The sequence below is a fragment of the Taurulus bubalis genome (assembly GCF_910589615.1).
Source record: "Taurulus bubalis genome assembly, chromosome: 11".
In the NCBI taxonomy this organism is placed as follows: Eukaryota; Metazoa; Chordata; class Actinopteri; order Perciformes; family Cottidae; genus Taurulus; species Taurulus bubalis.
In genome coordinates, this window is record NC_136599.1 from 6,761,160 (window position 1) to 6,883,055 (window position 121,896).

Here is a 121,896-nt window from a genome sequence, read left to right on the forward strand (position 1 = left end):
ATTATCGTGAATGTGATATCTTCGGAACGCATTCAGTGAATTTCTTCAAATTTGGCACAAAAGGATGAACTGATTACATTTTGGTGTTTAAAGGTAAAGGTCGCTGCAACCTCACAAAGTTGTCCATAAATCAAGAATTGATATCCTAGATGTGACAATTTCACAAAAATTTATAATAGGATAAAAAAATGATGACATTTTGGACAAACATGGATGTAAACTGCAACTTGAGTGGTTGTTGGAAGTATAAAACCTTATTTATGCTGGTTTCATGTGTAACATATGTATATTTATTATATATATATATATATATATATATATATATATATGTATATATATATATATATATATATATATATATATATATATATATATATATATATATATATACATATATATATATATATATATATATATATATTGCCTGTTTTGGTCATGTCATGGGAATAATTTGACATTTTGAGAAATATGCTTATTTTCATTTCTGGCTGAGATTTAGAAGAGACGTTTGCTACCATTCTATGTCTCTTTGGTAAATATGAACCTCTGGCATGCAACCGTTTAGCTTAGCGTAGCACAAAGACTGTAAACAGGAGTAAACAGCTAGTCTGCCTAGGTCCAAACGCAATAATATCACATGGCTGACTATTTTTTGGAAATGACTGGCCCTAGACAAGATATAATCAGACACATAACTCCCCGTAAAACAACAGATTGTAATTTTTCAACTACATAACTGAGATATAATGTGTTATTTGTGAATTTTAGAGATGCTGTTCGGGTGGATTTTAGTATCTTTGGTTTCCAACCTTTATGGTAAGCTAAGCTCACTGACAGCTTTCTGTCACCTTATATTTAACAGATATGAGAGCGGTGGTCCTACTCTCCAAGAGGCGTATTTACCAAAATGTCAAACTATTCCGTAGGTGTTGATTGAACACAGGTGACACCGAGACATATTAAGTATTATGTGAAGCGTCATTAAAAAGCTTTTGGACATTCTTTAATCGACATGGGAAAAAATCAAACTCTAGAAACAATAAATACAAAATTATTTCTCTGTTTCTCCTTAGTTATTTATAAGACATATATCGAAGGTGATTAGGCCTGTTGTCTACAAAAAGGAGACTTGTGGCTTGCTTTCCCCCAGGCAGTAGAGAATAACACTGGCAGCAGTAAAGAACAACACTTGCTGTATCCACAGGAAGCCCCGATGACATAACTTTGTGACTGAAACACGCTATTAGTAGATTCTCACCAGTTCAGTGGGGATAGCGGATGGTGTTGGCTCATCAGAAGTGTTAATGCTGTAAACGCAGACCTTTTACTTGTAGTAGCTCGGCGGAAGAGAGTTACATCTTCTACATTTTATGAGATAAATCTTGTGAAACCCATATGTTTTTGTATCAGAATAAGCAATATCATAAGCCCCAGGATTCAGCTTCTGTATGCAAGCAGTAATTGTAGTTGACTTCACTGTAAATGTCCTGTACATTCGGGCTGAAAAAGAGTCGATGGAATGGAAGCAATGGGGGCAAAAAAGGTGATTATTGAAGGAGACTACGAAAGCCAATACCCAGCAGCTGTATATTCGCCCTCAGAACAAGGAGCGAGGCCAGATCAATACCTCTCTTTCTTCTGCGTCCCTCCCCTCCCGATGCTCATCACCCGAGGCTGGAGGGGAACTGCACAGCTACAGAGACATTTATTACAGGCCTGCTCGGTGGCTGTGTGGGACGCAGCCCAGCAACTCTTGGTTCTGCTTGTTAGCGGGCCTCGTGTAGATCTAACCGGGGCTGTACGTCAGCGTCGGACTACGGGACATCACCTCCCAATGGACCAATAATGGGGGGTTTTGACAAAGTAGCAGCAATTTCACCGCGCCTGTGAGGATGATTGTTTTGTCAAAGTGCATTTATGTTCAGAGTTCTGTCCTCATTTGTTAGATTTTAAACCTCTGTGTAAAAAGGATCTAAAAATATTTTTGGGGTTGTTTGTTTTTTTAAAGAGATTTTTTTCTCCCAATTTGCCCTCCTTTCTTCAATTTGACTTAATGATCTTGGTGCTTGAATGGAGACACAAAGAGCGCTGCGGGGATGACATGTTTTTGTAGGGCAAACTTCAGAAAATAAGCCATGTGGCAAACAAATATTTAATACTTACATGTTTTTGTTCAGAGTTGAAGAGGAAAGGCAATCTGCAAAAAGTGCAAAGCTTACGTTAAGCTATAAACAAACTACCACGCTCTCACAAGCACGAGCAAGGCTGTGTAGTTGGTGTGATAATGTTTTTTAATCTCATTTATCTGTTAGCAGCCTCTCCTTTTAAGACATGTGAAAGCCTCAAAGTGAACGGGTGGAGCGTTGACTGACGTGTTTTATATTGTAGAACAAAATGTTAAAATCTCTTTATCTTGTGTTTTGTAAATGACTGTTTTCAAGTCTAAGTAAAAGATAATTTCATGGCTGTTAATCACAATGATGTTGAAAACTGATGTAAGCTACTGAATTCTGCAATGGATTAATGCTCTGTGGCTTGTGTTTAATTGATTTAAGGTTTTTTTTGGTTTTCAACAGAATGTAGCTTTTTAATGCCATTATATGACAAAAGTGTTAATTGCACTGAAATGTGCAGTGTAGTAGGAAGAAAGTAAAAATACAATGTCTAATTTTATTTCAAGCTTCTCTACCTAGACAGCTACACATGTGATGCATTGCCTAAAAGATGCGATACATGTTATTTCCCCCTGTCCGAGCGAGCTCTAGAAACAGCATTACATAACTGCAGGATAGTTGGAAAGTCTCAAACATTCCATCAATGAGCATTATTCAAAGCTGCAGCCTCGATAGCATTCATGCTTGTTTATTGTTTTTCGTCTGGCTTTGATTTTTCTGCACAAGACCATGTGACAGCCACGTTGTAAAGGAGACAATCCAGACGGTCACAGGAGTACATGTACCCAGTATACAGTAATAGCAAGTATATTATAGGACTACTCAACTGTAATACATCATTTGGTGGTTTGATCATCAGAAGACCCCAATATTGTTAAAATTTCCAATTCAAGTCGTTCATTGTTTTTGTGATTGAGGTCTGAGTCAGAAAATACTGTATCTTCAGGGTTATCAACTGGACATTGTTCATCTGATTACACTTCTACAGAATGAGTCACACTTTTGTGTTTTACATTTAACACCAAACTCATGTATCTCCAGATACCACTTTTCATGGAGTGTTTGGGAGAGGGTGTTATGAAAGAGTTGATAATGACCAAATTGACAAAATAACAACTCTGTGTTTGACTATAATACATCTTGGGCGATCAGCATTCTTTTTGCTTCTTTGATCTGCTCTATCTTATAATTAGGGACGCACTGATCTAACTTTTTCAGTCCCAATAGCTTTATCGGCCGATAGCGAGTACCGGTCCGATACCAGTGTGATAAGCAGTTTAGCTCATGTGTGGAAGTGATTAGGATCATTCTTTTATGTGTAAGGCAACACCAGACTTAAACGTTGCTATTTTTTTAACTATGTAAAACAATATGCAACCAATCAATATTAAATATGAAATATTAAAATAATAACTCATGATCCAACAACTTAGTAAAAAGTGTAAACCTTTTGTATTAAGCAGGAAAATTGGTTCAAACAAAGTAATTCCAGTATTTAATGTTTTAGTAAGTAAATACATATAATTTAATTGAATAGATTGGCTTAATTGGCACGATACCTGATCCAGTTATTTAGTATTGATATCAGTTATTGGTATCGGTACATCCCACTTATAATAAGACTTAATCCGTCATTGGATTTGTCACTGGGATAATTTGGCAGTAGATGGAAAACATTTCAAAAAGTAAGATATGTCACTGTAAATACAACTGGAGTATATAGTTATTATACTTCGGCAATTTACTTTATTCCTTTTAAACAAATATTCAAACTAACTGCTTATTGTATGATTCTGAATATATATTTTGAATTATCTGTTTCCAATCAAAATCATTAATTTATCAAAGTACTTTTTTTATTTGTTAGAACAAGAGATTCATAATAGGTGTCCTTTTTCTCTTTAAAGGCTTATAAATTGTCTTAATTTCAGTCTTGTTGCTTTCTTCATGATATGATCTACATCTTAACATGCAAAGTAAGGTGTAATTTACTACATAAATACTCACTGTGACACTGTAAAGGCCAAATATGTCCATAATGTTTTGATGGCGATTGTGGTTTTCCATACAGATCACCTTCATACACTAATCAACCGATTGCATGCGTGACCTTTTACCCTCCACATGACCCTTCCAGCACCTGAATACACAAACAGCTGTGAGATCACCCTGCACGTTACATAAGCGCACTACAACTGCAACCAATATGCAGCACTTGCGTATAATGAGATCATTTGAGGTTGCACTTCTGAGGATGCACGTGTGCTGCACATGCAGCTGCAGCTGGGCGAGAGAGACGAAACGCTCACGTCACTCACAGTGAATGTGCAAGATTCCCCGAGATAATTCCCGCAGCCAGTCATTGCCTCCCTGCGGTGTGTGTGCGTGTGAAGCAGAGACATATTTGCTCACGTCACACGCAGTCCAAGGATTCATTCACCTTGTAATTATGCAAAAGCCTGCTGGCCACCATCACACAGACAGACGCACTGAACCTGTGACAGATTTACCCGAACTGTGAGCAGTATTTCTTCCCCATCTTGCCCCTGCGACGCTCAGCACTTGACAGGTTTTTTTTTTTTTTTTGTGTCAGTGGTGGGTGGGCGGTTTAGCACGTTCATGCGTGTGTCAGCGTGTGTTGGTGTGTCAGTGTGTAGGTGTGTGTCAGTTTGTCAGCAGTGGCGCCTACGGGACGCGAACACGTGGGGCTACAGTCGGGCTCGGGACTGGATGAATTACGCCGTTGTACAACGCTGGTGTGTTTGTCAGCACGCCGCTGCGCCCGTCCAGGAGCTCTGACTCAGATAAGTGGCTGCTCTCGCACTGTAGAGGGTGTATGGGAGGTCAGAGACACGTAAGACGTGGCGAACCAACACAGTGGAATGAAAATGTGTGCAGTTAACATTCCACATTCAGCTCCCAGGCAAGACTTTCCGTGCTTGCTGTGGGAGATGGCTCTTACCATTGACTGATCAGTGAGTCACTCCACTGTGATACAGACAGCATCTGTTGGAGTGAATTTAATGCAGCATGGATTTCAGCTGTGTGAATTATGAGTTTTCATAACCGCGATGCAATACGACTGTCTGTTCATAGTGAGCTCGCAGAGCGAGTATCGGCCAGTGATAGAAGAAGCCTTAAAATATAACGTTTTGTACTTATTTGTTACTGTCGGAGCCACTTAGCCTGGGCTACAATGTTTCTTTTTATGGCAGAGATATGTCATATACAGGGGATGGCACAAACAAATGCATTGCTATGTTGAGATAAATTGTAATGGTTGCATTGGAAACTGTACGGCGAGATTTAGCTTCATTCCAGGCCAGTGGTGAGAAATGACCATATCAGCTATTTTCTAAACCTTACCCAGATCAAGGAGCTGAATAATGAAATGAAAATATTCATAGTTAGTAAATAATACCAGGACAGTGAAGCAAGGTTTCTTTCAGATTGAATTCAGCATTTATCTCTGCTCATATCTCCCATGCCACTGAAATACGTCTCTGAAATATTTGCTTTTGCCCCAGAATGCTTCCATTTTCAGTGGGCATTAGGGGAGATTTATTGTTCCCCGTGGTGAGAAAGGAAAGGGATCACAGTTTATCCCACCGTTAGTGGATTCGAGAGGAATGGCGAAGAACCGAAAAAAGGATTTGTTGAAATGAGTGTTCATTTCCTGCTTTGAAACAAATAGCTGCCCTTAAATATGAAGCTCATTTCCATATGTGAGTCACAAAAGCGTTCTTCTATGCATTGTCAGCGGAGTATAGCTGCAGGCCCTACATCACTGTGGCGCTTTATATCGGGCCTCTGGTTGTCTGGTCGCCTGCTGCGGTGGAACAGCTCATGCATTAAAGCGAATCGGTCGTCCTTTTCAGTGACAATAATCTGTGATTGTGTCTGTTTATCTTTTGATTTGCATCATCTCTCCATTGTTCTTACGTGTTCAGTTAGTGGCAGCGTGATAGTCAGAAAATCAAAGAAAAACTGTGTCAGCAAATGTATTGTTCAGTGTTTGCTTTTAAGATCAAATCATATTTCTATCATGCAGTGGAATTGTTTTAATGCACATATATATGATTTATTAAAACTAGACATGTTCATTTGGAAATGTCTATGTGTGTGTTTTCCCCATAAACCCCAAAAAGTGTCCTTTGTGCACTGGTGCTCCACCTGGTGGTTTTCTGTGTTAAAGCCACTTATAAGGGAACTCACTGGAGGGGACAATTGCTCTGTTCTCCACATTAAATGGCTGTTATGCTGCCTTTGTGAAATGCGCCACACAGCAGAGATCGTCTATAAAGTTGTTTTAGCTCAATTACTGTACTGATATTTTCAAGGACACACTGAGAAAATCACTTTTAAATGGGCTCTGACTCTAATGTTTTCATTAGCTTTAAGTATTGATGTGGAGAACTCCCCCTCTGAGCCTTTATAATGTACGCAAATGGCTGTTTAACTGTTATGCGCTGTTAACTGTAATCTCTATAAAGAGCCAAACTGGCTAGGCTTTTTTTAAACATTCCTGAGAGAATCTACCACTAAACTATAGAATAAAACAGTTTAATTAGAGAAAATAACATTAAAGTGTTGTAAGTTTAAAAGTTATATTTTAATATATGAATGCATTACTAAATAGAAAGAGCTCTTTCTTGACAATATTTCCCCATGTTTAATAGATTGTTTCTGTGTCTTTGACGTTGCAGGATGAGCCCGTCAGGTCCATAGACCCGTACTGATGTTCTAAGGACGACATCTCAGCCACCATGAAGGGGTTAGGAACCAACCGCAGTCGTCACATGTCTGACTCGTGTGAACCAGCGGGATGCCAACAGAAGCCGCTCTGTCCTATGAACTCTGACCCTCACAGCTCCTTTCTGTTGAGCCCCACCATAAACCACTATGGCACCCTGGACTCCCATCTCCACCTGTGCCCTGCCACCAGCCCCACCAGCCTGACCCCTGACTGCATGCTGCCTTTCAGCCAGATGTCCAACAGCAGCACCTTCCCTCGTCTTCACTTCACCGCCCATGCTGAGCAGCTCGACTGCTCCCAGGCCTGCATGGCCGGTGGCGGCGGAGTTGGGCAGGGCGGCAGAGCAGGCCCGCTGTCCTCCTCCTTGTCTATGGGCATGGGCTTAGGTCTGGGCCTAACCGGGGCTCCAATGATCACCAGTGGATCAGCCACTATCTCCTCTGCGGCAGCGGCCAAGATGAACCGGTTACCCTCCAACCTTTTGGATCAGCTCGAGAGGCACCTGCCCCTGCAGCGCGACGGCTTCAGCACGCTGCAGTTTCATAGGGGGCGCATGTCGAAGCAACGCAGTGAGAGCCCGGGACGCATACGCCACCTGATGCACTCTGTGCAGAAGCTGTTTGCCAAGTCCCAGTCCCTGGAAAACTCCGCAATCAAAGGCAGCGTGAACGGTCGCTCTGCCGGAGGAACGACCGGCACCACGGGTGCTGGGGAGGATGGCGGTAGACCAACACGCAGGAGCAAGAGTAAAGACAGGGCTAAAACTGAGGGGCCAAAGCAGAGACCTAGGCCCAATGCACTCGGCCTCTGGAGCTCAGACGATGCCCTGGACACTGACACAACCAAAGCTGACACTTTTGCTGTAGGTTACCGCAACCCTCTGACCATGATGTCTCTTGGCAGAGCGGTGTCAGACAGCCAGGCCGCTCCCAGGTATATCCCACAGGGCTACAACACCATTTCCGCACACACTCTCAAGACCTCGAAAAGCAGCAGTGACCTCAAGTTTCTGGCATGCCAGGCGACACAGGTAGTATCCAAGGACGAGCACGGAAGAATCAGGGGAAGCAAGGATGATATACTGGTGAAGAGGGGCTCCTGGTCCAGTCTCACCCTCAGCCAGGCCAGGCAAGTGTTGCAGAAGGGCTCTGCTACCGTTAACAGGACCCTGCTAAAGTCCAAGTCATGCCACCAAGACATGGCGCAACAGTTCCTTCAGGTAGGAGGGCCAGTGAGTATTCATCTTCATCATCATTCTTTTGTAAGTTTGCATGGATATTTATATAATTTCTCTCAGGTTTGTTGATTTTATTGAACGGCCACATTTATAGATTTTGTATGACTTTCATCACAGACACCAAGTGCGATTGCTGCACAACCCCAGAATCAAACTGTGAATATGTATTTAAAGAAGAAGACACAGAGCATGAAATACATACAGTGTCTAAGGGTCACATCTAAGATGACAGCAACACATGGTTTAGTCTCACAACAGTATGCATGTCTTTCTATGATCCAGGTCCCACTGGGGGACTGGACGGGAACTCTGGGTCGCGGCCGGGCCAAAGGAACCGAGATCCCCTGTCGAAGGATGCGCAGCGGCAGCTACGTAAAAGCCATGGGAGACTTGGAGGACAGCGAGGACTCAGAGGGAAGCCCCCAACCGTCCCCCAAAGCCACCGCCCGCCGCCAGAGCTACCTGAGGGCCACCCAGCACTCCCTGAGTGAGCAGCAGCCACCTCCACCTCAACGCAAGTGAGTCCCACGGTCGGATAGTATCATAGTTCATCAGATTGAAATTATAACCTTGATTATCGTGCTCATTTTGCCATATAGTTGTGTTTGTGATTTGTTTACCTTACATTCATAAAAATAGAAATAAGCACTGATGGGGTGTTTTTTTTGTTTGCGAAAATTGTGGGAAGAAACGTTTGTCTCAAGTCCCCAAAGGTAGTCAGCAGGTGGCAGCATCCTGTCACAAATAATGGTCCGGATGTGCAGCGGCATTTAGTCCAAACGAGCTGATAGAATATATTCATGGAGGTAGAGATGTGTATCAATGAAGGGGGAAGAGAAATGACAAACAGGATCAACTTGTACAAATGCAGTGGGAGATGAACATTTTGCCATGTGTTTTACCCCTACATCCACTCGGACAGGCCTCGTTGCTACGCTCTCATGCGGGAGGATTATCTGTGGTCTCCACTACAGAGTGCATGCTCTATGCAGCATCTGAGGTCAGTGTCATCCATAGGCAGGCAGTGTGGCCCCTCCACCCACCCGCACTTGCCCTCCCACCACTATACCCACCACCTCTTTTTGGCTAACCTTCCCCAGTGCTTTTCCTCTCTGCCCCTTGTTCCATCACTTACCTTGCAGGTACCCCGAGTGGTGTGTTAGTACGTTACTCTTGCCTGCTTCCTCAAGCCCTGATGTCATAACATGCAAATGGCCCATGGAAATCACTCAACCACACCCTGCTGCTTATGCACACACATTTCCACTAACACCAGGTGCCAAAAGGGCCAGAACAGAGGAAACTTTGCACTTCCTAGATCAATCATAAAGCCAATTCCATATCCATCAGTTTTACTCACGAGTCATTGTTTCCTCTGCGCTGCTATTTTAAACCCGAGCACATATCACTTTCCGCACGTCCCAATAGTATTTCATTCTAAAATACCCAGGGGAACTTTTCCGGAGTGTGATTTAAAGTTTCTCCTGGATATCATCAATTAAACACAGCCCTCACTTATCCCGGTCTCTGACTTCTGAGAGGCTGATAATTACATTCACTTCCACAGCTCCCTGCCATCCTTGAAAGAGCTGTCGACCAATCGGAGCCTCGATAACTTAGATTGCCTGGTGAGCCCGCTGGAGGCCCCGCCACGCTACAGGAACAATGATTTCAGCCAATGCTCTAGCACACTGGGCAGAGCCTCGGCCACTCAGGTATGTCTCTGATCTCATCAAATGTCTTGCTTTTACTCGAGTCCGTCGCATGATTATCACTTGACTGGCAAAGACAGTTTCCTCCTGTGTGTCTGTTTAACTCCTGTGTTAGTTAAGCAACATTTTATGTATTTTTCCAGGGTATAAAAGGACAAATTCATACCTTATCAAATGTCAGATATCTTACATCAGCTAATTAGATCATTGTAGTCCAGTGACCCATTAAAAGAAGAAGACAATTATCAGTAAATGAGCAAAGAAATACATTAATTAACACACCTCTACAATTTGGAATATGCCGCAAGAGAATATTCCAGTGGATGTAATGTCTGTTGAGACATTCTATGAAAGAGCCAGTCGGGAATAATCTAGTGGAGTAGAAGAGATGCTTAGGGGTGTTTGGAGAATGTCAAAGTGGGACATATGCTTCAGCATAGACCTGAGGGAACCTGTTATTTATCTTCATCAGCAGGATTGGAGTGGGATGCAGAAATCACACACCAGACTAATGCAAACATTGTTTTTTTTTATAAAGAAGCAAAGGCACCCGTCTTTACCTTTACATGGGAACTTCTACAAGAATCAAGTAGTCATCAGGATCATTTAACTGAGATTATTAATGTCATAGGATATATAAAGGATTTGTGGATACTAAACTACAACATTTCTAGTGAGTTGATGTTGAGGAATTATTATTCATGTTTAATCACCACCCACAACACGTTCACATTTGCTACCGAAGATGCCAAACATAAAAATATGTTACAGGCTGTTTCCACTTCTTTTTATGTTCCCTGATCAAACATTTCCGACTGCCGGCTGTCATCGCTTATTCCCGTGAAGCAATGACGAATCCATGCAGCAAAGAAATATGAAACAAAGCTATTTTGAGTAACTCGTACACTGCAGAAGAAAAAAAAAACATTTATAATGTCCCTGCACCAAGAATGAAATAAAGTCACACTTGTATTAGCTTTTAACTGAAAAGCAAAAAAAAGCCCTCACACCCCTTGGCCATTTGATATTTTCAAAACATAACTCATATAGAAACTCCAAGGGGATCTGCACAGTGGTGAAAAGAAGTACATTGTCCTCTCTTGTTAATAATCTCTATAAAAAAGACTGCATTTATATGCAGAATCCGTAGGCAGCGGGACAACGTGTTGCTATCTGAAGGGTACTGGTTTGCATTTATAGTGAGTATAGTGAGTACGTTTTGTTGATAATAATTGTAATTGAGTATGTTTGCACTGTTGTATTGTCACTTTTACTCTGGTTTTGGATGTGAACACTTCTTCCACTCCTGGTGAAGGCATGTTGCTCAGTCCGCCCTCTGCCCTCAGCGTGTGAGTCTGCACACGTTCTTTCAGGTATACGGGCAGGGATGCGGGCACTCAATGCCGTACTGTGAGGGGGAATCGCAGGCAGTGGAGGCTTTGGATCTGCCGGCGCCCACATGCTTCCGGTCGCGCAGTCACAGCTACCTGCGTGCCATCCAGGCGGGCTGCTCCCAGGATGAAGACACGGCCTCCGCGGACTCAGACTCATCGCCACCCACTAAAGGCTACAGTTACAGCTCCAACACCAGTGAGTACCAGTGAGGACGAGGTGGGACCAAGCAGCTGAGGATAGTCTTTGATTTAGAAAAAAAGTAGAAAAAAAAGTAGGGAAGATTTATTTGCAATTAAATATAATCCACCTATCTATTTACTCTGCTTCATATTAGCAAAATGTACATTTAGGAGGAAATTAATAAACAATTGTCCCCTGAATAGGAAAATTCATAGACAAATATACAAGCCATAATTTAAAACATCTTTTCTTTTACTTTGTATGTGTATATGAAACATAAAGAGCTCACATCTTTACCGTTTAGTACTTCTATCTGCACTATAGATACAGGTGTTTCCCCACCAGGATCAAATTGCTATATCAGATTAGTATTATTTGTTGTGTATCATTGCTGGGTTTAAAGAAAGCTCAGGAAAACACAATGACATAAGAGATGTAGAGGGAGAGCAGAAAGTGTTTTTGTGCAATGTTGGTATTAAAACAATTACATTTCAGTCTGAATAAGGATGTTTGGTTACAGGGTGCTTTGGCTCTATCAGTAAAAGTCTGTGAAAATATTCATATGGCAACAGGGATGCAGAGCGGAGCAACAACACTACTATTCTGAACCGATGATTACATGTAAAAACAGAAAAGCAAGCCATTTTCCATGTGATCATATTTATTGTGAACAGTAGGCCTTAAAAGTTTGACTGCACAAAATGTGTACATCGTTTTTCAGTGTATGTTTAATTCATGACAAAATGTCCAACCATTCATCCTTTTCAAATGATAATCGTTCGGTTTATAACACACAGTCTGAAATAATGTCTCCAATGAGCGTCTCTATTTTGTAGATTGCACAAAATGCTGTTTTAGTGTTTGTTGAAAATAATGATGTGAGCAATCACACCAATGCTACAACATGAAATGTTTCATATTTTTATTGTTTTGGGTTAAAAAAAAATGTTTAGGAGACTTCCCTCAATTTTTGGTCTTAAGTCAATATACAATATTCACTCAAAGCAGAGCCGAGCTCAAGTTATATTTATTGTGTTTGTGTTGTGAAGTGCCAATCATTTGCACTTAGAAGTACCCACTGGAATGATTGTAAATTAGGGAATTTTAGATGAAATACAAAAATATGTTTAATATATTTCTTCAGCTCTTTTTTTTCTTGACTGATGTAATTGTGCTTCATATGACTGAATGATATGGCCTGAAACTGGGGGATTTATTGAAAGATAAAACTAAAATATGTAGTATTATCATAAGCATCATACAAAAAAAATCATCATACAAACTAATAATATGGACACTATAGTCTTTCTGGGGTACCTATATGATAAATACCAACTAGTCATACCAGTGTAATTTATTATTGCTTCACATGTCTATATGCATTACACATTCATATATTAAAAAGCGTGTCGTTACATTGGACTTTTGACTCACACAATACACATTTACTGTTACCATAATCTATTGATATGAACCATTATTGTCATTGTTTTAACTTTCATATAGGCTGTCTGTGCTGTTTCCTTACAACAACAAAAGGTTAAAATGATTGATAATATGAACTCATGGGCTGATCCGATTTACAAACATGTGAATATCTGATTTTGTGTAACACGGAAGGTATTTGTTATTGGTCTTCATTGTCAAAAAGACCGTTTATTTACACAAAGAGGGGAGAAAAAGAAAACGCCTCAATTTACATAGACCCCCATTGTTTAGGGTAGACGGACGGTCACGTTGGATCGAATATGTATGAGCTTTATGTCAAGACTATGGAGTACTTTCCCGCGCCACCGGGGACCAAAATGAAACGCACCTATCGCGAAGCCAGTCAAAAGAGACCTGAACCAATCACGTTCGTTTCCGATAACACCGAGGACTAAAACTGACCAATACGCTCGCAGAGATCGGTTACGGGGGAACATGGGCTCCAATCCTCGTCGTCGAGGGCGTGTCCTCCAATTCTTTTCTTCACAGCGCCGTTGTGTGTCTTACAGCAGGACGCCCGTCCGCATCTTGTCTGCGTTTCATGAATGAACCAGAAAATAAGGATCGTACGAGTCCATCCGCCACACAGTAAGATTTTATCTCTTTTCCCGCCTTGACTGGTCGTTAATATCCCAACTGTTAATTGTTGTCGGTACGCTAGCACGGCAGGCTAACGTGAGCTCCCTTTGGTAGTCTGGTCGGTTAGCTAGCTAACGTGGATGAAGAAAGAGGATGAAACCCTAATGCGAGGCGTTAGCAGGCAGACAGACGAGGCAGGTTTACAGTTAATGTGGCTGCTGTCGTTAGATTGATGATAACGAGGCAAGCAGCTCCTCTTCGTTGGCTCTCTTCCATCGCCCCCATGTAATTTACGCCTCCGGCTAAGGTTACACCACGTTAAACGCCCCGGTGTGATGAGCGGTAACCGGCTAGTAGCTGAAGCTAGCAGCCGGAGTTTGGGCAGCTCGGTACCCCGGCCGGCTAGTTAAGCTACACCGGCCACGTCTGTTATAACAGATGGCTAACGTTGGCTTATACAGTGTGTAATAAAATCAAATGACGTTAGTGTGACGTTCAAGTTGTGACCCGATGACGCGGATCATTCATTTGAAGCGGAATAAGACAATCCTATAGAATCCCGATGCTTTAACTCGGGGGCAGATGGAGCATTTAGTTTTATTTTACAGTTGATCTTTTGGATAAACGATTGCTGTCAAGTGGAGAGAGAGAAGTCGCGTAAAACGATACTTCTTTCTTCCTCCCCAGACTCAACATGTGACCGTGATCTAAGCTCGGAGGCATGGAGGATCAATGAATCACGTCCAGCATAATTTATCGCTCCATCTACAAGTCAAAACTGACTGCTCTCTCTCTCTCTCTCTGCTGCAGGTTGTGTTTTATCTCATTGCATGGCTTTATCCTAATGAGATTAAATACGTGTTTTTTCTTTTCTTAACAGATACTGTTAAGTTAACTCTAACTGTGTTTTAACATTTCAGTTTTAAAGACGTGGCAATAGATCCATTTAGTGTCTAGAAACCTACCTTCTAAAAATGGTTTCATCTCAACTGCCAGGACTGCAGAGGGTATTTTTATTCAGTAGCTAGCTACCATGTGTTAAGACCCGAGGACACAATCAATAATGTATGAGCTTCCTGCCTTGTGTAGTGCTTTGCAGTAAGGACTCTTTACTGGGCTTTTACAAAGACTACCTGACAATAGGAGGATGTGCACATAAATGGAGAGTAACAGCACCTGCCATTGTCTCTTTCCCATGCTTACTTACTGACTCTATTATTTCTATTTGGTTTTTACAAATCCTGCTCATCTTGTTGAGTAATGGATATTTGTTTATATTACCTCATGCTTAGTTCAGTCATTACTCTCACCAGAAACGCTGGCTTTGAGGTTTCATTGTAGCAACAAGGCGTGTTCATTGTACCCGAGCCATGGTGTGTCTGTGTGTTACCATGGACAGACAGTGAGTCATCCTCCAGGGTTACACACTCTTTCTCTCACACTCATTGATGAGGTAATCGCTTGACTGAATGGGCGAAGCAACAGTAGTTTCACAGTAAGGTCAACAGCAGGCAGGCTTCCTGATGATGTGTGTGGACCTCCTTAGTTAACATGGTTAGACAGTGTAGTCCAGGCCTGTCCATTTCCTGCACTAATGACATGCACTGATTAGAGAGCAGATTTATCAAACATTTATTTTGCACCTGTAATGGTTGTGGCAGCCACCGAAAAGAATACACTTTAAGTAATATCATATTGTAAGTTTATTACTGATTGATAAATGCTCACAATGAATTAGAGTATGACACATTGTAATAATATGCTTTGTAAATAAACACAATTATCATATAGCTTGAACAAATAGTTGATTAATTGATTAGCCAATGTACAAAAATTATGTACCACTCTTTTGACAATCATTCAATTGTTTTTTTTTTATTATCAAAAAAGCTTCTCAGTTGTGAGGATTTCCTGCTTTTCTTTGACTGTAAACTTGATATCTTAAGTCTTTTAAGGATTGGCAGGACACAAGCAATTTGTTTTCATTAATATCTCCAGAGTTAGGAAATTGCGGTGGTCATTCTTCCACCAAAAGTAAATGGACGTGCTTATTATGAGCTAATTGCTGATAAGATTCTGGTTTCAAGCATTATATTCAGCCTCTTGAAGTGGTTTGCAGAAGCCCGATGTAGGCTTGTGCAGGCCGTTCAGTGGTTTTCAAGAGGAGACCCTGTACTCATTCAGAGCAATGTGCTATTAACCGGTCGCGTTGTCACTCGGTGAAAGATAAACTATTTCCAATAAACATTTCTCATCTTTTTTTAGCAGTGTAGTCTCAAGCTGAAGTAAAGGTTGCTCCGGTACGGTACTCTACCCTGAGAAAGCTAACGGTGTCACATTCTAAGTAGTTTAACCTCAGAGGCACTTGCCACGTGTCTTTTCATCAGCTGATTAGGCTGCAACCCAGACGGTTGTTTTCTCAGTCCATCAGATCAGACTGAGGGCCAAAGGAGGATGAGGATATCAGACGATACAGCAGATAAGAATCCACAAACCAAGCCTCCAGGAGTGTAACATGTGGACAAAATGTTTCTAATTTTGTCTCGATTGGAATGATTGTTCTCAAGGCAAGGTGCTCTTTTCTATTTATAGACGTTTTTATACTATATTTGCTTTTACGAGCCACAGCGGCTCGTACTTTAAATGAAAGCGTATGCGTTTTTGTTTTCATATCTTATTTCTGGGTATTGTCGCTCTCTTGTTTTGTGTTGTGTTGGTGGTTTATTTTTCCCATCGGTATGTCTGCATTGTCTGCTAAATGGCAGCCTGCCTGTCATTCTGTCTCAGCAGATAGCATTCTCTGTCATGAAGTCTGTCTTTGCCGCCTCTCTATTCATACCTTGTTTCTCGTATTCATGGAGCTTTTGTGGAAAACGGCACAGATTCAATATATGATTCTTGGAACAAAAGAAAATTCATTAAAAAAGATAAATATATGAAAAGCTGCAGTTGGCATGTCATTTAGATTTTCATAATGACTCAAATTTGCATGAAAACCCAGATGCAATCCAGGTGCCCCTGTACTGTCATTAACTGGCTTTACCATAGGGGTTGGCCTTCGTTAGCCTTCCAGTCATTTGTTATGATAAAAAAAATCCCCTATGTCCTCTGACTATATTTGTAATCTCAGCAGTTTTCCCATGCATAAAGCACAGATACGGTTTTCCCAGCTGACATGTGGCTCGTGGGCTACGGCAAAGATGGATCTATTCAGCACAGGCCATCGTTCTGTTTTAGATTTACAGTATTTAGCTGAATAGTGTGCCTTGTGCGTTTAATCTGTTTGTCAGAAGTCATGCTCAGCCATGTCTTCAGGTTTAATCTTTGAGTCTACAACTCCCACAGCTTGTCAGCCTGCCATACTATCTTTAAAATAAAACTGCTAATCTTGGACAGAGCTTCTGCTAGGACACTTGGCTCATATCCACAGTTTCACAAAGGTTCATCAACAATAAGCCACAATATTTTTGACGAGGCTGCGTTTTGAATTTTTCTTTTGAGTGTATCGTGCTCCATTACAAACTAATGTTGAACTGAACTCTCTCAGTGAAGCTAGTCCTGCTGCTTTTTTTTCAACTTCACTAACGGCGACATCATTGAACATAGTAAATCATGTTCACTCAAATGTGAGCCTGCCATGGAGAGCCCATTAGGGGTCATCTGATAGCTCGCTAGACAGACCTGCTGATGGAGCCAGAATGTCTCCTGGGTGAGAGACTGCACGGCTTTCTTAAGTGATGCAGTCAACATTTGAGGATCATAGCAATGTTGACAGGGTTGTAGTTGTTAATTGTTTTGAAAGCGAGAGGAAGCATTACATAATAGTGATTTCACACATCTGCTGTCCATGTAACATGTCGACTTGAAGACTTAGGCAATGGGATTTTTCTTTCCTGCTCTTGAGAACTGAGACCCGATATGGAGCCAGCAATCATATTACATATTGCACTAGGACAGCAAAATGGATTTAGCTTTTTGCTGAGGATGTGAATAATCTGCAATTGGCCCACATCACTACAACTGAATGTTTGCAAACAGCATTTAGTCTGTTTGATGTCATTTCATATCCATAATGCTATTGTGGAGATAAGTGAAAACTGAAAGAGTGGATATTTGATATCAAATAGATCTATTATTACTGTGAAAATAATCAACTTTATAGCTCTGTGTGAGTAAGAGGTGCATTGCAACCTTATGGACAGCCAATGGGACAGAGGCCTGCGTTGATTCAGACTCAGATTGTAGCCGGACACGATACTTAACTTTGGGAATGTCATGCATCTGTGCTGTGAGTACTACAAGAAGTGTCTCATTCTTTGTGAATAAATACTCCGTTGTCGGTTGGGTATGTTCTCTGAGACGAGAGGTCAGGGCTGCTAGCGACGCGTGAACTGCTCTGAGTGGATTCCACAGCAATGTTTGTGTATGTTGGTGGGATTTAATGAGGGCCTTACTGGCGCTGAGAGTCACTGGCTGATGACGGAAGTGCAGCACCCTCACAATTACAGGGTGTTGGGTTGCTACATACATTGAAACCACTACCGGAGAGAATAAACACTACGTTATTGTCGTTGATCCAAAGCGTTGAGCCATAAATTGCTTTCCAGGTCCGCTTATTTCAAAGGAATATTTCATCCATCATGTGTGTCAGTGAAAGATGGAATTGGGTAGAAGTATTTGTCAGCCAGCTGTTTAAATAGCATCTACACAACCGCCTCAACATCATCCACTCAATCCGTGGAAGAAAACCTGTGGGTTTTTCATGGTTTCTCATGTTGTACTGTACTTAACTCTGCATCATCCACCACAACCCTGCAGTCAGACTGATGACAGCGAAGGAGGACCCAGTCCCATTCCTGGTCCCTGAGTCAGATTGTCTTTGGCCTCATTTCAGTTTCTGTTGAAAGAATTTGTGAATCCAAGGTTTCACGTGTCCGTCAGCGTCAAAATGTCACGCTTATGTTAAGTAGTTTACCATGTGATGGCTCTGCTCGGATTCATAATAATAATACGGTATGATTGCTAGTGAGAATAGCTGCTCCATCTTAAAGGTCAGCTAGCTGCTCCATCTTAAAGGTCAGCCCACCTTAAGTGAGTCCGAGCGACAGTGTTCGCCAACTTTCACTTAATTCAACAGGTGACAAACAATACCTGACATTAAGACGTGGGTCTTAAGGAGTTGAAGCATTTATTGGATCCTGGATTTAGCCTTCTGCTTGAATGCCAGATAACGTGACAACCGAATTGTCTTCGCTTCCCCAGAGTCAACAAGCACAAGCAGACAGGAACAGCGGCACTCTGCCATATAGCACTAATAAAGTTACCGCCAGCAAAATACCTCCACTAGTTAAATCCATGCTTAACGTTATAACCACAGTGGTTGCGTCAAAGCAAGCAACTAAGGCGCATTTTTGGTATTTACCTCCAAGTGTATTTCACCAACGTTTTTGACCGCGAGGAACCCTGTGGGCGTGTTTTTCAGGGCTGGATTTAGGGATTAGAGGGCCACAGACAAAAGCAGTCTTGTTTCTCTCAACTTTCCTCTATTTATTTTTTTTAACCATAAATTCTAAAACTATTATTAATACCTCCCAATAAAAGTCCTGCATTGAAATGTTTTCATTATCAGCACAATGCCCTTAGATTTACTTCTGTCTGTTCAAGGTGGAGCTTTCAATTCTAATATGATGTTGAATTGTTGAAGGGGAGCTGCAGATTCAGGTGTAATTCTCTAGCAATAAATCACTACGAGTAAACCTTTTCACAATAATTCGAATCATGATTTTAAAATATACGGATAATGGCCACATAAATATATGCTGTAACTCCCAGATCAAATCCAGTCTGTGTAAATGTACAAATGGGGGTATATCACTGGCGAGATGTACACTCATCATTTATGTAACGCTGTGCAGGAAATTGGAGTTTGCAGGGCTGAATGTCACTGATTGGTCAAACGCAAGTGAACAAGTTGAGAGCACAAGCAAGAGAGAGAGACGGTGAATGAACAAGCGAGAGCACTGATGAGAAAACAAAGCGAGTGAGGAAAAGAAATAAGTCTTTGCTGATAGTCATCAGTGTTACGTTCTAAAGCAGAAATAGATAGCAATCAAGCACTCGGCAGATATATTTTTTGGAGACAGGCATTGTGGAGTTTTCAATCTCCTTTTCCAGCTCTTCAAGTCTCTTTTTTTTTATCGATTCATAACATCCACTTAGAGCTGCTCCTGAAACGTCGATGATTGTAATTATCAGTCGAGAAGCCCAGTGGTGAATCTCATTTTGTCTGTCAAATCATTGCACTTTCTTTCTTAAGCTTCGTCATTGTATGTTGTCTGAAAGTTGTCTAACAACAAAACTTACTCTCATGGAAAAAGAGAATGTTGCTGTGCTGAATATTGACGAAGTTACCTAAACTACTTTTGAATCAGAAGCTGGAATCAGACACTTTATGACTGAACTATGACCAGGAAGCACAATTTGTTTTTTACTCTGTGGAAATGTGATGTTTTCAAAAAGATTCCAACACATCTGCAGCTCTACATCCACTGAAACGTGCCATGCAACAGTAAATAAAAACACTACAGCATAACTCTGTTGTCGTTGGCCTGATCTTCCTTAATCTTCAGATGTGTTGGAAAACAGGAAAGTTCCAAAGTTCCTGAAGTGTTTTGGTCTGAAAGGGCAACGAATGGGAAAAGGTCGTGTTGTCTGACAGTCCCCAGAGCAAACGGGCCGTTAAGGTGTGGCATGCAAAGGAAGGTCTCCAGAGACAGACTGACGTCAATGGAACACAACCACCAGCACGTTGATAGGAAACACCAAGGTAGATTCAAGTAGAGTCTGATAGAGGCAGCAATAAGGGCAAAGTGCAGGTTTGTTTTTCAGATACGCTGTGTTTATGGTTTCGGGTACTTTATGGCTTTATTTGACTTTTGCGTTCTCTCTGATGTCTTAAGTGACGAAGAGCAGGTTTTCTCACCCTCAGCTCTTTTTGTTTCTTTCTCCATCTTTGCAGTCAGCAATAGGAAGGCTCCTCCCCCGGTCCCACCCCGCACCACCTCCAAGCCCCTCATCTCAGTGACGGTGCAGAGCAGCACAGAGTCGGCCCAAGACGTATACATCGACCAGCAGGATCGTGGCAGTGAGGCCAACAGCCAGTCGGGACGCAGCAACTCCTCTGACAGTCTCTGTAGCATCCGCACGAGCAGTCTGGCTAAGGGACCTCGACCTCGACCTCTACCGGTCCCTATCCCAGTCCCTGTCCTTGTCCTTGTCCCTGCCGCTACCCCTGGACCCGCTGCAGGCTCTGTACATCCTGTTCCTGCCCCCCGTGACCTCCCTCCCACCACCCCTGTTGTCGCCATTACCACCGCTTCCACTTCCACATCTACCCAGTGCCAAAATGACACCCTAAGAAGTGGTTTCACCCTAGAACAGGCCCCGACCGCAACCAAAAGGAAACTGTCCTCGATCGGAATTCAGGTAAGAATTAATTTGTATTGAGATGCAATCGTACTGAGAGGAAACTAAAGCCAAAGTTTGACTGGGTTTCTGTTGTCTGTGATTTTTTTTTTTTCAGGTGGATTGTGTTCTGCCAGTCCTTAGAGAGGAGCCACTACCCCTAACTGCACCCCTCAAGTTTCAGTCAATTGGAGTTCAAGTGGAGAACGGCAGGCCGTAAGTGTACACTCACATTTGATGGAACAGGGAATGTTAGACACAAGAGATCTGATGGTTTACATATTTAACAGAGATGCTGTGAAGACGGGAAATACTCGATATTAGAAGACTGGATATTAACCTATACATGTGGTAATATTGCCCTTAATGGAATCATTGTATGAAAGAGTATTGCGACATAATCGTTTTAATTCTCTATTCCTCACATTTTTCGACACATCTTTCCATGCTGAGCTAAATGGCTTCTTAGTATGAACAAATGGAGGGAAGAGAATGAACTCGTAGGAATCAGATGAAACCTATTGGTATTCAATTGTTGATGGATCCGACCTGGAGGCAGGGCTATGTGTCAAGGTGCGGCGAAAAAGAGGTTTCATAGACGCACGGCACTCTTATACTTAAAAAAAAAAAGGGTCTCGTTTTTGTTTCTGTTCTGTTGCCTGTTTCACGTTATTCTGATATGCGGTAATGCGCCAGTAAACAGCAAAGCGCTAACAAAGGCGTTGAAGAAGACTATAAGCGAGCAAACGTGAATGTGAACGATGCATGGTTTTAAATGTATAAATCGTCAAAAAAATTGTTTGTTAGACCTCAATGACACACGATACGTTTTGATCAGTAACACTGAACTTCAATGTGACTTATTTGTTTATAAGACCGCTCCACACTGTGCTTTCTATTACTGTCACATTGATTTCAGCCCTATTGCTCAGCCCGAGACCTCCTGTCTGTCTGAAAGCACTGCAGCTCCTTACCTGCTTGTCACACGCTCGCATTGCCTCTTCTTCTTGGTGAATCTGCTGTCATTCAGCTGGCAGCCGGGCCGCAGGACTCCGATTGATGTCCTTTTACTCTGCTTTTGACTGCAGTGAGCTGAAAACGCGGCATTTAAGCTTTTCCGGTCCACTGTAATTCCCCCTAATGACATTGGTTTGACGGCCTGCTTCCTTTTCTGCTGTTCATTATCTTTGAAGCAGCAATCCACTCCGGTTTTATGTTGTATACCTGATTTGTTGTCAATTTTATCGTGGTTACCATCCACGACACCGTGTCTTTTCTATTTCTTTGTGCTCCTTTTTGCGAAATATGATCCTGCACCATCAGCTGCCATTATCTGTCAGCTCGCTGACCCCAAGCTGCTACCGTGGAACGTGTTTGACACATCACTTCATTGTCCTATTCATTTTACTGTCTGTCAGAAGCTGATTTTGAATGCATGTCTCTGCAGTCTCAGCCGGGAAAGCAGCATGGCCTCCAGACAAAACACAGAGACTGAGCCTCAGGAGCCCCAGGATGCCGCACCCACAGAAAACAACACAGCCAACGGCGCCAACAGTCAAACAGTGAATGCCAGCGCGCCCAACGGACAGGACAAAGCCATGGAACAGCAGCCTCTTAAACACACCTCAGCCCTCTCCAGGATATCCAGCCCGCCCCAGGTCACTCTGGACCCGGCTTTAGACCCCTCCTCGCTGCCACCGCCAGATCCCAGCCTGGAGTCCGGAAACTTCAGCACCCTAGGAGACGCTGCTCAGCCCAGCACGCCAGCTTGCCTCCGAGACGGGAACTGGTTTATGAAGCTGCTGCAGGCGGAAACGGGGCGCATGGAGGGCTGGTGTCAACAGATGGAGCAGGAGACCAAAGAAAACAAGCTGTCAGAGGAGGGTAAGGGATCTAATTGCATGAAACGACAATCAAAACATTAAGGCCCCATTCACACTTGTCATGTGAAGAGCCTGAGAGATGAGATTCATGGCTCTTGTATTGACTCTTGTGCACGTACAGTATAATCAGCTCTGTTGGCCAAGTCACACATCTCATTGTCTTGGTTTTCCCGGGTCTCGTGCTTGGCTACTTGGGGCTTAGTATTCCCGCAACCTGATTATTTTATAAAGCACCGTTCTAGATCAAGAAGTCACAAAGTGCTTCACAATAATAGACGAGGGAAAGAAGTACAGTTAATGGGCTTGTCAAGTCAGAAACATAAAGAATTTAATTGATGTCCCAGTTCCAAAGGCGGGGATTAGGTTGGGCCTCGTCCTTGTTGACCACGGACAATGAAACAAAGCACGGCACAATCATTACTCCCATTCACTCGCAGTAACGCTGCTCGTTGGAGGGAGAGCACTCTTTTGTTTTATTGGTAGCGGAGCAACTGCAGAGTCATTTTCACCTTTTCATCTCCCAGAATACCACTCAGGCTGATGCGTCTCTGCAGTGTCTTAAATATGAATGAGCTGTAGAGGCTCCATCAGATCATCATTCCCGCCGCTCTCTGTGGATCTGAATTATGAAATACCATGCAAATATTAGAGGCGTAAAATAGCTGAATAAAGAGTCACTTGTTATCCTCCCGAAGATTGCGTCAATATGTTACTCTTAAGAAAGGATGTATATCATAACTAGACGACATCAACAAGCTCCCTCCTATGTCTTGATGCAGCTCTCTAACCTTTTATGTAGCGTCTCTCACGTTACTCTGGATCTCAAAGTAGCTGCTTTTTCATGTCCTTTTTTGTCGCGTCACATACACATTTATTGCAACGGTTTCAGTTCTCTCTCCACAACTTGTCGATGACTTATCATAATCTCCTCTTTTGTAGTGTTGGGCACGATCCGCAGTGCAGTAGGCAGCGCTCAGCTCCTCATGACGAAGAAGTTTGAGCAGTTCAGAGGCCTCTGTAAGGAGAACTTGGTGAGTGGCTTCCTTACGTCCTATTGAATCTCTTGATGCACTATCCTTGTTACTGCATGTTTTTATTGGCAGCGCAAACTTTTGTTGCAGTTTTCTTTCCAACATCATTTATCTTCCTATTACATTCCAGTTGGAGAGAAAAAGATCTTTTCAGGCCGAAACATGAAATCCTTGAGAATGTATCGCATCAGATTCACTGTGATAGATTTTGGTTCGCTTGTCTTTCTTGTATCGTTGTCCCACGCTGCCAGATTGTCTCTGTTACAAGTCCAATAGTGTTGAAATGTAATCATCTCCCAAAGTTGATTGGTGTCCAATGTGTTTCTCTTCATCAATTTGCCTGAAGGGCGGCTGCCCAGGAGATCTCTCTCTGTCTCTGTGTGTGCGATTAATTCTCTCTGATTTGACTGAAGCCATTCATCTCTAACTTCTCCATACTGTCCCGTTCTCCTCTCATCAGGACCTCAATGCCAACCCTCGTCCAACAGCACAGGACCTCGCAGGATTCTGGGATCTGCTACAACTCTCAATAGAAGACATCAGCATGAAATTTGACGAGCTCTACCAGCTGAAGGCCAACAACTGGCAAATGCCGGAGAAAACCGAGAAGAAGGTGATGTTTGGTGTATTTTAAGTATTTTTTTATTTGTATCATTAGTTGTTTAACTGAAAGTGCAACTACTGTTTTAGTTTTTTTTTTTTTCAAGCTAAACAATTATCTCTTTAATTGGAAATTAAGTGTAATTTAAAGATATTAAATTTGACTGTGGAGATTGTTTTATAATCCCAAAAATATTGACAAAGCGACTAATCAATTAAATGAGAAAAATAATTAACTGATTTATACGTAATGAAACATTTTAGTTTTGGTTCTGAACTCAAACCTCTATTCATTTAGATATATTAACATTAAATATAAATACAAAAATGAGGTTTGTCTAGCAAAAAACTAACAAAAACAAAGGGAGAAATAATAATACAAATATAGACACAAAAAGAAACATTTTTTTTTACGTGAACTTGAGAAATACTTAATGGCTCACAAATAAGAGTTATTTAACAAGAGTGGCGGTTGTGTTTTCAACTGTGCCTTATTCCTTTTCCTCTTTAATTTCCTCAGGATGAAAACAAGCCGCTTCCATCATCTGTGCCAAAGAAGCAGACTAAGCCCAAGCTGTCAGCGGGGAAGGACAGGAGCGTGGACTCAGCTGTGGACAAACAGCGGCAAGAAGCCAGGAAGCGTCTGATGGCGGCGAAGCGCGCGGCGTCAGTGCGGCAGAACTCCGCCACGGAAAGCGCCGACAGCATCGAAATCTACGTCCCCGAGGCCCAGACCCGCCTCTGATGAGAGCGTGAACCAGCACCGATCATCGAGGGGGAAAAAAAAAAATCCGGACTCTATTCAGACATTCATTGACGCAAACTCACACACACACACACACACACACACACACACACACACCGATATGAGACGAACACGCAAATGTACAACGGATGCACGGAGGCCGGTCCCTTATAGCGGCACTGCTGATGCGTGGAGGAACGTGAGGGTGCCGAAACTACCCAGAATAATGCAGAGCATCACGGAAATATCCTTGACATTTGTTTAATACTATTGTTATTATTGACATTATAATAATTATTATCTCCTAAAGTATATCAGGACTGTCTTAAAATGTGCAAGTATCTTGGATAAGGACATCCTGTACCTTGTGAGCTGAAGAATCTTGGTATCCCAGAAGTTTACTCTCTTAAAAACTCCCCTCACTGCTGATTCTACCGGCAAGTTGTGGCTGCCTGGTTTACAAGCTGAGCTACCATCCACACACACACTCAGGACACACATGCAGGTGTACTCGCTGTCCACAGAGTCTTCCTGTTCTCTATTTGTATTAGGCTGCCACTTCGTCGAGTGTGGTGTGTGCGCGCTATAACCGCGTACAAACTCTTAAGATGGTGTTCATGTACTCGGAGGGTTAAAATGCAGAGAACCAGAGGAAGGCAGTAGCATATATATTATAAATATCACACTATTGCGACGTTCATTTTGTAAATGTTGTATACCAGATTATTTGTTAGAAAGAGGTCAGTGTTCAGTACCAAGGTAGTTTTTTATAGATCGAGTACATGTACTGTCATGATATATTAGCACTTGATGCAATCATTCACTCCACCTCTTTTCTCTTCCTCTCCTTTTCACGAGCGCACACTACACGGTCTGTGTCTGTGGATACCCATTGTTTAAAGTCTTACAGTTGTTTCTTTGTGACGGGACGTGAGGATTGACTGCCCTGCCAGTGAGCTACAGAGGAATGTATGAAGTTGTATCGCATTTACAGCTCATGTCGACTTGATCACTGCACTTTCCATTCACCTCAGATCAAGTTCGCTCACCTTCGTTTGCCTGATCATTCTGACTTTCACTGCATCCTCGAAGCGATGTAGGGGGTGGGACCAAGACATTCACCACTTGAAATGGCATTCCCAATCAACCAGACTGCGTGTGATAGGGTGGGGGTTTACGTGCCACTTGAAAGGAAATGGATTAGCATAGCAATAATAAAATCGCATTAGAGCGAGCAGAGCAGTAGGTACCCAGTCTTAAATTATTTAATTCAACATTTCCAATAGGACTTTCTTAGTATATGATGATGATGATGATGATGAAGAATGAATGTTTATTTCTTTTATTGACTGACCGCCCTTGAAATGATTTTAAATCTCAGGTTGAACACAGACTCAACAGTAAAAACCACTATGGAGGGATTATTTATTAAAATAACCACAAATTAACTGGCCGACTGCTTCAGAGCCTTCGACAAATCTTATAAATCCAGACCTACTCGGTGCTCTTCAGTAAGGAAAATCATGTTTAGTGCAGTGAAGTGCAGGCGTAATAAGGCTGCTAAAGTCTCGCTGACCTTTCCAGCAGCTTGAACTCCCACCCCTGTTTGTTGAGAATGAACTGTGGTACATTTTAATTTAAATTTGAATGTCATTTGACACGTTTTGTGACCTTCATTCGAAACGAGGTCGACCTAAACATGTCTTGATTGCTGTAATTATAATAAGTAACGGTGCTGCGTGGGGCTTCGTATTGTGCCATGTCGGCAATGATCATCAACATTTCAGCGTCATTTGATAAAGCTTATATTTAAAGTAATTATTATTATTATTTTTTTAATTGAATCTGCTTGTGAATTTTTACTCGTCTGTATGTGCATTCTCCAGCCAAGTTTGTTTTGCGTTCGCATCGGCTTCACTCCACATACGCTTTGCCTTGTCTTCTGTCTCAACTCATAACTTTTTGAGTATAGGACTGGAATATATTCCATGTTTCGGGTTTTCTCAAATGGAAACAAGTGCCAAAGGGTTCATGAGAGGAACTGGGCATCGCATGCTCATGCACAAGTGTAAGTTGTGACTCACTAGTTGTTGTTTTTTTATTTAAGAGCTGGCTCTCCCCCTACTGGTCAGTCCCTGTGTGACACTCCAGACATCTTGTTCCCGCTCCATTTTGAATCTTTTAGTTAACACACAAGAAATGACGTTGAACTGGGAATGCTGACACAACACCAAGTTGTTGATTTTCTTATTCTCTTGTTTGTATTACATCAACAATGGACATGTGCATTTCATTGTCCAAAGAAACCATTAAACATCCCTTTGCTACATGTCCTGGTCATCATTCTTGCTGTTTTCTTTCTCTTTTTTTTTTTAAGCACCCATCCATAATACAATGTTAATATTAGCTGCTGGGTTAATATTACACATCAATGCATCATAAGCATTAGGTTAGACATTTTATTGTTGCTGTATAATCTCTAAAAGCATGGCCTTCTTGCATATAGAAATATACAAAGATCCTTGCTAATGAATTTTTCAGCACTCCTTTAAATTGGTCTTGCTATTCAATCTGTGTAAGACATTCAGGGTATGTACTGTACGTAGGAAATGATTTCTGTGGCTGACAAACGGGGGAAAGTCCTCTCCGTTTTCATATCATTCGAGAGCCGGATCCCTTTATTTGCCCACACACTGAACTTTTAAGAGAGAATGACCTGATCAGGGATCTTCAGACAGTTTGTTTACCAGTACTTCCTGAGTTTCAAAGGGCTACAAAAATGGACAAAGGATGACCAGAAGTTGCAACTCTTGACGCAGATTATGTGGATGTGCTATTCAATGTGGACGAGGCAATATTCTCTGGTTACTGGATTCTTCTAGAATTTATCTAGAAATATATTTGAGGTAAATTGTGTTTGCTTGATGGACAGAAACACGCTGAGAATTATAAACCCATTCTGACTTTCAGTGCTCTCTCTCTCTCTCTCTCTCTCTCTCTCTCTCTCTCTCTCTCTCTCTCTCTCTCTCTCTCTCTCTCTCTCTCTCTCTCTCTCTCTCTCTCTCTCTCTCGGCATCTGTCCTCGCAGAGATCCAGCTAGGAAAATGAGCAAAAACTAGATCCAGATTATCTTGTACTGACGAACATTATTTTACAAAACAAGCACATATCTTACAGGCGAAGGGTTGTTTAATGTTAAGGTGTATTAGTTAGACACTGTGAGGCTAGTTTCTTTTAAGAGAATAAAGAATTGTGATTGCAATGAGTTATGTGGCATATTTTCTGTATGAAATAATCTGTACAATTAAAGAAGAATGCCACTTAATTTTACGTTTTTTCCTCTTATATATGTTTAAACAAATTACCTCAATTCTATTAATTGTTGTTCTTGGATCTGAAGCACAATAGTGTCCAGAAAGCCGTGCTCAGCTGTTGTCATTGTTTTATAACTTAAAATAAAACAAGGGTCAACAAAACACTTTCATTTGCACCACTTTAGTAAGTGGCCATACACATTATTTTGATTGCCTCTCAACAGCTCTCAACATGTCGACCGCTAGCGGCTCAAAGCTAACGGTGCTGACAGCCCGACCAGTGTAAACTAGTCTCAGTTTCTTGTTTGAACACCTCTTGCATCTAGTTGCTGGTAACTTTCATTGGAAAAGAGTTAGAAACACTGGCTCCCGTGCACAGACAAGGTCCATAAACAAAAAGTCTTTCTTACTCTGACGTGAATAAATAAGCACATAAGAACTGCTGTCATACAGACAGTGCTTAAGCCTCACCTCCACCTGGATTGCATCCTGGCTCACGCCCTCTGCCCGTCCACTCATCTCACCTTGAGGATTACCTCCTGGTGATGATTCAGAGGCTCTGCTGCTGACCACAGCGCCTCCTGCAGGCTGTAATGATGAATGAGCCGTAAAGACTCTGGAGCAGGTGCATCAAGTCAGCTGAAGATGACCAAAAAAGGACTGCATTTAAAAATAAAATGTGTATAAAATGTGGTGAAATCTGATTAATCATCTTCAAGGACTCACATAATAAAACATTATAGACTTAAATGTAGTTGTTTCCAACAACGTTATCACAGTTTTTGGGAGTTTCCAAAGGGTCTAAATCTGTGATGGGACCTTTTGTGTCACAACATTATAACTGAACAATGCAATTTTTTCTGTAGCTTTTTAGATAAATATCCAATAAAATGGGTTGTGAGGTTTCCCCCACAAATACTACTGTAAACATCTAAACATATCGAGAAGAATACAATTAGAGCAATGTTAAGTTATTCATTACTAATTATTTTGCAGTTAGGTATGTAAACACTTAGAATACAGTTTATGAGTTGTTTTGTATTTGTCAACACATGTAAGTCGTCCTAAAGCATCCTCAGTTTATGACTTGTTAACACAGTTTGACAGAGCTGTAATAATGCTTAATGATCAATGACTAAAGACATGAACAGTGTGTTATAAAGCATTTCACATTTACAAGTCATGTACATTGTGTATTATAAATAGTGGCAAACTATAAGTACATTTAGTCAAGTACTATTCGTACGCTTCAGTATTCTGAGGTGCATGTTATGCTACTTTGAACTGCCACTTCACTCCGTTATTTAATATTATTTACTCCACCACCTGACAGCTGTAGTCACTTTATAGATTATGATTCTACATGTAAAACATTTGATCAGCAACAGTGTACATTATGTATAATGATAATGGTTAATTGATGCTTTCGCGTTAATGCATCAGAAATAATAATCCAAACATATTATATTATTATTAATAATAACACTCTGAATGGTGCTACTTTGTGTAGACTATGTTAACTTGTGATGCTTTTGCTGCAATGCTAACCACTTAACATTAACTTTTAATGGAGTCATTCTATACGGTGCTATTACTAAGTACTTGAGTTATAGCTCAGCGGATAAAGTGGGTCGGTGGTTCGATCCCAAGCTCCTCCTGTCTTCCAAGTGTCCTTGATCGAGGCACTGAAGCCACAACCCACTGCTCCTACAATGGGATGGGTTAAAAGTCAATTAATGGATGTACCTGTATACCTGTATGTGTATGCCGGTTGAAATTACGTTTTTAAAAAGTGATCAATGCTTCTTCAGCCACAGATTATAATGTGTTTAAACATTTCTCAATTCACTATATAATAAATTTCAGATGCTAGATGTATTTGTGTTATTCCAAATTTCCAAAATATTCAAGGGGATCTGTCTTTTGGTTTATTTTATTTTGGAAAGCCCAACCGGAAGCGGCTCGGATGACAGCGTGGATGACATCGGGGAACTTCCGGTAGACGCCGGGGAGGAGGAGCCTAAAACATCCGAGATGAAGAAGAAGGACTCGTCCGGTGAAGGTGGAACTGATGGCAGCATTGCAACGAGGACGATAAGCAAATATTACGCCGCAGCTCGTGTGTGGTAAGTTTAAACATTCACAGGCTTCGTCCCCGTTTCGCTGCAACGTTTCTGTTTGAGTCTGTTTCAACAACACGTAGGTGAAAGCAGAAGTGATGAACTTGACGTGGAGTGAACGTCAGGTACAGTGAGGCAGCTCTACTGTATGAGGCAGGATGTCACGCACAACTTTAGCTACCAAACTACACACAATACTGTGGACACACACTTCTGATAGTATCAGGGTAAGGAGTGTAGGAGTTACAACTATCAGAGTAAACTCATTAAATAAATGCAATGCCAAACGACTCCTTTTCTTTCTAGATTATCAATAATGTCAATAACTCACTTCTCCATTGTGGATATTTGCTGGATTTCTGAGTCTTCTATGATGTTAAACTGAATATTTGGCTGGTTGTTTCTGACAAAACAAAACATTTGAACATACTTTTTACTCTTTCTGTATATATAATACTGCTATTGTGGATTATTTTACAGTTGGTATTGCTGTTTTACTGTTTACTTATATTTAAATTACTATATTATTATGGGTCTCTTGTTGCTGTAATCCTGCAAAAAAAAATGTGGGATCCGATAGTTTTACAAAAATAACTCATTAATGAAAATTATATCAATTGGTTTGCGGCCCTTAATACAGAGAGAAAGCAGTTTCTCATCTTTGCAAAGCAGTCAACAGCAATTTATTTGACATAAGACAATGCTAGAGTGTCACACTTGTGTATAGATCAACTCATTTAATAATAGATTGAAGCGCTGGTGAGTTTCTCTTCAGCATCCTTTCACATGTGCCGGTTTTATCACCTTACACTGGATCCGAACGTCAGTTGGCATTGATTGTGTCGTCAGGCAGACGACTCAATTTTTGACGTGATACTGATATGATACTCTGTCCTCAACAGAGAGATGCTGACCTCATCTTAACATCGACCAGAGCTCGCCGAGACCGGACAGCAGGAAACGGATCGGACCGATCATGGCCGGCAGGCAGCAGAGACCTGCAGCCGCTCCCGACGGCTCAGCAGAGGCCAAAAGGACGGACCTCAGAGCCAACGAGAAGAAGTGCTGTGAGTGGTCTGCTTTTCTACCTGAGGCCTGTTCTGTATTAATTACCCAACTGTGCACCTCACGTAACTGCAGAGGTGTCAAGTAACGAAGTACAAATACTTCGTTACTTTACTTAAGTAGAAATTTTGGGTATCTATACTTTACTGGAGTATTTATTTTTCAGACGACTTTTTACTTCTACTCCTTACATTTTCACGCAAATATCTGTACTTTCTACTCCCTACATTTTAAAAATAGCCTCGTTACTATTTCATTTTGGTTTGTTTTCACTCCGGCTTGTCATCGTTCAAAAACACACGCACAAAAAACCTCTCCGCCCCGTTGCCAACAGGTACGTGCGCGCGCACACAGGTGAGCGCTGAGCACACACACCAGCGGACAGAGAGCGTCGAAAAATATGTCGTGTGAAAAGTAGACCGCTATATCTGCGTTTTAAACGCTCCCAGGGTGAAGATGCAACAGCAGCTCTCCTGTGAGGAGCACCGGAGTTCTCCTCGCACCGGAGCGGCTCTCTGAACCCGGAGCAGCTCTCCTGCTCCAGGTGAAACGAGCCACGGTGCTCGTGTCTTCTACCAACAATGAGCTGCTGGCTTCACATATTACTAAAGTACAAAGTACACGGATATAAAACTAAGTCATTAATAAATACATGGACAAATGCCTGTACTTTCGGGTAAATGGTTACGGTACGACGTTAACGGGTTACGCTTGCGCATGCGCGATTTGACGCGACGCCGTGAGCTCCGTGAGCTCGTCTTTTCTTGCTGTTGCGTTTCTCAAAATAAAAAAAAACAGATCTAAGCTCAATATTGAGCATGAATTGAGAGAGGCCATATCAAATCTACAACCCCGTTTATAACATATGTGTCGAGGAAAGCAGGTCACTGCAGCCACTAATACTGACACAACGTGATGGATCACATATCTGCACTCTTTCTGTTTTGTTTGGCAAAACAAATTAAAAGCTTATTGTTTTCCACAATGAGCTATTTAGTAGTAACTAAATATGAGTAATTTTTTGCACAGATAGAACTTACACAAACCATTGTCTGATGGGGCAATCTGATTTACTTGAAAGTGATTGCAATTGTCTTTATTCTGTTATTTATAAAAGCACAGAAGAGTCACACAATTATGTTATTTACAGAAAAAGTTTGAGAACCACAGCTTTAAGTGTTTGTGTCGGAGTCGCCGCCTATTTTGCACTATTACAATACTTAAAGGCAACTAGTTATCGTGTCTTCCGCTCCATGAAACGCATGTTAATGCTCAGTACACATATGGTACTTTAATGTATTTGCATTGTAATAAAATGTGATCATTTTAAATGGGCATATATACAGCTGAAACGGGTAGCCTAGTGCATCCCACATTTTTCAACTTAACATTTTAAAACATTATGGCATTTATAAAAATTATTGTTTTGGGGGAGGTGGGGTAGTGCACTATAGGCCCCTGAGAGGCTTAAGAGTTTGTCCTTAATGGTAAAAAAAAATATTCCCCTTAAATTACTTTTACTTTTATACTTATAAGTAGTTTTTAAACCAGTACTTTTACACTTTTACTTAAGTAAAAAGCTTGAGTTGATACTTCAACTTTTACAGAAGTATTTTTAAACCCTAGTATCTATACTTCTACTTGAGTAATGAATGTGAATACTTTTGACACCTGTGCGTAACTGTTACATTATTCAATATAATGTCCTTTCAGCGTGCTGTAAATTGTAAACTTTTAATCACATTTCCCTGCTCTGTTGGCCACGAGTAAAGAGAGGTGATAAGGTCTCAGCCGGCACTGATTGTTTAATGTCAACTGTGACGCACCTTTTGTCGTTATTAGTACGTATACAGTGTGTGGGTGTATTTGTAAAGGCAGATACTGCATCACATGCTGGTCCTTTTTGAAGCACAGTAATACGCAACGAGCCGACTCAGCTGGTAAAAATGTCGCTAAGCTTGGCTTCTTTTTAACTTCGGACTTTGAGGAATCTTTAACCAGGGAAGTGAAACGTTCCCATATATATATATAAATATGTTGAAGACAGAAACTTAGTCCTCACTTGTAGACATCTGGCCGTACAAGTCTTGTCTCGCCACATATTTCTTTTTAAGGTTGGTTCTCCCTGAGCTGAGGATGGTCTGTTGTGGACGCCGAAAGAAAACAGAGAAAAAAAATCTGTTAGAAGTATTTTCCATTTCATGGCCCAGTCAACAAAGTTACACTGGATTACTAAACTGGGTTGTTAAGCAACCGGACTTTGAGACACATTAACCAGCTGTCAAGAGATGACAATTGTATGCCGGAAATGTTAAACTAAGAAGGTAGTTGAACACGGCAGGGGTGACATTGGGTTATTGCACAACCTTCCCTCTGCTTACTGTCAGTGTACATTCCACATGTGTGTGTATACAATATGCATACCGGCCCTATTATTGTTATAAACGAGACATTTCAGGGGCAAGTTTAAAGTGATACATGAACAGTTAACAGCTTGAGAAGTGGATGTCGATCATAAAATACCCCTTTATGCTTAATAACGAATATCTGTGTGTGTGTGTGTGTGTGTGTGTGTGTATGTGTGCAGCTTGGGCCTCCTACATGACCAATTCTCCGACTGTGATAGTGATGATCGGGTTGCCCGCTAGAGGGAAAACCTACATGTCCAAGAAGCTGACGCGCTACCTCAACTGGATTGGAGTGCCAACGAAGGGTCAGTACAGAAGCGATTCATGTTTTAGTTTTATGCATGTTGTAATGTTTTATCAGTACACAGGGAGCGCAACCAATAAGAACAAGAAAAAGAAAACACTTAAGATTGGATTTTGATCCCTGTGAAATACCAGAGTCACTGTGAAAAGTTGTTTTTTTGAAGGGAAAGTGCAGGTGTGGCACCATGATGCATTGTTCCTTTATAAGGACTAGAATGCCATTCAAAGATATTGAATTACATTCTCTGGTTATCCAGCCTGGACAATACCTTTTTTTAAAAAGATCTTTAACCACTCTGAAGGAAATATGTTGCTGTTTTACTTAGTCCTTGAGGTGGATATCGCAGGAATGGCATTTGAGCCTCTCCTCTTTTGCCGTTTCTCTTGTGCTGCTTTCTTGCATTGTCTGTGTCCTAACCTGCACCTTGTTTTTACGTGAAGCTCCTGCTGTCTCGGCCAGAAAGAAGATACCTTTCCTGTCTAAATATAGGAATATGTTATGCTTAAGGCAATGCTTTGTTCATTTATAATGTGTCACCGCCCCCTTTCAGCTGGCTCTGTTTGTAGTTCTATGATGACGTTTTCACCTAAGAGGAATGCAGGAGAACTGGTTCGGCAGACTTGTTCCAGATAAAAGCCGCCGCCTCGACATAGCACAGACATTAATCCTTTTCACTGCCACATGCAGACTTGCAGTGTCTGTCTTTACCTGACTCTCTCCCTCTCTTGGTTCCCTCTGCAGTTTTTAACCTTGGAGTGTATAGGAGAGAAGCGGTGCAGGCGTACAAGTCCTACGACTTCTTCAGACATGACAATAAAGAAGCAATGGAAATCAGAAAGTGAGTAAGACGGTTTCTCTTCGCTTTGGCTCCATCTGGTGTCGCAGAGCGACTCCTTTCCCACAGTCGTCCCTCCGCACGTGTTGCAGGGTCGTGATTGCGACGCCCAATAAAAACACCTGGTTGCTTTGTCATGCAAATGAGTCTTTTGGCTGCAGAGTGTTTTGTTTAACTAATGGGGCAGCACATTATTACAGCACATTATGTGTTTGAGATGCATTTAAAAGCTTATTCTAAGTTCCTGATCAATATACTGATTGTGTTTCAACAGACAGTGTGCTCTGGTGGCGCTGGAGGATGTCAAGGCCTATCTGAACGAGGAGGGAGGCCAGATCGCTGTAAGGACTCAAAACACTGAGCGGTGAAATTTTAATTGATTTGCTCTGAATATCTTGTGTCGTCCGTCAGGTTTTTGACGCCACCAACACCACCAGAGAGAGGAGGGAGCTCATCCTTAATTTTGCTCAGGATAATTCATACAAGGTCCGAGTTGCATTCATGATTTAATCATTAACGGTGATTGTATTTTCCTCATGAATTCTGAATTTCTAACGATTAGCGCCTTCTGTTAGGTGTTCTTCGTTGAATCAATATGTGACGATCCCGACGTCATCGCGACAAATATCCTGGTAAATGATGCTTTAATGCTCTTTTATTTTGTATTTTAAAGTTACAAGCACAGTTTTGTCCTTGTTGGATGTCTTTGTAAATAATCTCTACTCATGTCTCTCTCACAAAGGATGTGAAGGTGTCCAGCCCGGATTACCCAGAGAGGGACAGGGAAAGTGTCATGGAGGATTTTCTGAAGCGAATAGAATGTTATAAAGTCACCTACAAACCTTTGGATCCGGATGAACACGACAAGTAAGAAGTTATTTTGTTCTTTGTCTTTTTTCTTTTCGTTTTTGCCTTGACTTAGTTCAATACTTCTCAACACTAGAAGTATTTTAGGGTTAACTGTCCTCAATCATTTCCTTGTGTTGGCCTTGTAGATTATTTTACAGAAACAGCAGCCAATCTATAATCTCGTTGGTTATTGTTTATTATTTAATGGGTTTTGATTTGAGGAGCTTTTATACGATAAATCCTAAAGAACTAATAATTTGTCATACATTTAGCTCATGAAGTTCAGGAAAACTACTAAATTAACTGATAATATTTTGATTCTATGTGTATTAAAACTTAAAATAGGCCCACATACTTGATCTTTGTTTGTAGAGAAGAAGAAAACTTGTTGATAGTCTTGAACCTCGTCATTGTTATACTATGTTGTTCATAGATTAAAAATCAGGATATTTAGACTACACCAAAAGTGCAAGATATCCCTTCGCTTGACTCGTTTCTCTCCGACACACAGGAACCTCTCCTTCATCCAGGTCATCAATGTCGGCCGTCGTTTCTTGGTCAACAAGGTGCAGGACTACATCCAAAGTAAAATAGTGTACTACCTCATGAACATCCACGTGCACTCCCACTCCATCTACCTCTGTCGGCACGGAGAGAGCCATCACAATGTGGAGCGACGCATCGGGGGAGACTCCGAGCTGTCAGAGAGAGGGAGGCAGGTGAGGGAGACGGGCTCTGACAGCGCAGCTCACTCTTTCGTTTGCAAGCTGGATAAAGAAAGCAGCATCTCCAAAAATCTTAAACGAAGTGTTTGACCTTTTTGGAACTGCACTTAATCAGGATCCCATTCTCATATGTGCTTTTGTAAATATGAAGCAGCATCTTTTTATGTATCTTTTTTTTAACGTACTAAACAAAAGAAACATAGTGTGTTAACTAATTAGCTGGCTGTTAACTGGCAAGCTAACTGGCTGCAGCTTCATATTTAAAGGACAGATATGAGAGTGGCGTCGATCTTCTCAAATAACAAACAAGATAATCAGCATTTGTGCCAAAATGTCAGGCTAGTTCTTCAATATAATGTCCAGAATAACTTAAGAAGCTTTTGAAAGTTATAAAATCAGCAAAGTTCAAGCAACACATTGGAAACTATTTGTGCAGCATGAAACCAGTAAGATGAAGAGTAATGAAATCCTGCTCCACCGTGTAACTTCTGGTTTGTGTTTGAGTTTCCCTTCCGCACAATAAACGTCTCTTTCAAATGTCCTCTTGTCAGTTTTCAGCAGAACTGAAGGGTTTTGTTCAGGAGCACCATCTGTCCGACCTGAAGGTCTGGACGAGCCAGCTGAGACGCACCATCCAGACGGCGGAGGAGCTGGGAGTTCCCTACGAGCAGTGGAAGATCCTGAATGAAATAGATGCCGTATGTCCTCTGATGTGTTCCTGAAGAGACTGACGTTCACTGGGAGGCCGTGTGCTTCATCCGCCTACTTTGTGTTTTCAATTCAGGGAGTGTGCGAAGAAATGTCCTATGAAACTATTGAGGAAACATACCCAGAGGAGTACGCCATGAGGAGCCAGGACAAGTACCACTACCGCTATCCGGGAGGAGAGGTAAACGCCGGCTCTTTATTTATCTTGAATGTGACAGATAAGCTCTGTTATGCTCTTGCCCATTATGTTTTTTATGCGTTCTCTAGTGCAGTGGTTCTCAACCTTTTTCCTGTGAAATATTTTTTCAGCCGAGTGCCCACTAACCAGTGCAACACATTGTTGGTAAAAAATTTAAAAAAAAAAAAGTGGAATACACAGTGCTGTGCCATCAGTGTCTGATTTGTTATAGCATGAAAACAATTCAGTTTATGAACTTATATTTTATTGAATATTTATGAAATAACAATTAAAAAATATTTTTTTAATGGATACTCATTTTAAATATATATTTAAATCTCAAATACCCCCATTTGAGAACCACTAAGGAACTTCTGCAAATGTAGCTCTAACTTCCACCTGCACATTCAATTTTACGGGTCAAAGGTCACGTGACCTCACAAAACACGTTTTTGGCCACAGCTCAAGAATTAATATACTAACTGTGGCAAATTCCACACACATTTCTGAATAGGATAAAATAATGAAATGACGACATCTTGGACAGACATGGACGTAAACTGCAACTTGCCTGGAGGAGGGGGAACCTTTAGTGGTTCTCAACCTTTTTCGTGTCAAGGACGCCTCCGTGTATACAGGTCTCAGGGGTATTGATGAGGTTCTGCTTCAGGGACCTCCATCTGAAAAGATTTTGGTTTTTAGAAAAATATAGTTGTCAGCTACAGTTGAGGAGAGAATGTAATGTAGGAAGTGACTGTTATGATGTAACACTGACTGGTCGGCGTAACGCAAAGCGATACATCTTGTTTAATAATGAACGGAAAAATGATCTTCAATAAAAACAGAACAAACACAAATTAGATTTGATGTCCCTTTTGGCTCTAGTCCTACCAGGACCTGGTCCAGCGGCTGGAGCCAGTCATCATGGAGCTGGAGCGGCAGGGCAACGTGCTGGTCATCTGTCACCAGGCCGTCATGCGCTGTTTGCTCGCCTATTTCCTGGACAAGAGTGCAGGTAACATGGACCCTCTAGGATTAGATCTCTAACAGTGACTTACCTGTGTGTTGTTACAAGGAATAGATCGTGGCTGTAAATGTTTTAGCCAAATTAGACAGAGGAGAGTAAGAAAATAATGAGTTATTATACTGTCTGTCACAGTGTATGTTTTGATGTCACCACAAGAGGGCGCCAAAGTCAGGACCGTTCAAATGCAGTTCATGCAAATATGACTCAAACAAACAATTGTTACCACCAGATAATTACAGACCACAAATAATCATGTTTGTAGGTTAATAAAACTTTGGACTTACGGTTGTGTCCTGAGCAATATCATCAGCTACACATGACTATTTTATGGACGGCGTATTATATTCACTCTTGCTTAAAGTTGTGTGGAGATGATTCATTTTAAAGACAATGATATTCATCAGGCACTGAATCATAACCTGAAACAAAACTGTGTCAAAAGACTGTGTGACGCTCTCTCAGAAATTATGACTACCCATTTTGCAGATGTTTTTGTGTTTATTCCCCCCCCCCCCCAATTAAACAGTACTAAAAGTAAAAACACAAAAAATGTCAAAGAAAAGAAACACACAAAAAAAACGCGTGTGAAAACTACCCAATGAACACTCAGGAAATCCCTGAGGGCCTACCCACCCACATACGCTGCAAAGGTACACTGGTTTTTATTCAGACAGACAACACACTACCACCTGAGAGAAAAAAAAACTTGCAGTGTACTAAAAAAATCAACACTGGCCACAGAGAGATGGCAGCTCTGCGCCGCTCAGCTATTCAGTTTTACTCTGCGCTAGACACACGACCATGCGCTGGTAAAGAGTACACAGTACACACACACATATATAAAGAGTACATAGTACACACATAGATACAGAGTACATATGTTGTTCTTGTTCTGAAAACTGTTCTTGAAAAAAACGAAACTGAAACATGCACATTGTGTAAACATTGTAAATAGTTTGTTTTTCTGTAGAACATATTTTGACTCAAATATATATAGTAAATATTTTGTCTGAAAACAAAAACTGTCATTTCTCAGTCCCGAGTCTGTTGCAAATGGAACTTATTGACTTGCAGCAGAGATCTAAAAGCTAAATTCATAGGCACAAGGAAAACCAGACATGATGGACCATTTCTGAGAGAATTGCCTCCATCCTTCCCTGAGCTGACAAAAGTGATCAGTCGGGTAATGTACCTTTTTGGAAGCACATATCTGTGAGAAACCGTTCTCCACTATGAACTTTAATAAATGCAAGTACAGGTCCAGGCGTAGTGATGCCCATCGTGAACCTGGATCAGGATTTCACTGTGACCTGGATCAGGGTTTCTACTGTGACCTGGATCAGGGTTTCTACTGTGACCTGGATCAGGGTTTCTAATGTGACCTGGATCAGGGTCAATGTGGCTCAGCTGTGAGCAGAAGCGCTGCCAGGTGTCTGGCAAGAAATAGAATAAAGTACAAATGTAATGCATTTGTTGGTTCGGTGCAGTTTCAATAAGTTATTTAAAAAATATATATATATTTGCACTGTTAAAAACTATTATAAAAATGTATAGAAACTGCTGGTTGCCTTTTTTATGACGAAAATATGTTATGAATGTAAAAAAAAAAATTGCGCTTTCTGTGTGGCCCTCCGATGAGATCACAATACCAGCGGTGGCCCCAAGCCAAATTGAGTTTGAGACCCCTGCTTTATATCGTTAATATATAGGTAAAGGAGTGTACATCAAGGATCAAGTCGCAAATAAATTAAATTGAAATATAACAAATGGTATCCATATGCAAATGTGAAATACGTAAAACATAAAACAAGAAAAATATACATACTATTGGCACTCAAAATAAAAAAGTGTGTGAGTGCTGGAAAGGACAGATTCTCCACATATTCCCCAAAGGGATATCAGGTTTTGTTCTGCTTTTCAAGTGATCCACTTAAAGAGAATCTCAGTTTGTGAACTTGAAGACACATCAAGATGTCCTTGATCCATTGTATAAAAGAGGGAGGAGGCTCCCACCGAATGAGGATTATTCCTCAAGCTAACAACGCAGCGAATGCTGTCGCCTTCCACGATGACAGAAATTCAGACTGGATCATAAACACTAACATCTATTTTTTGTTTTGTTTAAAACACAACCAGTAAAGTTACAGGTTTTGCGGTCAAGAGAGTTCTTGATAGTGGACTCTGGCGTTTGAGTCGCATTGTTGCATTAAATAAAGCAGATGTAAAAATGTGTGTAAATAACAAACCAGAATAATAACTGGGTGGGTAGAGTGGAAAATGCTGCTCAATATCAAATCCATAATTAGACGTGGGTTTCGTCAGTCAGCAGAGGAAGTGGCTGCAGCCCCGAACCGCAATCTGATGACCAGCCGGTGTGGGTGCAGCTGTGACTGGCATCTCATCCCTCTGCACCCCCGTACGGGACATGTAGCGCTGCAGTGGTAACACGGCTTCATGCACCGCCCCAACCACGAGGGGGAAACACAGAAAAACCGACTGACTCTCTTCTCTTTTTTGTTATGCTACAGATGATCTCCCCTACCTGAAGTGTCCCCTGCACACTGTCCTAAAACTCACCCCTGTTGCTTATGGTAAGTCACGTCACTGTTCACAAGTCAACTAAACCTCCTCCGTTGGGTCGTGACTGTGTTTCTCCTGTCTCCCTCCTCCAGGTTGCAAAGTGGACATGTTTGACCTGAAGGTTGAGGCTGTCAACACTCACAGGGACAGACCATTAGTAAGCTTGTGACCTTTTTTATTATTAATCCTGCCATAAACACACTGTGCAGTGCACGTTTCTATTGCGTGTCAGCCGGTGGAACCGGTCACCCCCTGCGGCGATGACTTGGCAAACTGACCACGGCTGTATTTAGTTCAAAAAGAAAATTACACAACTTCCTGGAGCCATATATCCAGTCATTTCCTCAAAAGTCCTGGTGACAGATGCATAAAGCTGTGGGCAGGTTCACGATTGAGAGAAACATGCATACTCGTTGTTTTTCCATCAGATATATTAAGGACGCGTTTCGTAAATCTTTTTTCAAAAGCAGATTTTGTGAGCTTCAGACAGCAGAGCCAGGCTCGTATAGAAAGATTATTGTGCCTCACAATGAATTAAACATTTTAAAATGTGTTTTGCAACAAAGGTCCCCACTGGACTCGAACCTGGGACGTTGCCCTTCATGGTCAGTGCCAAAGCTAGTGTCCTCACAGTAGACAAGAGGATGAAATGAAAATGCAATAAATTAAAAGGGAAATAAAATGCCTCCAATGTAAATTAAATGAATAATAACATAGACATATTTAAAAAGTAAGCTTTTGCATTCATGTTTTCCAGAGTGCTGTGTAGACTGCGGAAAAAACTAGCCGTGAGCAATTTCAGCTAATTTTGGAATCCATATCCTTCTCAAATCCCCCTCGGCTCTCTCTAGAAACATCCGTTAGCGTCGACTAAAGTATTTGTGAGATGTGCACATTTTCATCACAAGATGTGTTTTTAAAAATACCAGTTTATGTGTGGGAAGAAGGCGTACTTCATGCTGTATACTTCTTTTATACATCTGGCCTCTGGACTTTCCAATCTCCGTCCCCCAACAGTGAACTTGATGTTTATTAGTGAAAAAATGAATCTGTGTTTATTTGGTTGTAGAGTTTTGTTCTGATGAGTGTTGGTTGTTGAAAGCAAGAGTCCCAGACAGAGTGGGTGTTCACACATAAACACATTTACTGAGAAAGCTCTTGTTAAACGGGTCTGCTGAGACCAAAATAACAGTAGTCTTTAAGGCTGTTTGTCTCCGTGGTTGTTTTTGTCTTTCCTGGCTCTCTTTACACAGGACACAGTGGCTTCAGCCCTTCAGCAGGAGAGTTTAATTAGTACAACACAAAAGCACGTGTTAACCAGCCCCACCTTGTCTCCTCTTCCCTGACCAGAACACGGTGCCGCCGCCGTTCATCCGACGGAACAGCTTCACGCCGCTGTCCAGCCAAGACCAGATCAAACGGCCTCGCCTTTACAGCGTGGGCAACCCTCCGCACGCTCGCATGTCCCAGGCTCCTACTTTACCCAGCATGCAGTTCTCCGAGGCGTCCGAGGGGGCAGAGATGCTACAAAGCGAGGTCAGTGTAGTGAGTATCACTGGATATATTTCATCATTTTAAACATGTTGGAAGTGGAGGAAAAAGTAAATAAAATAGGAAAATGTCTGACGACTGTGGAGCTTAGAAATAGCAGCAAGGAAAAGATTAAGAAATCAAATACATTTTAGTTTAGATTTATGTTATCAACAGATTAGAGGTGAAGTATAAAGCTTTATGTTTAGTTCTATTAAATAACTATTATTATCTTTGTTTGTATTTGGTTGTATGTGTTATTCCAGACATCAGGGCCCAATACAATCCCAGAAATGTAGTGTCATGTTTTCCACTATAAACAAAGTGGCCTTCACACGCGTCTTAGACGTGATTTGTGTCCTTGTGGCCTCATAAAGTGACCTCTCTTAAATGTTCTGTAGCTCAAAAACAAACTAAAAAGGGGCAGAAAGGGAGCGTTTCACTCCGGCTGGCGACTTCAGATTTGACTATTAGCTCAAGTTCAGTTGCTGCCAGTCCAAACAAACGCCTCCGCCATCTCTTGGTCGGTGTTTTTCTTAACGCCGTCTCCCCTTTCCTCTTTTCCCTGCAGGACTCTGTGAACGGTTTCGGCGCAGCAGACACAGCCGACCGTGTTCGGAGTTAAAGAGCCACAGAAAGAGGTATTTCCAGCCTCTTCCTCTGGTTTATCATGTGGAACATCTGTGATCTCCACCTCAAATATCTCACCTCTCTGTTTTGCCTTTTATCCCAGGCTTTCCTCCACATGGATGTGTCACCAGTTCCAGGACCAGCAGTAAAATGCCCACCATTACATTCTTAAGCACTGTCTCTGTGGAAGAAGTATATATGAGTTATCTCTTTGTTTGTTGTTGGATAGTTTATGTGTGTTAGTGAGTGGGTTTAGCGTACATACATGAACTCAATGCCTTTGCACAAAAGCCTTCATATCAAGGCTGCGATCCAGCTCGGATATATACGAATGTAGAGATCTGTAGGAAGTAGAAACTCTAAAAACCCGTCCACTAGTTCCCTGTACACTCCACATGTAGTCTCCAGTCATATTATGCTGTATTAGATGTAGAACATGTTGATTGTTGAAGCTACTATCTTTTTAGTTTTACTGTTAGAGGAAGCCATGTACAGCCTTAGTTTTTCCTCAGATCCTGTCTTTAATTTTCTTATTTAAGATTCCCAGATGATGTGCATCCTTTCTCGGGTAGTCTGACAAGATGAAGTAGTCATTTTATTTTGAAGTGTAATTCTTATTGAGCTTGCAGTAGGCAGACACTGGGCTGTAAAAAGTAATGAAATATTTCATCTAGCCTTGTAAAAAAATTTAAGCAGCTACTGTTCTTATTTCCTCTGTGACAATTATTCTGTTCTTCTTTCATTTGTGTTTTGCCTTCTGCTCAAAGAACAGCTTTAATACCTGCAGCTGTCCAGCGCGGGACATTTGGGTTCCATGAAACTGATGCAAATATTTTGAAACACAAAGTGCTCCTGAATTTTCATGCATTTTAATTCTTCATAGCTAAAAGTGTTCTTCTGATGCAACAAATATACTGTTTGTAATTACTAGCTTCATAGTAGCCTCATGGATAAAATCCATTCACATGACTTTGATTTTGAGGTCAGCAATAAATCAATATTTGGAAAAAAAGTGCCTTTATTTAAAAGGACTACAAGGCTGTAACAATATGATTGAATGTCTTAAAAAAAGAGCTTTAACATCATTGCACACTGTACCATTCACGTTTCCTTTAATAAAGTTATTTTTATTGCAGTGTTTACAATGACTTCTACTTATTTTGAGCTGGGAAAGTCTTTTATTTTGGCGAGGGAGTGAGTGTGAGCTCACTGGGAGTCGCCTTTCTGTTTTGCCAAACTTCCTGTGGCCAAAGAGCTCGACAGACGAACATCGCCAGAACTCAAAGAACAAGAGGGAATGCTCAGTTTAAATATCATACATCTTACAAATCTAAATCTAGACTTCTAATTTATATATTTACGGTAAAATGGTGCCGTTCAATTAAACATCACTAATGATTTGGCGTAATGAGAATGTATTATTTCTAGAAATTATACGTCACTTTTTTTGTAAACAAAAACAATGATGCAACTCTCATTTCTATGTCCATTAGGTTTCTAATGATGATCTGATGCTCTCATGATTTACATCATCTTACTGATCCAACACTGACGTACGGCTCAGTTGTTACGGAGACAAACAAGCCTCTGTGTGGCCCGACAAGTTGGGACTGAACCGAGTGTTTAAAGTGATGTCACAGGCTTTAAATGATTGTCATTTACTTTTCCAGGCTGCAGCGTGAGTCATCGGAGGAAACGGTCCCATCGCTTGTATTTCAAGAGGATTTAATCTGCAAGTTGCTTTGACGCCTGAAAGAACCTTGAATGTGTGGATTCAGATACGAAGAATTTCCACACTGATTACAGATATTAAACCAAAACAACAACTAAATAGATGAAGGCCACTTAAACCAAGACGAACACACAAACATGAATAAACAGAGGAAGGAAGAAGACTAAACAAACTGTCCGGATGCCCGTCAGACCATGAGGGTTCGGTAGCTGACATTTGGTTTTTAATATTCTCAGGCTGGACTGCTACATCATCAGTGAGGAGTCAAAACATCTTCATCTTCACGAGTCGGAGGCAGAGCAACTGTAATGAGATGACACGTTGAGTTACCTGCTGGAACACAGGAAGGGCAGCGGGACAGCATTCATTTAGTGAACGGTGCAGTTCTGAGGAAGGGGGAGCTGTCATCGCAAAGGGAGAATTGACTGGGTGTCAAGTTATCCTGGTGTTAATGTTCATTTCACCAGGATAACTTGGCACCTTTAATCCCAGGGTTTTCACCGCCACGCTGGATATGATGTCAAGTTATCCTGGTGTTAATGTTCATTTCAGTTTAGCCCAAACTTGACAGTGTGTGTGTGTGTGTGTGTGTGTGTGCGTGTGCGCGTGTGCGTCTCATCAGCTGGGTTCTCCGGCTGTGTCCCTCCTCTCTAAATTGCGTGATGCGCGCCTGCTGCTGCCTCTGCTTCCCTGTGATCTCTAAGTATTTATTCACTGCATGGAGACTCACGGAACACGCAACATGAGGAACTTCGGACGGAACTTTCTGCTTTTATCGTTCGCCTTACTTGCTTCTGGTAAATTAAAAGTAAAATCCACATTTCGCATATTGGGATTGTTATTTATTGATGTTTTTTTTTTTTTTTTGTTATCTCTCCCCCCCCAAAAAAACCCAAATAGCTCAAGTGCCAAAGGAATGTTCGGCACCGCCGGAGTACCCGAACATCCGACTGGACAAGAGGTTCACGGGCATGCAGAAGTTCTCCAGCGGGGAGAAGGTGTACTATAACTGCGCAGAGGACTTCTCTGGCAGAGGGAGCCGAGCTGCGCAGTGCGCCGCGGGGAGATGGAGCCAGCTGACCCTGAAGTGCGAGAGTAAGTGTTGTGTTGGCTGTCCAGCTCCGCAATACTCTGGTTACGAGTTGTTGATGTCGGTGATGTATTCTCAGGGTTAAGTTGAAATAGTTTTTAAAATGACCAAATAGCCCCCTAGCGGCCATTGTGGGAAACTACATGTCGTTTCAACAAACTTATTGTGATATTGTCTGAATGCCGAGCAAGGTACACGCATAAATGTATTCATGCACTTTATTTATGTAGATTTTTGAACAATTGCACAATTAAATCAAAGCTCATGAACCCAATGGAATAATTTGCACCGTTATCAATCCTATGTAGCCTACATGGTATATTAAAGGAGCTATTGGTTACTGTAACTGTTCCTTCCGTTCTGTCCGGCTATCTTTAAACGTTCAACTATTGGATAACATTAATATCTAAAAATCCCTGATGCTGTCTTCCCTTTGCTTTTTATTTATAGTATTTAACTAACTTTGTGGTGGGCGTTACTGTGGGACTGTATCTGATGTCTGACAGCAGGATTCACTTTTCTGAACTTGTTTATTTTAATGTACTTGTTGGTGCTGATAGCGCTGAAAGAAGAAGAAAAAAAAGGAAGTCTGCATCTTTATCAAAAAGATGTCTCTTTTATTTTAGGAGGTAGTGTGAAGTAGTTTCTCTCTCTTTACTTTAACATTAGGAAATTAGTTTAGCCTTTCATGTATTTATTTTCATATTCCGTGTTTGGTAACGTGGTAATCTAAGACAAGCGCAACCTACTTGAAAATACAAGCTCATCTCCGTAGACTCATACACAAACTAATGCATACATGCTTTGAATCCATGGATGAGACTAAATGATGTGACTTTAGAGGTCAGACACATCTGTGTAGAGTTGAAATAACCTCAAACCTGACGTATGCTGTCATGTGGTCTTCAACCCTTCAAGCACATACCCAACCAACATGTTGTTAGACAATGCATTCCCATTAAACCCACTGAGGTTGGCACATGTGCGTTCCAGCAGCTTCTGTGGTTTGTTTTTCAACATGGTGAAATAAAAGCGTCTGCATTGTTTTTTTGTTTTTTTAATTCCGTCTGGCAAATTGTGGTCCACCCTCGTTTCCTGTTGCGATTGTTGATTTACAATCTCATTTCCAACAGAGAAATCATGTGGCAACGCCGGGGAGCTGCCGAATGGGGAGTTCCAGTATGAAGGGAATGCAATCCTCGGGGAGAGAGTTTATGCGATATGCAATGAGGGGTAAGGTGAAGGCCAAAGGAAACACTTTGAAACGCTGTCCGAATAATCTCTGGATTTGTGACTTGTTTATCTGCATGTTGACAGATACACTCTGAAGGGATTCCACTACTTGACCTGCAAGAGGTCTGGCTGGTCCGGTGAAGTCCCGTCTTGTGTAGGTGAGCAACAGGGCGTCCTCACAAACCCATCAAACCTCTTCACACACTGTGGTCGCTCCACCTTAGAGGTGATCTCAGGTGTTGCGTTCACTGTCAACCGTCTGACTGTGACGCACAACTAAGGTGTTCTATGTAATCCCTTAGGGCGAGACACTCTCTTTTAACAAAGGGGGGGTGTAAGTATTCAAGTTGTGTGGCAATATCTATTAGTTAAAATGTTCATTATTGTCTTGCATTTTACTCTATCGATCTCAATGGGATTATTTTTCTTCAAACTTTGAGCCATAAATCTCCACTTCAGTAGCCAAACTTCCCAGTTTAATTCATATGCAGTTCATTATGAAGGTTGTTACAGAGGGGTTAGTTCATATATCATTCATAGCCTGATTTATAGAACTTTTAGTCCTAAAAACATGGCCAGAATATGATTAGCAATGACAGTCAAATGTTTTTACTGTGGGAATATTAGATGTATTTGTATCACTCTAAATAACAAGTCAACGAAATGAGAATTTTTAAGCCAATGTTCAGAATTCTGTTCTGGAATTTACGCACATTAGTACTTATTTGATCATTTATATACACATTTTCAGAACACTCACCTTGGTGTCTCCTGTTAATTTCAACATGTTTTCCATTATGCCAATAAAGTTGGGAAAATGATGAAAGTCATATACAGCGGGCATATTTTGGGATTTCATCTGTTGTCCAGGGATTAATCCTACGAGCACATTTTGCTCTGATCATATAGGAATTGTGGTGGTAAGTAAAAAGTGAGTAGTGAGTTGCAGATTGAGTCTTTTATCAGACACAAGACAAACAATGTGACTCTCTTCAGAGGGAGAGGCCACCTGCTCCCCTCCTGCAGTGGCCAACTCTACGAACAGTACTGGAGCGGTTTCTGTATTCCGAGTGGGAGACCACGTGACCTTCACCTGCAGTCGGGGTTTCCATATGGATGGAGCTCGGCAGATCGCTTGTGGACCTGCGGCCCTGTGGCAACCTCTGCCTCCTCGATGCCTGCCTTCCTCCGAGAAAAAGGGTGAGTTAGCCAGTGGTGTTTTATTTAAAAGGTGTTAAAACATTAGTTTACCCAGACTGTCCTCTGTTTAGTGGTGGGGTGCGGCGTGCCAGTCACCCCACAGGGCTCTAACGCCAACCTCGTGATGACCTCTGTCACCTCTGGAACCAAAGTCTATTATGAGTGTGCCGTGGGATACGTTCCCTCAGGCGGCAGCAGGTATCGCAGGTGTGTCGAGGGGAAGTGGACGCCGCTGCTGCTAAAATGCGAACGTGAGAGCTTTTTATGATCCTTCTCAGTCCTTTTTTAAAAGTTGTATTCATGCTTTTCTATTCTAAATGTCCAAACTCTTTGAATTCAATGTTAAATTGCACGTGCGTTCAGACATGACCAAAGAACAATATTTGATTAGTCGGCTGAAAGTTATTGCTAACAATATATTACACAAGCCAGAATGACTTGTTCTAACTTGACCTGTTTCCTGCTTTAAAGGAAAGCTATGTGGCTCAGCAGGAGAGATTATGAATGGGCTGTTCAGCTACACCGGGGTGCAGTTTGGAGACACGGCTACAGCCGTCTGTGATGCGGGGTAAGGAGCTAGAGATGGAATTGGACTAGAACAGACGTTTGGCTGTTTGCTTTGGTCATTTAAAAATGGAGCACAGCACTGCAAAGACCATAGAAGTATAATGAGTGAGCTCGCTTCAACGTTCAGTTCTGCTTAATAACAGTCCACATAAATAGTTTTTTTTAATGACTTATTTTATGACAAACTATGACTTTTAATGACTTATTTTATGACACACTGACTCTTTTAATGAACTTTTTTGACTTGCTGTACGAGGGCTTTTTATGGCTTAATGACTTTTGCGACTTACTGTACAATGACTTATGACTTTTTTATGACTTTTTTTCAATGTGACATACTGTGGTGATTTTAGGACTTTTTGACGAGCTATACTTTAGTATAGTATACTCAAGCTGTGTGACTTTTTCAAGCTATGATTTAGTGCTTTTTCTTTATTGACCATAGACGCCCAATACGTTGGCCTGCTACAACGCTATACATAAAAACGGTCGCTGAGACTTAGCAGGATGGTCAATGTTTCATACGTACCATGTTGATTTAAATGGGAAGTTCAGTTTTTTTTTTTTTTTTTTTTTCCAACTAAAAGATTTTGCATTATCCATCTCAAACTCTTAATATATTGTTTCCCATTAGGCATCTTCTTGTAGGACGGGCAACCAGAAACTGCCTGAGTAGCGGCTGGGACGGACGTGTTCCTGCCTGTGAAGGTGCAGTGACCTCATTTCTTATGTGGCCTTTTGCGTTTCCATCATCATCATCATCATCATCCGTGCCAACACTGCTCTATCTCTTCCAGCTGTGGTCTGTGCAGAGCTTCCAGGAGCGACGAATGCAGAGATAAAAGAGCTTCAGGAGGAGCCACCGTACGTGTACAGGACTGTGCTCACCTATCATTGTCACGTGGGAACCCTTATTGGACCAAGGAACATCTGGTGCACAGAAGATGGGACATGGAGTCATCCTGCTCCTAAATGCAAAGGTAAGGACACTAATGGAAACGGCTCATTTTTATAAATATTTATCGTGTTTGATATGACTATAAACTGAGTTGTTTCCTCACAGAAATAACATGTCAAGCGCCAAAGGTGGCCAACGCCTACTGGATGGGAGGTCAGTCCCTGTATAAAGTCAGGGAAACTATATCAATAGAGTGTAACTGGGGCTTCACAAAGAGCGGCCCGAGTACGGTTTCATGTGGCGCTGATGGCCGATGGTCACCTGGCCTCCCGAAATGTACACGTAAGTGATCGATTGCTTAATTACAAGTTGCATCATATTCTTAGTTTTGCAATACTTTTAATTAAGATCACTTTTTTTATTTCAGCACGTCGCACCTACTGGAGGGGCTACTGAGTTACCTGAAAAGACAGTTTTCAATCCAACCAGACTGTTCACCAGCAGTCAGTGGAGGACTGAATGGTCTCTTAAGCTTCGTCTTTCTTCTATAAGTAGACCATAATACACCTGTAATAATGCACGAATGGATATATTTTCTTACTTGCTCATAATGTTTGTATAAACTCATTATACAGACATTAAAATATGTTTGAAATGAAGCTGAAGTACAGTATGTTTATTTCAATAAGTGTCTTGGGCAGTAACGAGTACAAACCGGTTTCATTCACCTCTGTACATAGCTTCTTTTTTTTTTTTTTTAAACAGTTGATAATGTTATGTATCATCTCTAGACTAAACGGTGAGTGAGCATTTCATGAACAAACAAGCTACAAGAAAATAAGAACACCAATTCCATTCATTTAAAAAGACAATACAAAATCCAGACATTTCTTTACATGAGCAATAACAATTCAAGTGCAAATATCATTATCAACTCTATGATACATCATAGCAAACTCTCGTTAAAAGGCAACAATAAAAATAAAATGGAAAAAAACGTATCGGGTTGCAGGAAAGAAGCTGATTCTGGTGGGACGTGGGCTGAGGGGCCCCACTGGGATGCTGCCTGGGCCCACTGGGATTCTGGCAGGTAGTTCATGGACATATTGACCTGACGTGTTCTTCGTGGCCCAGCATCGCCCTGGTTTGACAATGTGGTCAAAATCCCTTTTGTCATCCTAAAGTTTGGGCAGCCTACTTAATAGAGTTAGATGTCATATCCTGAACCACTTATATTTACACAAGTGGGCCCCCTGAACACTGTGTTGAGATTATCATCATGCAGCCATCTATACCAATTTGACTGACGTGGTGGTGCTAAGGATTTAGGAATACTGGGACTAAGCAATAGTCCAGACACATAGAGAAATATTTATTCCCTTTCTTGCTGAGCGTCCTTCTGGAGTTTCTAGGCTAGAGGACGGCCAAGCACATGACCCCCACCCCACTCATTTAAACTATCTTGTAATTGGTGAGTTTAAGAGGCGCTGTAGTCGGGTTGTTACGGGATCGCCATTTCCAGTAATTTTGAAACCTGTCCAGACGAGAGCGGTATTGATCTCATCCGATTCCCGGCAAGAAAGCAGATTAAGTGTATTTCCCCAAAATGTCAAGCAATTCCTTTTTTATCTACTTGGGAGATCCTAAGATGGAGCATAGTGAAAGATTTTAAAATAATTTTACCCTGTTTTGGTCGCTGTTTTGAAATCACAATTTTTTTTTTTACACCAAATATTCAGTTTTTATTACATTTGACACTTTACTTTTTTTATTTTATTTCTCTGAATACGAGCAGTTACACATTGCAACCTAAACATCTTCTGCCCATAGTGACCGATAAATATTTAATACAATGAGTCTCAACAAGAATGCAGCCTAAATCACATTTCACAAGCTTTGTTGTGGGTCACAAGAGGGTGCAACCAAAAATTAAGATGTTTTCATTCATTGCACGTTGTACTTAAGGGTATAGGATGACTGGCTCTAAATTTAGTGCACAAAACAAAGTGACCCGTCCTTTTTGGACGGTCTTTGGAAGAGCTGTCTTCATTGGGACAGAACAAAAAGAAGTGGGGCGTTGAAGGGAGTACTGGGCGTCTTTGGATTTGAGAGGGGCGGGACGGGCAGAAAACAATTTTAGGGAGGTCCTGCGTACGAAATTTAGGATTAAAAGAATTCAACCCTCGTCTAATTAATTTTCATTATTTACAAGAATGAAATAAAAACACGATAAAACTGGTAGTCCACAGACTGGCGATGTGACATTATCAACTTACTGCGTGTACGAACTAAGTATTTCAGACATGGAGCTTCCTTAGTTTCAAACCTATTGGTGTGTCGAGTACATCAGAAAGACGATATGAGATTGAAGAATTAAAGTGACCTTTTTAAAAAGAAGCAGCAAACATAATGTCCCTTGAAGACATTTCTCTTTCTCTCGCTCTTTCTCTCCGAGACATGTTCCACTAGACATCACGTTATCTCATTTCTGTGGCTCTCAATTATTAGTTTGTTATTAATCTCCAAAATGTCCACTATGTTCCTGGAATGATGAACCACCTATTCGTATTTGTAAAGGGCGACAGGAAATTATCTGAAGGTTTGGAAAACGCTGATCCGGTCTAGACGGACAGAACAAGATGAACTGTTTTAACAGTAAAACCCTTGGAAACCGCTCTAAGAGCTCAAATATAGGAAGGCTTTGAATGACCGGGAACGTCGCCGTGACACGGATTTAACAGCCGCTCCTCCTCGAGGACGGCGCTCAGACACTGAAGATGAAACTAGGGTTACGCAACACTTACACAACACTTACAGTCATACTTAATGGTAGGAGTTGGAGCTCAGACCGCTCATTGAAGCAAATACAATAACTAGCTATCAAGCTCAAACCGCGCACACAAAGCGTCAATCCTACTGTCTGAAACGGGCGTTTCTATTGACTTCTGTGGTTTCATTGCACAACAGAAACCAACCCCACTCACATACTCTACATACCCATTAAATGCTTGAGTTTGGGATTGCAGACCTGCGCTGAATGGAGATTGACAAAAACAAATAATACCTAAAACAAAAAATGTCATTATTTCTCAGGTCTGCATAGTGTTTATTGTCAAAGCCTATGGAAAATAAGAGAGGGGTAAACATACTAGTATGTTTGTGTTTAAGTCCTGTGAGAGTTGTGGGACGGCCTGGAGGTGGAGGGGGGTGGGGGTCACAATCCCGCGCTTGTGACCAAGCTTTACTTGTACGGTCGCAGAAACGCGGACACTTTGCTGCTGATGAGGCGGATGAAGGAGCGAGGAAGCATCTCGTTGGACTCCCGAGTGGTGTACTTAAAGTAGTTGTTTGGGTGAGCCAGCACGTCAAAAAGAGTCTTAATCAGTTTTTTATCCTGGGGGGGGAAGAACAGCCGGGTGTAAATGCGACACATACATGCATATTTTCATTAATAATCCTTTGAAGCTATTGCACAATGCTGGAAAACTACTATGAGAAAACATTAGCAGAAAATCTCCGTATTTTCTGACTCATGCAAGTACTAATATATTTGTTAGCGACAGCTTTGTTTGGCCTAAAATCATCGGAAGGTGCAGCATGTGGTTGAACTGAGTCACCTCTTCCAGGTTATCTTGAGTATCAACAACAAATGATGTCAGACAAACAGTCAGAAGTAGATCTGCTCACCTTGAGGATTTCTTGATGGTTTTCTGAGGAGTAGAGTCTTCCATCTCGCACTATGTCCTCTACGAGCTGCTCATAGTCCTCTGAATGCATAAACACACAAGATATAATTACTTCTAGTCACAACAGGGAATTCGGGTCAGTTCACCGAAGTTACGTTAACATATTTCCCCTCTAGTGTATGTCTAGAAATGAAGATCATTTTGGTCCAACTCTGAGATTTGTTTACCTCCGTCCCAATACAATGCAAGGGACAGAATCTAGTTTGTGGTGCTAACAGGAAATGTTTGCGGCAACATCTTTTTCCTGGAGTAGAACACACTCTCCGTAATGGTCTACTTTGGTAGAAACTAGGTCCAATGGAAGAGGGCCACTGATTATTCAGAGTAACCAGGACAGTGTTTCAGGGAAGATGGGAGGCTTTGTCAGTGTTTGAGGAAATGCATTTCTTCCCTCCTGCATTTTAATTATTTGTATTTTATACTTTACATGTCAGTCATGCTATATTATGTCATAGATAGCTAGAATTATCAATCTGCCAACCAGACAGGTTGTATTTTACGTCCATGTCTGTCCAAAATGTCATCACTATCCTATTATAAATTTGTATGAAATTGTCATAATTAGCATATCATTTCTTGAGGATGAATTGATTAGAATTTGGTCGTCGAAGGTCACCGACTTCACGAAGCACGTTTTTGTTCATAACTCGAGTCCAAGTGGACGTTTGACCGCCGGCATTTTGTTAAATTTCACATTCACGACAATGTCACGCACAGACGGACGACGTAGATAGCAAACACACAGCCTGTGTAACAAACGAGAACGTTACGCACCATCATAAGTAACATAGGGGATCTGAAAGCCTCTGGCGCTGTTTGCTTCATTGGACTTGAAGTTGATCCAGAGGCGCCTGGAGCGAGCGGTGAAGGCGATGGGCCGCTCGTACGTCTGGCACGTCTCGTAGGTGGTGATGGATGTAGCCGACCCTTGTAGAGGCGCAAACAAGACAATGGTGACTAATCAGGTTTGTATGGTGCAATTATATACAGTATGAATGCTCAATTCTATTGAAATGTCAACAGGAGCGAGAGAGACACTCACAGTTCTTCCTCATAACGAGCACATCGCCGCACTCGTCCTCCGAGGGCAAGAAAATCTCCGGCACTACAATTAGGATTTTGCGCTTGCTGGGTGGGTTGATGTTCCAAATACACTCAACATTCGCAGGGTAATTGCCAGGATAGTTGGGGGACTCGATGTAACCCATGAATTCGCCCATCTCGCCGCCACATTGCCTGTCTAGAAGCACAGCACAAACAACACAAATTAGGTTCCAGCTCATGTTTAAGAAAACTAAAAACACAAAACATTTCATTTTCATACTCACTCTTGCACTGCGAGACACTTGTGGCACCATCGAAATCAGTGGTGGTGTTCCCAGGGCAGGTAATACAGTAGTTCTGTCTGAACTCGGTCTGATACGTCCCCAATGGGCAGCGGATACATCGGTGTACTGTGGTGTTGTAGTAATGACCTGGAGAACACTGAACTGCAGGGCAGAAATGTATATATATATATATACATATATTAATTGAGGAAGGTTTTGCAGAAATATTTGAGTATATTTTCCTTCTTTGACTGTATGAAAGCAGCACACGCTGACCTTTGACTTCACAGTCATGGAAGGAGCTGGCCCCCTCCCGCTTGGTGCCCAGTCCTCCTCCACACGGGAAGCACAGGGTCCGTCCCAAGTCTGGTTGGTAGGAGCCCTGAGGGCACGACTGGCAAGGTTTGAACCCATCGTTGGAGAAGGACCCCGTTGCACACTGGCCTGGATTTGATTGGTAGCGCATTGGAGAGATGGTTTATTAAGTAGGAATACATCATAGCTATCAGAAACACATGTTTAACATTGTTAAACAAGAACTAGGCTACCTGCACAGGAGGAGATGTTTCGTGCCCCGACAGGCCCGTGGCCGTCACTGCCGGGGCAGAGGTCACAGCCCAGCTGCCCCTCCTTCTCCTGGAAAGTGCCAGGTGGACACTGGACACAGCGCTCCTGCTCCCCATGGTAGTAAGACCCCGACAAGCATCTGACTGAGAGAATATCCACAACAGCTCTGGTCAGAGAGGACTCGCGTCAGTAGATTTAAATCAGTAAAAAAAAGCCCAAAAACTGAGCACACGTAATCTACCTTCACAAAGCTCATGATGTCCCTTTTTGTTAACAAAAATGTTTAAATTAAATCATTAGTATTACAGGGTTCATACACATTTTAACCAATGGATTTCCATGACTTTAAACCAAATTTCCATGTCCAAACATTTTGTGAAATCTTGGTGTAAACATGAAAAAGTGAGAAAATGTAGTATTTAAACTAACAATGAGATTTCCAAAGCATAAAGTAAACCTTAAATGACACAAATGAATGAGACAATAGTTTGATTAAAAGAATATACATTTATATAGATAGAGATATTATGCCAGCTTATATTTTGAACATCTTTCTTTTAAAAGCATATTAATTATTTCAAACTCAGCGTAAATGAACGTCATGAACATATGAATATAACACATTTCCATGACTTTTCCAAAACTTTTGGAATTTTATTTTTTTCAAGGACTTTTCCAGGCCTGGAAATAACCATTTTAAAATGTATGGATTTTCCAGGTTTTCCATGACTGTAAGAACCTTGTATTACGAATGAATGTAATAATGTTTCTTAATTATATAAAATATAGAAATTATTTTCTGTCCTCCCTATATTATAATAGAGGCCTTTATGGATGCATGATTGTATTGGACTGTAAAGCTGTACCTAATAAAGTGGACACTGTTTACTTCCCCTCACAAGACCTTGTATTGCAGGTTTTGACAGCATATGACAGCATATGACAGCATATGACACATCATATGGCGCAAGACGACATTAACATCACATCCCAGTAAAATAGCTCAGCCAACACTCCCAGTCCAGCTCTCCAGTCTTACCACATCGGCCGCTGTCCCTCTCCCAGCCCGGGCCGCAGTTCTCGTGACTGGGAGCCGCCTGGGGAAGTTTCTGGGCCACCTCGTATTCCAGACCAGCGACTCGGATCAGGAAGCGCTCCTGGTTGATGGACTTCTTCAGAGCCTTGATGTACGTCTTCACCTGCTTCTCCATGCGCTGTCTCAGGCAGCTGAGATTGCAACTCCCTGTTCGTGGTCAAATGAAACACATTTGTTTGATCCTATTGGACTGCAACTAATGATTACTTTCAGTATGGATTAATATGCTGACTAATCAAATCGTGGACAAAACATCAATCATTGTTTGGTTTGTAAAAACTAGTGAGGAATGCAGTCAGAATTACCCAGAGCACAAAGCAACAGATTCATAATACACAATTGTTTTGTACAACTAACATCACAACTATATAAAATAGATTCAAGTTAATAAAATAGCCGATTCCTTTTCTGTCATTCAACAAATTGTTTCAGCTGTACTATTTTAACGTTTTTGTGTGACAGTACTTCCGTAAATGTGCGTCACTGACTGTATATCAGGTTGCAAGCTTTGACTAAAGATAAATAATCTGTTGGCGGTCCAGTAAACTCCTCACGAGGTCGACACACAGACAGGAACTGATGACTGACCTGTCGTGTCTCCAGGTTTGACCTCAGCTTCCAGCTCCAGAGTAATGCGCGTCACCTCTTTGTTGGAGGGGTTGCGAGCACGTCGCCCTTTAGCTTTCTTAGAGGAGTCACATTTGAGGTTAACGAACGTCACCAGGCAGTTGCTGCAGGGCTGCCCCCCTCCTGTGAACGACAACAGGGTATCAGAATTATCAATACATAATAATTCATGTTGATTCATGTTGATTCATGTTGGAGACGTCTATAATTTCGGATTATTTTCTCCATTAATTGACTAATTGTTTGTCTATAAAATGACTGAAACAGTCTAAAGCCCCAAAATATAAATTGTATATGACAAAAAAAATATTACTGATTTTTGCTTGAAAAATTATTTAAAAAAATGATTAATTATACCCAAAAATGCATTTGAAATGAATCAGCCAATTGCTTCAGCTCTTAATTATACTGTGCACCCCTTTAAATGTCTACACATATCAGCATATCTATACAGCAGCACACACCAGGTCCAAGTGTCCGTCCTCTGTCCTCCGTCCTGCCGGTCAGCTTCGGGTGCAGGTGACATTTGGCGTTTTTAATCTTGAAAGAAGCCGTCTGCTTCACAGGAGGGGTCAAAGCCTCTACAGACAAACACAGCACAGTGGGTAGGAGGCAGCACACAGCGGCATCACACTGCCGCCACAGCAAAGAAAGACTGATCGTTAAAAGGCGTGATTATAGGAATCAGGAGGGGAGCGAACCTATGCAGCTCTGACTATTGCTGGAGTTGTGCCTGGACAGGGACTTCCCTCTGAAGATGGGGATCCCACAGCTGACTGAGTAGCTGTTATCAGACTCTGCAAAACGTCACACACACAAACAAAATAAGTCTTGAGAATGCTTAATAAAAAACTGCATCTGTTTTGTGAATGCACGCTCACAGCGGGTGACATACCTGCCAGATAGTGAGCCTTAGAGGCACAGGTCAGAGAGCAGCTCTCCTTCTTGCCCGTCTTGCTGCAGGTCAGTGTGGCCTTGGGTGCCACCAGACCAACAGGACATTTCATCAACTCTGAGGGGAAATAAAACCCACAGAGAATCACACACTGTAGGCAAAGAAAGCGAAGAGAGTGAGAGATATTTCTCCAGGCATTTGTATGAGGAAAATCCTGTGAGTGTGTGTTCGTGAATTGACCACAGGGGGGCAGTGCTGCTACATACCAACACAGTCTTTCCTGTTCCAGTGCAGCTTGTACCCTGGTGGACAGGTACACTCATAACTCCCCAGAGTGTTGATGCAGCCATATTTACACCCTCCATGGTTTATGCTGCACTCATCAATATCTGGGAATAAATAGGTTAACGTTAAGACTTTTACAAAAGTTTTACCAGGACAAATTGTACACACGTACTTTAAAACACAAAAGGAGGAAAAGGCTCTTCTTTATAAATTCAGAAACAATGTGGACGCATAACTGGCCCATTGAGAAACAGCACAGATGTGAATGAGGAGGTCGGGTCACTTCATCCTGTCAAGAGTCACATTCTAGTGAGATTAATGTGCTTGCGTGTAAACAGTTCGTTTTGGTGTTGCCCACACTCGACTTCATGCTCAACACTTCTTGACGAAATATGGTAAACAGTAAAGTACAATCCGGGATACAGATGCAGGCCGGCTGCCATCGAGCGCCAGACAGGAAATGAGTTTAGCGGATAGAGCTGCGGACGAGCGCCGGAGACACGGGGAAAGAGACGGAGATGACGCCGGTGATTGATGATCTTGCCCTGCTGACGTGAAACGCTCTTTCTCGTCTTATTCAATTATTTAGTCTGGGTGAAAACAGTCTGAAGAAGCTGATGATGATGACTTCATCAACGGCAATGTGTCGCTATAGCTGCTTGGAAATGCTGTGAGAGGTGCGCTGCTCATCCTCTGCATCAAAGCGCTCAATTTAAAAAGGACAAAGAGCTCTAATGAATATCTGATGGAAGCGCCGCTCATCTGCCAGCAACTGTTATTTTGACTTCTTTGTTCCTCGCATACTTGAAACCAAATACATGTATTCTGACCTTCCTCCAAAGTGTTTTTCTTTGCGTGCTCTTACAGAACAGAGCAGAGATGAGCGGCGGAAAGAAAAACAAAAAAAGACAAACTGACAGTTAGACTCAACAATGGCTTTGTGTAATTTGAGAGGAATTTCGGGACGGTTTGGAGAGTTCATGGAAATCTTGCACATCCTCGCATTTTAATCACTTTTGTGCGCTGAATCATCAACATCAGAAACTCCTAGTCCAAACATCGTAACGCGAGTATTTAAGAGGAATTTCCCTAAACGCAGTCTGGACAGCTTCAGTATTTTCAAAAATGTACTGATAAGAGATCAACTTCACCGTTCAGGGGGATTAAATTCATGCTTTCTCTTCAATCTAAATACATTTCTCAGCACCAGCAGAAAGACCCTCTGTTGAGCAATGCTGGTTGGCTCAGATGAGGTAAATTAAATAATAATTACAAAGTATTTAGTCCCAACTGCTTCGAGTCTAACTATGTTCCTACCGGTTCAGCAAAAATGAGCGGATTGTTTTGCTAGCTGAGAGGGAGAATGGCTGGATATAATCTCACTTGGGAGGAATGTTGACAGGCCCCGGCACAATGCTCGACAGCAGGTCACTGACCTAATTGGGTTTGTTTAGGGTGAGTCTATTGTTAAACACTGAGCACAGCTTTCTGGATTGTTTGGCAGTTATATTCCGGTTGATGAAACCACACGTGGAATAACATAACCTTGGTTGTGGCCAGGAGCGAAAAAAGTACAACAGGGAGCGCCATAAATCTCTGGGGTTATCTAACAGTTCTGACAGCGCCGATGAAAAGCGAGAGGAAATCATTCATCACCTTCTCTCTCAACAATGGTATCGGGAGTCACTTACGCCTGACCACCTTCTCTCCATTCAGCAGCTCACTGTGGCCTGATCACAGTCCATCATGTTAGTAAAAGCCCTACAAATCCAATTCTGGTGCTTTTGACAGCTCATACAGCCTCCTGTGGGAGATTGTGTGTGTGTGTGTGTGTGTGTGTGTGTGTGTGTAATTCAACCATATATACAGGAGTGGATGATATGAAAGCAACCCTTTACAATATAACACAACATCTCAGCAGCATTATGACCATCGCTCAGAGTGTCAACTGAGCATTATTGGAGCTTAGAAAGGAGGTTTGGTGGGACACTTTAATGGATTGCATGATACTAATACAGATCTTCCACCTCCAGCATGTGAAACGGTTAATACCATTATATTATTTTATATTCATATTATTTATATCCACATTCCTGTCATGTGGATTGACTATGTTGTACATCTATTATATTGTTTATTCCTTACTCTATTGCCCTTCTATTGCCTCCCTCATCTGGTTTCTTCCATTTTTTTTTCAACCCCTTAAAGACTTTTTTCTTCTCCGATGGTCCAAGGGCAGAGGATGTCCTTTGTATGTGGCTCTTGCATAGTAAGAAACAAACATTTTCAAGGCATGTTTACCTTTAGTAGACATGCAGAGTAACAGAGGTAAAACATGCAACGGTCCTCAATTCGGCATGTTGCATTAAGATAGTTCCATCTCTTTCTCTTTAAAGGGGTGTAACTAACTACACTGTTGTGTTTGTGCAGACTTCATGATATCGTACATCTACATGTTAACGCTCTCTAGTCTCATTCCTTATTCTACATTCTGTTGCAACATTCCTGATCAGTCGACCTGTCAAACTACAGACAAAAAAAAAAAATGGACAAATCACTGCAAAGCTATGTATTTCAAGTGCATATGCTGTCTCTTTTCGTCTCTCCCAGAACTACTGCGAGGCCCTGAGGCGCTGGAGACAGCAGCCGATTCTTACTGGTGATACACACTTCATCAAAGGGCCGCCGCAACACCCTGATGTGCTCTGGCGGGCCTCTTGCTGCCTGCAAGGCAGATCTGACGCGCCCCCACACACCTCCTTCTCACACCAAAGGCTGTGTCTGCTATCTATTCCACACCAGAGTACTGTAGGTACCTGCTAATGTTTAATGAACATGGTCATACTCCATCTTCATGTAACTACAGCACAAATCACCAACATTTCACGTTGCTGCCAAGTGCAGAAAAAGTTCTTAGATTCATTTCCTGCCTTGCAGGCACCACCTGTTTCCGCTCATTTTAAATCGATTTAAAAATCTACTTTCAGAGACTTGAAACTGGCTTGAGAAAGATAAGATGTAGTTATTGTACAAGACCGCAGTTGCATGCAGAGACCATGCAGATTCAGATGGTGAAAAATGTAACAGTAAAAATAAACATCAATACAAATCTTTAAGTATGAATGGCTTGCTGTTAGGAAGGCAACTCAAAATTGTCAGATGATGGAATTACCTCAATTAAAGTGACCAAATGTCTACTTTGATGAATTACTTTTCAAGATGTATCAAGTTGACAAATGATGTTGAGTTTCATACATTATCTAACAAGACTAAGCAGCTAGCGGCTCTGTGAGCTCCATGCTAACACCAGCATGCTAACATGCTGATGTTTAGCAGGTATTTTGTTCTGTGTTTAATGTTCATCTTATTACAACACGCTAGCATAATTAGCACTGAACACAGTTGAGATATTTGGCATTAGGACATATTGGAAAAGTAAAGGGTTAGTATGGATGTGTGTCCACAATTTTCTGGTAATTAATAGAACAGTTGTTGAGAAATTTCCCTCAAAGCCACAAATATCAATCTCATGTTGGCGCTTGAGGAAAAGTCAAGGGATCATCAAAGTCTTCAGGATTCATCCTCTGGAGACCACGACTTTCTGTATAAAGTTCCCTGGCAGTTAATCCTTTAGTTTTTTTTATATTTCCATCTCGAACAAAAGACCATCTGACTGACAGAACCAAGTTGCTAGCATGGCTAAAAACAACCAATGGCTGAAAAGTAGGATACCAAACTAAAGGAGTATGCTTTGGAAATAAATCAGCAGTCTCAAAATGCATTCATTAATCAGCAACAACTATCTGTTCCGTTACTATAGACCGCATGTTGCAGGCTTTAAGCGCTCGGTAGAAACTTAAATGAACAATAACAGTCTATTGAAAGTGTAGTTATGTTTTGTTCCTGCCAAACATCAGAGCAACCAATGGAGGGTTAGCAAAGAGGTGCAGGATGCAGAGGCAGAGCGAAGGGCAGGAGATGCTGGCTCACCCCCACAGTGCGCCAGGCCGTACAGGACGTGGCCTTTATGACAGAGGCACTGGAAACTTCCGGCAGAGTTGACACAGAAGTGGTCACAGGCGCGATCAAAAGAGCACTCGTCGATATCTGCAGAGAGAGAAAGACATGTCGTTAGAAACCTCTCAAAACGGTTCAACAAAATCACATAAAAGATCTTCAAACGGCACTTTTTTCTTCCGTCCTATTGTCATGCATTGAAATGGGTCAAAACACACGTTGCAACAACAAAAAAGCATCCTTTGAAAGCAAGACGTCTTCCGTTTGGTACTCGGTGAAGTGGTTGACCTCCTGCTGTCATTCAGTTTTCCATTTTGATGTACTGAAATGGAATTCTTGAAGTATTTTTGAAATAACAAGCAACAACAGCAGGAGTGAGAAGAACTTCTGCTCTCTGCTTAATAATAGGAGCTGAAGGGCCGTTTTCTCCTCTCATAGAACCTGCCAATCATTTTCCCCGTTCTCCTCTTAACCATACCGTAGGTTAGAATCACCAAAATGGTACGTCTCTTTCATTGGTTCTGAGGACATATGGATTTCATGTGTTTAAAATCCTTAGTATTTAAATACATATCAGATGCAGATAGGAAGAGGTCTGCTTTTACTGTCTTTGGTTCTTCTGACCCAGTCAGCCTCATCAAACCCCCAAATCCACATAGCAAGAGCTCTTTCCTGCCTGTCAGTAAAGCCTCAACGTCTTTTAGTCTTTCATATAGCCTCCCTGTCTCATCTTTTTGAGATTCTCTGCTTTCTTACACATGCATACTGACAAGTCGCTTACATTGTCATGGGCTCAAAGACCAGACGGATTGATACATGAAGCTACAGGAGACGGATGATATTTGGTTTTATTACGATCAAGGTTGCCTTTAATGTCAGCAGAAATCTGAGTCAAGCCCAGGCAGCACATGCAGGGAGAAAATGGGGACGTGCAACAATTTTGCTGGATGTCTACTGTAATTGACTAATTTAAGAACGGTTCCCAGGATTTTCCCAGGAATAACCTGCTTTCATCCACATTATCTGAACCTCCTCTGGGTTATGAGGCAGCGCCAGCCACCATTAAACAGTCGACGCAGGTATTTCACTGCAATTACAGGCGTTTGGTTAAATAATGGGTTACCTTGAAGAAGACAAAAAGACAGACGGATAAACGTCTGCACAAATCTTGCATAGAATTGCACATAATATTCACATAGTCACGTCATGCTGGGCATATTCCTTCATGTATACAGCTAAACTCGATGCAGACCATTCAGGTTTATATATGTCGAGCATGAGTTCTGAGGTTAAGAGCACATTAAGTGATCAGTGTATAAACAAGCTGTGTAGGAGATCTGCAGGTTGATGTTCAAATGTTTAAAAAAAAGTTAGAACCTGATGCACTGGTTCTATATGTGAAAATATAAAGTTCTCACAAATAAAGATGAAAATGTTTCTCGTACAGCCCTCGCTGTTTGTCCCCAGGAGGTTCCTGACAGCAGTGGTAGAGGAGAGCAGCATGGGTTTGCACGCGCTGTATGAGGCATTGCAAAAGTGATAGTTTTCTGGCATATTGAGCATAAACCTTGCTCAGCAAACTTTTAAGTGACGAGTTGAGAAAACCTCCGGGAAACGGGCGTGGTCACTCAGTTTACCCTCAAAATGTTTTTGCACAGTAAGTGCAAAAGCAACTTATCATTATATCGTTTTGTGCTGCGCTGCACCACAAAAGGAGATGTGTGAAGACATCTGGGACTCCTACAGTACAACCCTTATTTATCAGGCAGCTAAAGGGAAGTATGCGGCGGAGGTGATGTACGTATGTGCACGGGAACATAGAGAGTTTCCATCAATTATTATCTCTATTAATCTGCCCACTCATTGCCCAGCTCACATCTGTGTGTCAGAACTCAATGCTTCACTTTCACCTCCATCCTGGCTCAGTCCTGCATTCTAAAAAGGAGACAAATGAGGTTGACTGTAACAGCGAAAAGGTCACTGTTGTTTATACGGAACAGATAAAGAGCTCTATCAAAATGTTCCTTCTGGCAAAAAACATGGCATCTGAATCTCCCCGAGTGGCCTCATGTGGATTAGGAGCGAGAAGGAGATTGTTGAAGGAGGAGGAATGCTGACGGAGGCTCAGCAGACATGCCCCATCCTGATTTATGGGCCATGGTCCACTGACAGCAGGGAAACACCATGACTGTTTAAACCAAGATAAACCCAGAGTTCAGCTTACACATCTCAACACCTCGTGGAGACAGCAAATGTCTATTTAAGTGTCACAGAAAGCCCTCACCACCAAGCCCTTATTAACAACACTGTAGTACTGTACCATTTGCACAGATTTCATGTGGAGTGTAGTCAACTGTGAGAAAAGGGTTATCTTGAATTGAGCTTGGAGACATACATTTGATTTAAAGTTAAACCATGCGTTAAAAACTGGCAGGGATAGTCTCATTAAAGACACTAAAACACAGTTCAATGAAAGGTTAGTACAGTCAGGTAACAATTTGTAGAGTTTTACATATCTCTGCTTGTCTTTGGCAGATTTTTTATTCATACATTTCAGGGATTTACAATATAACTGAAATTTGTTGCAGAAAGTATTAAAAGTGAGTTTCCAACTATTTCCAACTCACATGTCAAGGTCCCTTAACACCACAATCATCCTCGTTTGTAAATTCATTGTTCATGAAAAAAGATTCTATCGCATTGCATTTTAGGAAATACAATGTTTTTTTTTAGCTTTCCATGGTAGGGACTAAAAGCCAGGATAGCTCGGCCCCTGCTGCTCTGCTTCTGACCAATCTTCTTTCTTTTTTTTTTACAATATTATGTAAAACACTACAATAACTTTATGGAAGTGCAATACTAAATCCATACAGTGCCTCTTTAATCCCAGAATCTAATACCAACACCAGGGGGTAAACCACCAAGAATCAGGGGAGAAATCATTAAGATAAAAGTTGACGCTTTATCGAGAGGCCCTCTGCTTTTATTTGGCCTGGCTCTCGTTCCAGGGGTGAGAAAAATGAAAAGAATGAATGGCGAGGATAAGCGGCAGACAGTAGTGTGGAGTGTGTGTTAGCCTGGCAACACCTCACTCAACAAGAGGTGAGCTTTATCGCAGCCCTTCTCTCCAGACAAAACACACAGCACCAAACAAGGACAACACTGTTCCAAAGTTGCCCCTGTGCACCCAAACAGCACATGACAGAGTGGGTTAAGGCACCGCGCCACGGAAAACAAACTGTGATTTACATTCCTACATGCACGGACCACATTTTCGCAGTTATCTGTGCTATTACGGCAAAATAAACTTTTGCATTGTTTTGCTCTGCATACAGAGAGAAAGGCGTCCCACCAAAAATAGATTTGAAGTGACAAGAAAGTGGCTGCGAAGCCCATGTGACACGTAAGATGTTTGTGATTCAGTGCAGCCATTCTAAACCCATTGCCATGACATTGATGTGTACCAGGCTGGATATTGATCGACCACATCAATAAAGAAAGGAGAATTAAAAAATAGCATGTCATCTGTTTTTCCACTCGGAGAGAGAGGCTGAGCACCACAGTTGAAGCCCGCCTGTCTTCTTTCACCAGATGTTTCTGTCGGGGCTCGATTCATCCAGGAACCAGGGGTTTTAGAGTTGGAGCACTAATTCCCCACACCTGGGTTCGGCCACGGCAAATTCTTTATTTGTTCTGCAGCTAGTCCCCCCCCAGCTCCTGCTGAGCGATGGCTACCACCAACTATCACAGACAAACAAGTCAGAGAGGCCTGGTTTGGCTTCTCTGTGGGCTGGAGGGAGCACATTTATGTGCTATTTGGATGACATTCTTGGTTCACCATTCTTGGTAATCAATGCAAAAATCCCGATGTTTAAGAAAGATGGTGCTTGGGTCGGGGTCTACAGAAAACTTTGTTGGGGAAAAACAGGTCCAAAAAGGGCTACGTACCTTGACAAGTTCTCTCATTGGTCAGCAGCTTGTAGCCTTTCTTGCAGCTGCACTCAAAGCTGCCCACTGTGTTTCGGCACACATGATCACACCCTCCATTGTTAAGACGGCACTCATCGATGTCTGCGAACAGAAAATCATCAACAGTGGATACATCAAATCACCCATCACAGAAGAAAAGTAGAGAAAATAGCAAAAAAAATGACGCATCCAGCTGTTACAAAGCAACAACATTCTTCATTTGGAGTTGTGTTTCTGGCCACCTGATGAGCGTGAATCCAATATTCACTTTCTTTTAGCACTGTTGTTGATCTGCACCAACTCCTGAGAAAAGTATCTGCTAAATGCTCCACGAGGTCCAGAAAGCTGGTCGCTAACTTTGCTGCTGGGCAGGTAACGTACAGTTGGGGTTTTCAAGCTCCTGATTCTCTGCGAGTGTCATCTACAAGAAGCCATGTGATCTGTTGTTGATATAAATATACTAAAGATTATAGGAGTTCAGGAAAAGTTGTTAAATCTGAACAGCGAGGAGGAGATATAAGAACAAAAGGCAGCTTAGCTAATGGTGCAGAACTATTCCAAAATAGGATGAATATGTCCGTGACAGTCTCGTGGAAACTGGAAATAAGCTTCAGGGATTTCCTTACTGGCCCTCAGAAGGGCTAAAATCAGTTTGTTTGTGGCTGTAATGGGACCCAGCTCTCTCACAGCGAAGCCCCGCGGCAGAGAACTCTCAATCATCATTGTCCACCTCCCTCCAGTTACTCTGCTCTTCATTTCTGGAGCCAATACCCAATCAATATATCATGTATTCATCCCCCGCTTTTGATGGTGCTCTGCCTTGTTTGGCAGCGGCTCTGATTAATTCTGAATCATCATCGCTAATGAGGCGTCTGTCTCTTGAGGGAGTCTTCATCATCTGGTTGAAATAAATGCATCTGAAAAGGAATAAAATCATCCCTTCCTTGCTCCATCTTTGTCTCAGTTCTACAGAAGTCCCCGTTTCCCCCGTTGTGCCAGATCTGCCTGGGTTTGTTTTCTTCTTAAAACCGTACTAATATAATATGTACTTTTATCAGAGTTGTTAGCGTAACATTATGCGCCGTACAAGGTTGATAGATTTCTCTCCCGGCTTTCCTGGAAACTTAGATTGTCCTCATTCTCTCCAAAGTCGTCTAACTCTGACAATCAGGAGTGCCTTTTATTTTATTTATTCTACAGATATAATTATCAATTGCACCCTTAAGTGTGAAGGCAATTTTGTTTTGACACAAAAAAAACATTGCTCCTGTAGGAAGGTTGCTTGAGTTACTGGGTGCCAGCCACCCAGAAAGGAGGATGATGGTTATGTTGCGGAAAAAAACTGTCAAGAAAATAGGTGGCATCACAAAATGTTCCTGGAAATATGCAGCAGAAAAGCACAAAAGAAGTGTAAGATTGGTGCCACCAGTAAGGATACAGACATCGACAGAGCGCCGGTGGCTGCTAAACAATGTAGATAATGTAGTCTGTGCAGAGAAAACCCAACTAGCGTAAATTAATTGATCATTCCTGTGAGCTCCAGGCGCCGAGAGGAGCTGCAGTGTACCTGGCAACATGACAAGCGGCAGAATCATTTGGTGACAGCTGGACAGGTGTTGCTTTACCTTTGCAGGTCTTGCGGTCCGGCTGCAGAGTGAAGCCAACGGGACAGCTGCAGCGGACTCCAGTCACTGAATCGTGACATGTGCTATCACAGCCACCATTGTTCACTGCGCAGGTCTCTGCAGGGAAACAGGCACTCGCAGTCAGACAAACCCCCAGAAGAGAAATACAACGTACATGCTATATTGACCTACTTATTTCCCCCCACATCAAAACAGCAAATATGCATAACGGTATTATAGCAAGCATTTAAAAAGGCACACTATTACATTCCGCATTGCTTTTTTTTGTGTCAAACAGTCAAACAATAAGAAGCAGAGCAGGCGGTCAGGAGGAAATAGGAATGAAGGAAACAAGGGAAGTGAAAATTAATGCAGCAGCTGGATGAGATTTAGAGGAAAGGAATTGAGAAGATGCTTGTGAATAATGAAAGGAGACAGTCATAAGGAAATATTAGATCCAACGCAGCCAGATATGGGGTTTCACACATGTTCTATATGTGTTGTAAAGTGTGTGTGTTGGCTCCTCTTTGGTCAATTAGCATTACGACCTCCAAAAGTCCTCTGTCCTGCAGGGCATCTGTCTTCCCTCCATCATGACGGCAGAGGTTTGAGTTCCAAGACAGATGTGACAAAACTGCCACTTTTTCCTGATTTTTGACAAAAACCTTCCAGGCATTTTGGGGATAAAAAAGCAATTTCAGCTCTTCCTTACCCCGCCCCGCGTTGGCAAGACTGCTTTGAAAAAAGGGGAGGTAGTCAGTCAAGACCGGCTCGCTGAGGTCTCTTCTCAAGACGGTGACAAATTTCACTGAGACTTTCATTTTAAGCAACAGCACAGGATACATTTGTTCTCACATAAAGGAGACTGTGTGCCTTAATAGTTTCTGGCAGTTTTATAGGAAGTCTCACACACTACAGAAGAAAAAAAAAAACAAGTAAAAAAAAAAGGCTTTTGCGACTCAGAACATCAGTTTAACTTGCTCTAAGGCAACTGGTCAGCCACACAGCACATCTCCTCTCTAATGGGTTGTAGGATGCTGGCTGGCAGCTCTTCTAAAAAGGAGCCAGCACAGCTGGGCCAGTTGAAGGCTTCCCACTGGCAGGGCGATGGCAGCTCACACGTGGCAGTAAAGAGGGAATGCAGCTGCACTGGTTTCTTTTCTTTTTTTAATGGCGAACGAGGATCCCTTTGGGGAAACACCTAATCCTCTGCACTAAAATATAAAGCGGCACTGCCTGCAGCAGCCATAATAAAACTTTGTAAAGCTCTTTCTCTAAATAAAAAAATAAATAAACCGTTGACTGGAATTATGCATCAAAGCCAAACAGGTGCTTACAGTGATGTAATTGTGTGTTTTATAGTCGTTACATAGACAACAGCTCAAAACAGTTTAGTGGACGTTGTTGCTTAAGGCGGAACATGATGGATTAATGTACTGTACCAGGACCAGTGAATATTACATTCATTATTAAATATGAAATGAGGTTCACGACCACTTCATGAAAAACTTGTACTGGATTGCAACTCACAATATGAGAGGCGGGTTGTCTTAGATTACGTGACAATTAACTGTATTTGTGACACTTTTCGATGAAGTTTTAATGGATTTGATTTGTCATGATTTATACGAGATATAACTATAAACGTATAACTATTATTATTTTTTCCCTCCAATACGTTAATACGTACGTTTTCCAACTGTTTAAAAGTTAAACTCTACTATAGCTATCAAATGATTTTAACCTGAATTTACACACCTAATAGCAGTGTCTTGATTATAATCAGTAAAGCATGATTCATCTTTTCTAGATTCAACACATTCAGCGGTTTTGCAGTCTTACTTGATAAGACCAGTTGCGTTTGCAGGCTAACGTTAGCAAACACCACATAGACAGGGCCCTGTGTAACTGACATTACTGCTCCCAGCCAGTACCTCAGTCCCACGCCGGGCCCGATAGCGCTGTGGGTTCACATAATTGCAAAGTGTGAGCGGAGACAGTTGGCAGACGAGACGATAAGACGGTGTCGGGACATGCCTCGGTAACGCTTAGTCAGGCAGCCATCTCACCAAACCGTAATGATCATGTGTTAAGAGAGAAAAGAAATATTTCTGACATTATGGTTTCGAGAGACACACGCTCTGGTATGCGTGTGGGTTTGTGTGTTTTGGATTCACACCAGCCGCATCGACAGCGCACCGGGTTGGGACCCGCAATTACTGGAACAGCGGGCAGACTTTTGTAAATATTCTCAGAGATGACGTGTCGGGTGTTTGGTCTAGCGCTGAGCCTCCGCAGTATACGTTTCATACGGAGGGGTTCAGACAGTGTCCATAATCTTTTAACGGAAGCCACAAGATGTCTCGCATCAGGACTGTTTACAAATAGCTTGTCATCAGTCATTTATGACGACCGCGAACAAAATAAGTCAATGGGAGAGTGGATAGCAAAAAGACACCAGACAGAGGTTCTCTGGGTGTTGATCATGGAGAATATATGGCTTTTCTTTCTTTTTTTAAGAGAACAGACTGCGTTTTCTTCACCAAACAGCGAACATGCAGGTAGCGTTTCTCAGAAGGTACAGTTGTTTCTGAGGCGAATGCTCTCTCAATAACAAATAAACCCACTGTTACCCAAGTTTGTTAATGTTCTCTAGAGGTGCAACTGTGAAAGCAAACCACAAAGTTGGTTTCTGTATGGTACAGTAACACAAGAAATCAGGGTGGAACTGATAAAGGAGGATGCAAAATATGTCTCTTGCTCCTAATGTTTCTATTTCTGAGAGAGGGAAAAAAAGGACAAAAACTAGGACACAAAATACTAAAATAGGTCAGACTGTTATAGTGTCTGTGGCATGAGGGAAACTCAGTGAACATACAGTAGTAACAACTAGTAACTTAAAACACTACTGTTTCGCATCTTACCTTGAGCAGGCTACTCCTCCGAGAACAAGCCTCCTCCCTCAGTCTCTTACATGGTATAATTAAATCGTAAATCTCTTTGAAGTATCAAGGTTTGATACATCGTCGCAGATTTATGGAGTTTATTTTTCTTGGCATCTTTACCATAGCTATTAAAAACACAGTGCGCATTTGTGATGTTATAGAAATGCAGTTTCTATACTATTTATTTCTCTTCTTTTGCGCAAAACTTGCCCCATTGTTCATTTTTCTTCTATTTTTGTTTGAAAACAAAAAAGAAGAAGAAACTGGACTGAAATGTCATATATTCCCTGCAATAAATTATTGTAAGAGACAAGAAAAGGCCAGTTTAGAGGGATTCCGTGTTTTATCTTTTCTATGAAGCAATCATGGACACATTATTGGCTCCCTCACCAAAGCTAATAGGCCGTGATGATGGAGTTTAGGAACACCACGGCTGAGTGTTTAGACCCGTGCATGCTCAATTTCGCTCATTTCAGTCGTATCAAAACACAAATAAAACCAAAATCTTTGGTCTGCCTCTTGAAAGCCAATCACATTTAAATTGATTTGGACTTTTGACAGAGGCTACGTGCGCTTGTGCCGATACGTCCAGATTTAGTCGAGCAATCAAACTGCAGAAAACATATTCGCATCCTTTACTTATTTAAATGTACTAGTGGATAAATAGTCCTGCATTCAAAGTCTGACCAAGGTACAGAAGTATTAAGCCAAATATATATAAAAATATATATAAAAGGACTCATTGATGTATTATCTTAAATGACATAATTGGATTATCAATACTGATGCATCAACATGCAAGCAGCATTTTACTGTTGCTCGAGGTGGAGCCAGTTTTAAATACCTCATATACTGTTGGATAGTTTAGTGGTTCCAAACCTAGGGGTCGGGCCCCTCCAAAGGGCCACAACACCAAAATCAGAAGGCTGTTGTATGATAAATGCGGCAGGGTATGTGTGTGTATATATATATATATATATATATATATATATATATATATATATATATATATATATACATATACATATATACACACACAATATAATGTATTTACATAAAGCCATCTGAGAGGACTAGAGGGGAAATCACTCTTTGGCGGGACTGCTAACCTGAAATGGGACAAGGGCCCCCACTGTTTTATTGTTAGGGGCCATAAGCCGGAAAGGTTGGACACCACTCATTTAATCTTTTATAATGTATTATGTACGTTTATCTGAGGTTTTTTATGGAAGGTCTTTATCTGAAAAGTTACAGCAGCTGTTAGATAAAAGTAGTGGGGTGAAAAGTACAATACTTTTCTCTTTATTGTAGTTAAGTAGATAAAGTGGCATTAAATATAAATACCTAAGTACCTCAAAACTGTGCTCAAGAACAATACTTACGTACCACCACTGTCAAACTGACTTAATTTGTCATGTCTCTCCATTTAATACCGTACATCTGTATCCCTTTATGTAATGTCCATACTGCTGGTCAGAGACTCCCTGTTTGCAGCTGTGTTTTGAAAAGGCGTGGCCACAGCCAGCGGTTGTTATTGAGAGGGCATTCACAGAAGGAAGAGGAAGGCAGGGGAGTGGAGGGGTCAGAGGTCAGGGGTCAGAGGGATGATGCCCTGTGGGGAATGGCCTGAACAGTGCCTGCTAGGTTGGCTTCCTCTACTCCCCACACCCACAGACCCCCAGAGAGAGGAGTCAGAGGAACACATATTTACCATTGGGGAACAGCTGTGGGGCTGCCTGGGACTGGACACTCCTCTCCCCTGCATGCACGCGCACACCCACACACACGCACACATTGTAAAAACACCACTTTAGTTCTCTGTACACTTGAACCACGCAGCATTGGTGTGTTGTTTTAAATCATGCTCATGTGTCAAGAACTAATCCGATGTATTTTACAGTATATCCACCTTTTGTTCCCCTCAGTGAATTATGAGCGCAACTTCCATTTATTCCCGTCATCGAAGAGGCGTCTGTGAGAGTTAGCATGCTCCAAGCGCCTTTCCTTTTTGAATTTGTAATTTTAAGGAAATACATTAGGTGAGAACTCAACCTGTCACACCTTATATGGGATAATGTGATCAAACCTCTGCCTTGTACTACAGAGGGATGTGGGGACAAGCATGAAGAAGTGGCCTTTGATAATGAAAAGTAGCATACTTAGCCTTTTTCTTCATTATGTCGCTACAGACAGTGAATGGATGAACAGTCTGGATAGCTCTGAGGCTTATCAGTACCTCCATAGCAGTAAAGCCAGGGGCGTCTTATTAAATGAGGTGGAACACAACAGTGTGTACATATTAATCATAACAGTAGCAGATAAGAAAGCTGATTCGGATTTGGCTTCTTTTGGCAGATGAGAATGTACCATCGCTGACGGGAACAGTGACGTCTCATTGTCAGTTTATGTTTGTTTCAGCCACACATTTTACTTTAGCGTGACTGTTGGTGCAGTTGCAAACGGCATAACTTGCTTCTGATCTCCATACCATTTCAGCTAAAGCTAAGCTAACATACTCATGAAGAGGTATTATCACATTATCCCATTTGATGAGTTGTGTTCCCACATTTTTTTCTTTCTCAAAAGGTTCAAACAAAAAAGAAGATGCGCACATAATTCATGCAAGATATCATGGGGATAGGAAAAAGGTGGATAGCACGGATGAGAGGGGATCATCTCTTCTGAATTAAACAAAGGTTAATAGCTATTTACACCCTCAGGAGGCAATAATGACATGAGAGAATGACATTATGTTGTTGATTTAAAAATAAAAGACGGTAACAACTGGGAAAACAGCAGTGATTATTTTCCTAATAAAACACATTGTTTATGACAGATCCTCGACTAAAATAAAAAAGGTGACATCTCAAGGAAAAAAGTGTTACCTCGCCACATGCAATCATGCAAATGAAATATTACACACAGTGCAGTTCTGTTTGTGTGAGATGAGGCTTTTGCTAGTTAGTATGAGCGCTGCGAGCCTCCGGAGACAGAGCGAGTGGTGGTTAGTGCTGCAAGCTGAAAGACGGGGACAGCCAGATTCATGTCTGCGCTTTATGGTGTCTTTTATGGACGGATCATTTCAGAATTAATGTTGTTCGGCTGTTGTATCAAGTCTCTAAGCACTGGCAGTGGGCCCAGCTGTACAATTTATGTGTTGTCATTAAAAAGCTATTTGTGTTCATCATTTATGTCATATTACGACTTTTAATTGATTGGCTTTTAATTTAAAAAAATCTACAAGCCAAATTCCCAAGTCTACAGTCCACTGAATGTATATTTAGCTTCACACGAGTCTACATGGCACACATTGAGTACGCAGACCACGCACACTCTCCCATGATACAGCTGGGATGACGGATTTGGCCTTTAAGAACTTCAGCAAAATGGAAAAAAGGTAAAAGACCTTCTGAGGGTCTTATTTTGAACAGGAGTAAGAGCTATCATGTATATCCTTGAACTATTGTAATTATGTTTAAAAAAATATATATATCTGTAATTAAAGCGTGTTTTCAAGCCCTTTTGGATGTCAGGATGACCGACCCAGAGCTCTTTTGAGGTGCAGGATGAGGAAGCAGATGCTCATTTCACAACGCATGCACAGTTCACGTCGACTGCCACAGTTGGACCAACGTGTCCCCATCCCAACATGCAGCATCCAGACACAACGATCCTAAGCAGTGAGGAGGACAGAGAGCACTGCGAGGTACATCTGAACACACCAGCGTGAACACAGACCACCCGAAAGGAGAGCACAGCGTGTTTATGTTACGGGCATATGCGTGTAGACTACATGTGTTTACATGCATGTGATGCCTGCATGCTGGATATGTACCGTTTGTGTGGTTGTTTGTATAGCTTTCTGTTTGTATTATAAAATGCATCTCTTGCTTGCTCTTGTGTGTGTGTGCGTGCATGTGTGTGTTTGGCATAGTGTGGCCAACTCTTCAGATGATTGAACTCCTGAGCATGTCTGCATCTGCCTGCTATTTGTGAATGTTTATGATTTGCTGTGCTAACAGCGTAAATGCTTCCACATGACGGTCGCCGCTCCTTTAAGATACTACTTCCACTTACTTGATGCACAAACAAATAAACCGGACTTTGTTACATTGTGTTAATTTCAGTCAAATAATCCGACTTTATAGATCGAGTAGACGAATTGAACAAATACCTCTCAGTGTGTGTGTGTGTGTGTGTGTGTGTGTGTGTGTGTGTGTGTGTGTGTGTGTGTGTGTGTATGAATGAAAGAGAGCATGTGCCATCCATAACGGCCCAGCTGACATGAAACTCCCACCAACAGTATGCAAGGTATGAACAGAGGTGAGAGAGGAAGCAGAAATAATCAACACTTCCCAACAGAGAACACCGCGTGTGGTGTTTTATTACAAAATGCCTGTGCAGGCCTGGGTGATGAGAAACACCACACAATCTATGAAAATGTGCCACAAAATGATATGAAACCTCCCACAAGATGGATTGAACGGCGAGGCGACGGCATACTGAACGAGCCCACCAGACTAACGACGAAGCCGCTGACGAGGCGAGAGCCGCTTTGTAATCGCGCCGTGTTCCCCTTTCGGATGAAGTATGCGGAGACTCGATTCATCACAAATGTTACGAAATCAAAATCAATAGTGAGGCTAAACCGGGAGTGTATTTTTCCTTTTGTGTGGTTTTCCGTGGATCCCCGCTACACGGCGGCTGAGAGGTAATTATCACGATGTGCCATGAAGACGGCACGCAGAAATAAAACAGGCTATTTTTATCTCGCTCGTGACATTCAAGACTATTTGAAACTTAATTCACGATTAGAATATGATGTCTTTGTTCCAAGAGAAAACCATTTGTTTTAAGCCTTGAACTAATTACAAATGAAATTCCCTTCCGCAAAGCAGAGGTAGCTGCCATATCTTTTTGCCAGAGGGATAAGGTTATTGTAATCAAACCTAGCACACCGACTTGAAATATTAGTGTACAGTCGTGCAGCTTCTGATGTGCTACACACACACACACACACAAAAACACAGCTGCAGCATGCGCTGCTCTTGAACGGTTTTTCATGGTGGAAACCCGACACAGTTAGAGTCCCAGTGCACAGTGGTGGTGCCTCACTGAAGGTCTTCTAACGCTTGTGTCACTCACTCTCCCGTCAGTGGTTCATTTGGCAGAGTGTTTGTTTTATTGAGGTTTTATTAACTAATAGAGTGTCTGGGAGATGGAGCGCCCTTGTGTCGACCGCAGAGCAGCCCTCCTCCCCTCCTCTGTAAACCCAGACTCTGAGAGGGAAATCAGAGATTTTAACTGGCTGACTGCTTCTTAATCTGGCACACCTAAATGTACATTTGCTCTGCCTTGGGAATAAGACGAGCCGAGACGTATAATTTGGTCGCGGTCAACTTTGCGGCGTCCCCCCCTGGCCGAGCAGGGTACAGCAATAATGACAGGATGGCTGACCAGACCTTGACATAGGTCTGGCTCTCATCAGGGCTGCGGTAATAAAGAGGATCCAGAAGCACTGAGCTAATCAGCCGCTACCCAAACCGAGCCCCCAAACTTAACAGCCATTGAAACCAAGCAACCGCCTCACCAGTCTGCGCCGCAGGCGTAGCCTCTAATTCTATTACTAGGTTTGTGTTCCTGACAATGAAAACATGTCCGATCCAACTCACAGACACTTCCAGTACAAACCCAGAGTGCCAACACTACAAAGTGCACGCGGAATTAGGTTCAAATGGGTTTGTGCCGTATACAGAAACTATTAATGGCACTCTGGTTAAAGCGGCGGATAAATTAGAGACCCGTCTGCAGTAATGGTCAGTCTTAAATGTGCACCTGACTAACTTCATTGGTAATCGTCAGTGCAACTCTGCATGGCGAAGCGTGATCCGTACGTGTTCATTAGCACCGTGCTTTGACTCTACAGGCCCCATCTGATAGAAAACTGCCCTTCAAAACGGTTCAATATAGCCGAGAGGCTGAATGATTTTTACTCAACTTAAGTCGACCGAGGTAAACACTGATAAATAATGCCAGTGGAAGGTTAGGTCAGGTGTGTGAGTTAATCCCCAACGGGAAGCAGTAGAAGTACTGACCCAAGGGCTAATGGAAGGTGTGCGTCTGACTGCATGGCTGAGAAACAGAGAGGAGTAAGGAGAGCTGGTGTGTCCAGTGAAGAGGAGGAGGAGGAGGAAGAGAAGCCAAAGCAGATGCTGAAGGGTTACTGGAGCAGCAGCAAAGAGGAAAGCACAGTGGGTGGTAGCCTTTTGTCCTTGTATGTCACAGATCAAGAGCTACTGGAACGAGGCCTTTATCTCAACTTGCATTTTATCACAATAAACCTCTTTTCAAACTTGAATTCAATTTGCTGTCGGGAAATTGGGTGCAGGGTTAATGTGGTTCTACCATTTTCTCTTTCTAAAGCCGTTACTTCTCGCCCTTGGTACTTGTATCGGGATGAGGTGACTCACCTACACAAGTCTTTCCATCGCTGTGCAGGACAAACTTCATGTGGCACGAACACTTGGGGCCGTGGTCCGTCTCCTCGCAGATGTGCTGGCAACCCCCGTTACCGTAGTTACATGTCACTATCAAAGAGCAGAGGTCATTAACATAAAATGCATATATACACACTTTTTTTTTTTTAAGAAACGAAGGAATAGTGAAGACTACGACATGCAACGCCTTCAGCACAACACACTGTAAGGGCCATATGTTCTGGAACATAATCACTGCGAGCTCCGACTGCACTCTTTACTGTAAATGTAAAGCTTCACATTGCAGAGTTTATCAAAATGATTGGATTAACAAAGTCACAACTCAGTCCGAACACTTTAACAATATGGAAAATAATCAGAAGTTACTACAGATGCAAAAATATTCAACATTTTCTTATTCTTATTAAAAAATTGGGCTAAGATTAAAAGGGAACACTTAATTTTCAATTTGGGACCCTATCTTTCCATCTTTTTGTGTCTAAATGACTAATGGGGAAATCATGTTTTATATTTTTCCAATATTGGGTGACAGACAGCCGGCAGCCGCTAAACAGGCTTCAATGAAACTGCTCACCGTACAATTTATGTTCACTAAAAGTGCTTGTTTTTACCAATGACAAGCTCAGATTTTGATCTGCGCCAGGAGAATCATGAGACCATCCGTGTGTGTGTGTGTGTGTGTGTGTGTGTGTGTGCACCTCTGTGTCTGTTAGAATGACTGGAAAGGTGCACTCAGGAGAGTTACTCAGAGAGCAGGGAGCTGACAACATTAAGGATAGAAACCTACAATAAAATAAAATGTTTTTCTTTATGTTCACGTGATGCACTCTGTTATTGCTTCTCACAAAGTCTAACACTTCACTAAACTTTCTATTTTCCATCACAACAAACTGACAACACCAATCTGAGCAGGTCAGTGGCAAAAAAAAAGAAGCACTTTTAGTGGACGTAGTATTTTACAACGACTGCTGGCTGAAGCATTCTCCCTCAATACTGAACCCATTTAAAAAAAATGCCGACTCCAATCGTCACAAAGATCAAAATCTGTGCATCATAATGTGAAGAAAGGCGTTCCTTGCTTTGCGACTGGTGAACTGTGTTGATAATATTTATCACTATCATGGTTTTATTCATTCATTACTCCACAGACTCTACTACTACGGAGAATTTGGGCATTGCAACTCCATGACGTGGCCTCGGGCAAGAGGCTTACTCACTACTGAGACAGTCTTCATTTTTAATGCATTCAATAAACTCTGCAGAATGGGCAAAACCTTTAAGTGAACACATTTTTTTTATTTTCATAATTTATGACATTTCTCAAACAAACGCAGCAAAGGACTCATGTCAGTTATACATACATGATGGGAAGATTTCTGGTTTAAGTATGTGTGTGAAAATACATTTATCTACTGGCGGGCGAGGGGAGCATTAACCGTGGCACCTCTAACACACCTGTGATGACAGAGTGAGAAAGAGCACGAAAGAGCAGAGGCTTCCACCGCCATCCTGTCTGCACCCTACCATCCCAGCGCCTTTTGCCCTTTTCCTGGGCTGTCAGAGAGAAAAAAACTATAGAATAACACTTCTCCAATCCTTATCCAAACACAGACAAATCCCCCATCAGCCATGGCCCCGGCTCTGACAGGATGATCTCCGTTGCACAGCAACAGGAAGTGTGCGCTGTCCATCAGAGCCGTCCCCTTCGAGTAACCTCCACACTTGCCCCGGTTGTGTAAATGATCGCTCCTGATTTGATAAACATGTTTTTCTTTACGAGGGCTATTCAGGAGATTAGTCACCGCTTGGTAATGTAACTTAAATGTCAGTAGCCTACTTTAAATCTGTTTGGAAGGCATTTGTGGAATGAGTACAATTATCCATCATCGGCAGGTTTCCAACCCCAATTACCTTTTCATGAGGAGCCTATAAATCCTCCTCCTGGTGTGTTTCCCTATGTGTGTGTGCGTGTGTGTGTGTGTTAGCGTGTGCGTGTGCGTGTATATGTGTCTTTTACAGAGAGGAACTATGCTTCAGTTTGACATGACTTACATTTGCACTCCTTCATATTACGCGTGAGCTGGAATCCAGGTCGACACTCACAGGCGATGCCACCCTTCTGCGTTTCCCTGCAGATGTGTGCACAGCCGTGATTCTTGTCCATGCAAGTGGGTCCATCCTTCCCGTTGTCTGGTTGCACTACGAAAGAAACAGCAAAGGAGAGTGAGAGAGCTCGTCTTTTAACCGTCTCTGAAGATTAGACAAGCGTTTTTTTTTAAACCATTCAGTAAACTCAGAGTTTGGTTTTAAATTAGACGTCACAAAGCTTATTTGCCTGTCAGGCTTCCTGACCCTGAGTCACAAACATGCCTACTGCTGGTGACTGACATGCCCAGTACCCCTTCACAAAGATTCAAGCACTTGTTGGAACATGCTCACTCTGTTCAGGCTATAAAAAGGAGGCTGCCTGCAGAAAGGATAAAGCTCCCAGCAGGAGCTGATCCCGTAGACCTGTAATTTTTATTGAGGTAATCCCCCATAATGAAAAGAAAGGAGGAACACACTGGAAAAAAATAACTCTGGTTAAATTCTCCCAGTAGAGACTCAGAACAAAAGGAGATTGCACTCCAACAAGAGAAGGGTCAGCACTCATTTTCATCAAGGTTGAAGCACTTGTCAAACCTCTAAAAACACAAAAGGAGGCATAATTGAAGAAGAAGCCTTTTATAATTCAAAGCTTTACTGGCCATCGTACGATGCATGATGTGTGATGTATAAATGCTTCATGAAGAGGTGCAGCAGACACCTAGCCTGCATGTCCATGACTTGAAACCCTCACGTCATGAATTATTACACAAACGGACGCAGTGCTCTCTCTGCTTTACTGGAACGGCACAGTTTCCTTCTTGGGGAGAAGACTGATATCTGACTTATTTGTTGTGAAACCTCGCTGCGCTGTAGATGCAGCGACAAACCCCCAGCCCCCCGCTCTGTGGCTCATTAAAAACCCAACAGATCTCTGTTTCCTTCTCTTCTGGCAAATAGGGAGTCAGTGAGCGAGAAGACATCTCCATTAACGTCTCATTAAATCGGATGTCGCCATGAAGGGTGTTTGGAGGTCTAACTTTCTTAATTAGCCAATTTTCTATATTTTTTTTGCTATAAATGTAATCATTTGCATATGTGTTTGACATAAGTGTCAACACCTAGCGCCGCTCATATAACCTTGTGCGCTCTTCCTCTGAAGTCCAAATGTGGTGTGCCAGTCATGGAAAGCGTGAAGCTGTCAAACAGTTTCTACGTATCTGCCTCAAGGGTGTCGAGGAGAAAAAACCATCTCAGCTCAACAGGGTGTCACATCACTCTGTGCTCCAAGGAGAAAAATCTACATCTGTTACGTGGATGTTAAATGTAGTCAATTGAAGCAATACATTCCTATGTGCTATATTGACAGAGAAAGCGGCGATCTGCTCGTGGAACCAATGCAGACCATGACTACATGTACCAAAATGCATTGCGCACAAACTACTGATGCCCAGCTGAAACATAGTGTAGCTGAGTGTTTTGAGGTATGCTACTACACTATTTCTTATTTTCCACACTGTCAACAGCAGGTCATTACAGCTTCACTCCGTTTTTACCTTTCACAATAAAAGCCCAAGTTACATTTACTCGGCATTTTGCTAAGCAGCAACTCAACAAAATAGCTCACAAAAGTGTGAGGTGACAAAAATACTAACTCAAGGGGCATCTGTCCTCTCAGTCCTGCTGCTCTGAGTTGTCTCTTCCAGTTTATCTTTGGGATCCCGAAGGAGGTGGCCAGCACACCTCACAGTGCACGTGAGGAGTAAAACGTCCATGCAGAGTAACACACTCTCTCAGGGTTGGCGTCGGGCATCCAACAAAAACTGCCCACGCTGACATCCATTGCAACAGAATGATTTCCTTTTCTGTTGGCATTGGCGGGCAATTGGAGCTAAGCGACCACCAGTTGGTATTTGCTCACGGCAGCTCAGATTCTGGAGCGTCCCCATCAGCCATAACCTCCCCGCTTGCAGCCTCAACCTCACCCCGTAGCCTCGGCATGCTGCATTTCTTCGGCTGCATCCTCTGCACTCATATTTTGGGATGCCATTTTCGCTGTCAAAAAATTTAGCTTGTTGGCAACACTAGGAGAACAAAGAAATGAATTTGTTGAGTGGCATCCGGCGCACACCCCCTTGGCTACCAGAGAAACACAAATTGAAATCGCCTTTGGTTCTTCCCTGCCTCCAGCTACTTCACTATCACATCAAACGACGGCACTGGATGCAGTTTGCAGCTTCATCCTGTGCATCGACTCGGATTTCTTGGTCAATGCAGGAATGTATTGCTTCGATCAACTACATTTACCATCAACACTGATTGGACATCCACATAAACAGGTAGCAAATGTCCCCTTTAATTACTTATTCATGTACTATTACTCCTGCCACCATAACCTCATTTAATCATGCCCTCTTGTTTTCCATACGTTTTGCACAGAACTGAACCTGCCCTTCTATGTATTTCCACTCGTGGTTCAAGTAGCTGACGGTGTTTGAGTTTGATGAGCCCCTGGTTAAATACTTTCCATCACTTTAAGTCTGTCAACACGTGTCACCAGATCATCCAATCCTCTCAGACGTTCCTGCCTGAGCTCCTGCCGTTGATGCAGACAGGGTGAACTATTAGACGCTGCAGCGACAGCCCTCCCCGCTTAACAAAGACTCACCACTGAGCAAACACTGGGCCAGCGCTTCAGCTCTGAAGGCAAGAAAGAAAGAAAAAAAACATGGCAGGACTGAGTGAGGTGACCATGAATGAGCGTCAACAGAGCAGCTGCTGTAAAGTGCTGCAAATTTCACTGCGAGGCATATGGATATTTAAGTAGGATGTGGAATTCAGTGGTCCCTTTACTTGGCTTTGTGTCAATCCGAGTCCAGAGCAAGAAGCAGACATCTATGAACTCAACAGAGGATTGAATTTCCAGCTAAGTAACCCTAAACGACTAAAGATTACTTACTAAGGTTGTATTGTGCATCCCAAAACTCACTTCACTCCCCCTTTATTTTTATGTAGCCCCCTTTCTCTCAAATGCTACAGAGCCATCCATCAATAACGGACTGGGGCCAGAACCTGGGCCTTCATTTCTCTGAGGACCAATAAAAACCAAAGTGTTGACACAATGGCCCTTTTCTCCAGGCCAGGCACAGCTATCATCCACCGTGTGCAGTTCCCTCTAACTGGCTGCCAAAGGCCTTCAGTTTTTATCATTACTAAATGATGGGAAGCAGAAAGAATAACATCCTTTCATAAGGAGGTGGATGGGAAAGTGAAGGAGAGGAAAAACGAAAATAAAAGAAAAAGCAAGATCATATGCACTCTGACCCATAAAACATAACTATATGTAGAAACTAATAAAAAAAACAATCACAGCTTTATAGGCACAGACCTGGACAGTCCAAAGTCTTGGAATTGAGAAGGAGCTTTTTCAAATAGCTCGCTACCTGAGTGGATACGAGTTTTCACACAGCTCAACACCGACAGGCGTCATCAAAACTACTGCACTTGCGGTAAAACGGGAACACTGCAATTAACCAAGAAAACAAGTGGGAGTGTTCCCTCTGCAAAAGAGCCACAACTTTATCCTCACCAAGAGAGGTCGTGACCTCTGTACCCAACACCAAGACCTCATGTTGTTGCCAGAAGTCCAATAAATCCCTTTTTTTTGTCCTGTTCGCTCAATAACAGCCTGTATGATGAAGAAAGAGTTTGGCACTTTGGGAAATATGCTCAACTGCTTTCTTGCTGAGAGTTAGATGAAAAGATTGATAGCCAATTTATCTTAGCATAAAGATTTATTAACATTTATTAAGAGTTAATAACAGTCAGAAACTCAACTGATTCCTGATTTGTGTACAGAAGCATGTTACATCACCTTTTTCTAACTAGGGCCCGTCCACCTCCACCAGAAAGACAAGCAGAGTTTGTTTTAAAGAAAAAGAAATATCTTATGTGAAATAACCAAAAACTGTACTTCCAATTAAGAAGGATATTTATAATCAGGGCCTTTAAGAACACCGACCCACTGAGATCTTGTTGAGCATGTTACATTGTGAGCTCTCACTTTTCTTCCCTAAAGAAACAACAGCATGACCCTTGGGGACAAAGTAACCACAGTAAATTATTCTTCGATCCCTTGAAGCAGAATCAATTTCTATCATTAAGTCAGTGGAACTTCAACTTAATATGCAAGATCTGCCGCAGCACCTCCAGGACATTGCTTTAAGAGCAGGTCACTTCAAACGGCCGCCCTTCTGAAAGCCAGCAGGTCAGGAACACAGAAAAAGGGAAAGTAGATAAAGATTTACTGATGATGGTGACTCTTGAGGGCGAGTCATTCTAAATGGGTCGGTGTGGAGAGAGATTGATTGGAGCTGAAATCACTATTTCAGCCAGTGGCTTGAAAATGTGAACTATCGCTTGCCAAGTAATGTAATGTAATATATATATATATATATATATATATATATATATATATATATATATATATATATATATATATATATATATATATATATCCAAACCCCACTTCCAGAGAACCAACATTCCCCCAAAAGTAAGCAGTGCGACAGCAGCAAGGAAAACCTCCCCTTTGTGAGGAATTAACAAGCCGGTTTGTCAGAAGCATACTAGCTCCTACTAAACTGCAAAAAAACTAATATCATATCTTGTGACGCCCACGGGACCTCCAGGCTCCTTGGGACTGTCCTCCTGAGCTAAAACCTTCCTTCCAAGAAAACTTTTCCCAGCAGAAAAGTTTTAACATCACAGGTGAAACTGCGCAAAAAGAAGCAAAGTTAACACGGGCGCTCCAGCTAAAATGCCAACGAACAAGATCCTGGAACAAAAGATCCAAGGAGGCCACAAGTTCTTCACCGCAGCGCTGCAAGCTCTCTTAAACCTGAGAACCATGTCGTGGAGAGACTGAAACAATGGGGCTGAAGTAGTGGAAGGCATGCCAAGGGTTTATAGTCTGCTCTGAGTGCTTAGGGAAGAGAAAAGAGGGCTCACGGCCCATGCTGAGATGCTGTAGTACGTCTCAGAGGGGAGACGGTCCCCTCTTTGCTCGACGCTGGCTGGAGGACATTAAGAAGCTAGTGTTGGTTGCTTACAAATTGAAAAGAAGGGGCCTAAGCATGGAGCCACCACACTATAAAAAGCAACATTCCTTCCTCTTAGATAATGGGCCCTTAAAAGTTTTAATAGGAGGATAAAAATGTCAGCGCATGAAAAGGAGAATGGCAAAGGAGCTGAACCTGGATTGGGTTGAGTTGAGCTGTGCTGCGACGCAGATGGCCGGAGAGAGCAACGGGGCAGTCGGTCTGTCGAGGGAGTAACTCTTCCCCAACGACTCCGTTCACAGAGAGCCGAGAGAATCCACCCGAGTGCTACTGTTTGGTCTGTTTTGTGGAAGCGCTGATTTTCCACAGCTCCCCGAGGCCTTTTTTTGGGGCCGCTCATTTCACTCCCTTTTCTCAGAGACGAGCCACTGACAGCGCTGAAACCGGAGGATGGAAGAAACGGCATCGAGCAGAAAGTCACTGCCAAAGCGCTTAATGTTCAACTTCATGAGGATACTGTGCTTCGAAGAACAAAGCGCATACATGCTATAAAAAGGTGCCCATATGCTCCAGAAATCATAGTGTCTTAATCCGTTCAAGCTCGTAAAACAGGTGATATGCGTGTGCGTTGACACACAGGTGTATTTGCATAATGTATGCAGGTTGTGTGCGTCTGCCCATCTGTGTCACAGACAGTTGTTCAGCACCTGCTGGGGACGTGCCACTCTCGCCTTCACTCCTCCTCTCTTTCTATCAAGGTCACCTCACTGTGCGGTCCCGAAGGAGCCAGGCGTCCTCCCAACAGCTCTCTTTATGAAGACAAAAGATAGGAGGAGGTACAGTATGTTATTACAGAGTCGCATTCTTTCCAAAAAATAAAAAAAAAAGGAGAGAGGCAGCTGAAGAAGGCATCTGCCTCAGTCTGGCCCTCTGGTTAAAGCCACGACAGCCAAGTGTTAGTGGAAAAACCCCACTGGCACTCAGGCAGTCCGCAGCAGCGTGCTGGGCTGGCCAGCTTTAGTGATGGCCTTCAGCAAACCCACGAGCAAAAAGGGATGCCCGTCTCAAATGAGGTACGGGGAATTCAGTGGCAAGGCAAGCCAACATTTGCTAAAGCCCGGGCCACTGATGTATATTTGATCAAGGGTGGAGGGGGGGGGGGGGTCTGGCCAAAGAGGGAAGATAATGTAGGAAAAGAGACGGGAGGGGAAAGTAAGAACAAAACATACGCGGGGGTGGACGGAGAAAGACAAGTGGGACGGTAAAGTGTCCCGAATGTCTTCATCTACGCGGCTGGACTAACGGGAGGGACTTAATAGGCAGCAGTGGGAGCAGAGCGCGCGGCGTTCCCTTCGCTCCACTTCCCTAGAAAAGGAAAAGAGCCTGGTTATACGGTTGGGCTGCAGAGCAATGGAGCAGCGACTTCTGCACTTGTAAAAACAGTTCTGTGGCCAATGCACAGACAGGCAGGCCTGCTGAGAACCAACAAAACATGTAAGAACCCTGTCAGCTTCTGCACAGCGGGACATCCACAGTACAAATGGCTATATATTTGAGTTTTCTGAATTAAACATTGCATCATTGGAATGATGGAAATTGGCCCTTGAGCAGCGCATTACTTCATAAACTTAAAATGTCCAAACAGTCTGCTACAATGGACATCACAGTCAATGAAAGCCAGTTAGTTTACGATAAGAACAAAACATCCATAAAGCAGGGTTCAATGACTCCAATGTCTGATTTCACACAGGAGGAATGTGACGGCTGACGAGCAAAGCCAATTGAGAATAATGGTGCAAACATTTATTATGGATTTGATCGCTTTTATTGGAAAATTCCTTGTACTTCTGCTGTTCTGGCCAGCACAGACAACACATATCGTGACGTGGACACGCATCAAAATGGCATTTCAAAAATGCGTCCGATTGTGCCTCCAGCAGGATTAAATGAAAATGAGAGGGGAAGCTAATGAAAGCTGTAAACACAGGAAGCTTCTTTGACAAAGTAAACATTTCCTGGAAAGAGGACGCCTACTGTAGAGAAAAAGAGTAATGCTTGTAACCACATTCAGGTGACTGATCAAACACAATTGCTCAAGAAGTTGTTCCATTATTCTTTCCAATATGGCAAAATAAGTAAATACCAAGAATGATCTGAACATCCAACGGAACACATTGTGTTTAGCGGCCCAAAACAAACTCAAAGTTATTGATTTTTCTTTTCACTTCGACTGCAAACCTTGCTGAAGCCTCGAGGGCTCACGTAATCAAAGTTTTCCCCGCAATGAGCTTCAAACGCTGCAATGTAACGACCCCGCTGGTGTGGACCTTCAGACTGTCTGCTGCTATTCAACAGCTCTCCAAAACAAAAGCCAGCCACACTTATGCCACAGTGATTGGCAGAGTGACAGGAAGTTTGATCAAGAGGACTCAACTTCTTGTTAAAAGCTGCAGCAATCACTTAACTAGTGCTAGTTAAACTTGATCAGCTCTACGGCCTCACAAGTAATTCTGCAGTGAAGATTCACATTTCAAGTCACGTAATCATATTTGGTGTATTTTAAGCTGAACAAAAGTTACAATATGTGGCTCATAACAGCCCATCAGTGCACACTTAAGGTAATTGCCCGACCGGATGATGCATAAGGACTAAAATTATGGATGTGTGGGTTGACCGAGCTTGAATATCCAGAATTCCAATGAGCTGGATTCCCGTCTCACGCACACACAGTACGTCCCTGTTATCCTCCTATATGAAAGAGACAATAAATCAAATGCACAGCAGTGGAACCCTTCTTGACCTGAATGGCATTCCTATCAACCGCTAAGCACCTTGGCTGGCCTTTCAAAAGGTTTTATTTCTTGACGGGGAGAAATGTTTGGGGAGAATAAATGAACTGTTACATTTTGGCCAGCTAGACGAGGGTGCCTTCATTTGGCCGGAGCTATTCCTGCTCAGAGGAGCAGGGGCAGGTCTAATAAGAGACGGGCCAGCAGCAGCCGTGTCATTAGCTGGGAGGCTGGCAGACCCCTGCTGCCTAATTGGCACAGGCTCGCTGCTAACAAGGGCTTCTTACCAGCGGGGGAAACAGACCGTTAGCGACACACACACTACCAGCAGTGACCGGCTCTCCAGTGTCCCCAGAAAGACTTGCAGAAGTTGCCCAGGGAACACCTGAACCATTAATGAAAGAAATGGAAAGCTGATGTCTTTTTAATGAGAACAATAATGCTCATGAGCAAACTGCACTCCAGGCGTTGCTCTTTAAGAGGGGCCGTTGCAGAATGGATGGAGAGTTGCATTTGAAACGACTTGGCAGGAAGATTAGATCAGTTTTAATTTTCTCAATGACCCCCCTCCTCCTTCTGAGCCACTATTTTTTTTTTAACCAGTAAGCAAGGAAAGTGATATTTGCAGCTATTCCGCAGGGTTATTGTCCAATAACTTGGCGAGTCACTTCCTCAGTACTTCCATTTTGCCTAAGACGCACACTGTTGTAATGAGAGCAGTAATAATAAGCAGATGAGTAGTTGTTCTGTCTGTTAGTCTTTCAAAAAATAATGAAGCAATGACAGAGCGGCTGAGTGAAGGAAGTTTGGAGATTTACGGCATCTTTAATCTCTTGCGCCAAATGGGTCTCATCTGGATGCAATAAAGACAAATTTAATATGGAAATGGTAGATTAACAGGAACTCAGGGCATTTATCAAGGAAGAAAAAGAAAGGATAGAGGAAGTGAAGGAGAGACGGTGGGGGTCTGCCTCTGACAGATATCGCAGTAGTGCTTTGAAACACAAGAACCAGATTTTCTCTCCACTCAAATAACACTGCGTTTATGAAATGTAAACATTGACAGTTCAAGGCCAGACTGATCTCATATCCCGGACTTCCAAGATCCTCGGTTCCCCCATCCAGGGGACTCGGGGGTCATCACAGTCTAATGACTCCCAGCACGAGCAGTTAACATACAAAGAGGAGGGCGGCGATGAAGAGGCGCTCCGAGCCTGACGAACATGCTGTCGAGGCTTTCTGAATGACGAAGCGCGAACCCCAGGAAGTCGAAAGATCGACAGCTCGGTCCCGGCCGGAACCGGCGGAGCCGAGGAATGTGTGGACGGCTGAATAATTACCCCTTGAATAAATGGGTTTTGTGATGGCGATAACAGCTGCTCAGTTTCTCTGATGTCTCTGGAGTCGACCAAACACAGAGCAGAAGAGAAGAGCAACAGCACAGGGAAACGTAATCAATTATATTCATATTTTGGAGAGAAAATCCCAATTACCTAATTATCCGGCAACAAAATATCTCTGCTTTTGAAGTCGGTGTAATAATTAGTAAGGGTCTCACGATTCTCCGAATCCACCATTTGATGTCATGTTTTTTCAGCACTCAGACTGTGGCATCGCCATATGGTCAAATTGAAATAATGAGTTTAATATGTTACAACAATATATTCCACCAGTCTATTGGGAACAAAAGAGGATCTGCTTTCGGTCCACTTTGGGCAAAACATTTTCCAGACTACTGGGGTTTGGAGAACAATGGGCGGCCCTCGTTCACCAAGTGAAAATAAGGTTTTGCATTATCATTTCTCAGAAAATAACACGCTCCAGAAAGTAGCTCGTCGCAGAAATTGACAGTGCGTCACATACATAATTGCCTGACTTTTAGACATATGCCAAGACATGGTTTTATCCTCCTTTGAAAGATGGAAAAAGTACACTGGAGTATTATTATTGTTTGAAAGAATTGTAGGTTGGCTTTTAGTTGCTACATTATAATGATAATAAGATTAATCGGGAAAATAACTCTTAAGTGATTCACCAAAAATGTCTTTGGCACCGCGAATGGAAAGGCTGACACTGAAACAATATACAACCGCCCAAATGAAACGGACTAAAACCAGCACACGCTGTAAATCAACAGATTTTTGTGAAAAATGCTCTCGGCGTTTCACGATTTAGCGAGACATACAGCCACCGGAGAGCGGTCTCTAAATCAGAGAATGAGCGCTTCGATCCCCAGCGCCTTCTTTGGGAAAGTCAAAGTGTCCTTGGGCAAGACACTGAACCCCAAATTACTCCCAAAGGCCGTACCTTCGCTGTGTGAGTGTACGTGAATGCGCATTAGTTTAGATCCTGAAGGGCGGGTGGCACCTTACATGCCTCTGCCATCAGTGTATGAATGTGTGTGTGTGTGTGTGTGTGTGTGTGTGTGTGTGTGTGTGTGTCTAGAAAGGCGCTATATAAATGCAAAGACCATTTACCGTTTTACAAACGACAACCACTTTTCCTGCATTTTCCGTGACAAGACAATATGCAGATAGGAGATATTTTCCTGGCTGCTTTGCTTTGCATGCAGCGGTGACGTTGTAAAGGTCTGCCTCAGAGCGGGCTGGATCTGTACCTTCTCCCGTCACGTCTCCGTCCCACAGGAACGCTCCATAAACAAGAGGTGTGTCTGCCCCGGGCTGCACCTTTAATTGTTTTCTCCGCTCACAGTCCCCCGAAGGCCACTCTCACACCACCGATACCTTAAAAATGCTGCCAAGCACTAGATTGGTTCAATTTGAAAGGGTGGGAAAAAAACTAAAAGAGATTTATTCCCTTTCTTCTTCTTTATTCTGTCCTCTAAGACTTGAGACACCTAACATTGCTCACCTTTCATTCAGACCTGTTGGGACCAAATCACATTTTCAGCTCAAATTTGCACATTATTATTAAAGGTTTAAAATAATGAGCTTTACCAACATACAGTAATATCTAACCCTGAGTCAAATATGTAATTACTGAACAACACATGTTCTCTGATATTTTCCATAAAGCATCAGAGTGTGTGTGTGTGTGTGTGATTAACCTTTAGGCCTTTGGATGCAGGTATGCTGGTTGTCACTCAGGAGGAATCCTTCTCTGCAGCGGCACTCGTAGCTGCCCATCATGTTGACACAAATCTGCTGGCATCCGCCGTTGCCTTCTGAGCACTCATCCACATCTGCCAGCAGACAGACGCACAAAACCAAATTAATAACACAGAACAAATACGACACAGATTACCGTTTGTCTGAAGGTTGTCTGGTGTCAAATCATAACCCGTTAAATGGGCAAGTAACTCTAAATGACAAACAGAGACGGCGGGAACAAACATACGTGATACACAGAGCGAAAGTAATTGTTGATGAAAGATCTTCTCTGAACCAACGTTACTTCTGAAAGTACCGTAGTAAGGTTTTATTGCTTTATTTTATTCTGTGCTATGAATAATAATGGGGGAAGCACTCAGAGTAAAAGTCCTGCATTGAAATGTCACTTAAGTAAGAGGACGTATCCATTATCAACTCAATGTACTTAAAGTAATGACCCATAGTATCACAGTTTTAGAGTATTAGATTATTATAAGTGGTGCATTAATGTGTAAGCCACATTTTACATTTGCAGTTGGTTGAGCAAGTTTTAATTATTTTATATAATGTTGGGTAGTTTAATCTGTAAAAGTGCATAATATTTCATTTAATTTCATATGCTCATTATATGATTTGTATGTTAAATGTATGGTAATTCATAAGCAAAGCTCAAGTAAATGTTAAATACTAAAGTACCTGAAATGTTGTAATTAAAGTAAAATATTTGAGTAAAGGTACATGGTAACAATCCACCTTTTGAATATGACGATACAATTCATGAAACCTGACTGTTTGATAAAGAAAAATAAATGCTGTATTACTATTTGACTGAAAACATTCAAGTTAAAAAAGGGCTTCTTCCTTCCTGGAAGAATTAATTTTTCATTTAAAGTGTTTAAGATAAGTGTTTTTCTCATTTCCAAACTCAAAACAGGTACAATAACCACAGAGGTTGTTCTCTGAATGCAAATGTCAAACAAAAGGAAAACACAAGGCAGAAAAAAAGTGTTTGGCTGTTATGAAAAGCCAGAGGAGCTCGTCTTAAGCTGTTTGAGGAGGCCGTGTCTGTCTTAATGGTTATCTGACATGGCAGCACACGGAGTTGCACTGAAAGCCTCCAACTGTGCAGCACTAAGCCGTAAAAATGCACATGCAGCAGAATCTCCACCAAGTGGGAAACCTGATCCACCTGGACCAGAGTACCTGCTGATGACGAGTGTCTGTCAGCCCCATGACGGGAGGAATGCAGGGAGAGGGAGGGAGAGGAAAAGTAGAGATGGAAAGAGGAGAGAGTACGAGACACAAGGAGGAGGGGGGAGCAGGAGGGTAACAAGCAACCATGTGAACCCACCTCAAGTGCATACAAAGGCAGAGCATTTACAAAGGTGTCGCCGGAGGCCTCGTCCTGCCACGGGGCAAGAAATGTGAAACTGACCACATAAACGAGAGTTGCTGACTTCGTTTCCACCGATAATGAATTGTGCACTTCCAGCTGTTCTCTCCTAATGGCACAAAACTATTGTGACTCAACAAAAGAAACAAATGAATAGCGGTGGAGCAGCTATAAATCTTTTGATATATTTGTTTATTTTCAACATGAAAGATATTGCACAATGTCGTTTCTTTTCTTTGCTGCTTTTGTTTGTCGGCCGCGCTGCAGAGCGTAGCATGTGCGTGACTGTACTCTGGCTCTGGAGGTGACTCTTCCCCCGCACACCCGGGCTCTGTCCCTCACTACCGACCACACTGGAACATTATCCATCAATAATCTGCTGTATACACAGGCCTTTTTTTTTTATTAAACCGTCATGCGAAACTAATTTACTGTCTATTTGTCCAGTCTGAGAAGGCCTCTAGATTAAGTTTCCTTTCTGGGGAATTCTCAGCCCGGCAGAGTTTGAAATTAAACTTCACTCTATCCTCCTTTCTTTCTTTCTTTCTTCTTTTTTTCCCCCCACATAGAAACTTTTCACCAAATGCATAAACACACACGCACACAGACAGACACGGGACAGAAACCTCTGGGGTTTTTAAGTAGGTCAGTGGCAGGTAGCGCTCGTGACCTTTGCCAAGTCAGCTGTCCTACTCTCACATTCCATCAGCAAAAGTGTCTCGCTCCTCTGAAAACTGTGTGTCGTGTCAGTTGAGGCTGTTGGGACAAGCGTCACTCTGCAGCCAGTGCACTCATAGGAAAAAATAAATCCGTAAAGTTCATATCAGAGTAAAAGAAGGACAGTTCAGTAAAAAGTAGTTGAACGGGCTTTCATTCAACTTCGTGGCTGCCTTGGTGTTGGCCGCGCGGTCTCATCTCCCCATCATGAAAGCGGCAGCAACAGAGAAAGGACCTTTGAGCTGACGAAAGCTGCCAACAACCCACAGCTGCACCTTTACAGATAAACTGTTCGCAGGCACAAAAAGAAGAAGAAAAAAAAGCCAAACTCCACAACTCATACGGGAAAACATCCCAACACACATAAAGTCTCTCTCTCTTTTTCACACACTCACAAACTCAAAAAATCCTAACATGTAAAAGGCTACACAAATACAACGGTCCTCGGCGCATGCATAAAAAAGGCCCACAAGGCCTCAGGAGGCCTGGGGAAATTCTCTTTCCATACCTACGACGCATCAATGAAGGTTTCATTTCCTGATTCCTTCATCCCTCCAAATGAGGCGTCGCCTGTCAGTAGATCTCTCCTGTTTAAATAGCTCCCATAATTGCCTGTGTTGTGTGCTGGGCAAGGCTGGCGTCCAAAGCAAATATTTCCAAGCGGAAAGGGGTTCTGGCATGGCCAGGAGAAGTGCTCATGTTATTTGGTCTTAAATTCTTCTTTTTTTTTTTTTCCTTTAAGTCTCTGGAGAGAACGAGGAGGGAAAAAAACCCGTCTTAATCAAGTTAAAAGGGCTGCCTCACTTCTGAAAAATGAGACAGGTCTCGGCTCTATCCCTGCTTCACTCGAGGAGACGAAGGGAAAAGGAGGGTTCAAACGGAGAGAGATTAAGAGATTGGTTGTGTTTGCGGAGGCCATGTCCGCTGGTTTCTCAGATAGCCTTGACTGTATATATAACATTTGGCCTTGCGCAAAGCTTTAGTCATGTAAACATGGCGGTTGCCTTGCAGAAACTCCTGAACCCTTATTTTGGAGAAACACTCAACTCTTTTGCTCACATTTTTTCAAAAGATTCAGCAACTTTGAGGGCATTTATTGCTGACCCAGAGTGAAAAACTACCACTGCCTGTCATCAAAGCTGTCCATGCATCCATCCCACTGCTCGGCTTCTGCCTGGATCAGACAGAACCGTCTCTGTGGTCTAGACAGACCAGAGACAAGGAGGTGAGGGGACGGACACTGGCCTCTTTGGGCATTTCGTTTACAGGAGTCGAAGAGGCTCACACTCTTTAATAAGGCAGAAAATCGGAGCCATGTGCAGCGACAGGCAGCAGAGCAGCTGCTGGACTGCAGGATGTCGCTCTGGTGGATGAACAGGCAGCAGCTCCGTGTCAGTGGGGCAGGACTGGCACATACGCAGCCAGCTCCAATTAAAACAAGATCCTCTCTTATTTTAAAACAGGATTACAGGATTTCCTCTTTTTCCTCGGGTCGCTTCTGAGGGCTTCAATGACACGGCGCATTTTTCACCCAGTGAGCAAAGGCGCCAGGTTTGAACCCGGCCTGAGGGGGCAACCGAGTTCAGAGACGCTGAAAGTGGCTTTGTGTTCGCAAACTTCCAGACACGCGGCTTGATATGTTGCAGGAAGTCCTGATCTTTCATCTGCACATGCTCACTTGAATCAAAGACGTGTAAATCAAACTGGAGGTTGATTCATTAGGACACGTACAGTAATGAGCTTTGAACAATTTATTAGTTCCAGCGCTTCCTGTCCGCTGGGTTCAATACAATGGATCCACATCTGCTACGCAAACGCGATTTAAATCTCTGTTTACTGTAGCCTTTGTTGCACAGCAGGTAGGGATCAGTTTTATGCTATTACATAAAGAAAAACTAATTCAGCTTTAATTGAACTCAGACTTTTTCAACCATTTTGGTAAATAAGCACATGCTTAAGATTCCACCGCCAATCTCTGACTGAGTTCTGTGCTAAGATCATGCTAAAAAGGCCTTTCTACGTTCCTCCAAAACAAGTCTGGAAGTATTTTAAAAACAAAAACCTCAGGATAAGTGTTTGGGTGGACAGCTTTATGCCAAGGAGACGAGAGGCCCTGCGCTGACGGCTCCCAGTCTGCTACATCCCTAAACCCAATCTCAGGCTTGAGTTTCCCCCAAAGCCCTGCCAGTGGGCTCAGCTGGAATTGTTCATTTCATGGTGGATGGGACTGAACAATCCTGAGAGAAGAGAGAGTGTGTGAGTGTGTTGATATACTCTTCAGGAGCAGGCTAATGCACCAATCTCAAATCCGTCCTTTAACTCATCACTCTAGCTCTTCTCCTCTGAACTGTGGAGAGACCCTCTTGTCCAAACTCGATCCGTGCATGTCACAACAATCAAAGTGACTGCTAACTGGGGAGCATTTGCATCGGCAGCGGGGACGTGAGGAGGGTTAGTGCTAAGCTTGAAGCAGTGTCTCTCCTATTCTGAACTCCTCTGGGTTGGAAGGGGAGCCGGGTTTATTCACATCATCACTTCCCCGACTCAACCCCACATATTCAGGAGTTGGCGGTGGCGGTTAAAAGCGCCCTCTTCCAGACGAGAATCAAACGTTTTCTGCACAAGTGAAGGGTGAGGACGTGATCATCACCGCCTTGGAAGAGTAGCCAACGCAGTTAAAAGGAATGCATTTAAGAGCGCAGCAAAGGCTGTGGAGCAAATCAGCGTGACGCTCTTTGATGACTACTTTTTTCTTTCTCCCCCCGCCATCAAGGACCAGGTCAATAATACATCACTCTGAAACCTTCTGTTTGATTAGTCAACCTTGCAACGTGATCCCAAAGGCTTACAATTGCAAGGGTACGGGCTCGGGCCAGGCGGTGACTCGAGAGACTTTGTGGTAGATGAAGCTTTTCTGTCAAAAAGATTGAGGGACATTCTCAAAAATACATTTGCAAAAACACCAAACGGTGTTAACTGACGTGACTGTTTCACCGCAGTTCTTCAAAAGCCCATTTCAAAGCTGTATATACTTTGGTGTTATAGATCATGTTGCGTCTTTGGGGAAGGTTAAAGTAAAAGGGCATTCATTTCCCTATAGATTGCACAGGGAATTGAGCACTACTGAATCAATACAAACCAAATCAGTGTTGGTCAATAGAAATCAGAGAGAAATCCAAAATCTGTTTCACGGGGGGCAACATGGAAGACGTACAGAGTAGAGCGTGATGAATATGAGTAAACATGCAATGATAAAAGCGTATCCTTTACAGCACAGTGGCTCTCTGTCAAACATCTGTCTATTTCATTCATCCTGCTTTTTATTCCCCCCAGTGAGTCACACTCGCTGCATGCGATTGTGGCATTTCCACTTTATGGCAGCATAAGAAAACATCTTCATTTGTGCCTCTTAGTTCCAGATCGAGGTGAAATGTGGTGATTTGTGGTTGCGGAGATGGGGAGTATTTGCGCAGATGCTTGCGATATTAAGCTACTTGAGAGAGTTCGACGAAGTAGCAATGATAAGAGGGTGTTTGGGTTTCTGGAAGACCTCAACCAAAACACATAGGTCATAAATGTGGGGACGGTGGTGCTACAGTGGGGAGCTAATAGCCTTCCTGCATCTGGTTTTCATTCTAAAGAGGATGTGTGTTTTGGATTAAATTGACATTGATTCCTCTGTTTTTCCTAAGACTGTAAAACTCCTTTACAGCCTCGGCATGAAAGACGTGTGGTGATTAAATACCATCCCTCCCTTACCTCTGCGAGATAATAGTCGTGACAGTTATAGAAGATGTAATCAAGTTCTTATATGCTTCACTTCCTCTCCTCTGTGTGTTCTGAGAGGGTACAATAGCTCCCTGTGAGGTGAATTATACAGTGAGTGACATCTCACTCTGCACAGACAGGAGCAGTGTGCTGTGATATTGCATTGCTTCCACCTTGCTGACTTCCTGACATCTTTGTGGGATTTAGGGCAGTCAGAGGAGACCTCGGAAAAAAAAAAAAAAAGGCGCAGTAGGCAGCGTTCTGCTTTACGCTCCGCCGCCTTCTGCCACCGCCCAATGTCATTATGCTGCCAACATGTACAATTACAAGCGGCCGTGTGGCACGTGCCGCAGCGAGCAAACAAAGAAGACATGGACAGGGATGAGCGTGCATTGGCCTAACTCGTGTCCCTGAGCTGACACACACAGACACATTTGTGCCTACTGGCTAAAGAAAAGCGGAGAGCCGAGATCAAGAAGTTATGGACACCACCGAGAGTTTATGCGATGATGTAACCATGAGAAGCGCCTTTTAAAAAAACAAATCACTTGAGCTTTTTGGAGAAATAAACATGGGGTAAATCCACAGAGAAGCACCTGAAAGATCTCAGACTGTAAAGTGAACTTTTGAGGATCAGGTGAATGTCTCTTTCTCTGCAGCCTCGGGCACATCTGGTCTATACGGGTTCTTAGGGTCTGACCTCGCCTGGGAACCAGCTGCTTAGGCTCTCCACTCCAGGGCCAAGGGGACTAATCTTCTCTCAGGGGCCAAAAGGAGCTTAAACCTGGAAGAGGAAGCTGGGGCCTTAAACATGAAACCCTGGCTATACCTCTTCCTCTCCTCTCTTGTGTTTGTGCAGAGGATTATTTCCTTTAGCAGAGCAGAGCGGAGGCATTAGAAGGAGTTAAATTCTTGCGAAAAGATGTCTTTAGAGTCCTTTCGGGTCTCAAGGCAAGAGTTGGATTTGTACTTGACAGCTACATACACCATTATGTGGGTATGGCAGCCTTGTTTGCATTAAAAAAACATCCCCTCATTTAATAATTAACTGAATCGATGTCTTCACAGGAATATGAGAGAATTTCTGAGGCAGATCTCAACCGAGAATCAGATCTCTGCCTCCTTGCATACAGGTCTGCGGGAAAAAATGTAACATGTCAGGGGGAGAAAAAAACTCTTGTGTTTCACTATGAAAATGTATATCAAAAAGGTATCAATGCCGTTTGATGCAACAGCAGAGACCACACAACCAAATATTGCAATTACACAGCTGCATGTAAGGCCAGAGCTGATCCAAGGCACGGCAAATGATCCACGCTCAACTGAAAGCCGTTGCTAAATGGCTTGGAAAATAGCCCTGCTTTACACTGTAGGTACGAGCGCCTGAGCGAGGAAGACGCAGCGAGACAAAGAGACAAATACAGTAAGAGTGAGAGAAAGACCGAATCTGAGACGTGAGAACATCAACAAGTCAGAGCGGGTTGATTATCGATTGAAAAGATGGGAGTTTTTTTTTTTTTGCTTTAATCCCAGCATTGAACGCCGCCCATCCAGTAAACTGATACGAGTGTGTTGCCTCGCGTGCCCACATGTAAAAGAGCCTTCCCAGTGAATCACTTTTAAGTGCCGATTTTTTCTGTCATCACTTCACCTCAATGTGAAATCCAATGGAGCAAGTTGCTTTACAAAAAAAAAATCTCACTGCAGCTATGAGGGTGAGCCGGCTTTCAAAACCAAGCGGAGGTTGTTACCAAGAGAGGTGATTTCTGAGGAGCAGCGGGGTCTGACTTTCACAACAAAACAAAGGAATGCAGGGTGGGTGAATGGGGGAGAAGCAACCAGACAGAAAGATAGCAAGAGGGGGTGTGGGGTGATGTCTATGTTTAGTAGCTCCCAGCAGCAGGAAGATGAGTTTCCCCCCACCCCTTCATTTCATAACCTTTTAAGCATAATACGTTCTCTAAGAGGTTAATATGAATGGCACACTGGTGAAATATTAAACCATGGGAAAGTACGGCTGGCTGACGACTCACTCGGAGCACTCCGCTCAGGGTCAAGCTCTTCATAAATTCACCACTTTTCGTGAGACTTAAAAAAATATGAAATAAAAGTCTCCTTTTTTCTTTTGTGAAAACACATTTGGAGACTACCTGCCATGTGAAATGAGGGTCCATTTCTAATGCCGCAGTCTAATAAGAGCTAAATTCAGCACAGAAACATATATTACCATTCATGATGTGACATTATGAATGCACAGAGAACTATTGCAACCACATGGCTTCTGTCAGGTCGAGTGTGAAATATGACATTCACAGTTTAATGCAAGCGTTTTCCTGACAAACGCCTTTTATATAACACAGATTTCCTGCATAATTAAGTCAGCTATGGAAAACGACGTAAAACAATTAGTTTAGCACACACACAGTGTTAAGTGCACACACACACACACACACTCACCGAGACAATTGTGCCCGTCATGTGCCAAGCGGAAGCCATCATAGCATGTGCACCTGTAATTTCCTGGGATGTTGATGCACTCGTGCACGCAGCCACCGTTGTATTCAGTTGCACACTCGTCGACATCTGCAGAGAGAAGATACACGAGGATGAGAGAGCAGAACTTTAAACAATCGAGATCCAGTCAGGAGTTAGGAGACGCATAAAAGGAACCGCTAGGACTTTTTGGGGAGAAGATCAATACCACTCTCATATCTGTCTGTTAAATATAAAGCTGCAGACAGTTAGCTTAGCTTAGCATTAAGGTACTAAGTTATCTCTCATATGTGCATTAATATCTGCAAGAAAGCAAACAAGCTTTTTATTACAATATGAAATATGGTCCTATAAAACCAGAGTGCAGTTAGGACAGTTGGTACCACACAGACAATTAAAATAATCTCTTTTGTTCCATCTCTACTTTCACAAGAGCTCTTATGGAGGTAAGCTGGGAGGAAGCAACAGCTGTGGTAATCAGTTGGTTCACCTGTTACGGATGTCACCTGGGTATATGCCAGAGTTTCGCTGATGTAGTATTTTTAAACCCCTCATACCGATTGCCAAGATGTTATGCCATATTTAATCATTAAAAAATGTCCCCAATTGCATGCCGTTACTTTTTTTCTTTGGAATTGTATTGTTGGCAGGATGCAACAAAGCCTATGAAACATCATTTTTTTTGCAGAATGGGGCACTAAAAGCTTTCAACCGAGACCCAGAGAAGGAAGTCAGTTGTGACAATCTGTAGCTATGTATAAGGAAATGTCTATTTATACATGTGAAAATGTAATAATAATATTTAGTTGCCAATGAAACACATCTCCATTACGTTAATATTGACATTTCTGACGTTTACCGGCTAATAGTAGGCTAATATTGACCATCGGGCTGATGCATTGATCGATAACTAAAGTCCATCAGTCCGAGCAGCTAAAACCGAAGAAATGTGACACGTAAACAAGAGCAGCGGCCGGAAGATAAAGAGAGACTGCAGATTGGCATGACATCCTGAGAGGAGTTGTCTGCTACGGTTATGATGATGGCCGAGTGGCCCTTACTGAGGAGTCCCAGACAAGGTGGACCGAGAACACAACGCACTCCCAGTCAGCACTTACTGGCCCATTTAGGGCCGATGATCCCGGTCGCTCAGCTCCTCTGTGAGGCTCTCTCACTCTGGGCTTAATTGGACTTGACAGCAGCGGGGTGGCACTGAAACAAGGAAACGCTCTCCTGCTACCAGCTTCTGCACTTCCCACACGGCTCTGTCATTCCCCGATCACAGCACTCAATCAGCCATCACTTTCATACTCCTCTCTAAACCTGAAACGCCCACCACATGTAAACAATGGGATTTTTCTCCAATTGCTTTGAAGTTGTGTTCATCCGGCACTTGTCACGTCCTCCGAAGTCAACTCCAAACTTTTGTCTCTTTAAATATACAGATTTGTCTTTTTGTATTTATGTAAAACAGTATAATATTCTGAGGCTTTAGGTTGTACCAGACTTTAGAAAGATGAAGTCCTGGACTTATTTCTATGTTAAGAAGATAAAGAATGAAGTAAAATGAAATGCAAATTAAAGTAATTAAAATATTTTGTATACTTTTTTTGACCTTCACAAATGTGTGTTTTGGTTAGTCATTGGAGTTCATTGTCATATTTTGCCCACTAAGGAGGCTCCGAATACCTTAAAAGGGGGAAATATGTAAAAAGCTTTAGTTGAAAACATGAATTAAATTAAATAACATTATCAACAGAATGTGAAAAGGCTTCAGATCTCTACTGAACGTTACATGCTAACCAGCTAACCAGCTAACCCCGCCCTTCTCGCTTGACCACTTTTACCTGGAGAGGCGATAGTGAGTCACTCTAGTGCCTGCTGTCACCCCCGGCCCACGGGTTATGGAAGCGCACACGGACCAACCCCCGGTTAATGGCACAGTAAACACAAAGAAGGCTGAATCACTCTTTTTGTTCCCATCCCTCCGTAGCTCAGCAAGAAAATAATGTCCCGGGAAACGCAAACAGGGAAACTTGGAGGATGCCGACATCAGCGTGAACAGGAGGAATACTTACAGCAAGCAAACCCTGTTTGGACGTCCACATTGGCACCTGTCTTTTGTTTTAAAGACATTTGAAAAAATTGTGAACCTGTCCTTTAACAGCGCCCCTGAAGATAAAACCTTGTGCTTCAACTCATAAAACTCAGCTGCTACTACAGGTTATATTGAAGCTATGACTAAAGCTAAACATGAACCATGTCTTGCTGCTCTATTGTAACACAAGTAGGTGTCATGCTGGTGCTCCATTCAACAGGCGGTCAAATGGGATGCTCCTCAGATGTTACCACCAGTTACTGAAACCTTTTGTCATATTTCCTAATTTTTAAAATTGGACATCCCAAGTATATCGGCCTTGAGGAGCCATCATCTGACCTTCAGTTCAGTGGAAACCCAACCTTGCACATATTTATCCAATAGATTCAATAAAGCAAACCTTTACTGCCCTACAGGCAGGAGGCCATGAAAAACACTGTCAAGTAAATGAAAGAATAATAATAGTTGGCACACAAAAAAAAAGGACACTGTGAAATATGGTTTTGTAATAATACTAATAAAAATGGTGGAATATAATGATCCCGAGGCTTTGGGCACATTGGAAAAGGCACAAAAAAAAACAGACAGTGGACGAGGTCTGCCTCTGGCTGGGGAAATATCCCCGACTGCTTGGCAAGGCCTCCGGTCGCCGTTTCAGCCACAATCTTAATTCTCTCTTCCAACATGTGTAGGAAATTTACTGCTTCATTTCATCTTGTCACAAAGGAGCACTCTGCACCTGGCTTTCCCCTTCCTCCCTCGGTCAGCCGCTCTCTCTCTCTCTCTCCCTCGTCTCTCCTCCCTCTTCAGGAGAGTCTTAAAGCTAATGAGTTATGTTGAGTGAGACAGAAGGTCTTATCAAGCCTGCCGCTGCTGGCCCGGGGGGCTTACGTTCAGATGGATAAGGCCAATCAACATGAGAAAAGTTCCTTTTACTTCAATGTACAGTCAGAAGTCCTCCCTGTGCTCCGACAGAGGGGAGCAGACGCTCGTGCCTCGAAACCGCAGCTGGAAATGAGCAGATTAATCCGTTAAAACTGTTACCTTCACAATGTTTGCCATCCCCTTTATAGCCTGACTTGCAGATACATTTGTATGACTTCAGGGTGTTCTGGCAGATGGCATCGATGCTGCAGTTGTCAAGCGCCTCTGCGCACTCGTCCACATCTAGGAAGGAGGAGAGAGGGAGGGGGCGGTTAGTGGATGAAGCCGAAAACATTCTTGTTGAAGGCGACAAAGCAAATAATTGATTGTACAAAATTTCACCACTCGGAGTAGAAGACCAAATACTAAAAACGGGTGAATGTTAATAGAAATCATATGCCAATAATTGTGAGGTTAAGCCTGGCTAAATGTGTGCCATTTTAAAGAACATTTGTTCCACAATTTGGAACACAAACACTTGATTTCCCTGCAGTGACCTTTAACAGACCAACTGGACATTTGCCTTTGAAAAAAGCGTCATGACATTTTGAAAAAAGGAACATTTTATAAAAGCCTGAATAAGAATTGGATTAAGAAAAAAATGGATCAGACAATACAGCTTTGGGGCCAATGAAGATGCCAACTATGAACTGCAACACCCCAATAATAATAATGTTATCATTATTATTATAAAGCAATAACGTTTGACAGGTATTTGATCAAAAATCCATCCAAACCGACACACATTATCCCTCTAAAACAAACATTAGCCTTAATGGGGATGAAAACACACGTTTGATTTTAAAATGCAATGTACAGTATTAAAAGTGGGATGTTCAAGCCCGGACTAATGGACCATGTTCATGCTCGACTAGTTCTCACAGCCCTGAATAACAGATATGGGCAGACATAAAATAGCTCTATATAAAAACAGTTGTGTTGAGTTTGAATTCTAAAAAGAGAGAATGTGAAAAGATAAGAATGGAAATGGATTAAACCAGAAGCATGATCAGGTTTGCCTCATGGAGCCCCTAATCCCACCAAATCCCAGTTAACTAGCCCAGGTGTTTAGGATTACCCCCTGCACACAGGGGAAGGGCAGCTTAACAAGGTTTACATAGCTTCCAATATCCACTCTTATCACAAGCCCTCTGCAGGAGCCGGCTGATCCCACTGGGAAATGACCTGCAACCTAAACCTCTGAGCTTAGCATATTGCCTCTATCTGCCTATTCCTGGAGGTCGTGAAGTCTGCTGTGGAGAATGGGACAGTGACGGCGCATAATGCACAAAACTTGAAAAGCTGTGTCACAATGCTGAACGTAAAAAAATAGGGGTTTCAACACCTTCAGGCCATAGTGGAAACCTCTCAATAGCACCGTGTTAATGCTGGTATTGCTGCAGGAAGGAGACGCGGCTACCAGGTCGGATTCATACTTTCACAAATATGACATTGCACTGAAAGGTTTGCAGAGGTTACAGGGGAACTCGGCGATGGTGTGGACAGATGTCGGCTTTTCAATGCGACCTTTGTGATTGGAACTCAGCCGTCTCCGCATACGCTTGACGCATAAATGAGAACTGCGTGATCGTGTATTGATCGCCTATAAGAAGCGGCTGTAATCGGTCTATTAGTTCCTCTTTATAAATTGAGGAATATACCTGCTAACAAAGTTCTGCTAATTCAGCGATAAACATATTTTTCCGTTAAATTCTTCACAAAATAAAAGTCCCGTTATTTCGTGAGCTTTTATTTTGAAGCGGAAAAATATTGGGTTTTAATCAGCAGCAACTCAACAGCAGGTCTCAGCTGTGCTACAGCCACGTTTTTTTTTTCTCCTCTGACCTGCGCTCGAGAGAGGATCTCCGACGATGATGATGATGATGATGATGATGATGATGATGATGATGCGAGGCCTGTGTTTGATGCACTGACAGGATTGTGCCCACATGTTGGCCACACCTCAATGCGAGCCAGGCCACATATGGCTGGTCTTTTTTTATATAAGGATCTATTAATGTTGCTTATTTCAGATTAAAGGTTACGGGATCACCAAAATGCTCACAATTCATTCCTGAGGGCGACATATAAATAAACTTTTCAGCCTATCCAATAGTTGTCGGAACATTTCACTAAAAAAAACAAAATGTCAATTTCCTGGCAGCTCTAGAGGAAAAGTCAATGGGATCACCAAAATATGTATAGAAGTTATCCCTTGGAGGCAATATTTGCACAAAATGTCATCTTAATCCAACAGTTCAATTATTTAGTCGGGACCAAAGTGGCGGAAAGCCCGACAGGCAGACACTACCATCCTGAGAAATGGCGCGTTAAACATCTGCTTTTCGTCACCTAATGCAAAAGGTTGAGCATGAACATTGAAATATCCAAATACAGTCATAACAGCTGAGGTTTTATTTTCATACATTTGTTTCGTTCTTGTAAAGATTTGTCAGATTTTGTGTGCTTGTATAGTGTTTACATTTCTGTGCAACATTCAGGAATATAGCACCTGAGACAGTTGTGGCTCCTCTCTTGCCAAGTTTCCACAAAGCCATTTAGTGATGCATTGATTTATATTATGTGAGAACAATATAGATTGTCCTTAAGGATCTTTTCCCCACACAGACTGTCGACCGGGATAAGAGCAGGGGAGGCCGTGTGAGGAAGTGTTTTTCAATAGAGGAGGCATTAATCACAACAAAATATCTGTCTCATTGTCAGGTTTCTTGGTGCCAAGTCTCTGTAGTAATTAATATTCATTATGACAGAATCTCTCAAAGAATCCCTCTTTTCATCTCGTTATTAATGTCCCATCTGGAATATCAGCTCTCTTTATCTTACCAGCCTGCAAGGTTGCCAACGCTCACTTACTTTGGAGACACACACACACACACACACACACACACACACAAAGAATGACACATCAGCTAAAAGGTTAATGATGAAATTAAAACACAAATATACCATGAGTTCGTAAAAACAGTCAATTATGCCAATTGTCTTTTTTAAATTTGCATCCAAAACTGTTTTTATGTTGTTATCTCCGCCAGGAGACGATGTATTCAGTCGAGTGTGTGCGTGTGCTACTCTGTGTCCGTCTACGGTGTATTTTGCATTCTGCTGGAGCCACCAGTATTCTTTGTGCTCATTTATGACGATGCTCGTGGACCTCTAGTGGTTGCAGGGATTCACACTTTTGAAAATATTATATGTATTGACGATTTTTATACGGTCATTGATTTGCTGACCTCTTCCTACTCTCAACTGACCGGAGGTGTTCAACAGCTGCTTCAGCGGTGAATTACAAAATGTTCCTGCCTTGATGTGCACGCCTATGTGAGACAATTGCATATATGTATGAACACATATATAAATATCACTAAGCAAATGGAAAAACTGAATAACTGAATATAACTGAACCGCTTAAAAGTTGAGCATAACTTAGGTCAAGGTCACACCTTGCGGAGATTTGCACTCTAATGAGTGCACTTTTCTAGTTGCTTCAGGCAATTGTTAAGTGCAAAAGAATATTGGCCAGTATGTATACCTTTAATATTATGCAACTGCCATCTTATGATATACTATATTATTATATTAGTGAAGTTTCAGACGATGATCAAGAGAAGCTTGCATTGCCTTCGGGGTTTGATAGAAATAAAACAGCATCTATATTTGGTAACACTACCTAAAATATGTAATCAACTGAGCAAAAGCTGCTCCAATCTATAAAAGAGTGGCCAATCTGCACAACAACTGCACATCTTTCTGCACGTATGACTTATACATCTAACTTTGATGGCATAGTACACTTACAGCACCAGCTCACACTTATCCAACAGTGAATTTGAACAAATAACCTTCTGTGAAAACGGTTTCGTCTACAGTGAAAAACCCTTTTACCAAGATCTGAAAATCAACCGAGACACAATGAGACAAGCAATTTGTGACTCCCACATTGACATTGCCTTTGGTGTGAGCTGCACAAAATGAAATAAAAACAAATTAAGAGATCCTGGCCCACAAACAACAATAGCCTGTGTCCGTCAAAGCATTGTTTAAAAAGATCTTACTGGGAGCGCTCCAACAGACACATGGACACAAGGATAATTGTGCCGGTCTTGTTGGAAACCCAACATGTCTTTGCCGTGGAAAATAAACATGTCAGAATCAATACATTCTTTGTGTACCTTTCTGTTCAGTCCACAGGACGCTCCTCTGAATGCTTGAGGAAAAAAACATGCAGCGTGCTCAGTAATGCAGCCTTGGTAATTGACTCATGCCGAGATGAAAAGATTCATTCTTTTGTGTTGAGGAATCAAAGTTATTGGGAACAAGTTAAGGCAGCGGAGGATGAAGCCGGCGCTTCGAGACAAGGATGAATAAACAAAGTCGAAACAACAAACCCAAAGAAGAAAGAGATGTTGGGCAACGCTCAGATGTTTAAACAGTTTCCTCCGAGGAATGTGTCATTTTGAATATTGCTGCTGTTGCAGCTCTCCTCTGGTTCATGCACATACGCCACAAATAGCTCGAGTCTGTGTTTAAACCCATTGACATTCTCAGAGTTCTGAATTCAATGATTTTGTTGGACGAAAACAAGTCGCGCAATGGTGAAGCGTGTTTTCTCTCTCCTGAAACAGACTCACTTCATGCTCTATTGTATGCTCAATAAAACTTTAAACTTTGCCGTATGTCGAACTTCCGAATCCCTAAATGCATCATTACATGCTGTTGACTCAGCAAAGCAGACTTTACAGTTATTGGAGGGGTATAAATATCCTATGAATAGGATGTATTATAATAGTTTCACATTTGCGAGATAAAACATCCAAATGTCCTTTGAGATAGTTATTAGGAAAGTTGCTCTGAAAAGCCATTAGTACATTTCTTCTAAACTAGTCCCTTCAGAACTGCCGACTAAGGGCTGCTGGCCGTGGAGGTGAGACCCTGTCAGAGGTGCTTTTCCTTCCTGATTTATGAGACGGCCATGGGATAAGCAGTGTATTTAGCTGGGCCGGCTCAAGGGGGTGTTAGCAGAAATAAAACTCAGAGGGCAGAGCGCGAGTGTGTGGGAGAACTGTAGGGCCGAAGGCGTGTAGTTCAAACATAGGGTAATGTTTACTTTGAGTGTTGAGACCCTCGCTGTTTGCTTTGCCCCAAATCTGCCCCCCCCCCCCTCCAACCCATCACCTTTCCTTCAGATACAGAAATAGATTGAGTGGAGCTGGGACACCCTTAGGTGTAGCTTTACTCCCGCTGACGCCAGCAAACTTAAATAATAGTAAAAAAAAAATATGGAGTAAGTGATGCATTCAGGCGCATTTCCCCCTGACAGAATGGTTTGGTGCAACATTTGAACAGTTGCGGTTTCGCGTTAGACACAAAACATTCCTGCTTGACAAAAGCATTTTCAGACAAAATCAGTCATTTCTATGAGCTCCTTTGCGGCAGAAGAGGAAGGGTTCTGGGTTCAAGTCCATAAAAAGGTGTTCCTCGGATCACAGCGTTTGTCGTACTGCGCATAATTACAAAGGAACAAGTATTGTAATTATGCGTCTTAGAACCACACTTACACTATACTTAGGGTTGTGGTTGTGCAGGATGGGGTTAGGGTCAGGATAATTACTTTGGGTACAGAGCAGCAGAGAGAACACTTAAAAAAAAACCTCCAGACATGTTTTAAGACAACAAAAACACTATGCATTAAATAATTTATTTGATTTTTTCATCTATTTCATTGTGATGTTTTAAGCTAAAATGCCAAACTTTTGCTACGCCTAACTTTCAATTAATGACCTTGGTAAAAGTTCTTAAATTTACTTCTACTCCTCCACCCTCATCTGAAAGTCCTGAATCTATGAATATGCAAATATTGTTTTGTTCATTTCCAAAGTTTAGCCATCGGGTACAAGACGTCTCCTACTTCACCGAAAAGTCGATCCTCGAGTCGTTTCCAAACTAGTTGAGATTTCACAAGATTATGCTTGTGTGTTCACATCTTGAACTCAGATTGAAGTGAGCGCAGAGAAACGTTTCCCCTTCAGCAGATGAATATGAACTCTGCACAGCTCAAACATCAAAGTAAACAATAAGCAAAACACATTTTTGGATGGAGAGGGACATTCAAATTAGCTCATTTATACCAATAATGTGATCCAAACTGCTATTTTTCAATTAATGTAGTACATGTACAGCACAGTACATTGATATTAGCAGACTGAATGTGTATACATGCGTTGTATATGTTACTCACTAATGAGCGGAAGTGAGGACAAGGTTGGGGAGGAAAGGACAGGAACTATGAACAGGACAGGAACTAAGGACAGGAAAGGAACTAAGGACAGGAAAGGAACTAAGGACAGGAAAGGAACTAAGGACAGGAAAGGAACTAAAGACAGGACAGGAACTAAAGACAGGACAGGAACTAAAGACAGGACAGGAACTAAAGACAGGAAAGGAACTAAAGACAGGACAGGAACTAAAGACAGGACAGGAACTAAAGACAGGAAAGGAACTAAGGACAGGAAAGGAACTAAAGACAGGAAAGGAACTAAGGACAGGAAAGGAACTAAAGACAGGAAAGGAACTAAAGACAGGAAAGGAACTAAGGACAGGAAAGGAACTAAAGACAGGAAAGGAACTAAAGACAGGAAAGGAACTAAGGACAGGAAAGGAACTAAGGACAGGACAGGAACTAAGGACAGGACAGGAACTAAGGACAGGACAGGAACTAAGGACAGGACAGGAACTAAGGACAGGAAAGGAACTAAGGACAGGACAGGAACTAAGGACAGGACAGGAACTAAGGACAGGAAAAAAACTAAAGACAGGAAAGGAACTAAGGACAGGACAGGAACTAAGGACAGGACAGGAAAGGAGCTAAGAACAGGACAGGAACTAAGGACAGGACAGGAACTCAAGGACAGGACCTAAGGACAGGAACTATGGACAGGAACTATGGACAGGAACTATGGACAGGAACTATGGACAGGACAGGAACTTGTCCATAGTTCTGTCCATGAACTAAGGACAGGAAAGGAACTAAGGACAGGAAAGGAACTAAGGACAGGACCTAAGGAGGACAGGACAGGAACTATGGACAGGAAAGGAACTAAGGACAGGAAAGGACCTAAGGGCAGGACCTAAGGGCAGGACAGGAACTATGGACAGGACAGGAACTAAGGACAGAAACGGAACTAAGGACAGAAACGGAACTAAGGACAGGAACTATGGACAGGAACTATGGACAGGACAGGAACTATGGACAGGAAAGGAACTATGGATAGGAATTAAGGACAGGACATAAGGACAGGACAGTAACTAAGGACAGAAAAGGAACGAAGGACATGACAGGAACTAAGGACGGGACAGGAACTAAGGCTCAGTGTTGCAACATTATCACAGCACGCTGTGAAAATGTTGTGGAGGGCAGCAGGAAAAAAAATGGTTTTGATGAAATGCAGACGTCAACATTAACACAAAATTTAGCAACTCCCCCCTCTTGCCCAGATCCCCCTCAGCTAATGAAGGGACACACTGTTGGCTGTTCAGCAAGCCTCGAAAAACTTGTGAATAAAAATATCAACTGCTTCCATTCGGGATATTTACACTCATCCTTCACACACACTCTAAATGTTTAGGAATCATGACCACTGACTGATCCTGTGCTTTCAGAAAACTGTGATCACAACTTCAAAACCCCGGGTCCCTCCCTGCTTGTGTCCACCAACCATGAAGCCTCAGATTAATCTGAGGCCGAAGGGAAAATGAACAAGAACATGCGAGTTGAAGCAGTAATACCATGTTAACGTCCGTGGCTTCACCTTGTTCACACCCAGGACTTGTATTTCATTACTTATGTCGACTGATTGTCTGTCATTTCAATTGAGTTTGTTGTGTGAGACAATGACATTCATGACCTTGTTGCGTTTGTATTTTCCTTAAAAGGGGCACTTCACCGATTCTACACATGAGAACTACTCAGCTCGTGAAAACAGCAGTTTAATGTCCTGAAGGGAGTTTGATTGTACTGAATGAAATATGTTAGAGTTCTTTTTAAAGTTTTCCCCATACTTGAGGTTTAAAGTCAGGATATCTCAACCTGTGCTGCAAATATGTTGTCAATTCTTTTGTAATATTCTTCTTGTGAGTCCCCCAATGTACAAGTGCAGAAGCTGGAGAGCCTCTTCTAGTTATATTAGGGCTAAAACTGAAGATAATTTTCATAATTGAATTGAGTGTTTTGGTATATTTTTTCATATTTTAATCCAAGATCAAGGAAAGCTGCAAATTCTAACATTCAGAATGTAGAACTATCACATTTTGGGGCATTTTTGCAGTCAGTTTTCATAATCGAGCAGCTCTAATTTATATTTCCACCTGCATACTCTTTGTGAAATATATTCCTTGAGATTGTATTTGTTTATTTATCCATTAATTGTACACATTTTAATCAAAACCAGTGCCAAACTCCAGTCTATTCAAACACATTTTTATATTTGAAAGCACAGTCACAGCTACCTCGATCAGATTTAGCTCTTTTCCAAAACATATCACTAAACTAGTTTAGCCTCTCGAGATTGATCAACTTTTCTAATCCAACTATATATTATGCAGCCTTTTCATTTCCAGTGGAAACAAATTACGGAAGCAAATCGTTTCATAAAGCTTTCAAGATCTTGCTCAGCTTCTGTCCAAAATAATAGTGTTTTGCTGAATTTGATCCTCCAACTCTCTGATTCTGTATTAAGCAGGATGTGCATTTGGGTTGTTCGACTAACTCCAGCCAACACATCACAGATCTTCATCTGTGCGTCTTCAATCTGTTGAAGCCTTCATACCGCGAGTTTGTTCTTTCCAACCAAACAGACGGCAATAATGTTGAGTAAAGAGCAAGCGGACTCACCTTGCTCAATTAGAAAAAAAGAAAATTAAAAATCAAACTCTGTAATTAAATAATGGTGATTCCTTGTTATTTTGATCATAGACCAAGCATCTGGTGCCCTTCCTTTAGCATATGTGGCCTTAATAGACTATGACTCACAGACCTCCGGACAACCTCCAGAAGAAAAACACTTATTACAGTAATTAAGTCAATCATAGAGTAATACTAAGAGAGTGCAGAGGGAGGCTGTCATGGTATATTCAAAGTGGCAGGGGCCTAATACATACCACACTGAATAATTGAGCAGAACCTGTACGCGTTTTCCGTAAGGAGCCAAAGTGACAAGAAATTCATTTGTACCTTTCAAGGCATATTTCTCCCTTCTTGGCGTGTCGTCCACTGTTAATGACTTCTTGGCCTCGTGCTGCATATTTTATATACGGAAAGGGTGGCACTTAGTCCAGCTGTGTACCTTATATTTATACAACCAGAGCTAACTGACATGACACTCTCCCCTCTGCACACAGCAATTACATTCATTGGTGGTTGCTTTAACCAGATACAGTACCAACTATAAAGATGCCAATGTAGCAATTACAGCACAAGTGTGATATTTTTAGTTGTTTCCTGTCAAACTGAGGTATAAAGTGAATGGCTCTCTGTGCAAACTGCGAAGCAGACATTAACTACAAAAGCTCAGAAATGGGAAGTTCAGTGGGCTGAAACTGACTGGATGTATGCTCGGTTTAGAAGCTGCGAGACGGCGTGATCACTTAATGCTAACGTTTCACTCACAAAGACGCATCCAGTGTGGGATGGCCTCTCCATCGCTGCTCCGAGTGTCTTTCAATCGCATCTCCAAGGTTTTCACACGAGGAGGGAAACATGTGAGGGGAAATCTGGGGCAAAAACTTTATTGGAGAATTTCCTGGGATATATCAGAAAACTGCAAATCAACCTATCAGAAATTAGACGATTGTTCAGGTGACCTGCATCCAACCCAAAATATTTTCACAGCAAATTATGTGAACTGTAAAGAGTGAATCAGTTCTAATTGTTGGATGAAGGGCTGCAACCAATTATTATTTTCCTTCAAGCCTCATCAGAAAAGCTGGAAGCAGCAAAGGTTTGGCATTTTAGCTTAAAACATCGCAAGTAAATAGTTGCTGATTAATTTATTAATATTATTAAAAACTAAAATAACTGTTGAAACATTTCTACCTTGGCAATCTTTTTTTCCTCCATGCAGACACAATGTCAAATTGTCTTCCTGCTGCATAGTTTCCCTAAAAACATGTGCATCATCACATTATTGTTACCGGCTAAATTCAAACTGTACCCTGTAATTATTCAGTGAAGCACAATTTTATGTCTGGCAACTCTAAATATGTTTATATAATTATAAAGATTTTAGTGTTGACAGGTATTATCATTTTACCACTTATCTAGACTACTAGTTGAAGCAAAGCATGTCTCCATCCGCATGAGGTGTGAAACACACACACGGCTTCATACGCATTATTAGCTTTCTGTTCTTTTTGGATATACATTTTAATGACTTGGCCACTTGGCCAATGGAAGTGCCCCCTGTTTAGTTTATCAAGATAAAATTAATCAGCAACTACTTTGTTAATCAATTAACAAAACTAATTATCTGATTACAGCAACTCAAATTTGAATATTTTCTTTTTTTTAAATTATCTCTATGATAGTAAACTGAACTGTAATCTTAGAACATTACAATGTGCTCTGGGAACTTGTAATGGACATTTTATAGACGACGTAATCAAGAAAAGAAAATCGGTAGGTTAATCGATATAAAAGTAACCCTTAGTTGCAGCCCACATGCCTGCATGATGGATGGTGTAATGATTAAATACAAAAAGCCAACAACCAGTGCTTGCCATTAATCAACAGTCTGTAATAAATATATATCTGGAGTTTAGCGGGAGTGATTAAATACCGCAGAGGGTCATATGTTTTTTTCCCATGCCTTTGTCCATTGAGGAAGTCTCATATTCATCAGTGAAGTCATCCCCCTTTCTACCCAGAATGCATTGGCCAGAACCCACCAAATAAATAACTAGACTTTTTTTGTTTTTTCTCATCTGGATTCCTTGATGTATTGAGTTGGATTTTTCCATTACTAAGCAGAATAAGAGCATTTCCTTTCACTTCCAGCAGTCTCTAAAGCTGGCGCTCACCAGCAGGAATGTAAACACACGGTCTGTAAACAAGGCTCTCTCTGACCCCCAACCCCCCTCCAACAACGCTGACCACCGCAGACCAGCCTAATGACGTCCCCCGCTGACCCCCCCCCCCCCCCCCCCCTCAAACGCTCAAAGAGAGACGCGGCCCCATTATTCAGCCGAGAGGTCACAGAGGGGAGCGGGGAAGAGGGCGAGAGAGGAGGAAGGATGGTGGAGCGCCAGGCATAGACCCAGGAAAGTACAGAGATGACAGTCCCACTGATATCTTCTCCTGAGTCACAGTATCCCCGATCAGTGAGTAATGCAACAGCACAACTAAACGTGGGCTCTGTGGTGGGGGTGGGGGGGTTAGAGGATTAATGATGAAGACGAGCCGCCGCAGCTGGCCGAGGGCTCCTCAGCGAGCCATCAGCGCCTGTGAGGAGGGCTCTGGAGGTGAGTTTAAGACTGTGGGGTCAGAGTGCCGTCAACACTGACTCCATCCTCCCCCGAAACCAACAGGGATGTTGTCAGCACAGTGCCGCATCTGCACAGAGAACAAAGGCCACTGACAGGGTGAGAGGCAGAGAGGGGAAGAGATGGGAGCGGGAGAGAGTTTTCTAATTTTAACCACAATGCCGCAGTTGAGAGAAGCATCACAGGACTCATTTGGAACATATTGTTCAGATTAACGCCTTGATAAATAAACAAGCGCTCTGCACTCCTCAGTGTGAGGGTTTGATTGTTTTTCACCACTGGACACCGGTGTTGCACGTAAAGCAGTTGTTCTCTGGAAAGTTTGGGTGATTTAACTACTTCTCCTCTATTGCATAGCAAATCTACAGCCCTGCAACCATTCTAAATGAGGTGACAGGTCAACAGTGGTCGCAGGGGCCTCGCTAGCTGCTGATTTTCTGCTGGAGAAAGGGAGAAAAGGTACCATGACAGAGCGATCTCAACAGCTGGTGGGTTCCCCCGGGGAGCAACATGGACCGGTTAGGTTCTGTCTGGCTGTGACCCATCGTTCATACAGCATACAACATTTGGGAATTCAGTATATGCATGCAGATGATGAAAAGAAGAAGTTGTTGAATTTGATGCAAACTAGAGGAAAAGCAGAAATGATGATCATACTCATCATTTACAGGAGGCACTAACACTAACCCCTACAATTACTTTTTTCACCAGCGTCCGAAAGAAAATGTCAACAGTCTTAAAGTTCCTCAAAGCTAGTTTTAGCAAGTGTAAGCAATCATGTCATAACTCCCTCTCTAATATATATTCTATATTGCTGTGAAACATAAATGTTACTCGCCAAAAGCATTTGTACACATCATGATAACATTGCGTTCACCGAATAACATTTTTACTCAATAGAGCTTAAACGCATTATTGCTTAGTAAGTCAACGCAACCTAAGTACGTTTGCCGTTAGCTCCTTTATTTAGCCGAGCAGGACTCTGCAACCAATGGACAGAAGTAACCATATTTGGAATGCGGAGGAGTGACATAGAGATGCCGCATACTGCTCTGGTAGCGGCAGTGAGCTGTAAATCACAGTAAGCCCACCCTAAAGTATACTCTTTATGGTCTATTTGACTGTAAAGGGACCATAAATTACTAAATGAACATAATGCTGTAGTGAAGAAGACATGTAACTAGCGATTGAGACCATAAACTCATGTTTACAATGTTTGTTGAGGTAATAAATCAAGTGAGAAGTAAGATAATTTTCTCATAGACTTCTACGCAATCTGACTTCTTTTTGCAACCGGGGAAGTCACCCCCTGCTGGTCAGTAGAGAGAATGCAGGTTTAAAGACACTTACGCATTGGCTTCACTCAGCAGAACCGGAGGTTGCCGCCTGCTAATAACGTGTCGCGAGCCGGAGAAACCACAACGTCCAGGCCAGTAAACCAGATGGGAGGCGGGACTACAGTAGGGGCATCCCTAGTGACATCAATCTTCTCGTCTAAGTCTAATAAGTGGGTCTCAGAAAATGTTGTACTGTATTTAAATTAACGCTGAATGGAAACCCTTTATGTGATGCTGATGAATTCTTAAAGAAATGCAATGTGGAACTTTATGCTTTCCACAGAGGGGACTAAAAGACATTTCAAAGAAAGACAGTCTAGCAAATATGCAGCTTTATTACAAAACCAATTTCCAGGAGAAACGGATGGATTAAATACTAATCATTTGGAAAGTGCACTTATTGAGATTCTGGTTTGGAGACCTTGAAGTCACATTTCTTGAGGCCAGACTATTTGACAGTTTGTTGCAGAGAGGAAAATGTCTTGGTTTTACATTCCAGTGGCGGGATGAAAGTGAGCAACTGTCCAGAACGCCATGGGTCACAGCTTGCACCAGACAGCTTCCACTTTACATGTGCCTGTAAACATAGTCCTGGATTTGTATGGAGCTGCAGCCTGCCTGCCCTAAAACTAAACTAAAATATGTGCATCAAGCTGCAGCCATGGAGTTAAAGAAAAAACTAAAAAGGCACAATACACTTTTTTAATTCTCTGTCCATCATTGAGCCTCATTTTGGGAAGCAAAAACACTTCTGTCTGCTAAGTGCAATCATTAATATCCAGTCCAAAAATCACTCATCACAGTCATACACATTCACTAGCACACTCACAGATCAAAGTCTTTTTTTCGTGATTCATACCGCATTGCTCTTGGACAGAATTGTTATCAAGTGTTTCACCACTCAAGTAATGCCAAGATAATAATCTCTCTGCTCTCTCGGCTGCTCTGTAACAACATGTACGGCGGTGCCGGAGCACCACTTGTCAGGCAGATGCTTTCTGAGTGTGTCTGCTGAGTGGTAGAGTGAAGCTGGATTGATCCCCTCCACCCACTCATCAGCGAGTGGCCGAGGGCTACCCCGAGGCGCAACCTGCCTCCGACACTCGGATCATAGCGAGAACACAACTGTCTGACACTGCATGCCTGCTGCAGAGGGATGGAGGGAGGGGGGGAGAGAGAGAGAGAGAGAGAGAGAGAGAGAGAGAGAGAGAGAGAGAGAGAGAGAGATATGTATCTGTTAGGAGCTCATCTGCTTTAATTTAGTGAAGTAATGGATAGGAGAAATTAAAGAGTGACATGTCACTTAAGTTAAGCGATCCAAAACGCAAAGTAGCAATCCTTAAAGAAGACATATTATGCTCATTTCAAGGCTCATGCTTGCATTGTGGGTTTCTACTAGAACACATTTACATGCTTTAATGTGAAAAAAATGTCCTATTGTTCTCACTTAGTGCTTTGATACTGTCAAAAGAGTGTGTAATATATATATATATATATATATATATATATATATATATATATATATATATATATATATATATATATATATATATATATATATATAGCACTTAGACCTGCTTAATATCTTTTTAAAAGATGTGGAAATTAATCTTTCTACAACATGGTACCTTTAACATTTTAGTCTTGGGTGAATTAGAATTTCTTTTTGAGTAAAAACAATGAAATTGTGCTCGTGTTAAGCAGTATGGAGTCTTTTTGTTAACACATTCAAGTTTTCAGAATTGTATAGGTCTATTCTTTTTGTGGAGAAAAACTGTGATACAGCATTTTTTCCAGGAATGTCACAACAGACAGCCAGTCTACTGCAAATATTGCAATACTCTTATCAGTGGTGCCATAGTTTCCCCATTGTGTTGCCTCCTTCAGCGATAGTGACCGAACAGACTTTCATTTAAATGACAATCTTCTTCAACTTGTCAAAGTCACAGAGCATCCTGATAAGGACGGTGAAAGTCTTTTTTTTTCTTGGCTGACCTGAACGCATCTTCTATTCGCCGGCTGTTAAAAACCACATTGCCAAAAATCATGCTCCGGTACCTTGGCAAGCAATAGGGACTTTTACGTCGGCTTGTTTAAAAAAAAAAAAAAAAAAAAGGCACATTCAATCTGAGAGGGGATACGAGTAACAGCTCGACAAATACCACTGCGGAGCCTGTTGGGAGCACGCAACGCAGAAACCACACCGCCTGACAAACGAGAGTGAAGGTGATGAAAGACGAGCGCCGAAGTAGGGTCACAAACTCAAAGCGAGATGACTGGCCATGCTCACAGAAGACAGTGCTGCAGTCAATGTCCACCCGTCTGTCTCTCTTTCTTTCTCCTTGCTGCTGAACAGTGAACCTTCAGAGAAGTTCAAGGCCATGGGCAGTAAAAAAAAAGCCCCATTTAAAAGGGTTCTTTTAATGCGGCTCCACATACAGTTTCAAAGAACGGTCCAAACGACCACAGTGCACACTCCCTCGGTGTCCCAATTACACGTACGCACACACATACGCCGACACTTCTGTGCTTACACAGACCTGCACCATATCCAGCTCTCTGTCAAGTGACAAAAAAAAATGAGCCGGACAAGACCGGGGGAAAGCAACAGGAGAGCTGTGCACTGGGACTGTTTTTTTTTGTGTCGCAAACATATATAAATAGCGTACGGGCTGACAGCGAGCTTTCTGACACACTGGGTGTAATGCAGTCGTTGCTTATGGCCGACGGAGAAAGAGCACAGCTACTTCATTAAGTGCAAAGGAAAAGAAAGCGGAGGACAAAGCAAACAAAGCAAAGAGTTGGGTGAAAAAGAGAAAAAGGAAAGGGGTGAGTGAGTGAGTGTGGGGGTGGGTGATGGTGTGGGGGTTCCTTCTGCCTTTCCATCTCGCTCATAGTGGAGACGACTCGGGCAGCATCTCTATAGGTAAGCTTCCCCGTCACTTGGGCCTCACATTGCCAAGGCTGCTCGGTTCCCACAGTGTGTCCGGGCCTGGATCTGGCCCTCCTACACGCTCAGGCAGCCCCGCGTCTTTAGACCCCCAGGCCCCGGAGCAGAGGTTACACCAACATAGCCAGCCACAGCAGCATGTCAGCCCCACACCAACCGTTGCCTTGGTGCCGCTGCATTAACGAAGAGCTCCCGACTCCGTTCGAGGGAAAGTGATTTGCCATGACGTGTATGGCTCCCCTCTTTCCTTTCCTTCTCTTTCCCTCGCTTGTTGCTGCTCGCTCACTGAGAAATCTCCTCTCGCTCTCTTTCTCACTGTCTGTCTGTCTCTGCACCCTTAATCTCTCCTGTTTTCGCCCCGGTCTCATTTTTCCCTTCTTTGTCATTCTCTCCACCACATCCTCAAATCTGCCCTCCCCTCATTCCACTGCTCCCTCGCTCCCTTTTTCTCCCTGAAGTAATGACTGAGGCCTGAAACGCAGTGCCACGATTAGACTGACATTAACAAAAGACAAAAAAGATTCCTGTAACATCTGCATTGAATAAATATTGAGATGACAAATTGTGCTTTTTCCTTCTTCTCTGTTTCCCCCCTTAGTCATCGCTCATCTCTCCAGTTTTTCCAAATGGTTCCCAGCTTGAAGACGTGTCCGTGCCACAGAGTTGCCACCGACATCAAACGCGGTATTTATTTTCAGTCAGGCACAAAATATGCTCACAAATAACTCCAGAGCCAAACACGGAGAGAGAGCGTGTCGCCGAAGAGCTGCTCGCCTCGCACGGATAAACGGGAGCCGGAGGGAGAAGCCGACCTCGTGGTCGTCCACGCCGTCTCGCTTGGCGACCGACAAACAGGTGCGTGCCATTACCGGCCCCTTTCGACGCTCACGCAGCGGCATTCCACGCCGCAAGCAAGTGTGAAATCGATGTTGTGGAAAATAAAGTAAGAAAAAAAACACACAAAAAAAAAAGAAAAAGTAGTTCTAATTGCAAAATGTAAATATTGAGTTTTCCCACAAGTGGGGGCAGACCACCCAGGATGCAAAATAGTCACCCACCCCCTTTCTCCTTTTTGCCTTGTCGACCGCCTGAGAGATGTCTTTTTGTGTGTGCCGTGATGTGCCTTTCGCATATACTTTCTGGCAGCTCTTGGCTTGGCATTTGCATTGTGGGAAAATGAAGTGGTGAAAACCTGGAGGAGAAAGGCTGAAGGGGCGGCGGGGAGGGGGGGAGATCAGAAATCGGGTGTGTATCACCGTGTCTGTCTGGTTCCTGTAAGGTGCCACGGTTTCTAAATTCAGGCTGCCCTTGTCTGGTCTGAGTGATTTCTCACTAGAGGAGAGAGCAAGAGGGCAGCCAGCTGAGCCGGTCGGCACTGTAGCTGCAGTGTCTGACAGACGCAGACTCCTCCATGTGTGTGTTACAGGCCGGTGTCAAATACTTGTCTGGGCCGTGACAAATACCTCCCGGTAGTCGCACTACAATTACCTGCAGGATTAGCTATGAAACATAACCGTTCACGCTGCCGATGCCGTTTGACGATCAAAGGCAACTTGTTTGTTTTCTGACAGAAAACTCTCAGCCAATCTTAATATAAGCCTTTTTTTTGTTTTCCTTTTTTTCCCCCCATGTATAAACAAAAGCAACTGAGTGTACAGACAACAACAAAAAAGCAATTAAGTGACTGAAAAAAGAGTCAGCAGATGAAAAGAAGGCGCCTGCTTGAATCAAACGGAAGAATCTTTTGATCCAAAACTTCACTTGAACCCTCTGAAATCCCAAACACTCTTCTTTTTACTTCTCCTAATGAGGCTAAATTAAAGTCCCATTCGTTTAAACAGCTGATCAAGTGTCATCACTGCAGGCTTTCCAAACGCATCAACAAACTATCAATTAGGCACCAAAACCGAGCATTCTCAGCCATCAGGAGGAAAAAAATTGAACTATTTTATTTTTTTTTGACGTGAAAAACTTACCTTGAGTGGTTTTACTTCCTGAAGCAGACTGTTGGACAAAGGCGACCAAGCAGAAACCTACAAATCCCAGGCTCGCGCGTTTCAAAGCGTGCATATACATGTTAACTTCGCAGCTACAGTTGAACACGAGCACTTTCGGAAGGATCTGCGATGCGCGAGAGAGCACACACGGAGAGGGTGTGTGTGAGCGTGTGGTATAAAGGTCTCTTGTTATTCCCTCTGAGCACCCGCTGGTAGGACACTGCGCGATCCTGTTTCCTCTTCACGCTGCTACACGAGTTTCAAGTGGTCGGGGTTGAGGACAGCCCGACAGCGCGGAGCGGAGGAAGGCTTTTCTGTTATCATGTTTCGAGCCAGACCGATGTCAATTTAAGAAAGGGGGAGAGAGAGAGAAAGGGAGAGAGAGGAAAAGAGAGAGAGAGAGATGGAGCGGAGCGGCGGGGTCTAAAGGGGGAGGAGAGAAGAAGAAGAAGAAGAAGAAGAAGCGTCCGCGCTGCGCTCCGGACTCCTCTGCTCTCCTTCTCTTCTCTGACTGGCCCTCACCGTTTCCGTTTTTCTTTTTTTTCTTCTTCTCCTCTTTTTGGTTCTGCAGGTTTTTTAAAACACTCAAACACACACAGGTGTTGGCCGGGCTGAATGCGGACCGGGGTTGCGTCTAGCACGTGCTCGGGCTCGCGCAGTCACCTGGCCGGTGTCACCTGCGCGCAATGAAGAAGAAGAAGAAGAAGAAGAAGAAAGTGTCCCCTCACGTCGGCTTGGTAAAAAGCAATGGCTGAAAGGGGTGGTAGGGCAAGAGGGCGGATGGATTTCTAAAGGACTCCGATGGGAAAAGTAATAGCCTGGAGATTGCATTCTGTCCTCAGCCCGCGTGAAGCTCCAGCTCATCCAGTCCGACTATCAAAGCCAATAAGCGACCATTTGCAACGGGTCGTGGGGGCAGCGTGGACGTGATGGAAGATTAATGTGTTCATCAAAACCGTCAACAACAAATGTTGACATTTAGGACCAACACCTACATTTTACTGGATGTTTGATGGTATTCTTGACAAAACTATTTAAGTATTTCAAGATGACTTTATCCTCAATGCCTACTGAATGGAGTTAAAAGTTCAACTGAGAGTAAAGCACTAAATTGCATAATATGAAACAGGAAATGAAAACCTCCACTTTTTCATTTACACCTCCACTGATTTCCCTGCGTCATTATTCCAGGTCAATTTCATCTCCCTGTTATAGCTGGATACCTGCATGAAGAACTGAAATCTAAGTAAACCTGCAACTTAAATAAAATAAACAAACATGATTAAAAAAAAAGTGAAGTATGTTGAATGAATAAATGACACCAGCTGCTCAAAATACACTGATGAATCAGTTCCTTAGGTATGATAACTAGCAATCAGTAATTGTTTACAGGGGCATTGATGAAAGCATTGTAATAATCACACACCCCTCCCCAAAAAAAAGTATGTATTCTTTTGTGTCATCTGGTTCCAAAACCATAACCAACACCACATTATCCGCTCGTCAGTATTAAGTTTTTCACGGCAGGAGATTCAGCTTAACTGCCACACTGATTTTTGGACCTGGTTTGGAATCACTAAAGCGCTGCCTGATGTCAGACAGCAGCAATATGGAGAGTCACTTAGGTATGTGTGAAGCACATCGTAGAAAAAAAAACACGTTCAAGGCTATTTTTCCTGAAACCAAATGTCACGAGTTTGAAGTCGAATGGGTTAAAAGCTTTTTTTTTTTCTATGTAAAAAATCTCAACCACCAGCCGTCCCTGCAAAGCAAGTGATCACGAGGCGC

At 42.4% G+C, this 121,896-nt stretch overlaps 4 protein-coding genes across 4 annotated transcripts; 3 read left to right on the plus strand and 1 right to left on the minus strand.

Moving 5' to 3' along the window:
• Positions 1–6,940: 6,940 nt before the first annotated feature.
• Positions 6,941–25,394, plus strand: dlgap4a (discs, large homolog-associated protein 4a; the record flags this gene model as incomplete). Its single annotated transcript, XM_079225963.1, has 11 exons — positions 6,941–8,149; positions 8,450–8,685; positions 9,090–9,167; positions 9,735–9,882; positions 11,253–11,469; positions 20,540–21,006; positions 21,104–21,201; positions 22,433–22,869; positions 23,808–23,899; positions 24,360–24,512; positions 25,020–25,394. The coding sequence occupies 11 exons, from the start codon at positions 6,941–6,943 to the stop codon at positions 25,242–25,244; spliced, it is 3,360 nt and encodes a 1,119-aa protein (XP_079082089.1). The 3' UTR covers positions 25,245–25,394.
• Positions 25,395–31,608: 6,214 nt separating this feature from the next.
• Positions 31,609–44,659, plus strand: LOC306743472 (6-phosphofructo-2-kinase/fructose-2,6-bisphosphatase 2-like). The gene is made up of 16 exons (XM_079225985.1): positions 31,609–31,745; positions 34,331–34,456; positions 35,197–35,293; positions 35,565–35,631; positions 35,702–35,776; positions 35,866–35,922; positions 36,033–36,157; positions 36,651–36,858; positions 37,416–37,562; positions 37,649–37,753; positions 38,636–38,765; positions 41,306–41,368; positions 41,450–41,514; positions 42,708–42,893; positions 43,459–43,528; positions 43,621–44,659. Exons 1-15 carry the CDS (start codon positions 31,655–31,657, stop codon positions 43,510–43,512), a joined length of 1,596 nt encoding a protein of 531 aa, XP_079082111.1. The 5' UTR covers positions 31,609–31,654; the 3' UTR covers positions 43,513–43,528; positions 43,621–44,659.
• A 1,305-nt stretch (positions 44,660–45,964) lies between these two features.
• On the plus strand, positions 45,965–52,714 carry LOC306743798 (complement component receptor 1-like protein). Its single transcript, XM_079226359.1, has 11 exons — positions 45,965–46,046; positions 46,150–46,344; positions 47,473–47,572; positions 47,657–47,730; positions 48,569–48,772; positions 48,844–49,023; positions 49,244–49,340; positions 49,974–50,047; positions 50,137–50,319; positions 50,403–50,579; positions 50,665–52,714. Exons 1-11 carry the CDS (start codon positions 45,968–45,970, stop codon positions 50,691–50,693), a joined length of 1,392 nt encoding a protein of 463 aa, XP_079082485.1. The 5' UTR covers positions 45,965–45,967; the 3' UTR covers positions 50,694–52,714.
• A 150-nt stretch (positions 52,715–52,864) lies between these two features.
• On the minus strand, positions 52,865–120,187 carry scube3 (signal peptide, CUB domain, EGF-like 3; the record flags this gene model as incomplete). Its single annotated transcript, XM_079226555.1, has 23 exons — positions 52,865–53,631; positions 53,925–54,004; positions 54,758–54,910; positions 55,026–55,223; positions 55,312–55,473; positions 55,588–55,755; positions 55,860–56,021; positions 56,918–57,121; positions 57,563–57,724; positions 58,066–58,182; positions 58,303–58,398; positions 58,497–58,613; positions 58,763–58,885; positions 62,772–62,888; positions 66,747–66,869; positions 68,393–68,509; positions 73,049–73,096; positions 77,808–77,924; positions 79,887–80,033; positions 90,836–90,970; positions 99,214–99,339; positions 102,392–102,514; positions 120,088–120,187. 23 exons carry the CDS (start codon positions 120,185–120,187, stop codon positions 53,479–53,481), a joined length of 3,048 nt encoding a protein of 1,015 aa, XP_079082681.1. The 3' UTR covers positions 52,865–53,478.
• Positions 120,188–121,896: the final 1,709 nt, after the last annotated feature.

Excerpts from the sequence above, each read along its gene's own strand:
- LOC306743472 (XM_079225985.1), top strand. The coding sequence starts at position 31,655 with ATGGCCGGCAGGCAGCAGAGACCTGCAGCCGCTCCCGACGGCTCAGCA. Across the intron at positions 35,923-36,032 it reads TCATCGCGACAAATATCCTG|GATGTGAAGGTGTCCAGCCC; the intron begins GTAAATGATGCT and ends TCTCTCACAAAG. Across the intron at positions 41,369-41,449 it reads ACTCACCCCTGTTGCTTATG|GTTGCAAAGTGGACATGTTT; the intron begins GTAAGTCACGTC and ends TCCCTCCTCCAG.
- LOC306743798 (XM_079226359.1), top strand. The coding sequence starts at position 45,968 with ATGGAGACTCACGGAACACGCAACATGAGGAACTTCGGACGGAACTTT. Across the intron at positions 48,773-48,843 it reads GCCTTCCTCCGAGAAAAAGG|TGGTGGGGTGCGGCGTGCCA; the intron begins GTGAGTTAGCCA and ends TCCTCTGTTTAG. Across the intron at positions 50,580-50,664 it reads TGGCCTCCCGAAATGTACAC|CACGTCGCACCTACTGGAGG; the intron begins GTAAGTGATCGA and ends TTTTTATTTCAG.